The 123328-nt window shown below is 46.4% G+C and overlaps 3 protein-coding genes across 8 annotated transcripts; all 3 read left to right on the top strand.

Moving 5' to 3' along the window:
* Window positions 1–12944: 12944 nt before the first annotated feature.
* Window positions 12945–35941, top strand: NACC2 (NACC family member 2). Its single transcript, XM_064523887.1, has 6 exons — window positions 12945–13037; window positions 18933–19850; window positions 26849–27016; window positions 29729–29834; window positions 30137–30234; window positions 33072–35941. The coding sequence occupies exons 2-6, from the start codon at window positions 18995–18997 to the stop codon at window positions 33569–33571; spliced, it is 1728 nt and encodes a 575-aa protein (XP_064379957.1). The 5' UTR covers window positions 12945–13037; window positions 18933–18994; the 3' UTR covers window positions 33572–35941.
* A 14366-nt stretch (window positions 35942–50307) lies between these two features.
* Window positions 50308–75008, top strand: UBAC1 (UBA domain containing 1). 5 transcript variants are annotated; one of them, XM_064523882.1, is made up of 11 exons: window positions 50308–50744; window positions 57222–57342; window positions 57426–57533; window positions 59625–59698; window positions 60972–61079; window positions 62253–62370; window positions 63078–63186; window positions 64094–64325; window positions 65460–65546; window positions 66469–66607; window positions 69020–75008. In XM_064523882.1, the coding sequence occupies exons 1-11, from the start codon at window positions 50607–50609 to the stop codon at window positions 69133–69135; spliced, it is 1350 nt and encodes a 449-aa protein (XP_064379952.1). In that variant the 5' UTR covers window positions 50308–50606; the 3' UTR covers window positions 69136–75008. The 5 variants fall into 5 exon arrangements, with proteins under 5 accessions (XP_064379952.1, XP_064379953.1, XP_064379954.1 ...); XM_064523883.1 differs by having other exon boundaries at window positions 50309–50744; window positions 62268–62370; XM_064523884.1 differs by having other exon boundaries at window positions 50309–50744; window positions 57447–57533.
* A 7868-nt stretch (window positions 75009–82876) lies between these two features.
* Window positions 82877–113347, top strand: CAMSAP1 (calmodulin regulated spectrin associated protein 1). Of its 2 annotated transcripts, XM_064523885.1 has the most exons (19): window positions 82877–82942; window positions 83266–83428; window positions 94761–95023; window positions 95222–95383; window positions 95978–96058; window positions 97023–97055; window positions 100755–100896; window positions 102279–102418; window positions 102515–102611; window positions 103031–103208; window positions 103896–103990; window positions 104719–104803; window positions 105177–107613; window positions 108881–109017; window positions 109105–109313; window positions 109396–109498; window positions 109831–109946; window positions 110665–110783; window positions 111200–113347. In XM_064523885.1, exons 1-19 carry the CDS (start codon window positions 82880–82882, stop codon window positions 111500–111502), a joined length of 4926 nt encoding a protein of 1641 aa, XP_064379955.1. In that variant the 5' UTR covers window positions 82877–82879; the 3' UTR covers window positions 111503–113347. The 2 variants fall into 2 exon arrangements, with proteins under 2 accessions (XP_064379955.1, XP_064379956.1); XM_064523886.1 differs by lacking the exon at window positions 97023–97055.
* The last annotated feature ends 9981 nt before the right edge of the window (window positions 113348–123328 follow it).

A 123328-nucleotide genomic window follows, 5' to 3' on the forward strand; every position in this document is an offset into this window, starting at 1 on the left:
AAGAAGCGCTTTCCGAGCGGGGCAGAGTCATCCGTGTGATGCGAGTGGCGGTGCTCAGCCGGGTGCCGCGTCCGTACCTTGTGCCGGCATGCAGCGCGTATCTTGGTGGTGCAGAGGAGAGCTTTATTACCCCAAAAGTGGCTCTGGGGTGCGGCTGTGATGATTATGACGGTGGTTGGGTCGGCTCCGTGTTGCCTGGGGCCGCCTCCGCTGCCGCTCGCCCCGGCCGGCGTCACCCCCTGCGCCCACGTGCACTCTGGAGCCTACTGAAGGAACTGCAGTGAGAGGGCGCATTAAAGCAGCGCGATGCTTTACTCTGAGCACGGTGGCAGCAAGGTGCATTTTTATCTTCTGGGCTCCTTGTAGTGCAGGCTCCGTAGGGCAGCGACGTTCAGCCCGTTTCTGCAAATCTCTCCCGGTGTCCTCTTGGCCGCTGCGAAATGGAGAGCAAATACAGAGCTCCAAAGTCTTCCCGTGCCATGGCCGGGTGCCTTCCCCGGCCGAGGACGCCGTCGCTAGCGGTCCCGCGGGGCGTCGGGGAGGTGCTGGGGTTTCAACCAGGGTTAGCGCTTGCGTGGGGCAGTTGACGTCTCTTTTCCAGTGTTTCCCCCGCCGTGAGTGCGGCAGCCTCGCCGTGTGCCGGCTCGGTCGAGCCGTGCCGCTCCGTGACCCGCCGCTTGGGAAATCTTGCGTGGGTTGAAGGCAGATCTCCGAATCCCTTCAAATACTGGTGGCTTTTTTTGCTCTGAGCTGCTCTTTCTGTGGGCAAGTCAAACCTCGGCGCGAAAGGCATCATATGAAGAGAAATTCATTTGATTTTTATGGTGTTTCTTCGGAGGGCGTTTGCAGCACCGATCATCCCCATCGTTGCCTTGGCTTCCCCCCGTTCGCAGGCACGCTCGGATAGGAGGTTAATGGGGAACAACGTCTGGTGTCCTGCGCGGATCCCCGCTGGCCGCGCTTCCGTCGTCGCGCGTGCAGAAAACGACGCGCAGGCTGATGCGATCCTTTTTCCCTATCTTTTAGCGTCCGGAGGAGGAAAACCCTTCCCCAGCCAACAGAGTCAACCTTGCGATGGGTTATGGAAATTATGAGCACGAAGCGCTTGGGCGTCTCGGAGCTTTGCTCCCCGTTTTGGTTTGGGAACGTCTCGCACGGGGGAATTTGGTGGCTCGAGGTGGAAACTCCAGCGGAGCTACGGGGCGCTGGGCGCGGGCGGGGGCTCTTCCACCGGGGCGGCTCTCCGCTGCGGCCACACGGTCTTCGCTTAGGAAACGGCCCCAAGTTAAAGACCAGACTTAAGCCCAAGAAAAACTAAAGCAGCTCTTGCAACCTTGAAGAATCTTGTCTGACTTAAAAGATCTAATTAAAATTCGGGCTTGGTTGAGGGCATTTTGTTTTAGTATGGATGTCTTCACTTCTTTTGAAAAAGAATTAAATGAAACCCTTGGTATGCATTTTTTCTTTAATTTTTATTTCTGCATATTTATTCTTGAACTCGAAGCATTAGAAAATAATTGAGTAAAACAAAATCCACAAGGCTTCAAATTACCTCTAGCTTAATGTTTTATTTAGCAGGTTTGCTAACTGGCATTCTTTATAATGAACTGGGTCACACGGCTCCGAAGAGGGTGCTGGGGCCTTTTTTTTTGGTATTTATTTTTTTGCGCCGGGATCCGAGGCCGCGGGCTGCCTCCCGGCGCGGGGCGGCTCCGGCTCCGCGCGCTGCCTCCTCCTCTCCCCACGCCGCAGAATCTCCCTCTAATTATTCTCAATCAGACGAGTGCAGATGAATATATCCGTGTTGGGAGGCTGGCAGCCGGGTTGTCATGGCAATCGCCGTAAGGTCGGGGCGGCTCATTGATGGTGTTGGCCGCCTCTCCCAGGAGGCCGCCTCTACCTTTGCGAAACTACGGATTTGGGTGTTTTGCGGAGTAACTTTAAAGCGTAATTTCGGCACCATTTGTCTAGAGGGGCTCGCCGATGAGTAACGCGCCTGTACTGCAGACTAGGCAGCCGGGGTGTTGGGGAGCAGGGGTGCAGCAGGGCCCCGCAACGGCCGCGGCGTCTCGGCAGCCCGGTTGTGCCCCGCCGGCTGCACGAGTGGCCCCATCGCCCGCTCCCCGATCGCCCCGGCGCAGCCCGGGCAGCGCCTGCCGCGGTGCCTCTCCCTCCCACCCCGCCGAAACCGAGGGCGCAGAGGCGAGCGAGGCTCCGAGCTCCCACCGCTTCCCTTTGGGAAAGGTGCTGAACCTCAAGTTTGAATGGAAGCTAAGTTTTCCAAAAGAATCACTGCAAAAGTTGTCCAAAATGAGTTAATTTTGTTTAATATCTCATGCGAAAACCTTCTGCGTGTTGAGAACGCAGTAGCAACACCTGTGACTTCAGAGATGTCTTCTGCAGTGGGGCAAATTAATTAATTAAAATTGGCATTCAGCAGATCTTTACTTAAGTCACCCATGTAATCATGGCTTTATAATTCTATATTTCTGAGTTCTTTTTGTAAAGAAAAGACGGCTGATTCTGATCAGCAGGGAGAAGGTAAAGCACGTTGGTTTGCAGCTAAATGCATCTTAGAGCTGGAGTTCCTTGCCAGCCCAAAGAGGCCATCCGTGCTCCCGTCGCTTCAAGGTGCTACGTAGGCTTCGCGCAGGCTGCGTCACGCTCTTGACATGCAGGTTACTTGGTTGGGAAGTGGCGTGATGTGATTCAATGGCTGGTATCAATGTTCTGGTGGTTGTCTGGGGGCGAAGGTGCCGAGGCCATATTTAACAGAAAAATCCTTGTGTATTGGGTTTAGAAGAAAAAAGAGCTGCCTGTCAGGGTGATGTGTAAAGCGCTCGTCACGTTGTGGGCATCACCTGCAGTGAGTCGCTTCTGCTTACCGCGGCTTTCGGGGTCTGGAAGCCAGCAGATCCCGTCGTCTCCCACCTGACCCGCGGGGCACGCCGGCCCCTCTGCCCGGCGCGGGGTCGGCCTCTGATTAAGGGCTTTGAAATTGTGGTTTTTAGGCAATCGCTGTAAGTTCAGGAAAGCTTTCCTAGTTCCAGATGCAATTGCAAATTGAGTTTAAAAAAAAGGGGGATGAAGGAGCAGGCAGGTGGGATTTGGGGCCAGCGTGTGAGCTCTTTCCCTCGGAGGAATAGAGGGGAGGCCGAGTGGAAAACGCGGCTTATTTTCTCAGCCGGACCTTTGACCTGCGGCGCTCGCGTTTACCGCTGACCTTTGCTACCAGCCGCACGTGCGGACGGACAGATGGGCAGGATGGAGCCTTTGATACCAGGAACAATTAATTGCAACTTCTGTAATTTCTCTGTTGCTTTGAGAAGCTCAGATAATTCCTTGCGTTGTCTTTTGTTGCTCGTTTGGTTGACTAATCTGGTCCTTTCTGCTTTAGTGAAAATAGCATGTGAGTAAGCAGAACACCCAAATTTCTGAACGATGTCTTGTGGCGATTTCTTAATTTCCTGAGTGAGCGCAGGGTTCTTGGGGTTTCATTCCTGTGCCAGAAAGACTATTTGCTCATACAAAGTTCTTCATTGTAATAGGAAAAAAATCAATTTGATTACTTTCATGTCAGCATGCATGTCTAATGGCTTAGAAGTTATTGCAGCCATAAAATATACAGTATCATTTCTCTCTCACTCTGAAATTTGACAGGATTAATATAGTCAGCATGAAATCTTAGTCATAAAGTCGACCATAAGTGATGGTAAAATTAGCTGCTGAAATCGTCTGCTTATGGAAAGCATCTTCTGTTTTTCCTTCTGGGAAAAAATACCCAGGGAATGGCATGCGAATTAGACCGGCCGTTTTCTGCAGTTCAGGCGCTCCCACAAATATGTGCGTTTCATCTCGCTCCCTGCTACGGAGGGAGGTGGCAAGTGCTGCTGAGCTCCGCGATGCGCAGAAGAGCCTGGAGTACGATGGGTTTCTAGAATAGATGGGGCTGCGGAGATGTAGCCCCTGAAAGGAGCCGTGGTGGTGGTGGTGATGGTGATGGTCTAATTGCAGCTGAAGTCTGTTGTAGCAAGTACCGCAGTGCTGCTGAGATCTTGATTGCTCCGCATCCCACCCGTCCCTGTAAATCACTCTCTGCATGAGCCTAAGTGAGGTCAGCAGGCAAAACTGCAACGCATAAAGAGCATTCCCCCTTTGGAGATTAGACCGTAGTTTGGGTTAGAAACAGGGGGTTGTGGTGTGGCCCTTGGAAAGAAGGGCTTGTTCAGCAGTACGTGGTGTTTCCCCTGTTCGGGGATGGAGTGGCTGATGCGCCCATCGATCTCGTGCAGCTCAAGCCCTTTGCTTTGTTTTGGTTGAGAAGCTGTTTCCTTCTGTGGACGAGCGTTGCAACGAGGCTGGAGGGAGCTGAGGTCCGGGTGAGCTGAGGTCTGACGATGCTCTTCACCCCGTGCGTCGGCGGGCGCGTGGCTCGGGGTTGCTTTGCCGGCCTCTGGTCAGTCCCTTCTGCTCCCCATGCGGCTCCCCCAGGAACGGGCAGCCACCAGCGCTGGGCCGATGGTGCAGAAGAACTACTCCGTAGAAAGCTTCCTTGCTCTTCCCGGCATTGAGGAACCCCTTCTGGAAGCCGAACCTCCTTCTGCTGAACGCCGCACCCGGCTGCGGCGGAGGAGCCGGGGGGCCGGGCTGGGTGGGTGGCCAGGCGAGTTGCTCCTTTGCATCCACCTCCGAAGTTGCCCTTGGAAGTGGAGGTAAACTGCCGAGGCTGCGCGGAGAGGGGCACGTTTGCTGACATGAAGGTGACACAAACCCCTCGCCGGTGGTGGTGCTTGGTTATGCCTCGTCCGGGCTGCGCCGTGCAAGGTGCTCCACAGCCCATTTCCCTGCACGTAAAGCTGGTCCCAGAAAGGGAGGAAGCTGGGTGTTGGTATCTCCACGCTCAACGGTGAGATCAGAACAAGGGCAGGCAGCGTCTCGCGTCCCGGCGTAGTTTGCCCACTCTGAAGTCCGTGGCCACGGGTTCGTTGCTAGCCCTTGGCCTTGGCCAACGTCCCTGCTCCGAGGCAGGGCCCTGCTCCTGGAGCCGCTGCGTCAACGGCCGCAGGAGGATTTGCCGACTTCGCCCCTCGGGGAGCGGTTTGGACACGTGGCGGGCGCAGTGACGCGGGACCGCTCTTCCCAAACGAGACGGTCGCCGTGGCACCAACACAAGGCAGAGCGAAAACCGGCAGGGTTTTGCCTCTTGCCAGCCCGGCTGCCGAGCGCTCGTCGTGGCCTCTCGCGTCCCTCTGCAGCTCCGGCCGTGCTGGCTCCACGCGTTCTCCCTCCCCTGGCAGCCGGCTGTTAAAAGTTAATATCTGGTCGCTGGTCTTCGCTGCATCTCCAGGGTAACGCCGTCCGTACGCTGGCAGCGCGCGGCTACGCGCCCGTACGGATCCAGGCGCGCCTCGCTGACCAGCTCCCTTTGCCTCTGACTGCCCCAGGAGAGCTGTTAACTCCTTGGGTGCAGGTGGGTCGTGATACGACCGCGACCGGGCAAACGGAGCAGCCGCGTTTCTTAAAAACGCAGGGAACGCCGGCTGTCCGCGAGCCCGGCTGTCCCCGGCGCTTCCTGTGCCCTGGCCGGTCCGGTGGACCGAGCGGAGAGCCTGTCGCTGTTTGAGGTCCTTCCGAGGGCAGAAAGGTCTCACGCTAAGAGTGCTTCTCCTGGAAATTATGATGTTTCGTTACCCGTTGTTTTGGGCAGGGCATTGCCTTTGGGACCTGAATTTGCTTAGAAATTCTGTTAAAAAGGATTTATTCTCAGTATCACAGGCATGCACTGTAAAATACAGCTGGGTTTCCAGCCCTGGAGACTGGCGTGGTGGCATCGGCACCGCGGGAAGGCTCCAGGCGAGGAGCTCCCCTGGCCCGAGGCAGAGGCCGTGCCCAGGCTGGGGGCGAGTAGTATTTTTCCATATTTATTAGAAGAGCAATGACAAACCAAAAGCTTTCCGGGCTGCAGAGCGTCCTTTCTAGAGGACAAGGTGTGGCGACGTTTTGGGTGGCCTGTCGCTTGCGGGAACCATCGCTGGTCCTCGAGGCAGGCTGAGGAGCCTCTGCCAAGTCTCCTGCGTCCCGGCTGGGCTGAGCCGTGCGGAGCAGCGGCACCGGCCAGGGAGAGGCTCGGGCGGAAAGGCACCGACTTCTCATTTTCGATATGCTGGTCGGTGCTCTGTCCTCCCTGCACCTTTTTGGGGCTATCACAGAAGAAATCAAGGGTCAGCTGCGAGGAGTCACCGAGACGCACAGCCCCGGAGCCCGGTTGGTGTTTCTCGCACCTAATCCATTTTGGGAGATGCGGTACGTGGAAACATCAGTGCGAGAGCCGCGCGCGCGAGCCTGCAGCGACTTGTCACCGCGCGGGAGCAGCCGGGCGAGATTCCTCGCGGGAGCCGGGGCAGAAGCAGCGCTGTGCTGCGGAAGAGGCAATTAGAGAAATACCTGCGGGATTACCCGGAGGGACCCGTGCTGCAGCCGGCCATCGACCGCCGCGCCGTGCAGCGTGGATAAAACGTGCTGTGTCTCTAACCTCCGTCTTCCACGCGCCGCTTTCCCTTTTTAAAGGAGAAAAATTGCCGTAGGACTGTTTGAAATGTAGCTGCTATAACTCTTAAATTTTAATAATAGATTACCATTAGGATCAGCCTTATATAATGCACACCTCATTATTGCTTACTCGGAATAATTTCGCAGCCTCCTTACAGAACCTTGGAACTTTATTTGCTGAGTATAAAATATGCAGAAATGCATGAATAGTTTTAAGACTTGGTACCCTAAACTAATACAGTGTGCTTTTCTTCTGAACCATGATTGAAGTCAAATTAACATATTTACCTTCAGTGCTCCCTGGAGTAGCATTAAAAAATTCAAGAGGTGAATCAGACTAGTCTCCGCTTTACTGTGTGTAAGGCAGGGTTTCATTTCCCAGCGAAGCCCTGCAGACGCCGGGCTCCCTCGCGGGCCCGCGGCCGGCATCGTCCCCGCGCGGCCCTCGGACCCGGCAGCCGGGTTTCACCGCCGCGTTCCCAAGGAAGCTTCTTGTTTTACTGTAGTGTTTTTCAGGGGAGAGGGGAAATTAGGGACAGAATGAGAGAGGGGATGGATTAGAGTGAGGAACAAGAAACCGTAGCTGCTTTTTAAATCAGGGAAAGGTGTCGGGACGGGTTTTGCCCAGCTGCCTGTGCCGCCGGTTTGGTGCGGGACGTTGGCCGTGTCCTCAGGCTCTGCCTCCGTTTGCCTGGGTGCCAGGACTGTTTCGGAGGGTGACCTGGGCAGCCTGCTTTTTTTTTCCTTCCTCCTCCTTTTTTTGGGTTATATTTTGACATCTTCCCAGGAAAAAGCTGTGCAAGTGCAGGTAGAAGCTGGAGCGGGGGCGGGGGGGAAGGAGACGGGCTGTCCGTCTTATTGCCCAGCGCTTGCTTTGTCCTCCCGACCGCTGCCCAGAAGCCGTCCCGCCTGGGCCGGGGTTTATGTCTGAAGCCGGAGGAGCTCCCGAGCTCGAGGCCTGCAAGAGCCAAGCCCAGCCGTGCAAATTCATGCCCTGCAGCTGCAGGTGACTTCTGCGGCCACCTTCTCCGAGGAAGCTCCATCGCTTCAGGCTATGGGGGCTGCTGCCGAGCACGCGGCCGCTCCCGGGAAAGCTTCAGGAATAGCAGTTTTCCCAACTGGATAATTTCCTGCGGCGAGGGCCGGTGCAGGCTGAGCTGCGGGGGTTAGTTGTCCTCTGCTGGCACGGCCCTGGCAAGGGCCAGCCGGAGATGTCGTTTACCAGCAGCTGGAGATGCTGCCGTGACTTTTTTCCTTGCCCGCTCCTAGATTAGGAAGCTGTTTCAGCAGATGCTGTTTCCTAAGAAATGGGTTAATGCCCGGTGGTTAGGATGGTGTGGCGAAAAGAAAGCTTATTTGTGTGAGGTTTTTTGGCTAATTGCCTCGTAAGTATTACAGAGTGTTGCAGCAAATTTCCTGGATTTCGCAACGCGATGGTTCTTGTCTAACTGGCCAGGAAGATTTAAAAAAATAAATAAATAAATGGAGGGAGGGGGGAAAAAAGAGGCAAATCACTTGCCTTATTGCTGCAAAAAGCAGAAGGACTTTGTTTCTGTGGCGAAAAGGCTCCAGGTATCCAAGCAAGGCCTCCGTTAACCCCATGAAGTTTTGCACAGGTTGCAGATACTGTAGGAACCTTGTCCTTGCGCGGAGGTAATCCTCGGAGACGCGGGAGCGGGGGGCCCCCGCCGCGGCGGGGAGCTGCCGGGGTCGCAAGGAAAAGCAAGTGTGCAACAAAATGCAGATCGCGTGTTTCCATTGCTAACAATATCAGCATAAAAAAGACTTTTCTTGGGTTTAAAAAGTTGTGTTGCTCTGGCTGTGGCCGGGTGCGGCGAGCTGCTGCTGGGGTCTTTCCCGCGGCGCTCCCGGTTCCCAGTTCCCGCGGTCGGGCCCTTCCCGCGGTCCCGCTCCGGGCTCGGGTCCGGCTCCAGCGAAACCTGCTGCCTCCTCGCTGGGGCCTCGCGTTGGCCCAGCTGCGGGCTGGTGCTGGCCCTTCTGCCGCCGTTCAACTCGCGAATTAGGTTGCATCCGAGAAGCAACGTGAAGCAGGAGTAAGTGGCCTTGGCTTCATCAACGTAGCGTTTTTAAATATTTTCCCAGGCAGGAAAAAAACATTTGCTTTTCATGCAAAACAGACAAATCTTGGAGGAGTTCCCAAAGTTACGTGTGTAGCTGTGCAGATCGGTGCGTTTGCAGGATGGGAGAGCTGTTTATTCCCCTGCGTAATTATTTTTCTTTTTAGAAGGAAGTTGACATGTCGGTGAGGGAGACATCTTAAGTGAGTGCTGGGATGATCTCGGGCGGCGGCAGAGTCAGGTTAATGCTGATGCTTCACTTTGCGTTGTGGCTGTTGGAGACGCGGCACCTTCTCCCCTCATCCCCTCCCGCGAGAGCTAACCACAATTGCTGCTTTACTGCTGTTTCTTGGGCATTTCCCGCTTGAATTTTATTGAAACGTGTATCTGGTTGCTAGTTTTTGGGGGTTTTTTCATCACATCAGGATTTAATAGCTTTTATTGGAATTTAGTTAGTGTGGCAGTGTCTTTGCATGGTTAAAATCCCATGTTGTGTTACAGTGCATGGTCTTTCCTTCCCTCCCAAGTCGCTGGTGCACAGGATGCTGCAGCCGACCTCTCCGGTGTGTTACAGCTGGTGCATCCGTGCGTTTTCCCGTAGCCGCGCGGATCGAGCGCGCTACGGAGGAGCCTCCGCGGTAGGAAGCGGTTCCCGCGCGGAGCGGCCGGGCGCTGCCCTTAGGGCTGCCCGGGGTCCTCGTGTCCTGCTGATATTCGTAATAACCATTCCAGGACTAGAGACGCTTAATTTATTTGTGTTCTCTTAACGCCTTTCTGCTTCCCCGCGCGGCCCGGCTGGGCGGCAGCGTCACGGCCGCCGCTCCCCGCGAGCCAGGCGCGAATCAAAGCGACTTTTTACAAAACAAGATTCGCTCGCTGTTGCAAAAGAGCTTTGGGGAAATCTGGTTTTTGTGGTTAAGGATCTTACTCTGATGCACAAGGAAAATTATGTGTAGCTTTTATTTGGCCCAAAGGATTCTTACAACATTATCCATATTTCCTTTAATTTGTGGGATTTCTAGTAAATGGGCTTAAAAATAGGTCCGGGCAAAATGCCAGGGTACATATGAACGGCAAAAAAGCTTTGCACACTCGGAGCCGCTCGCTTTCACTTCTCTCCGAGCGCGGGCGGTATTAACTGGAAAAAGGGAGTAAACACTCACCTTTCGGGGTCGCTTTTAATTGCTTCCCTGGAGTTCTGGAGTAGGTGTTACAGAAAAGACAAGTTAAGTCTTCAACAGAGCAAATCCGCTTTTGACGCTGTTTGTGCGGAGCCGGGAGTCGCTCTCCGAAGGAAGCGGGAGGAAAGTTAGGGAGAGCTGTACCACAAGAGCCTGGGGGACCGAGAGGGGAAACGCGGCCGGAGGCTGGGGGCCGAGGAGGTCGCCGGGCGCCGGCGGCTCGGCGTGCGGATGGTGATGGAGCACACCACGCCGGTGCCGTAGCGAGAGAGATAAATATTTTTTCCTTTAGCTGCTCATTCTCAGAAGTCTCTTCAAGCCTTTCGTAAGGCAGGAAAGCCTAATCCTGGAGGATCTATTGCCGGGATGGCAATGGATAGGTGGTGGGTGGCTTCAGAGCGCCCTTCTCCCAGGACGGCGGCGGTGGGAAGGGTCCGGCCGCGGCTGCAGCAGGACGCCAGCTCGCCCCGTCCCGGCGGCAGGTCGCTCCCAGCGACGCGCTTGGACGGAAGCTGCTTTCGTCCTACTTTCTGAAATTTAGTTAAGCCGACTCTTAATTAAATCCTCGCGCGCCGATCCGTATGGATGCTCGGCCTCCCAGCCGCGCGGCGAAGCGGGAGCGCGGCACTGGGGCCGGGGCTGGCGGGACTCGGCTCCTGCCGAGCGGAGACGGCTTGGGCTTGTCCTGGGAGCCGAACCCGCGGCGCCCGGAGGCTCGGGGACCGGGAGCCGCGAAGCCCGCGACCCAGCTCGCCTGGGCTTTTCCAGAGGGGACAGGTGAATTTACCCTAGTTCTTCTTGCAAAATGGCTTTTTTTTTTTTCTTGTTTAAACCTTTTGCATATGCGTGTGAGAAACTCCCCTGGCGCAGATGATGCTCAGTCCCGAGCCCTTTGCCGCGGACGGCAGGGCGCCTTTCCCGCGGGGCCGGCAGCCGCGTGGCAGAGCCTCGATTCAAGCCGATTCTCCAAATTCACCTCTTCGCTCGAGGTCCCCGGGCAGCCGGGATTACGGCTCGGACCTGCCGACGCCTCTCCTAAAACACTATCATCCCTGCTGCACATGCAAACGAGCCCCTTTGATTTTTCTTTTTAAAAATAATTGGGTTTTTCTTTCCTTTAAGATTTTAACTGAGAGACAGCAAATTTAATACTTTCTGTGTCTTGGATGCGTTGTGATTTACATTTGATTTTAGGCATAATTAGAAATGCAAGTGGAGCGCTTTGTGTTTTACCTCTGCTTCAACTATTTATGGCATGCTATGCAAATGAAGCCGGCTATGAATATTAAAGATTAGAGTATGTTACAAAGTATCACTGTCTTTAATGAGTTCGGTAATGGGCACAGGCTTTGCGCACACGTTAATATGGACGTGTTTTATGTTGCGCGCTGCCTCCGCTGCTGTGCAGTTATTTATTTGGGGCTCGGCCGCGTCCCAGGAGAGCGGGGCCGTTGTTTAAACCGCGTCGAGCCCCGGACCGGCTGCAGGAGGTAGGTGCTATTCCGAACATGCCGGTGACAAACGCCGGCGAGGGTGGGGATGGATTGGTGCACGAGCCCGTTTCGGCGCTGGCGTAGGTCAATCCGCTCCGGCTGCTGCAGCGTCGAGGATGGATCCGCGGATATGAAAGTGCTCGTCGACCTTTCAAGGTGCTTTGCAGCGCTGGGAGGAATCTTAAACCGCTCCGAGCGCAGGGAAGGAGCTCCGCCACTTCCCACCGATTCGGCTTGTTTATGTGGAATATATCGGCTTTATCCCGACATCTGGACTCGGGCGAGACCGTCCCACCCGCCGGTGGACGCAGGATGGGGAAGGGGCCTCCCGGCCGCGGCACCCGGCCGGCCCAGTTCACGGGCTTTTGTCCCCAAAAGAGCATCGCCGTTACCACAGAGGTGTAATCCCCAGGCGCGGCAGCGGGCAGAGCGATGTGCAACGCTGCTGAGGCGAGGGGGGGGTTTGGGGGCCCGGGGGGCTCGGGGCAGCGGTGCAAAGGGGGAGACGGGGGGAGGCGGCGCGTTTCGTGCCCAGCGGGGCTCGAGGAGGGCGGGCGGCGGGGAGGGAGGATTAAGCGTGCCCCGGGGAGCGCGCTCCGCGGATTTGAGGTATTTAAATGACAAATTTCAATGAGGAAGATTGTCAGCAGTGTTCAAAACACTGCTTAAATTCTCTTGCAGCGCTGTCGAGCTGCGCTGCCGCGGTGGGAAGTTTGGCAGGCGGGAACTTGGCCCAGAAGTTGCTGCTCGGGGTTTCATTTTTCCTTTAAGACTCGGTTCATCTGTATGCAAGTGCCGCGGGCGAGCGCGGGGCTCCCGCCGGACCCGGCAGAAGTCTGCAAAATTGGGGCGCTTTGCTTTCCCCTTAACAGGCGTTGATAGCTACTGATGCTTTAGATTAAAACCAGGGATTTTATAGTGCTTGTGTCTGCTCGTAAAAACAAAACCCCCCCCGGACGGCCAAGGGGAGGTTTGGAGTACGGCTGCGATCTGCCGGGCGGGTGATCCGTGCCCGGGATGCGGCATGGGCACTGGAGATGCTGAGCTGCTGCCCCAAAACCCGACACGACTCTCTCCACCTCCGTTAGGTTCATCCACAGTTTGGCTCCTTGGCCAGAAACACCAGGTTTGGACCCCAAGCTCGGCCGCGGCTGCGGCTTCGCTTTAGGGAGTATTAAATGTTTCATGTCTTCCTTCGCCAAAACTTTTGGGCCGGGGTGTTCGCTAGTGCTGAAATTCCCACAAAAAAGTGCAGAGCCCGATGACTTCAAAGAGCTGCCCTAGGAGGGTTAATTGTGTGATGCCCGCTCTTTTTTTCAAGCGGGGAGAATAAACTGTAGCCAAAAGTAAGAAGTCATTAATTTTAATTTTGAGACAGAGATGTAAGCAAAGTTTCCTTCCCCTCTGCAGCTTGGTAACGGTAGGCTCTGCAGTAATTGAAAAGTAAAGGCAATTGAATTACAGGCGCCCGTCCAAAGGCAGCGCGAGATTTTTTTTTCTTTTTTTTTTTCTTCTCTCTCTCTCTCTCTCTCTCTCTTTTTTTTTTTTTTTTTTTTTTTTTTTTTTTTTTTTTTTTTTTTTACAACCTCCATTGCATCAGAACTAGGCAGGATTCCTGATGTTCTCATGTGTGTTAATGCTGACTCACAGACTAACTTGCACAAGAAAAAAAAACACACAGGCAGCTCCACCATACTAGGTAATGAGCTCTAGCAAGACGCCGCGGCTGATGTTTTGTAAGCTCTTTTAATTGACCTTTTAAGACATTTACTTATTTTAAGGCTTTCTGTTGCGCGGTGCCGCGACGGGAGAACTGAGTCATGCATGTTGTACGCTGCTGGCAGGGCTCTTGCATGGGAGCAGCGAGGAGGCTGCGCTTCAGCATGACACTTGTCTTTCTGATGTGCTCTGGGTGCGAATTAACGCCCGTAGAGGAATGCGGGACATGCACAGCTTGCAGAGGCACGGTAATGGTGCGCTGGGCTCCTCGGAGGGCTCTGCCGGCTGTGCCTTAGTCCGGCCCTCGGAGCTTTTATTAGCCCCTAAAAATTAAAGCGTGCAAAATAATTGCATTCTATGTCTTTGTATCTATGTCTCTCCTTTACCCTTTTTCTCGTAGCTATCTGCAAAAAAAAATAGCGTGGCGTTTTCTGTTTGCGTGTCCTTGCTTTGACAGCTCCTAGAGTCAGCGGCGGATAAGGAAACAAAAATAATCGAGCCGCGATGGAAGCGCCGGGCTCTGCCCGCCTGGCGTTGCTGCACTCGGGGGGGGCAGGATCCAGCCGGGATGGTGTCCCGGTGCTTCTCCCGGGCGGCCGCGACTCACCTTGCAGCACCGCCGCTCCCGGGAAATGCAGCGCCCGGCGCCGGCCGGTCCCGGGGGAACGGCTCCGGCTCCGGCTCGGCTCCCCGGCGGGTCTGCACCCCCCGGCCGCGCTGCACCTCTCCCGGGACAGCGAGTCTCGGCTGCTTCGCTTTGGGTTTGCGATTCTGAAAGTTAGCCCAGAATGTGCCTCGCCGGACGTTACTTATTAATTTTTGCAAATTCTGCTTCTACTCTCTTAGTAAGCCAGGAATAATCTTAGTCACTAGTTGCCACTGGCTGCTCCACTAAAAATAGGGTGTATTAGCATTGCTTGCTGCTCGCCGCTTGCAGCATTAAGGGAAAAAAAAATTACTTCGGAGCTGGAGGAGCAAATGCTGCAGAAGAGAAAGGAGCCTCGCGGTGACCGTCATTCGATTACCAAAGTTAACCTTGTTTTCCTTCCCCTGCCAAAGCCCAGCGTTACGCTGCGCAGGCATTCGCGGCATCTCGCGTCGGTGCTGCCGTCCCTTTCCTTCCCCTCCCTGCTGCGTTTTTACCCCAAACAGACTTCCAGTGCGTGCAGAGGGGAGGCGTTTTTTTTTCCCTTTTCCTTTTTTTTTCCCCCCGTTTTGGCAGGAGGTGCCCGGGGAGGCTCCCCCGGCGCAGGGTGTCCTTTGCAGCCGGCCGGGCGCGAACCCCAGGCGCCTTTTCCGCTGGAGCAGCCGCGAGGGCCGCGCTGCCGCTGTCGTTTCCCGGCGTCCCGCTGCCGGCCCGGCACACCTCACCGCCGGGGAACTTGGACAGGGACCCCTTAAAAAATCTGTTTTTTAAAAGTCACTGAGTCTTTGTGTTGGCTAAGGAAAAGACGATTTAAATAAATTATCTAATGATTCCTGATTACTCCCGGGGGAGCGCGGATGCCGGCATCTCTCTCTGTCGGTGCAGTTTTTCCCTTTGTTGTTGTCTAGCCCAGACCTTTGGGGCATTTGCGCAGAAAAACAGTGCAGAAAAAACCAAACCTAATTTTTTTTTTCCAAAGCATATGGGCACAGAGACTGAAGGTTCCCAAACTCTGCTTATTCTCTAAATCTGATGGTTGCATCAAATAATAGCTGAATTTTTGACGGATGTGCTGTGACAAAGGCGATGACTTTCCAAAAAATCATGCCTGGATGTGTGAACTGTCCTAACATAGCTAGAGGCTCAGGAGAGGGGCTTTCCTTGCAGAGACAGCGATGTTTCCTCTGACCTGCCCCGCATCTGACACAACTGGAGGGTTGGTTTGCTTTTGTGTTTAACCCGCTGTTGCTCAGCTCTGCCCCTGCGCCCGCGGGACGGCCGGAGCCGCTCGGCTGCTGACGCCCACCTGCAAAACGCAACGTGCGGCGCTCGGTGCCAAGGTCATTTTTCTCGCAGGACAGGTTTTTGGGTTTTTTTGTCTTTTCCCACGTGCCTGAGGTGCTGAAGCCGTTTCGAGCCACCCTAACGTTGCTTGGTGCTCTGGTTGGAAAAGTGCATGTGCCGGAGGAGCTCTGGGTTGGACATGTCAGAGGTTGTTGCTGGCACGGTCTGGTGCCGGTAGCGTGCTGTTGTTTTTGAGGGTGTGAGATCTGATGGCGAACAGGTTCTCCCTGTCTTTCAGGACTGCCTTATTTTACGTCTCAGGCTTTTATTTGTTGGTTTCTAGTCACTTAAAAAAAAAGGAGGGGGACAAGAAGTTGGCAGTCTTGGCTTAAAGTTTATTTGCGTGGCTCGGGCTTTTGGAGCGTCACTAGCGTCGCTTTGACCGCGCTCCTTGGTGATGCTTGTAGACCAAAGCCTCATAGGGCGTCGTGGCATCGCGGTCGCTCTTCCTCTTCCACTGCGAGCGCGTCGCAGCACCGTTTTCCTCCAGGAAAACCGAAGGTGTGAGCCGTCGCCTGGAGAAACGCGCAGGCGCCCGCGGGACACGCGCGAGGTGACAGCCGCCCGCGGTGGGCTCGGCTCGGAGGTCCTCGCGGGGCTGCTCGCAGGCCTGAGCGCATCCGAACCGGCGGCTTGGATTTCCGCAGCGAGGCGCGGGCTCTTCCCGGCCCGGCCGGTTTGGTTATAGGGAAAACGCTAAGCACCGCGAGGAATTCGCGTCTCTTTTGAGTTAGTTTGCTCTGCGGTGCCAGCCTGGGTGCTCCGGAGGCAGAGGATCGAGGCCGAGTACCAAAAAGTCCCATCTGGTGCCTCCCCGATCTTCATCCATCCCTAAGGGAGCTTGTGCTAGGAGAAGAGGGAGCTCCTTCGTGGCCCGTGGCTCGCTCTCCTCCTGGACGAGGCTTCCCCGTGCCCATGGGGTTGCGCGTGCCCGCGGCGCGGTGGCAGCAGCGCTGGCACCAGCCATGGGGGCTCCTCTGCATGGTGACCCTGCTCTGGAGAACCTCAGTGCCCAGGTGTCCTGCCGGCTGCGGCAGGCGGGATGAAAGCAGAAGCGTAGAGTACAGTGTATCGTTTTCAGGGATTTTTAGGGCAGATGAGGAGTAATCTCAGTTTGCCAGAGAAGGTTCCTCGCCTTCTGAAGCGGAGGTTGGCGCTGCCGTGGTTGGACCAGTCAAGGACTTGGCTGTTGTGTTGTCTTGTCTAAACTCCCTGTAGACATGTTTGACCTCTGCCACCTCGCTGTGCTGCGGTTCCCTCCTCAGCTGGAGACAGAAATCTCCTCCACTTCATGCTGGGGTTGGATCCAACCCTTAAACGTTCACACCCTGCTCGGAGGTGCTCAGCCGGGCGGCTGTGCCGAGCGGCGTTGGGTGCTGGGTGGTAGCAGCTCCTCAGGACGCGCGCGATGCCTTTTGCGGGAGGAGAAGGGGGGCGGCACGCTTCCAGCCCCCCAAGTGGCAGCAGTTCGCTTTCATCCTCTGGAGCCGAACTTGGTGCCCAAATCTGCGTCCGGGCAGAGAAACCTGCGTTTCGGAAGGGCCGAGCAGGAGCACGGGGGGCCGCGGCCGCGCTGGCGGCGGGTCCCCTGCTCCGAGGGCGCCCGGATTGCTGATGTCCCACGCGCCCCTCGGAGCGGTTGAAACAAATCCTGGGGCAATAATGGGAATAAAAAGGTTCTGGGCGAGGAGCAGGGAGGCAGGGGGGGGAAGGCCCCCCGCTTCCCAGCAGAGCCGCTGATGCAGAACCGAGCCCGGAGCCGGCGTGCCTGGGACTGCAGTACTTAAGCAAATGGATTTGCTTTTAGCGGGTTCAGCCGCCGCCTGAAAGAAGCTTTTCCCCGCGGGGCAAACGCGTATTTATGTGTTGCCCCCCCCCCCGCCTCCGCTGCCCTGCGCGGGGCTCCGCTCCGGCGCTCGGGCTGCGCTCGCTGCCCGGGGAGGCAGTTCACGGCGTAATTCATATGCAAAAGCGGGCGATAAATTTAAAACCTGTCGCAGTTGCCGTGGCACCGCGAAGCATTTCATCGGCGTACAGTACAGTATTTCTGCCATCTTTGTTTGCATTGCAGTGACTCATCAAAAGTCTGTCTTGTACCAACACTGGGAGCATTCCTCTGGCACTGATATTCCTCTGTTTTTAAAGCTTCGCTTCGAAACTGGCATTTACTTCAGGTCCCTAATCAAAGGGCTCTATTCATTGCCGCGAGCAGCCTGAATGTTAATCTGCATCCGGCCTATTCATTTAGATGCTATGCACTGCCGCGGAGATCTGACTCGGTAAAAGCTGGAGCTGCAGCCGATACCAGCGCCGGCTCGGAGACCGGGGGGGGGGGTTTTATTCTTCCCCCGTCCCCGAGCGATCCGCGCCGCTGCATCCCGCGGGGCGACCGGGGCCGCGGCGACCCTGCGGCGGCGGCGCCCGGAGGTACGTGCGGGGCGGCCGCGGCCCCCGAGCCCCCGCGCCGGGGGGGGGTCTTGCACTTATTCCTTCTTTTTTTCCTTTTTTTTCCTTTTTTCTTTTTTTCCTGCTTCTTTTCCTTTCCCCCCCCCCTTTTTCCCTTTTTTTTTTTCTTTCTCTTTTCTCTTTTTTTTCCTCTGCCGGGCAGATACAATGCCACTGGCTCGCAGCGCACTGGCTTTTCTTCCTGTTACCCCGTGGCCTTGCAGATAGGACTTTTTTTTTTTTTTCTTCCTTCTTTCTTTCTCTTCCCCAGCACTGGGAACAGAGCAGCTCTTTGTGGGTTATTATTTTCTTTTCAGAGGAGATTTTTTTTTTTTTAATCGTTCTCAGATAAACTTTTCTGTTTTGTTCTGATGAGCCTTCGGTGCTACTTAAAAACTAGTTCTTATTCAGTTGGGCTGAGGGCAAATAAGCTTTTAAACCTGCCTGCTTCTCGCAGGGAGCTTTGGGGCGGGGGGAGGGCTTGGGCTCGGGCTTTGGCGAACGTGCAGTGATTTGCTTCTCTGGAGTTTGGGAGCATCGGATGCACTAAAATTAACCCGCTCAGCCTGGCGCAGGATTTGTGCACTAGTTCTGCCTCAAAGCCAGCCTTTTTTTTTTTTTTTTTTTTTTTTCTTTCTTTCCTTGGTGCGTAAAAGCAGGAATTGCGCTGGTGGCGAAAAGGTACATGTGTCCTTAAGTTGCGTACGGGGTGCCGTAACGCGGGGCGAGTGGCAGCGTCGAGCCGGCTGGACGCGGGGGTCCGGGCCCTCCCCTCGCTCCTGCCTGCGGCAGGAAAACAACGGGGTGACCTGGTGGCCCTGGGGCAGGAAAATAACGGGGTGACCTGGTGGCCCTGGGGCTCCGCTTTGCTGGGGGTGACCTGGTGGCCCTGGGGCTCTGCTTTGCTGGAGGACAATTTGGCTGAGAAGTCGTTTAACCCTTGAAGTGCTGCCTGCCCCTGGGCCGCCGGGAGGGTTTCCTTCCCAAAACGCGTTTTTGCAGCAGCAGTCGCTCAGGCAGAATTCTCTATTTATTTCGGGCAAAACGGCACGCTGTTTTATAAATACCTCCTGCTGCTCCAGCATAGCTGCTGGTTGTGCTCTCCCTTACATAACAACGGTGCCGAAGGTCTGCCGGCTATTCTGCGTGTGCCGCGCTGTTCGCCCTGCTCCCCGCGCTGTTCATATTTTCCTGCTTAAAGTAAACCCCCGAGGGAATAAATCAGCAGTGTTTATTTAAACAAACCACAACTTTAAGAAAATATTTGAATTTTGAAATATCCTTTGCCCTCCACCAATCGCGTTTCTAACGTTGTTTAGAAACATCGATAAGTAATTTTATAAGCAACCGCTCTCCTACCTCGGCTCGGAGGGTCCGAGCCGGTGATGTACTGTTAGGCTGGCTCATTTGTTTCTGCACGTTTCCGTGGATTGCTTAAAAATGCTGTTCCTCTCTCCCTGCCTTCTCCGTCTTTCAGATGTGCCCTACTTTGGATATCCCTGCGTTGAATGTCTAAGGAGCTCCAGCTACTCCTGAGCCATGTCGCAGATGTTGCACATAGAGATTCCCAACTTCGGGAACACCGTCCTGGGCTGCCTCAACGAGCAGCGGCTGCTGGGGCTCTACTGCGACGTCTCCATCGTGGTCAAGGGCCAGGCCTTCAAGGCGCACCGGGCGGTGCTGGCCGCCAGCAGCCTCTACTTCCGCGACCTCTTCAGCGGCAACAGCAAAAATGCCTTCGAGCTGCCGGGGACCGTGCCGCCGGCGTGCTTCCAGCAGATCCTCTCCTTCTGCTACACCGGGAAGCTCACCATGGCGGCCAGCGAGCAGCTGGTGGTGATGTACACGGCCGGCTTCCTGCAGATCCAGCACATCGTGGAGAAGGGGACGGACCTGATGTTCAAAGTGAGCTCGCCGCACTGTGACTCGCAGACGGCCATGATCGAGGACCCCAGCTCGGAGCCGCAGAGCCCCTGCACCCAGCTGCAGGCCGCCTCGGCGCCCTACGTCGTGTCGCCCTCCATGCCCATCCCGCTCCTCACCCGCGTGAAGCACGAGAGCCTCGAGCTGCAGGCCACCGCCGGCCTCCCCGCCAAGCGGCCGCTGGAGGCCGGCGCCCGCGACGGCCCCGGCCCCGGCCCCGCCGCCGGCCCGCTCAAGCTCTCGCGCGTCTCCTACTACGGCGTGCCCAGCCTGGCCACGCTGCTGCCCGCCGTGCCGCCGGGGCAGTACCCGCCGGGCGAGCGCACCAGCCCCGGCGCCAGCAGCCTGCCCACCACCGACAGCCCCACCTCCTACCACAACGAGGAGGACGAGGAGGACGACGAGGCCTACGACACCATGGTGGAGGAGCAGTACGGGCAGATGTACATCAAGTCCTCGGGCGGATACTCGGGTAACGCACGCGCCCTCCCCTCCGCTTCGCCGCTCCCCGCGCCGTTCCGCTCGGTGCTTTTCCGCCCCGCGGGGTTAGTCTGGGGCTGCTCCTCGGTTGGTGCTCGCGGCCTCGCAGGCTGCCGGCTGGGCGCCGGTGGCCGCCGTCGCATCCCGCCCGGGCGACGGGAGAGCCACCGCTCGCGCGCCCTGTCCCCGGGCCAGCGGGTCATCCGAGGGCCGTCGCAGGAGGAGCGTCAGCCCCCGCCGGCCTGGCCGGGCTTGGGTCGGTCCGTTGGGAAGTCGGTCTTCCGCTGGGAGCAAGGCGCTTGATTCAGCGTCTTTCCCTTTGTCTTGTGCTTTTTAAAGAAAGAAAAAGTACGTTTTTCTCCCTCCCTCCAAACTGCCCTAGAGGGTGTCAGCTAGGAGCATCCGCAAGAAACGCGTGTGTCTTTGTCCCCACCCCGGTGCCTCGCGCGTCGTCCCAGCGCTTTTGGGGCCCCGGGGCCACGTCTGGGCGCTGCAGCGGCGGCGGTGCGTGCGCAGCCCCGTCTCCTCCTCGCCCGGCGCTGCCGAGCGATGCTGCCCGCCGCGGGCCGTGGCTGCTCCCGCCGGAGGAGGGACGCGGATGCGCCGGCGTCCCGCTGGGTTCAGCTCCCGGCACGGCACGAGGCGGCTTCCCGCTGGAAACAGCCCGGCTGGAGCACGAGGCGCCCTGCAAAACAGGGTGCACAGAGATTTTTTTTTAAAAAAAAGTAAACCCGAAGCCGTTCCGCTGCGGCTCGGGCTTGCACAGCTGACCGTGCTTTAATTGCTCGGGATGAACTGCGCCCTCGAAAGGTGCGGAGCGGCGATGCCGTAAGATGGCAGCGGGAAGGGAGCTGATCCCGCCGCTGGCACGGCGGACAAAGCCCGGGCGGGGGGGCCGCGCACCACGGCGACTGCCAAGGTTTCCAGGAGCCCCGCGGGCGAAAACAAAAACAAAGCGCCGGAGGAGCGCCGCCGAGCCGAGCCGAGCTGGCCGCTTCGGGGAGGCTGCCTTGTCCCTCTCTCTTCTTTTTTTTTTTTTTTTTTTCCTTTTTTTTCTTCCTCTTTCTCGCCCCTGGTGTCGGGGCCGCAGGTCCGTCTGCGGCTGATGCTCCCCTGCCCTCGCACAGCCCCAAGCACGGGGCGCCCGGCAGGCCATGAAGCCGCCTTTAGTTTTGGTCACCCCCTTTTTAAAAAATATTTTGGGGAGAAAAGGAAAGGAAAGGAAAGGAAAAGCCTGCCGAGTCGTGGGGCTCAGCCGGGCTCGGCGCACGTTTCTGGAGACCGCGCCGAGGTCAGGGCTGGGGCATGGTCAGCGTTTCCAGGTTCGACCCGAGGAACGTGTGACTTGAGAAAGCACAAAAATCGGAGCGTTTTTATCGCTGCCGACCGCGGGGCCGGGGCGGTTTCGGCGGCGCTCGCAGCCGCTCGGCGTTCCCGGCGCGGGCCGCGCTCCCGTCGGGCAGCGTGCTGCCCAGCAGATGCGTTTAATTGAATTCTGACAGGCGCAAGCGAAGTGGCGCGAGGGGCCGTCTTCCTCCGCCGCCGGCGATGCACTGTTTCCACGAGGAGGGGAAAAAACCCAGCCCTTTATGCAGCAAATTGCTCGAGTAGGAAGGCTGGACGTGCAAGTTGTGAAATGCCGAACTGACGAGAGCACGCTTCATTAAAAATTCATCTGAAATAGCCATTACAGAGCCGTGGTGGTAATTAGCTGGGAGAATAGTTTTCTCTGCCGGTCTGCGATGGCTGGCGGCGAGCAGAGGGCAGGACGCGAGCGGGAACGGCTCCATGGCCCCGGCGCTCGCGGGAGCACGGCTGGCGGCAAGGAACCCGTCCCGAAGCCGGAGCGCGGCCGTGGTACCCGGGCGGCTCGTTCCAGCCGCGGGAACGGTCTTCTGCCGCAGCGCTGGTGGCCCTGAGGTCCGTGCCGCGGGCAGGTCCGTGCTGCAGGTAGGTCCGTGCTGCAGGCAACACACGCAAACGACGAATTAGCATTTTATTCTTCTAGGAAATTAAATGCAGCTTGGTCAAATGAGCGTGAGCATCAGCCAGAGCAGTTTCCTAGGCAGACGTACCCGGTTCCGAGCCAAGCGCCCGCAGGTGAGCCACGCGCCGGCCACGGCACGGGTCTCCCGCAGCGCCTGGCCTTTTTTGGCGTTGAACGTCTAGTCCCGGTTTCCTTGCAGTGAAACACAGATGTTTAATTTTAGACTGGCAGATGTTTCACTCCTGGCTGAGATCTGAAGCAAAGGCGAGATAGGGGTATTTATAAACCAGCAACATTTTTCCTGTACTAATTCCAGATTACCTCCATGTATAAATAGGTCACAAATCACATCTCTGCGTTTCAGTTCGCTGTTATAAACGTACTGTTTGTGAAATGTAAACTCTTCTGGTTGGGGCTAGCTGCACATGCATCGCTTCGTGTGCGTGCGTGTCGTGTGCGGTCCGCGCGGCCGGCGTGCTCCCGTGCCTCCCTGCAGGCTCGCGATGCCGGCGTCGCGTGCGGATGCTGTTTCTGTGGCAGTTCCACTGCGAGTGGAAGATAGGCTAACGGGATAGAAACGTCATTAAAACGCTGCCGTTTGAGCAGAAACTGCTCATCGTGCGGCCGACGGGGGCCAGTTGCCCGCGTGTTTGCCTGCGTCGCGGCTGGTGGTGGCTCGGGTGGAGATGGTCTCCCAGCCGTGAGAGCAGCTCGTGACTTCTAGGTCCATGCTGTGGCCCTGTAAGAACATACTTTGTGGTGAGGGTCAGTCCCTCTGGTCTTCCTGCACTTCACATCCCCGTCTCGGAAACAAAAATGGTCCTTTCTTACCTACCGGAGCGTGCTGAAGTTTGACGTTCATGGTAGGTCAAGAAGAGGACCCAGGCGAGCGGGAGCGGGCCGTTCGAGAAGCAGCATCCTGGGCCGCTTCGCACCTGCCCCGTTAGCTGAAAACCTGGGTGTTGCCTGTTCTAAATTAGTTATTGCAAGCTACAACATCCATATAAGTTTCAGATCAATGTATATACTTGAATAAATAAAATATATTAGCGTTTGAGTTGTAGCTCTCTTTGCTTGCTCTTTGGTGGTTTCCTGCCTGTGTCCCTGGTAGCTGGTCGGCTCCTTTCTTAGCTGGAACAACGCTGTATTAAACAATCCTTCGCATTGTCTGCCCTCGCTTTCAAAGGAAAGGAGCTGCTGCCCTCTGAAGATACGGATTAATTAGAAGCGAATACTGTCCTGTTCTTTAGAGCATAAAGGCCAAACAGAGTCGCTTTCTTTGAAAACATGGGAGCAAAGTGGCTCTTGTTGCTGCTGCTTTATGTAACCGTTCTGCGTGCAGCGATTAATATCTGCTGAACTGACGTGGCGTGGAAAGGCCTGAATCTCTGGTAATTTTAGTTCAGTATCATTGCATTTGTACTAATGCTTTAATCAAAACAAATTCCAAAAATGATCCATGCCTGTTTTTAATGAGAGATTTATGGACAGCAGGCCAGTAGGACAGATGTAACCAAAACATACTAGTGGATTCAATTAGACTGGGTCTTTTTTAGCCCAAATTTTAGTTTGTCTCGTGAAGTATTTGTCTTCAAAGATGAAACGCTAACTTCTCTATGGCCCCACGCATATGAAAAGAAATGTCTTCAAAAGCAAAGGATTTTTTCCAGGCGGAGTTGTCGCTGGCTCTTCTCAATGCGGGCTTCAGTACGTCAGCATTGTTTTCCTGAAAAGCTGCTCTGCTTTCAGGAAACAGGCTTGACACCAAATTCTTTGAAATTTCCCCAGGAAGTCAGCTTTAATACAGTAGTAGTTCTGCTCTTTTTCTTGCAGGCTTCGTTATTGCTACGTCAGGATCTCTTTGGCCCCAGTTTTGTTTTTACTGGGTGTTTGCATGTGACGAGCAGTGAGGCGGGCAGATTTGTCCTTGTGTGCTGTGGCCATTTGGTCGGATGCTGTAGATGTTTAGTTTCTCCAGTTCCAGTCGTTTTGATTAAGTGGTGGAGAGGACGTGGACGTGGCTGAGGATTGAGGCAGGGCCAGCTGAACTCAGAGTATTGCCAAATCTGCAATTTTGGGCTAGAAACGGTCCCTCTCAGCCTCTTCAGCCCCAGAGCTCCATGGTGCTTGGCCACGTTTGCAAGGTGCCCTGAAGCCTACGGCCAGGAAACTTCGGTGCAAGTGCGAAGGATAATGCAGCTATTACTAATGCTGTGTGGGGTCCACTTTGGCTTTGCCTCCTTCGGATGCTGCTTTTTGTCCAGCTGAAGACAGGTCTGTGTGATCAGAACAGTGACTAATCTCCATTTCGGTCTCAAGTCTAAACTCTTTTTGGTTCAGAATATATAAATATTAGATAAGGAGCAGTGCGGACCCACCGCCTGTCTCTCTTACCGTGCAGTGTATCATTTGGTGTGCTGGTTGCGACTGTTCAGAAGTGCTTTCCCTGGAGACGTGCAGCCTTTATACCTTTGAAATAAGAATAGCTAGAGACCTTTAAAATAACTCTTTGAGTATCGGTACCAGCGTGTTCAACTTTTGGTCCTCCTCTTTTAACAGCTTAAGGTCTGCCAGGTTTTGAAGCGGTGACGAGTGGACCGCTTCCCCTGCCAAGCTCGCCTGCGATTAACCCAGGCCGTATGAAATAATATGGCCTAATCTTGATCTCTGTCTGCGACCTCTCCGTTCAGAAACACGCATTTAGCGCAAAACGCCATCGCCAGATGTTGGCATCTGCGTACCCCTAATAGCATGGTTCGCCGTTCTCTCCCTGCCTCCATTAAAGACCCTGGACATCCCAGCCTGGCTCCTGTGACTGACGGGCAGAGCAAGAGGTCGTGCCTGGCCTGTGTAATTTTAACTTTTAGCTCAGTTTATATGTAATGGAGAAAGAGGCGGAGGACTCTCACTGGGTGCTTAATGAGATGTCCTCCAATGGCTCCCGTTTGCCCTTCCCACCCAAGATTTGCATTTATTCTGCAATGGCCTTTGTACCCTTGCAGCCTGCTTTCGTGAACGTGTTTTTGCTGAAACCAAAAGGTCTATGAGGGACAGCGGAGTAGGCCGTTTGTTGGTCTTTTTTGTCCTGGTATTAATACCATTTCTAGTGCCCCTCTGCTTTTGATGAGCTTAAGCTGGAAAATATTAGTATTTAGTTTGACATACTCTGCTTCTTGCTGTTTGAGAGCACCAGAAATGTAACAGGTCTGTTAGGTGCCTCTGCTGCGTGAGCACCCGAGCGCTCGGGAGCGCTTGCTGCAGGAGCTATTACACGGGGAAATATTTCAGTTGGTGAAAAATTCTCTGTGTAAATGGGGCTCCATCAGCAGTGCAAAGCGCTCCCACTTTGCACAGATAATCGGGCTGCGATGGCAAGAGAAATTAGTTTTGAACCATCGTGTGAGCTGTTCTGCCACCGTTGGTCCTTAAGCGTTCAAGACCGCGCCAAGCCGTCCGGGCGCCGTGCGGTTTCGCTAGGGAAGAGGCATCCCCGTGCCCTGATGGTTCTCCTGAAACCTTTGCTTTAAAAAGCTCTGTGCCTAGCTGCCGTTTTGCAAAATATCCGTATTCAAAGCAGCCCTAACTTTCTAGGGAAGGAGGGGAGCGGTGAGGGTGGGGATGTTTCCAGCCTTGTGCCTTGCAAGGCGAAGTGGCGGAACAATGCAATATTGCCGGCATGTCCTAGTTAGAACACTAATCCCTTTGTAAAGGCGGCATTTCCGCCCGGTTACTGCAGCAACAAGTTTGCAAAACTTGTCATTTTATCTAGAGGATTGAAAAATGGCCTCCAGAATATCAGATACAATAAAAGACACCTTTTAAATAGGAAACGTTTTGAATTCAGGAGCTCTAATTGCTGTTTTTTCTTTTTTCTATATCTGTATTCCTACATAGTGAAGCACTGAGGTAGATTTGATTTTACGCGTAGCACTTGCCACATTATCGAACCTTCTTGGGAAAAAAGATCCTTGTACAATTGGGATGAAATTCAAATTTTGGAAAAGCTCGCAGGACGTGCTAGTGCAACTGGAGCCGATACACACCTGTGTCAGGCCTGTTTTGCTGTGATTTGTGATTTTAAGCGTGCCTGCGGACTTCCACTGCGAATGTGCTGTAGAAAGCTAATCCTCTGTACGCTCACGTAACCCAGAATTGTGCAGTGTTAGTAGTCAAACTCGGCTGTTTTAGCTTTTCAGCGTTAACGTTTGCTAATAGGCAGTGGCAGGCTCCATTAATGGCGTGTAAGGGAATGTTTTAAGTGAAATCGCAGCTGTGTCCTAGTAGTGCAGTGTAATTTGTTTTGAAGCCACAGCGTAATGAAATTTTTTGGTCGGTTGGTTGGGATATTTCTTGTTATTGAGACAAAATGCTAGCGTCCCAAAGGCAGAGGAAGGGAGGGCGTTTCGGGAGACGTGCTGCAGCTTTCGGGGGGTGACTGGTGCGTGTGACGGCGGCGAGTTGCCTACGTTGACCTTTCTTAGTGCAGCGTCTACCTGCAAAGCCTGGCTTTTAGCTTCAGCAGGAAAAAAAAGCCCAGCAAGAGAGGTAGTTTTGGCACTGAAGCAGGTATTTATCTTGCCTGGTTCATTTATTGCCTGGTTTAGAAACCGCCGCTGCGCTGGCGCGGCACCTCCTCGGGTGCTTGGAGGCGGCTGGTCCTGGGCGCCTCGCTCGGGGAACCATGTGCAGCGTTGCCCGTTCTCAAAAACGGTCAACTTAGGAGAATTAGCGTAATTCGGTTCCCGTAGTGCCTCTTGCCGAATCCAAGCGCAGGGGCAAGGCTGCTGCTGCAGCGCGGGGAGGAGAGCCGCGAAGGAAAGGGCCTGCGCGCAGAGCCCCCCCGACCAGCCAACGGCCCCGACCAGCGCGGGCATGTCCTCGCCTGTCCCGTGTCCTGCTCCGCGGGGCCGAGCGGTTCCCGGAGCAACGGGGAAGAGCTGGAACCCGACGCCGTGTCTCCGATGATGAGCTGTGGTAATGGTTTTCTCTCTTAATTCTTCAAGTTGCTCAAGAAAAGCCAGAGCAGATTCCACTAGAGAACCGTTCCTGCGTCCTCATACGACGGGATCTAGTCGCTCTCCCGGCCAGTCTCATCAGTCAGATCGGATACCGTTGTCACCCGAAACTCTACTCGGAGGGGGATCCCGGAGAAAAGCTCGAGCTCGTCGCAGGTACCGAGGGGGGAACCTTCCCTTTGCCCGGGGGTGACTGGAGACCGCTGACGCTTTCCTTTCCAAAACGTGTCCTTCCTCTTGCTTGCACCGTTGCTGGAGTCGTGCACATTGTGTGTCCTTGCTATGTCTTTTTGGATTATTCATCACTAATTATCTTAAAAAAAAAAAAAACTTAAATTTCCTTTAATTTGCTGATAGAAAAACGTGTCATTAACAGGATTTATTCAATTGAATTAATTTAGCATTTTAATTGAATTCCTCAGCTTGTATTCTCCTGATTGGTGTGGGCTGCATCACAATTGTATTTTGATTTAGAGGCGCAGATTTAAAAAAAAAAAAAGAAAAAGAAAAAAAGTCCTCTCATTAGGAGCTGTATCGAGCAGTGTATATAAAACTTGTGTGAGTGAAGAAGCTTTAGAAAAGCTTCAAAAGTTTTCTGAAAATTGGGGGTGTCACTAAGCTGTCAGAAATTTCCATAGCAAGGCAAGGAAGGAACCCGTTTTGCCTGGTCCTTTCATCTAGCCGTATTTTTCCAGTGTGGGGGGGATTTGCAATAGCTGGAAAACTCGCCCCCCTGGGTGCCGGCTTTGGGGGCAGCCCGGGGCGGGAGGGTGCCGGCAGCGACCGGGACAGCCTGGTCCTCCTGCAGCCCCGCGCGTTGTGCGTGCGGCGACCCTTCCCCTGTGGTGCCCACATCAAATTCCCGCTTGAATAATTGCATTCTGCACCTGTAGATCCCCTCAGTTTCGTTTTGCTGCGGTAGTCCTCTCGGCTGATACCCCCCGTGTCCCTGTCCCTTACCTGCTGCCCAGGCTGCTGAGCTTATTAATTAATACCTGTGAAGCACTTGGCGTGAAAGGACCTGTGGCAGTGCAATCAATCCAAATGAGTTGTCCCTTCCTCCTGGCCATTTATCTCTTGGCGAGTAGCACGGTTTTATTTTCAGTCTCTGGAAGGAATCCTGATTTCAAGAAGCACCCAGAAAGGTTTGTCTGATCGAGGAAAGCTTTCTGCAAGGGGAGGTAGAAATAAAATGCACACACGGTAACAAAACCGCGCATATTTATTTTATCTGGAATATTCATTTTGTACCCATTTACATTTTATGTGAGACTTCTTAAAAACATCAAGTGGCGTGGGTTATTTTCACAGCGAGAGCTGCAAATTGGCTGGAGGCATCTCTGCTTGATTTACATTTTCCAATCTGGAAAAAAAAAAAAAAAAGCAGATTAATATCTCTAACTGATAGCGGCTGCCCGGGTTATTTTTTATTTATTAAAGCGAAGTTACCCGTGGTAGCGTCTAGCTCCTCTCTGATGGCGTATCTCCTAAATCGCTGCTGCCGAGTAAAGGCTCGGCGGCTGATTACGGCTTCAGGCGTGGCGAAGGCTGGTGGGGTGGTTGAGCCAGCGCTGACGGGAGAAGGCGCCTTCCCAAAAGTTCTGCAGACTCCATGTTTCGGTTTGGGTCCCTGCTGTCCCGGGTTGTCCGTAACTGGTGCTGCAGACCTCAGCAGCTTCCTCTGAGACGGCTTAACCAAGCCTTGGAGCGGTCCTAGGCAGACCGGTGGGTAGATGCTGGGCGCGGAGCGCGTGGCGATCCCGGGGGAAGAGGGGCCCAGGAGCGCCCCGCCAGCGGGGACGGCACGGAGCAGAGGAGCCGCCCTGCGTCTCCGCAGGCGCCGGCCCACCGGCTTGCTGATGCTCTCCAGCTCTCTTTATCCTCAAGATTAAGAGGAGCAATCTGTAGGCTTTCCTGGAAATTCAGGAGGTAATTTTATTTCTCCAATAGACTTTTTTTTTTTTAATCTTCAAGACGGTGTGTTCTGCATCCAGATATGACCCAGTATTTAATCTTAATTAAAAGCAAATACCAAAACCCTTACAACTCTCATACAACGGTACGCTTAAAAAATGAAATACCCTCCCTGCGCAAGCAGATGCGGAGGCACAGAGCGGTTGGTTTTTGTAAGCTGTGTGTGAAGAAGGAGTGTTTGATAAGGAAAGGATAAGAAACCTGCTGTAAAGCACCGAGGATCTGCTTCCAAACCTCTGGATGCGCCAAGCTGCTTTGGCAGGATTCCTTTTTCTTCCTGAGAACATCCTTAAAGCCAGTGTATTTCAAAGTCAGCAGTTCCTATGCAATAGAGGCAAAATTCCCAGCTCACCAGAAGTATCAAGAGGTTACGGGCCGGGATTTTTGGAAACACTTAGATCTGTAGCATAAATACATACCTTTTCTGGGCTAGATGGGTTTTTTTCCTTTCTTTCTTCAGTTGTACATTCTGCAGCCTTTCACTTAAGAAAAGGACAAGTGGATTGGGACTTTCTTTTCAGAAAGAATAAATAATCTGAAATGTATATATAAAATCATAGAGGAAAGCCTTGTGCTGTGTGCCTTTTATAAAAAAACGAGTCTTTCATCTGATTTCCATCGACATCCTTGCTGTATGGGTAAAATGAGGGGTTTATTGCTGCCTGGGACTTCGCAGGACCCTGAGGGGTTGCGGTAGCATCCTCACGAGGCTTCTCCAAAAATCCCCCTGGCCTTCTGGGGCTTTTTTATCAATACCTGGAGAACAGGCTTTCTGCTGCCTGACATCGTAGCTGGGATGAGACGGCGAGGCGGGGGGAGTTTGTTCGCGGCTCGGCGGGTGCCCGTCCGCAGCGCAGGGCTTTAATCCTGAATTCTGCTCTTCCCCCGTTGCAGGCTCGGGCGTTTACATCACGCGGGGGCAGCTGATGAACTGCCACCTCTGCGCTGGGGTCAAGCATAAGGTTCTTCTGCGACGTCTTCTGGCCACCTTCTTTGATCGGTACGTCCTCCTGCCGCTTACGCTCTCCGGGGGGGGGGTCCACTTATTTTCTGGTATTTTAAGTCTATTAATGCATAATGCATGTGTGAACATTTCATCCTCCGTATGTGCTTCACTTGTATCTCCGCTTTTTCTTAGTGATGGCTTAACTTGAACACCAGTTTTTCTGATTCCTTGTCTCAAAATCGTGCAACCTCGTGATTCCTCCATAAGAAACTAAAGAGCAGAGGACGGTGTCCCCTTGCAGCGCGTGGGACGGCCGTGGTCCCCGGCGTAAGGCTCTCTCTGTGCCTTTCTTGCAGGAACACGCTCGCCAACAGCTGCGGGACCGGCATCCGCTCGTCCACCAGTGACCCCAGCCGCAAGCCCCTGGACAGCAGGGTCCTCAACGCCGTGAAACGTAAGCGGGGGTTGCTGCCGCTGCGCCGGAGCAGCATGCCGAGAGCGGGGCTGACGTGAACGGGGAAGGCCAGCTACGTGGCTTGGCAGTGGGAGCTCCCCATGCTGAAATTAGGCTATAGGGAAAAAAAAATTATTTATTTTTTTTCTTGCATCATCAATTTTTTTACGTCTGAAGTTAATTTTTTCCCGTTGTTTGGCAGTATCTTGCTATAAAACATTACTGCTACTCATCTCTTTTGCCGCGTTTTGAAGTGTTAATTTTGCAGCTAATTATTTTGCTGATCGCTGTTGGAAGAAGGGGTCGAGGTGAGGCGTTTGGCAGCGCCCCGGGCTGCTGCTGCTGGAGCAGACCGTCTCGGCTCGCTGGCTCGCGCGGCCCGGGGCTCGGCCTCGCGTTCGGCTCCGTGCGAGTGCAGGAGCTGCCAGAGGCACCGGTGTACAAGAGCAGAGCGTGCGGCTCACGTCCGTCTCCCAGCCGTGTCCTTGCGGCATCTCTCGCCGCTCCGTCTGGCGCAGCGGTGTCCTGGCCGCAGCCGGGCCGGCGAGACCGGCGCTCCGCTCTTGCTCTTAAATAGCGAATGGGCCTCCGAGAATCAGCGAGGAATAATCTGCTGTTGTGATCTCACCGCCAACGCTTCTGTTAGCTTTGCAGTCTATTTCATTGAATATGTTTCATAAACTCCTTTTTAACAAGTAAAATGGGAGCCTTGCTGCAAGAAATTTTGCACGATCTTTTTAAAAAGATTTTGTAAAGGCAGAGCAGCTTTTGCTTTAACATTGGAGCTCTGGACAAAGTTCCGTTTTTTACCAAACGGTTCATCTAGTCTGTCCGTAGAGCGTCTGCGCTCTGCTTTGCAGCTGGTGGTATAGCAGAATCGGCTGTTAAAACCAGCAGCCTTCATGCTGTCCGGCAGGTAAGACTCCCCGTGGGTTTTTTAATAATTAAACGACACTCTTAAGTTGAGCCAGGTCTGGGACGTGTAGGGCTAGCTGATGGATGACCCTTCATTTTGATAATTTGTGCACACGAGTGCTTACAAAAAGCATTTTGTTGCTTCCATGAAGATAACTCTTCTCTGTACCAGGCGCAAGAGAGCGAATGGTTAAATATTGGGCTATTGCAGCCACTCTTTTGAATACAAGGAGCGCTTTATAGGGCAAAAGGTGCTTGCTGGTGGCCATGAGGAGCTCGGTGGTTGAGGAAACACTGACAGTTCAGTACAGCGAAGCCCGTTTAGTACATGCTTGATATGCGGTGGAAAGCAACTTGTTCTCTCACCCTCTCCAGGTTCTGGATAGTAAATCTTTATGTAAATATTGCACTAGAAAATGAAACTTTTATCTTCCAAAGCTTAAAAAAAAGAAAAAAAAGCTTAATCTTTCCTCTCCCTAGCTGTCGCTGTGCTGCTGAACGGCTGGGCCCTTCCAGCCAGGCTGAGATTTGCAGCACGTGGAGAAAAGGGATAAAATGGCACATGTTCCGTGTACAGAGCCAGGATCACTAGAACGCGCTGTTGGTGGCTGCCCATAGTTTGCGTATGGTGGTCTCCAGAGAAAGCCCTCCCTGCTACCAGCTTGCCCCCGGGACATGCTGAGTCGTGAAAGACTCTCAGCATCTTCCACCACTTCTGTGGGACGTGACTTCATTTTCCCAGTGCAATGTTCTCCAGTTGCCACAAATGTGCTGCTATCGCAATACGGGCTTTGGGGCACTGAGATGGTCTCCTGTGCCAAGGAAAGTCTGGGAATTGCTAAGATATATTACCCATTTCATTGCTGATAAGAGAGGCCTCAGATACGCAGCAGGAGTTGAATTCGATCGCCTCTTTTGCTCTGGCCCCCAGCTTGGCTGCAGCCCAGCACCGCTGCACCAGTGCTGGAGTTGGCATCGCCACTGCACGTGCTGCCTGATGTAGCTGGAGTTTCAGACTGGGCTTAGTCCTCGCTATGGCTTGAGAATAGTTTCCAAGGACGGAAAGGCTTCATTGTGCAGGGACAGCGCCTACGGCATGCTGTCGTGTTTCAGGGCGTAAGGTGGCTGCTGACTCTCTGAATTTTACGGAGAAATATCCTGTGGGCACGCTTTGGTTGATGATGATCCATCGGTGCTTGACTCCCACGGAGAAAGCGTTGCGGCAGAGGCTTTGCTGGTCTCGTCCAGTGTATGCACCAGGTCGTGTTCTCCTGCTGGGATGCTGGAGCAGCTGTGCTGGGCCAGGCCGGAGGTCCATGACGTGCTGTTCAGTTCCGTAGTGGCCGATACAAGGAGTGGGATGTGCAGGGGATGGTCTGGGACAGGCGGGGACAGTCCTGCAGGTGTGATCTCCACCTCCTGGCAGAGAGCCATTCTGAGATTCCTTCTTCTCGGCTTTGTGCCTGCACCATCCTGTTTTTAAGAGCTGTTAGGGGATCTACGTTTGAGGAGCTTGTGTTGACCTTCTCTCTGTCCATTTATACTTTCATCCCTGACAATATACTGTGGCAGCGAGGGCCACAGGTTGGCTAGCATTTGTCCGCTGTGTGGGAAGACGTAACTTCTTGGGTTCAGTAGTTCCCCAGAAAATGAGTGGTCGTTCCCCAGCCCCCTTCCCCGAGATTTGTATGATTTCAGGTTGTATCCCTTCCCAGTTGTCTCTCTCTCAAGCTGAGGAGTCCTTTTCCATAAGTCTGTCTTTGAGAGAGCTCTGCCACGCTTGTGAACCTCTGCTCGGTAGCACCTGCATATGTGATAAGAGCGGTGGCATGTTTCCAGGACGGGACAAAGGCTGTGATCGCTCGGCCTTCGTTGCACTGCGTCCTCTGAATCCTCAGTTGTAATTATCCCTGTCTTTGCAGTGTATTGTCAGAATTTTGCCCCAAGCTTTAAGGAAAGCGAGATGAATGTTATAGCAGCCGATATGTGCACCAACGCCCGCCGGGTTCGCAAGCGCTGGCTGCCGAAGATCAAGTCCATGCTGCCGGAAGGGATGGAGATGTACCGCACGGTGATGGGCTCCAGCACAAACAGCGTCCCCCTGGACCCCGAGTTCCAGCCCAACTCTGCTCAGGTCTTTGAGCAGCGCATCTATGCAGAACGGAGGAGCGAGTCGGGAACTATAGTAGCTCTGAGAACTAACACGGTAAACGTAGATCTAAGCAATGGCTCCAACCAGTCCTTCGAACAGAGCGAGGATGCCGAAGGGGCTGGCTCGGTTATACAGGAGGCAGCTGCCACGGATGCGATGGCATCGGATACCCAAAGCACTCCACAACCTTTCGAACAAGGTTCGGGCTCCACTAGCCGGCCAGAAACTCCGGTGAGAAGACAAGATGGTACTTACGGAGGGACTTTATAAAGAGAGCAAACGTTTTGTGACCTATAAGGGATCTGTAATACTAAAGCTGCTTGCATGCATTACTAATACAAAACAAAAATGTGATCAAGCCACTTACCTACTGAACTGCTACTGTTGCCTGAAAAAAATGTGATTTTTATTCTGCTTGTATTTAAAATTTATGAAGGAAATAATCGCATTCGTTATACTGTAAACGACTAGGTCTGTGGCGACCTACTTAAAAAAAAAATATTGGGCTCCTTTTTTGATATTCCTGAGGTTAGTCTATAAGATTGTAGCTTTTTTCTTTTTTTTTCCTTTTTTTTCTTTTTCTTCTTTTTTTTTTTTAAGAAGGGGAGGAGAAAAGCTAGACGCCCCCCCAACCACCACCACCCTGTCATCACCACCCCATCCATCACTCAGCTCAGAAGTAAAGCCATCGTTAACCTTTTCCTCTAAAGAACGTTTTACCGTCACTTAACAGGAAAGCAAGATGTGTTAGGGTGCAAGGGGTTTGCCTGGCGAGGGTTTTCTCTGCAAGAAGGGCTCTAGCCAAGTGGGATAGGGTGGGGGAAATAGTTCAGCCCTTCTGTTACGGGCAGGTCGGCGACGCAGGGTGCCGGAGCCGCCGTCCGAGGGCTCTGCGGCCTCTCCGCCGACGGCTGCGTTGGGTTTTGCTTTTTCGGGTCGCGGGCGTGGAGGCGGTTCCTCTCGAGGTCGGGCTGGTACGTGTAGGCGGGACTGCGTGGGATGCAGGCCGGGACCCTGGCTTTTTGGTTTTTCCAGTACGGCTGGATTTGGGGGTTTGTTTCTCTCTGTCTCCCGTAGAGCTGCTCCTTCTTCGTTTGCTGCTTGCTTGGCGCACGCTGCACCTTCGCGCGCCGGCCGCTGGCGCGGGGCCGGCTTTGTGCCCGCTGCGACGGCCGGCCCGTGCTCTTCACCGCCCGACGCCTAATCGATGCAAAAAACCCTTAGCTTTGTGCCCTTCTGTGAAGAGATTTTGGGGAGGAGGAAGGCTTGCACTGCTCAGCCTTCTGCAAAAAACCCCTCGGTGAAGCGTTGGCCGCGGGCTGGGAGGGGCTGGGCGCCCGGCCGGGCGCGTTTCGGGCCGCTGCCGGGATTGGGACCGGGACGCCCGCCCACGCTGCCGCCGCGGGACAGCGACGCGAAACACAAGTACGGCTTGTTTTGGGGGATTTTTTTGTGTTTTGGCTTTTTTTTTTTTTCGTTATCGTTATTTTTACTGTGAGTAAAAGGCCTGCTTTAAAGACACTTAGAGGTTGTTCCTTCGAAGGTTTGGAACTACGAACAAGCGCAAAGTGCACAAATCGTCGCTCGAGGGCTCCGGCGGCCGCTCCGGCCCGGTTCGGTGGTTCTTCCCCCTCTCCCTGGTTCCCGAACTCAGCGCTTTGCTCAGGGTTTTCTTCCTTCTTTCTATTTAAATTGAAAAGGGGGGGCGGAGGGGCGAGAGGGTCGCCCAGCTCCCGGCCGTTGGTTTTGTCGTCTTCGCTACTTGAAGCCGGTTCCGCGTGGCGGTGGCGGAGCTGCCCGGCCCGCGGGGCGCTCGGCTGCGTGTGGGGCCGGAGGTGCCCGTGGGACCCCCGCGAAGGGGGGGCATCGCGGTGGGGTGTGCGGGGCCGCGGCGCTCGCCGGCGATATTCGCGCTTCGCCCACGTGGGATGCCCAAACGGGGACTCGCCCGTTGGCCCACGGCGGCCTGGAGGCATCTCGGGCGCCTCGCGGGCCCCAAGGAGCCCACGTGGGGTCCGGCTGCCGGGGGGGGGCACCAGCCCCATCGCAGCAAGCTCCCACCGCGGCCTGCTGCTCTCCAGGGGTTCGGCACCGCCTCTGCCGAGCCCGGAGCTGGGCTCTGCCGCACTCGGCACGCGTGTGGGTGCCCGCGGCGGTCCCAGGACGGGTTCCTCTCCCCGGGGCACCCGCGAGGGCCGGCGGACCAAACCCCTCCCGGAGAGCCGGGCGGCGAGGCAGCAGCGTTACTGGCCTGGCGTGGCATGGCTTGGGGCAGAGAGCCTGGAGGGAGTCGAGTTGCACACTGAAAAAATATATTTTTATACCTAGCACAACTTCCTGTATATTTTGGGGGTTTTTTCTTTCTTTCTTTCTTTCCTTTTTTCTTTTTCTTTTTTTTTTTTCTTTTTTGATTTGGGTTTGTTCGTTTTATTAATTATTATTATTAGGAAGGCAAACTTCTAAAATGTGAAGGGCGTTGGGTTTTTCCTTATCTGGTAGATGAGGGCAAGCATTTTGCACTAATGTTTCCTGTGTGTGGAGGATTAATGATATGTTTGAAAATGTTATGTGGATAATGATTGTATTCTTCCGAAAAAAAAAAAGTAACCCCTTTAAAATACTGAATGTAAAGCGAGAACAGAGCAGTCCATCGATTGTATGCGGCTTTCCTGAGTGCCTTAGAATTTTTTGATCATTTTTTTTCCAAGGAAAACGGATTAAGCAAAATCAGATCATAACCAACTCCTTCCTCCTCTTTGTTTACGACACTATTTTAAATTATAGAATTTGGGGCTGCTTTATAATGTGAATAGGAAACTGCATTCATCTAGGTCTGATAGTATAAAAAAAAAAAATCAAAGCATCAGTATTTATGGTATGTCTGCACCTTTATTCTTATGCTTGACTATTAGCAATATTACATGTATATTATATATCTAAAGTTATACCAAGCACCTTTAAAGAAAACGGAGCGTGAGCATACGAGTTACATGCAGCTGCCATATAGCGTAGACCTCAGACCCTCTCCTCCGCGTCCGCGCGCGCTAAGACACCCATCCGACGACTGTTGCTTTGCAGAAGGCTCGCATGTCCTTCTCCCCCGCCTCGCCTTAGCGCCGGGCGCTTCCAGTTTTGGCCGAAAGCCGCGGCGGGCGCCCGGGGCCGGCGGTTCCCGCGCTGCCGCGTTGCCGCGTTGAGCCCGAGCGGCAGAATTGGGTCCTCTGAGCCGCTTTGCCGGCTTGGCGTTTCCCAGGCGGCAAAATCGCCTCCGCGGGCCGCTCCCGGCGTCTCGTCCCGCTGGGACGGTCCTCGCGTGCGGGCTCCGGCGTAACCGGGTTTATCCGCAAGCGCAAAACTGGAAGTGTCCCCGCTTAGCGCCCGCGTAAAGGACCGGAGCATCGCAGACGTGGTACCCGGCGAAGGGCTGGTGCCTTTGCCCAGCCGTTCTCACCGCTAGGTTCTGTTCACATCGCTCGTTTTCACGGGAATAACGTGCTGCGAGGGGAGAAGGGGGTACGGCCCGTTAACCGACCGCAAACGGAGAGGCAGCCCCGCTTTGCCTCTCCCGGCAGGAAATTCAACACCCAAAACTGAGCGTTCAGAGCCGTCTCGGGCTTCGGCTGCCGCGTCCGCGGGCTGCTGCCGGGCCAATCCGCCGGTGTGCCGGCACGCGTGCCGCCGGCCCCGGTGCCCGGGGCTCCCCCAGGGCCCCTCGGAAACGGGGGTCTCCGGCAGGCGGGAACGCCCCGAGAGCAGCGACCCCGGGCGCGGCGAAGTCCGGCGCGCTCCGAGTGGAAACCCTCACAGTTTCTTCCACTGTTAAGCGTTTTGCACACGATTGTGATTTTTATGTCGAAAAGAAAAGCCAAAACTTGCAATACTATTTTTAGCAGACAAAAATAAATAAAAAAACAACTGAGTATAAATGTATAAATATTTTTGACTTGAACATTTGGATGGCACTTGATTCAAATAGAACATTAATCCTTTGGACAGAATGTTTGGGAAAAAGGACTTAAAGTACAAGGTTGTTTTTAAAACGTCTTCATAGGGTATTAAGTAGTACTGTAATTCATGACTGTTAAAAATACTTTCTGTGCTGTAAGAAGAATCTCACAGTACCACTGAGTTATGTTTCTCAACTGTCTCAGCCACGAACGATGCTAGCTTTTTTTTATTGTGCATTATTCACTAGTATTTATGTGCTCTTACTCTGTATAGTTAAGACTGTTATTTTGTAGCCATGGCTGACACAATATATCAGTAACTAAAAAAAAAAAAAAAGGATTAAGACCCTCCCCCCGTTGGAACTGTGCTCATAGCTGTTTTCATATGACGAAAAATCCATTTAAAACAAAAAACAAACCCCAATGTGATCATTAATTGTAAAACGCTTTGTAAAATTCACATTTACAAAATAATAAAGTAAATTACAATTAAAAGCTGCTCCTTGCTCTGGGTCCTTTCGGGGCGGGCTGCGTGGGGGGCTGGAGGGGGGTTGGAGAGGGGCAGGGAAATCGCCGCGGGGCCCCGGGCCGGGACGAGCAGGACAAGGCAGCGAGGCTGCAATTCCCCTCTCTGTAATTTTTCCCTTTTTCTTTTTTTTTCCAACCCAATTGGCCATAAAATTGCTGAGAAGCTGCATTTCCTCCGCTTATCAAAAGGAAAAAAAAAAAAAGAAAGTGCCCAAAACCACCAGCATTCGGGGTTTCATTTAATCTCATCTTACTGAAAGGGGAAAAAAAAGCTCAGAAACTTGGATCCTCGTGTACAACACATACCGCTGTGTTATATAAACCATTTCAAACTGATTTATTCTAAATGAGTTGTTATAATCAGAATTTTCCTTATGAGCAGCTTTCTTGCAAACGTCAGTATTTCAGGAAAAAAACCATCATGCGGCTGCTCCAATATTTCAAAGTGATTACTTATAAACACCCTCGCTAAAATTAGGTCTTTGGTGTGCGGCATTGTCGGAGTGGGTGTATTACGATCTGCAGAGAGCATAAAAAGATAAATGAGTTATTTAACCGAGTAAACGACGTTGCCGTAGAAATGGGGAGGGGGGAGCGGGGGCCGGGAGCGGCCTCCCAAACCGCCGCTGCGATGTTGCTCCTGGTGCAGCGCGGGATTTCGGTGAGCCGAAGCGGGCCGGCGCGGAGAGGCGGTGGGATGAACGGGAGGAAGGTTCCTCGGTGTCACGGCGGCGATGTCGGGCGCTGTCACCGGCCCCGGGAGTGGGGAGCAGTGATTTGGGAGCGCTGCTCGGCCCCGGTGCCTCCCCCAGCCGGGCTGCCGGCTCCCACCCCAAATTTCATCTTTATCCCTATCTGTCAGCCCTGCGGTGCCCAAAACGGCTCCTTGCCGGGTCCCGGCTCATCCCACTGGGTTTCCTCCCAGCTGCAGATCCTACAACCGAAAAAAATCACCTTGCAAACTGATTGACCGTTTTCCATGGGTTTTCACGGAAGACGGGAGTTTATCAGCAGCAGCTGCCTCGGCTCCTCGCTGGCTGCAGCTCTGCTTTCCGAAACCTTCCCGTGCCCAGCGGCCGCCCTGGAAGCCCCCCCGGGCTCGGAGCCGGAGCCCTGGTGCCTGCCGCAGCCCCGCGGCCGGGCGAGACCGACGGGCGAGAGCAGCGTGAGCAGGGGCGATCAATCACGGGGGTTCTTTTTTACGTGCATCCTCGGCCCCGCGCGGTGTCTGACGGACTGCGGAGGCGCGGCGTCGGGGCAGAAAACGCGAACAGAGGGTGAAGGGCTGGAGCGGCGGTGGGTCCCGGGCTCTGCCCAGCCCTGGCTCGGACGCGGCAGCGCTGCATCGGGGCGGCCGCTGCCCCGCGGCGTCGTGGCGGGGTGGCTTAAGGGGAATAATAAAAATAGTGGTAATAACCCCGTGGCTCTGGGGAGCAGGTGGAGGCTGGCCGCTGCCCCCCCGGCCAAGCACCCCCGGGACGGGGACTGCGCCAGGGCTCTGCTCCCACTGGGAGAGAAATTAGATCAGTCTCATCCAACGCAAGGACAAAGCCGGAAAAAAAAGCAGAAATGCCGAGCCGCAAACCGAGGAGACGGATAAATCCAGGAGGGGAACGTAATCTCCCTCGCTGGGCCCGACCAGAAGTTACAACACATAAATTATTGTGCCTAAAAGCTTCTATAATTTAACTTCTATTTGATTCGCCATAAAGCACCACAATGCCCTCTGCATCCAGCCGTTTGATTATACATTTGTACCAAGACACAGCTTATGCTTAAAATAACATTACTGGAATAGAGACGGACAAGAGAATTCATTTGAATGGAAATCAATTTGATTAGAAAAGTAAATTACCCCGAGCATATGAGCAGCATATTGCGGTTCTGAATAATAATAATAATAATAATAAAATCAGTGGCAGGAAAGGGTCTTAAACGTTTCCACGAAGCAGGCACTCCCTGGGCAAGGGCAGCTCAGCGCGTACGGACCGGGGCAGCACTCACCGCAGGCAGCATCCGCGCAGGCAGAGCTGCACCGCGCTCCTGGCTCCCGGCTCCCGGCTCCTGGCTCCCGGCTCCCGGCTCCGCGCTGCCGCTGGCCCCGGACGGCTGGGCCGCTGCTGCCCGAGCTCGGCGCCCGCCTGGTTTGGTGTGTCCGAAGGGCTGCGGATGGCCACAGGTGACCAAAGGGGATGAGCATGGCTGCACGTGGCTGAAGAGGATGAGCATGGTTGGAGGTGGCTGAAGAGGATGAGCATGGTTGGAGCTGGCCGAAGAGGATGAGCATGGCTGCACATGGCTGAAGGGGATGAGCATGGTTGTAGGTGGCCGAAGACGATGAGCATGGTTGTAGGTGGCCGCAGGGATGAGCATGGTTGTAGGTGGCCAAAGAGGATGAGCATGGTTGTAGGTGGCCGAAGACGATGAGCATGGTTGTAGGTGGCCAAAGGAGATGAGCATGGTTGTAGGTGGCCAAAGAGGATGAGCATGGTTGGAGGTGGCCAACGAGGATGAGCATGGTTGGAGGTGCCCAAAGGAGATGAGCATGGTTGTAGGTGGCCGCAGGGGACGAGCACAGCTGCCCGTGCCTGGAGGGCTGTGCGTGGCTGTACCCACCCGAAGGGGCCGCGCACGGCTGCACGCGGCAGTGCCGCCGGGCTCTGGGCTGCATGGGCCGGGAGGAGATCAAGCGCAGAGGTTAGGAGAGCAATCACCACGGTGGGCGAGCAGCAAATCTGGCCTCCCTGTGCCCTGCAGCGATTGCTGCTAGTCCGAAACGGCGATCCGCACCCGCCACGGCCTCCGGGCACGGAGCCGCCGGCCGCAGCGCCCCGGCGAGACGTCCCGCAGCGCACAGCCCCGCTGATGCCTCCCGGCACGGTTGCTCCATATCAGTTACAGCGCGATGAGATGGCTGAGCCGCACAGTTTGCTGAGCTGTGATATTTTATAAATAATCAATTGGTATTTAATCCCCATGTGATAACTGTCTTATTAAATCTAAATTTAATGTGTATTTGGGAAACCCTAATTTAAAGTGTTACTGCATGCACCATCTGGTGTGCTCTCTAAATACAAATGCAATAACATAATTCAGAATTACATCATAAAAGTAAGTTATAAGAGATTAAAATGCACAACTACGTTCTTCAGTCAAGGCAGCTTTTATGCCTTTTCTCCTGCTTTAGACACAAATCACACCCGAAACATCTCTGCCCTGATTAAGTGATTTTCTGTAGGGATTTTTTTCGGCGGCGAGCAGGAACGCACGAGGAGGAGGTTGGAGCATCGAAATGCCGGATTTGCCTGGTGCAGGGATGCCGCTGGCATGGCCAGGGCAGGAGACGGCCGGTCCCGCGGAGCACGTTCCTGCCGAGGAGCCGCTTTCCTGCTGCTCGGAGCATCCCTTCCCCGCGGTCCCCCCGCGACTGTCGCAGCCGGCAGCCCGGAGCCGGCGCAGGTGAGACGGCGTGACCCGCCAGGCGAGCTGGTGCTTAAAAACCAGTCAAATCTAAACCAGTTAGGTGCATCAATGGTCCTTTATAGTGGCAGTAAATCTAATATCTTTGCAAAAAAAACCTATTTTCTCTCTACGTTGAATGAAACATGAGATTCCTTAATAGAGAGGGAAATTAAAATCTAGTTTTATTGCAGTTCCTGTAACTGGTATCTAAGCTATTAATAATCAATCCATTCTTGCTTAAAAGCTAACATTTATCACGGCAGCTAAGATGAGCTGACGGGCACTGGGGGGAAAGTACAATTGACTGCAATTACACTTTGAAAAATGTTATCTGTGCCACTGACCACCGGGGATAAATGATGAGATTTCATTTGTTTCTTCGGGAAGGAAGCCTGAGTGGGTTTTTTACCAACTTTTTTTTCTTTTTTGCCAATAGATGGTTTCAATGCTGAGCTAATCGGTGCCGCCGGGCATCAGGTGGGCACAAGCTAATGAGGGCCTCCTTGTCCCCTCCTAGGGACATCACACCTAGGGCCATTGCACCTTCGTCATCTCCTCCTAGGGACATCATGCCTGGGGCCACCACTTTCCTCATCCTCACCTAGGGACATCACACCTCGGGCCATCATGGCTTCCTCTTCCTCACCTAGGGACGTCATGCCTAGGGCCACCAGCTTCCTCGTCCTTACCTAGGGACACCGCGCCTAGGGCCAGCACGCCTTCTTCATCCCACGTAGGGCCATCGTTCCTTCCTCGGTCCCACCTCGGGCCCTCATGCCTTCCTCATCCTCACCTAGGGCCATAGCACCTTCCTCATCCCCTCCTAGGGCCATCGTGCCTTTCTTGTCCCCTCCTAGGGCCATCGCACCTAGGGCCACCGCGTCTTCCTCAGCAGCACCGCCCAGGCTCAACCATGGCTGAGACGCGCATCCTTGGCCCGGCTGCTCCTCGGAGACCAGTCCTGCTCTCCGGCCCCCAGACGTGGTTTCCCAAGCCTTCCCTCCACCCACTGCAGCGAACTCGGCCGCGGTGGCTCTCAGGCGTCCAGGGTCTCCGACACGCTGATCCGGGCACTTCCCAGACCGCTCGGACAGGCGCTGGGACACCGTCTTGCCCGCCGACAAAGACGGTCCGGCACCAAAGTTTATTAGTTTTATTTCTGCGTTTTACAGCGGGGAGGAAGAGGCTGGTGAAGGAATCGATTCGCCTGATTTACCGCTGTTAATGAAACACCGGACCGTAGATCTCCCGCAGCAATGTTACGCTCCCCGCGATAATTCTCCAGACTCCAAACTTTTCAAATGAGTTTTTGCAATTTAAAATTAATAATTGTTCTGTCTAGAACAAGGATAATTAAATGCCTGTTCATCCTCATTATTGTCAGCCTCGTGATTTGTTGTTTTCTCTGTAATAAAATTAACCGGTTTAACTAATGGGTGCCAAAACTTGATAATTAAAGCTGAGCAAATAATTTGCAACAAATAATTTACCCGTCGGATTTGGCGGGGTTTGCAGCGCGCAGGGCCGGTGGCGCGGGGACAGGGACGGGGACAGGGACGGGGACGGGGATGGGGAGAGCCTCCGGCACGGCTCCGGCGACCCCGGCAAGCCCCCGAGCAAGGGCCGTGTTCCAGGAAAAGCGGAGAATGGAGGAGGAGGAGGAGGAAAGCTTTAACGGCCTCCAAGCTGCCAGAGGCAGCGAGTGGCAGCCAGCACCCGACAGCAGCCGCGTTTTTCCTCGAAAGCTCCCCTCGGTGTTTTTTTTTTAACCTTTCTAAGGAAGGCGATTCCCGCAGTGGCTTTTTCCGTGCTCGCTCGCTGCTCCGACCTCGCAGGGTCGCTGGCGCCCGGGAGCCCCGCGAGGAAGAGCGACTGCTCTTAGGTAGCTGCCGGGGAGGCCGCGTAGGGCCTCTAAAACCAGCAAAGCTCTCGGGGCAGCGAGGAATTAAAATAACGCGCCAACAAAAGAAATCTGGTCAGACCCAGCCTTCTAACAAGAATGGGCTTTAGAATTATGGTTATTAGCCAGGTTTCATTTCAGAAGCAGTTAAAGAAGCTTTAGGAGGTGCTGCAATTAATTTTTAAGTTTATATTACACATTATAGCACGAGGGGCCATTAACAAGGCAGTGATATTAAATTTAATGTACTTGGCAAATTGGACAGTTTGTCTCTCCCTCCTGCACGCAGTCCCGGGTGGCCGAGCGGGGGGCACCGGCGGCCGCGGCTCTCGGGGATGGAGGGGCGGCCGTGCCGGGGGCGAAGCACCGGGATCGGGATCGGGGTTGGGCTGGGGATGGGGATGGGGGGTCTCCTCCTGCCCTGGCTGCCCCCTTTCCAGCCAGCACTGATGGAAAGCAAAGTTTTCGCCCCAATTCTGCAGCCCGCAAGCCTCAGACGGATACAAGGAGACTGGGAAATGTCTCGTACCTATAACTTTAAATTAAAAAAGCAATGCGCTGTTTATTGGTTCTTCCAAGTGTCTCTGGAGCGGCAGGCTCATAAAGATCATATTACAGTACAAGCCATTATGCAAAGAGTTTACTATATATACATTTCTAAATGCTTCAGCAAACAGCAGCCTACTTACGAGCAGGGAAGGATAACTGGTTCGTTTGGGGTAACAAATGATCCTTGATTTGATTTTAAATGCAATGACAGCAAAATTTATTTCTTATTTAATCACTTGCCAGAGCTGTTGAGGATGGGATGGTATTAAACTGCACAATGCAGCATATGACTACTGAATCAGTTGAAATAGGCATAAGAATATATTATGTTTATAGGATAGAAAGAGATTGTACAGCAATGCATATAACTAGAATGGGTATTTTTGTCATTTATACAGTAGCTTATATCATTATTTCTTCCCGCTTCCAATTTTTCAGTAATAAAAATACAGGGGATGTGATTCTCTTTGCATTACAGATAAACCATCTTGATTCTTTATTAAATATTTTTATTAATCTGAAGTACTACAAAGCATTTGAGCAGATAAATCAGGCTCCGAATAGTCATTTCCTCTCCGCTATGGCTCTATAAAGTGGGTTCATTTATGAGCGCGCAGCACCAGAAAAGAAGGTTTCCATATTCATTAATACGCTCCCTTATGTTCCTATTTTCGCATCCTATTTTTGCATTTCGCATCGCTTTTCGGGGGCTGGGATGGGGCTGGGGAGCCGGGTGCCGACAGACGTTCCCGCGCCTCCGGACGTTCCCGTGCCGCCGGCAGCCTCCGGGGCACCGGGGGAGGCCGCGGAGAGGCTCGACGGGATCAGAGCTGCTTCCAAGGCCACCAGGCACGAACAAGCGCGTGCTGCCGCGACAGCCGCCGCGGGGACCGGGAGGGCCGGACGAGCCGTGGCGAGCCCAGGTTTTTGGGAAATCCGGGCCGTGCCGGAGCGGGGACCGCCGGCAGCAGCCGTGGTTGGGACGGCTGAAAGGGCACCCGGCTCCCCCGGCGCGGTCCCGGCGACGCGCTCGCGAGGGCTGTGAAGTGCTGCTGCTCTCCGACGATCGCCACGCGGCGCCTGAATTATTAATGCCTGGGAATGATTTCACATCTAATCTACAGACTATTAATTACACTGCAGGGGAGCGACACGCCAGCCCGAGAGCCCCTCTGGCCGGCTGGAGAAGTCAGCGCTGCCCCGTATTTCTGCCCAATGTCGCGGCGGGCGGCGGCGGGTCGAGGACACCGTGCCACCGCGGCCGAGCCGAGCACCCGGCACCGGCACCCCGCGCCGCGCCGACGCCGGAGACAGATGTTTGTTTGTCCGGGATTATTTGCCGAGCGCGGCTACGGTGCTCCGAGATGATCATTAAAAAGGGAAATGGGCTGTTTAATAACCGTGCTGGGCGCGCAGCGTGCCGCGCGTTACGAGGCCGTTTAGGCGCGAGCCCAATTAAGCCGCTGCCTCGCCGCGGATCCCCCGCTCGCGCGGGCCGTTAGGAGACGGCGGGACCCCCGCGCCCCGCGGCGCCGCCGGAGCCCCGCGCGCTGCCAGAGACCCGTTTCCACCCCGAGGCTAAATTAAAATCCTATTGCGCTGCCGCTGCTAATATTTCCTGCTCTTGTTTCCAACAATTACACTGCGACGCTCTGCCAAGGCGCGCGAGGACGCTGGAAAACCCTCCCGATCAGCTGGAGACAGGCGCTAACGCCTCCCCGGGGCCTCCTGCCGCCCCGACGCCGCGGTGACGGCCGCCGTTCACGCGGCTCCGGATGGCCGAGGTAGGGGAGGGCAGTGGTGGTCTCTGCTGCTGTGCCAGGCAAGCGGGTCTTTAAATGAAAAGTCGGGAGGTTTCTTTTTTCCCCCTCTAGGAAAGAAGGCTGGGGACTGCATCCACGTGGCAGTGAAGAGCTAAATGCTGGTGGCAAGAGAAAGGCCCGTGAAAGGCCCGTGGAGGGGCGCAGGGCGAGCGGGGCAGACACCCCGGGTGCTTCTTGGTGCCTCCCCAGGCGACCGGCCGCGGGACGGGGCACTGGTGGGACCGGCCGCTGCGACAGCATCCAGGAGCCGGACCCGCCGGCAGCCCCGCTGGGCACAGTCAGCTGGTGGGGAAACGGGGCGGGGGGAAACAAAAGGGTGTTTAAAAGAGAAATGACTGTTTGGTCCCGGCTTAAAAGCTGGTGCTTAGAAATTCCACGAGTTTTAAAATAAAGACATCGTTGTGCGATCTGGACCTGCTTTGAACGCGCGCAGGCTGCGGTGCCGAACGCAGCCGTCAGGGAAGCGGGGAGCGGGGAGCGCTGCGCGGGGAGCAGGGAAGCGGGAGAACAGAGCCGCGCGGCGAGGCCGGCAGGGCCCGTGCGGAGCCCGCCCGTAAACGGGGCCATTTCCAGCCGGGGGGAGAGTTGATGGAATTGCATGAATATCCCTGCAAAAAGCTCTGTGCATTTATAACAGGCGACGGGATGGTTTGGAGCACAGTCAGGGCTCTCGGAGTGGCTCGGGAGCGCGATTGCACGAGGACGAGCATGCACCCGGATGCAGACAGATCCTGCTGCTTCCCCGGCTGCTTTCCCGGCTGTGCCGTGCTGGGACCACGGCAGGCGTGGGACGGCTCGCCGAACACGACACAGACCCATATGTGCACTGCTCGGAGCCAGGGAGAGGCGAAGCACGTGGTGCAGCATGCCCCGGTGCCGGGAACCTCGGTGAGGAGTTCACCCACTGAACCTCTGCAGCTGAGCAGCAGGAAAGCAACTCCCAGGGCATATTTATTGCTTTAATTTAAATAAATAGGTATTTTAAATGTACAAAAACTTTACCCTGCAACTTCTGCAAAAGCTGAACCAAAGCGATAGGTACGCAGCTCAAGCACTAGCCATAATAAAATGCTAATTGCAATTCATAAATTATATTGGGATGCCTGGGACTATTGAGGATCCTGGATGAAGTGTAGTGTTCAATTTATCCTGTGCATGCTGCCAACAGTGCTGCCAGCCTCCTCCTTGTCCCCCTGTGTTGTTTTGTCATCTCTGCACTATCACCAATTCATCACAAAGGCAACTGAACTCGCCGATGTCCACCCACCAGGTGACTTTGTCTTCGCTACTCTATGACTTCTAAATTAAATTGTCAAAACACATTACCGAGAAAAATATTGTGAAGGGAAAGTTCTTTACCCTTTTATCCCATCTTAAGAAAGAATCAGTTTGATTTGAAGAAAACATATCTGCTTCATTATCCTTCCTGCTATCATATTTCTTCACTCAGCAGCATCAGGAGAAGAGTCAATACCGAAGTCTTGGATGACATGATGTAGCATCCCACAGGAGTTGTCTCAATAAATCCTGAGAGTGCCCAGGCAAAGGCGGAGGGGGAGGGGGTAATCTTCACTCCCTTCATTCCTCCCACTCTCAGACAATTTAAAAGAGATTATGGCGTCGCTGGAAGGCCCTGGTAGAGCCTTCCCTGAGCTGGAGGAGCCTTGCTCCGCCAGTGCTAGCTGGGCTGGAACGAGCTCCTGGAAGGACTTGCAGTAGAAGAAGCTGGGCCCAGGAGAAGGCACGGTCGGAGCACAGCCGCGCGCGGAGGAGTCTTTGGATGTGTGACCTCCCCAGAGGGCCACGGGCAGCTCGCAGGGGTGAGAGCAGCCCCCAGACTGCTCTCATTTGTGCCAGGCATGCAAAGGAGAGCTGAGGAACCACAGCCTGCTCCCCAACATCTCCCCCAACTACAGCCCAGCAAGACTGGCACACTGCAAAGGGGCTTTTGGCTGAGCTTCGCATCCCCCCCAACCAGGTCTGCTTTCCCGCTGTAAATGGGGAGCAGCCCTCCGGCCAACGCCTGCAATCGTTAAATCAATGGGAGTTTTGCAACCCAGTTCAGTGGGACTTGCATCACTCTCAGTAATCCAGGAGATTCCTGCTGCTAGATGCAATCACATAAAATAATTCAGCTGGAGGCATAAAACAATAGAAGCCGTTTCTCAGAGGAAAAGAGAGGCTGATTTCCACCTTTTCTCGCACATTGGTCTCTGGACATAATGTAGCAGTCATAAAAAGTGAGTAACACATTGTGCACTGATTCTTTTGGCTCTGGACAAAATTAACATAATAAACACACATTGTTTATTTATTCTGCTACAGTGCAAGGAAAGCAGGTAATGCCCACGTTTAAATGGGGTATTTTTAAATGCTCACATTGCCTTAGACGTTATGATACATTAGCCATCAGTAATCAAATTGCCTCGTATTTGCAGTTTTATGGGTACATTTTATCAAGCACACAGGAGCTGCACTGAAAGCATGAAAATAAAGTATTCCACTTGTGTTAGGCAAGTACTGTTTAGATGCAAGATATGGCTGGCCAGGAGAAATCTCTTTTTTTTTCTGCAGCAGTTCCAGATTCATCTCCAAATATTGCTTCTACTCACAGTAAGGACTGCCAAGAGCCCGCTTTATGGCTATGTAGCATCCATGCATCCTCCGCGCGCTAAGAGCTCACGTCTGAATTTAGCCTGCCTTGGAAATCACCTGAGTGTTTCTTTGCTGCTTTAAAATATCTCCTAACCAAATGTTTCTGTTGTTCTTCCCCCCAGAGACAGTGGCTGCCAGGGTCACAGCGCGTTGCCTTCCCGAGGCGGCAGGCAGGCTTTCGGCTCCCCCAGCAAAGCAGTAAAAGCCCCATTGAACAAATAATGCCAGTGATAAGAATAAAAATGAGCCTGACAGTTGCTTTGGGGAGCTCGGCCTCTTTCTGGCAGTCGCAGTGGATCTTGCAAGGACTGCAGAGCAGCCACGCGTGAGGGCGAGTAGCCAGAGCTCAGCGTCACTGGGAAGGCCACCACCTCGGACCTGGTGTCCCTGGGCAGCCGCGGGACTGCCCTGACCCGCTGGCAAGGGCTGGCCACAGCGGCTGCTGGCAGGGCTGCTTCAGCCCCACGGCGAGGGCACCATCCCGGCGAGGGACCATCCCGGCGAGGGACCATCCTGGTGAGGGACCAGCCCAGTGAGGGACCATCCCAGTGAGGGACCATCCTGGTGAGGGACCATCCCAGTGAGGGACCATCCTGGCGAGGGCACCACGCCAGCAAGGCCAGCCCCCTGGAGTAGCACTTACTTCTTTTGATGACCAAGGCTAAATCGGCTTTTTGAGGTGATCGAATTTTAATTCCCTAGAGCTCTCGGTTCCTTTTCACATAGCACTGTATTGCTGCTAATGTCTCTGGGCCTTCTAATTTTGTCTGGATTTATTTCTCCCAGAGAGCTTTATCTGCCTTTCAACCAACTCCAGACTGAGTGTGTAACATGAATATTACAGCACTCACTCTCAGAGATGAAACGATGACACATTCCTCATATTTTCTAGCCAAGTACAGCCCTGTTTAATACATACATAAATAAACAGCAGCTATAGCTGCAATGCCCTTTTTTCGCTTCAAGCTCCCTTTAACAGTACATTGAACACAAAAAATCACAGGCTCTCAGGCTGCAGGCAATAATCTGGGAAGTCAAAACAAGCCAATCCGTATAGTGACTCAATATATGGAGTGCGTAGAAAGCCTGCGACCGGCACTTTACTATCAATTAGTCTTAAACACGAGCATGTATTCACAGGCAAACGACCTGCCGAGCCCCTGCTGCGCCATGAGCACGGGGAAGGACCAGAGCGCGGCAGCGGACGCCGGCCCCGCGGCACGGGCAGGAGCCAGGGCTGGTGCTCATCATCTGCTCGGAGGCAGAAGACCCTCTTTAGCAGCGGCAGGATCGGACATAGGAATGTATGGGCTGAAATATGGGTTTGGTCTCTCCGTGAGCCCTGGGAGAGGCAGGAAGGGGAAACCGGAGCCGGGCAGGCAGCGAGCATGGGGAGACGCCAGGTTATGGAGGATCTGCCCACGAGCAGGGTGGCCATGAGGGGCCGCGTGCCTCCGCACGCGTCGAGCAACGACTCCGGTTTCAGAGGCTCCTTGTGTGAACTGCCTTTGCCCGGGCAGAGCCGAGACCCCCCCCAGGGCGGGAAGCCAACGAGATGGTGGGCGTTGTGGCGGGCGTTAATGGTGTTACAGTGGGCATTGTGGCGGGCCAACGTCGAGGCGGCCGTTAATGGCGGGCTAACGTCATGGCGGGCGTTAATGGCGGGCCAACGCCCCCAGCGGCCGGGACGAGCTCCCCTGCCCGAGCCGCGGCCGCACCGCCGGGAAGCGCCCTGAGAACCAAACGCGGCCTGAGGGACTCGCTCGCCTCGGCCCTAAACGCAGCTCACTGCCTCCCTCTAAAGGCCGAACGGGGAATGTCGCCCCCCGCCAACGCCGCCGGGCCCGGCCGCCACGGGCCGGGGGCACTACAGCTCCCGGCGTGCACCGCGGCACGGGACTACAGCTCCCGGCGTGCTCTGCGGCGGCGGGACACCCCCCCCCCCGTCCCACCATGCGCTGGGAATGATTTATTTTATTTTATTTTATTTTTTTACAGATTAATCCGAGCCGCCACACCGGGTCCACTCGGAAAGAATAAATAAATAAGCTGCGGAAAAATAACCGTACGTCTCCCAGGAAGCCACGCCCCCCGGGCCGTTGCGGCCTTCACTTCCGGCGCAGCGCTGCAGGCGGCGAGGCAGAAAACCACGGCTCCCGGCATGCAGCGCGGCGTCGCGCCCTTCCGCTTCCGGCCGCCGCGGAGCGCCGCGTCCGCCCCGCGGGAACACCGCTGCCGAGGCGGTGACAGGAGCTGCGGCGGGGCTGGGGCCGAGCGCCGCGGGCGGGTGGGCAGCGCCGGGGGCGCCCAGCGCGCTCCCCGTCTCCCAGCGGGGCCCGGCCGGGCTCCCCGCCGCCGTCTCGGGGGTCACCTTCATGGGCGGGCGGTAGCGCGGGGCCCGGGGCCTGCGAGGCGCCGCGGCGGCGGCGGGGCCCGGGGCCATGTTCGTGCAGGAGGAGAAGATCTTCGCGGGGAAGGTGCTGAGGCTGCACGTGTGCACCGTGGATGGCGCCGAGTGGCTGGAGGAGGTCTCGGAGGACACCACGGTGGAGAAGCTCAAGGAGCGCTGCCTCAAGCACGTAAGGAGCCGCGGCTGCCCCGGGCCTCGCCGCTGCCGCAGGGCGCCGCGGCCCCTCGGGCGGGGGGGCCTGTGCCGCGGACAGCTCCGAAACCCCAGCTGTCTGTAACGCCTGTGTTCCCCAGCTGGGAGGGAAGGTCGGAGCCCTGGGGAGGGCCAAGCCAGCACTAGTTTGTGAAGAAAACAGACTTTTCTCAAGCCTTGTAAATACCCGTTAAAAAAAAAGCAAAACCAGAAGCACATTTCTGTGTTCCAGCTCCTAGTCTGCTGGATCTGCCACTCTTTCTCCCTCTCCCCCTGACTGTGCAAAACCCTTCCATACAGAAAGCGAATGCCTGTTTTGAGAGCTGTGTGTGCTGACAAAGGATGAATCTTGATGGAAATTACTTTGCAGCCTTTAGTTAGAGAACTCTGCAAGCGTGGGACAGTAGCGGTAGCCAGCTCCCGCATGTATCCTATGCGGTTAATGTGCTGGCGGCTGTGCATTGCGGGAGAGCGGTGAAACTGGCTTCTACCGATTTCCCAACAGAGACTAGAGCATATTTTGTTTCTAGCTTATGTTTTAAGAACAAACAATGAGAGTAGTAACTATGGTGGAGAACATTTCTTTTTTTCCTAGTGCTGCCTTACCCTGTGTTGGCACAGGAACTAGTGTGGGTTTCAGTGGAGAGTTAACAGATTCTTCCAGTGCTCTAAGGAATAAGGTTTCAATGGACATGTTTGAAGAGTAAATTACTAATCATTGTCTGAAAGAGAAAATATGTAAAAATATACAGCTGCATTCTGTAGAAGTTGAGCTGGAAAATAGAGGGGTTTTGTATTCACTTGCCCAGTTGCTTCCTTGTGTGTTTGTGGGTGTTAAGCATTGAATCCAGTGGTTACAAAACCATCGGATTGAATTTTAAGGATCTGCCATAACTGTTTTATTTTAAAGCAAAGATGTGATTGACAACAGTGTTATAAGATGGTGATCCATGAGCAGGACTGTTGTAAAGACCGTCATTCTGGGACCAACACAACATGGTCTGACAGCTTGAGTCAAAAGCTGCTGAAATTCTTGCTGAGAGACTCAGCAGAACTCATTTAACTTTCAGATGAAGGAGGCCAGGACCTCTACTCCCACCTCCGAAAAGACTGCATGCAGTAAAAGGGTTTTCATCTTCAAAGTGTTACAGAGACGTTAAGAAATGTTGCTGCTGTTAATAAAACACGGTTACAATATGAGAACATACCTGTAATATGTAATTAGTTAACAGCAGCTTGAACTAAGTTAGGTTGTGGTAGGCTATTCAGGTTGCTTTGTTCCCTGAGGAGCAGGTGGTAGAGGAAGAATGGACAGCAGCCCAGGTGCCCTCTGCAGTGTACCTTCTAGTCATTTGGTTTTTAACTAGAACCTCTGGAAACCACAGGTCACAGCACGTATTGTTCTGTCTTGATCAATAGTCTTCAAAGGTGCTTTTTGATTTAGGGATGAGAACAGCTACATTTAGGCTTGCTTTATCTGAGGTAGATATGACCTTTTTTTGAGGCAAAATGTGGATGCTTTGCTGAAGGGAATGGGCGAAGGGCCTTCCATATTGTTAGCATTCTTGGAAGAGCTCTGATGCTACTGTCTGGTCCATCTTCAGCACGGCTGAGTGATTAAGCAGAAGAGTGGTGCAAAGACTGCCAAAACAGGGTGGAGTAATGATTGCACGCATATGTGCCGAGCTGAAAGACCTTGAATTCTCTGGAAGCTTAATTGAATAGACACTTGCATGCAATGTGAGCTAGAGCAGAAGACAATTGATAACTTGGTGGTGATGTTTGATTTCATATCTCTGCTGCTTTATGCTAATGATATGGATTTGCATAACCATTATGGATAATATATAGTTTTATGGAGGGGAAAATAACCAATGGAAAAATCATGACTGGTGATCATGGGTATGCTGCAATAAATCTTGATAATGCCTTGAGATAATTTATGCAGCCACCTCTCATGCTGATTAATATAATCCCTAAAGTTGCTGAAATTCTTCTTTCAGGAAGCAAAGGAAGATGACATTCATTAGGGTGTCCAATTTCGAATTAGGAAGGTGGGCACTCTTTTTCCCTCCATAACATTCAAATGTTTACTGATCTCTGAAGAGTCATTTTTGATGTCTTTTTCCTAAATTTAATGGGCTTTTTGCTCACAGATCAAGCAAAAAAACCCCCAAGTTTCATCTGTTGACCTGTAACAATTCAGTGAAGATTACACACTGTTAAACTGCTACCTTCAGTAATGTTACATATCTAGTCTGTGGAAAAAAAACTGATAATAAGTTGTTTTCTTTCCTAGTTAGTTTTAAACTCAAGTTTTACCTTTAAAGTGTTCTTTCAGAACAGTCGCTTGTCCCTGTGCAAAGCCCCTCCACCTCAGCAGGAGCTCCTTGTGCAGCCCAGATGGCAGAATTGGGCCCCAAGGTCTTGGGAGGCTTCTTTAAAAAGAAGCTGCTCACCTGGGAGCCAGGACTGGGAAAGTTCAATTAACCACAGAAACCCAAGCATAACTTGTTTATTTTCATGATCCATAGTTCTTGTGCCCCAGACTGACATTTCAAACGTAGCGCTGCATTGGCTGAAGGTGCTGTAAAAAGTCCTGATTCTAATTACAAGAGATTGTTACTTCTTGCCGAGACTCAACACTGTTTCAGAAATACTGATGTAAATTGTAGTCATGCACTGAAGATGCGCGAATGTGGCCTGTGTGTATGTAAGTTGTTGCATGCTGCCAAGCAAATTACAGGTAGAAGCCTTTAATGTTTATTTGCTTCTGGACCCCTCTTTCTTAAACTGCTGCAGTGATAATCGCTTGGGTTTTAAGGTGTAGGAAGGCGTAGCTGTGGAGCAGAGGTACAAGGTGCAGCAATACAAGAATAAGGTAGGTTCATGCCCCTAGTCATGTCTTGGATACTTTGTGAGAGATGAAGGTGGTTTAGCCACCCAAGCTTAGTACTAGGGTGTGTCAGCACTATTTAAAAATGTTTCTGTTAATGAAAGCAAACAACAACAACAAAAAATCCCTTTTCATATTCAAAAACAAACAAACAGCCAGCTTTGCGGTTTATCAAGCTTCCAAGTTCTGCAAATAGCATTTAGCATCAGCAGGACTTGCGAGTTCAGTGGTTGCTCAGGCATCTGTGGACAAAAGCTTGCTGTAAACTCCAGTGTTAAAAAGAAATGCAAATATTTATGCTGGAAGGAAAACCATAAAACATACAGCAGATTCCCTCCTTATCCTCTTGTACAAAGAGATGCAAGAGCTTCTCTTCCAGAGTGTGCCGTGTCTCTGATGGCAGGTAGGTCAGTGCTCGCTGACCACTGGGCTGCAGGTGCATGCTGGTTTCTCAGCTCCCCTTCACTGCACAGGGAATTCCTCTCCTCTCACCACTCTTCCTGTGGATTACCAGTACACTTCCTTTCTGTGGGCAGGAAGATGTTTTCAGTCACACTTTCAACTTTTAATTGTGTGTCACTTGCGTGAAGCAGGATTCTGCAGTGAGAACTGATGGTTGCTGGTGGTAGCTTCTTGGTGGCCTGTTGAGAGCTAGTAGAGGCATTGCCTGGTAGATGGACTTTCTTTTTTCCAGGCATGTTAAAATACGCCGGGTATTTCACTGAGCATTCCCTTAAAGTACTGTCTGTATTTGCCTTAGTTCTATGCAGTTGTCAACAGTGGTCAGAGGAGGAGGAAGTAAGGTGTCCACAGGACTTTTCCTTTAGAACAGCTTTACTATGGGAAAGTCTGAAGAATGTTGCCTTGAATCCATGGGTTACTAAGGATGAGTGAGTGATTATCTGCAGTTTTTAGCTTTTCACTTGCACTTTCATCTTATTAGTAAATATTATGATTGTGTGCACACACAACTTGATATGCGCTAGGAAAAAATAATAGATAAAAGATTAGAAGCAGACCACCCCCACCCCCAGCAGGACAGTGGTGACACTGGCAAGTGCTCAAGGTGTGATTACTTGCAACAGGTTCCCTTCCCTTCCCCCCAGCTTCTATATTCAAATTCTTCTTTCTGGGGGTCCAACTCTAAAGATCTGTAAAATTAATATTGAGCTTTTTCAGAGATGAGATGTTCCACAGATGCTCTCTTATGCATTTTGGATAACTTACTGGATCAATTATAGGAGCTACTCCCAATTGCTTCTGGACTTTAATGCATTCTTTGGCTTTTGTTCAGCAGTTAATATACTGAAGGATTAGTAAGAAGTTATACAAAGCAAGACTGAAACGCTCTCACTTCAGTCCTGTTGTGGCATCAGAACTGTGCAGAAGTTGAGATGAGGAACTGAAGATTTGTGATGAAAACAAGTGTTGCATTTGAAAAAGGAGCAAGTACTTGGGTTCTCGAGCTGTTGAAGTCAGGACAAAAAAAGTGATGATGGACTCTAAAAGGATTCCTTTGAAGGAGGCTGTTAATACATATTAACAGGCCTAAATGCTACATCTAAGTGAAGCAAATGGGAAATACTGTCACTGATTTCAGTGGGGTTTCTGGAAGTAGCTCTGTTCCCTGAAGGGTAAATGCGCTCTTCTACACACATGGTAAAAAAGGCTCAGAAATGCATATTGAAAGAAATGTCATTGAAAGGGTTTTCTTATGAGCAGAGCAGGTGAGGTCAGTATTAAGTGTCTTATTCTGCTGTAGAAAGCTGTTAAGGTGGTAAGAACAACATCCTCAATTTCATGGTTTTGGTAGTTTATTTTTAATGCTGCCTTTCTGGAATTGCAACCATTATGCTTTTTTTTCCCCCCCTCAAACAAATTAGAAGCCTCTAGATGCACGGATGTGATGTTCTTGTAGTCTGTTACTGCGGATCTGTGAGCCGCTCTTGTATGAAGATGAGTCAGTTCAAGGTTGGGGTGTGTGCTTTTTAATTTTGTGCTGCAGTGCTAAAATACCAGGAGGTTTAAACTCTAACCCTCTTGTAAAGCCACAGTAGGGCACAAACACCATGGGATTCATGCTTATTTATATCTGTTGTGATAAATAGCATGGGATTCCAACTTCTAGTTTTCTAGAAGCCTCGATGAAAAGGGTGGTCCTGTGCCTAGCTGGTGGGGTAGCACTGGTCCGTCAGTCTCAGTGGCGCTCCGTCGGTTTGTGCTAGCAGAACAACTGAGCCATAGTCAACTCATATTTGGTACTTGGAAACAGTTCTGTATATTCTAATCGGACTTTGTATCAAGAAAAACCCTTCTTTGTCTTTGTCATGTGTAAATACATGAGTGCTCCTTGGTACCACCGATAAGGCGTTTACTGTAAGCCTTCAGGATTCAAAGCTGGTTTCACAGTGAATTGACATGCAATTTTTAGAAATTTAACAAGATTGAGCAATGCAATGAGCAATTGGAAAAAAATTAACATGCACTGGATATTTCTGATTGAGGAGAGTTGTGAATGTAACTTTTGTTCAGCACTTTGAGCAATAACCAAGGTTAGGATGCCGGCAGCCAAGTCTGTTAATTCCATTAAGCAACTTGAAACAAGGTGCAGAAACTGCTGCTTTCTTGTGAGTTAGGGTCAAGCATACTAAAATCACAGCTGGCAGTTGTTTGTTTAGTCTAATAGTGCATGTGTAAATAATTATTAAATTAAGCAGAGTGTCCCTCTGCTATTCTGACACTTGGCTGCAAAGGAGAAACATGTTGGTGTTATTACAGCCTTCCCTTCTGCAAGAACACTGAATGGTCTTCATAGGTTTTCTTTCTTAGTTTATGATGCTAGTTGCTGCCTCCAGACTTCTCAGAGTGAGTGACCTTAGCAATCTATTGCAAAATTGGATTAGCTGTGGGTCCTTGAGCATACTTGTCTTGCTCCAAATCGCGCTGAATTCTGAATATTTGTCTCCAAATCTTCCTAGGCCTGAGTATAGGTCCAAACTTTAAATAAGCAAAATTTTTACTTCAAGGGCACCAACCTATCTAGTGGATTTATACTCTTGCAATCCAGTATATCTCTGTCGCACTTAATTCTGAGTACTTGGTCCTATACTTGCTCACTTTAAGTGAATGGGCTGTAAGACAAGGTCTTTGAAACTGTTTAAAGAAGTTCTTAAGAGCATCATAATCAATTGGAACCTAAGTGTTCTTGTTGCTAGCTATTAATTTCAAAACATCAGTGAAGGAGGGCTAGAATCCTTCCCTTTGATTATTTTTCCCAGGCAGGAATGTGGATACACAAGGAGAAACCTATTTGCCTGCTCTACCTATTTGCACTACTACGGTTGGAGCATCTTTACAGCACAATGCAAGCCCTGATTTCTTTAATAAAATGCATTCTGTGTGCTGGCCTCTAGCATATTTCACCGTTACTTCAGCTGTTAAGATTCTCCACATACAATCTGTACCGTCATTTAGTAGTTTCTGAAGTGCGAAGTGCAGTGATTGATGCAGTAGGCTTATTATTGCTGTGTTTTGATCTTCAATATTTATCTTCTGCAGTGTGTGCCTGGCAGCCTGGAGGATCCGAAAACAGTGACACATCATAAGTTGATACATGCTACTTCTGAGAAGGTGCTGACAGACACAAAAACAGTGTTAGAAGAGAACATTCAAGACAGAGGTAAGACTCTACCCCCCCCTCCCCCCTTTTTTTTTAATCCCATCAGCCTGGAAACATGAAACTGTATTTTACTATTCGGTGAGTTCCAAGCTGTGACCTCTCAGCGTCTACTCTCGGCTTTGACGTGAGGAAGCTAATAAGATGGCAAAAAGGGAAGAGGAAAGAGACTTTTTCTCCAGGAAAAAAACACAGTGAGCAGTTTGCTTTCCTTAGCTGTTCTTTCTAAGAGTTGAACAGAAATTAGGTCTGTTCATTAAGCTGATAAGTTAAACCAATGAGATATATCTATCCATCTGTCTTTTTTTACCACCTTCTTAAAGCAATTCTTTTAAAAGCTCCCCCAGTGCTTTTCATATTATCACAGGTATTTAAACAGCTTTTATCCTTCAAAAGATCTGAAAATTGTAACTATAGTTAAGAATATTAAGAAAGAAAAAACACTGTTTTTGGAAGAGTTTCTTGAGGTCTCCCAGTCACGTGGAGGGATGTTGCTTGCTAAAGTGTGTTTGAGCATCTACAGTTTGGATATCATTCTGTGCTCTGCAAATGTGGGTCAAAGTTAGTTAAATTATAGTATCATTGACTCCAATAGAATATATGAGGCATGTATTTACTCCTTTAAAGTCATAAAGGATTAACGTGATACAAAAGAGAATCTAAAAGAGCTGTTGGGATAGCTGGATCGAATTCTTACCGAACAGTTTAATGATTACTTCTGGAGATGAAGGGCAGTAGTGCAGAAAGCAAGTGTAAGACGCTGGACTGCCATAGACCAAAATGTTGACTGAGCCAGCAACACTGCTCTCGCTGAATTTCTGGATTTCTTGCTGGAGTGCTGCTGCCATGAACACAAGCAATTTGGTGCCCTTCCCTTTGAAGGCGGTGTCACCTATTGTCTTTAGAGTTCAACAGGAGTTGGGAATCCTGTCTGGGGCAAAGGCAAGGAACAGCCTTTTTGTCAATTAGCAGTTTATTATTTCCTGGTGAGGCACTGTCTCCTACTGAGTTTTGAATTGCAGTTTGCAGCAGCCCAACAGCATTAACTGTTCAGTCTTGGCAAGCTGTTGTGCAAATGCTTCTTTGCTTCTTCCCTTGCAACATGCTCGAGTGCCCCGCTGCTGTCAGGGAGGCAAGATAGCAGCCAACAGCTGATTGCCGCTGAGCTGCCCAGTTAAACAGCTTTAGCTGACTCCCTTGCTGCTTCGTGGGGCAGCCAAGAGTCAGTATGTTGATCCCTTTGCATTCTGGTCAGCTGGGCAAATGAGGGTTAACAGCCTTCACCAGCTGTTGCTTTTGGCTGTTATGTACTGAGCCAGGCCTAGGAAACTTGTTGCACAAAGCCTGATTTGTTTGCTTTATACTTACTTAATGTGATGGACTAAAAAACTGCATGTCAAGCTGTATCTGGCTGAAGGATGCAGATGCTGCACGGGCCTAATTTGGGCCCTAAGCAGTGTGTCTGCATCTTCGCAGCCTTAAAATACCTCTGGTAATAAGTGAGGTGCTGGAGAAAGATACCTTGTAAAGGGAAAGTATTAGCCTTAAAAGATTGAATCAAGTGTGTGGCATGTGATCTGAATGTCTGAAACAGAAGACTCCTCTGCCCTTGAGATTTGCCGCTGTGGTCACGAGTGATGCTCCATCCTGGAGACAGTGAACTGCTCTACTGCCACTGGTATGCAAAGGTGAGCTTCAGCCTGGTGCTAAGACTTGTCACTGAAGCTTTGGATTTGACTCACTATAGCTGAAGGTTCCAGGTGGAAGAGGAAAAAAAAACAAAAACCATACACAGCCTTTCTCCACTGTTTCTTCCTCAGTGGAAGCTCAGGAAGCGCTGCTGTATTCATGTAATAATGGGCCAATTACTGTGTTAATACAGCCACACAAGACATCTGGAGCCTGTATTACTCTCTCTGAGGGTGTTGTGTGAGGAGAGAAAACCAGTAACAGTGAAAATGTGACTAATGATGGATCATGTTCTGAACTCTAGCACTATCATCCTAAAATTACATGACTATATCTGTTCTAACTGATGCCAACCTCTGGCTTTAAGTGTCTAGTCCTTTGCCGGGTATCTATGCAGCACATTCACCATAGCACTGTGGCACTGCAAACGCTGAAGGAGAATGTGTAAATCCGTACTGGCTTCTAGTGTGAAAAGTCTGATGTTTTAGTGGAATTAAACAAAACTTATCTGTAGGAAAATTTGAAGCTGTAAAGTATCATATAAGAACTGTTTTCACTTTACTTTTTAACGTATTTCAGTATCATTCTCTTTTTAGATGTCTTGCTCTTAATAAAGAAGCGTGCGCCACCTCCACTCCCCAAAATGGCAGATGTGTCAGCAGAGGAAAAAGTGAGTTTGGAAGAATTCTTGACTATCTCGTTTTAATTAATAGCCTTATTAATGAGTTGCAGAAGGACTGCTGGGGTGTACTCTTTTTGTTTGTAGAGGCAAATGCATGCAGCAAATACTACCGAAACTATTTCATCTTTCTTCCAAACTTCTAAAGGAAACTAATTTACACTTTTAACTTTGAGAGAACATTTGCCTTGGAATAAAACAGGCAGATACATTTTGTGGAAGTAGTATAGATTTGATCTTTGAATAAATTTCTAGTAAATATATAAATATACTTCAGCAAGTGCCTTGCTGTGTCTCTGTTTCCAAAGCCCTATAAAACTCTGATTTCCTGTCAGGCTGACTTCTGTCTTTAGCTATGCCTAGCTTTTCACCCTCTAACCAGGTATCAAGAGCTGAAGCATTTGCCCTCAACTATTCTACAACATGGCTATTTTTTCTCAGAATATTTATTGAGAACTCGGAGCTTGAGGGTCAGCGATATCCAGGATGACATCTATGAATGAGTGGTACTGCAGCTGACGTTATCACATAAATGCTTTGAGCTATGCTTGTGCTTGACATTATGAATTCCTAGGTCTCTCTGCTTCCTCCTTGCACAGCTTTTTTTTTTTTTTCTTCTTGCTTCCTGTAGGTGTTGGTGTATGTCTCCATCTCTTAATTATGGTCTTGTGCAGAATGTCACCGTAAGAGCATAAGATACAAGACTGGGAAAAATTTGTAGTTTGTCCCCTGCTATGGTTTGTCCCGGACAGTAAGCATATACTGAAAATCCAAGGCACCGTATATCTCTGCGTGATACTTGCAAGCAATAAAGTTCTTCTAGTGTTGAGCAGTTAACTGTTAACCTGTTCACGCTGTCAATACATCTCGCTAAAGCACGGGTTTGAAGAGGGTGTGTTCTGAGCAGAGTGTTTGGGCCTTGGAGTTGGGGCCTGAGTTTTGGCCAAGTCTGTTGGACTTGGCCACATCTGACACATCACTTTCCCTTTATGCTGGTATTACCCCACATGTTTAGCTAAGAAAAATAGGTATCAGGGCTGAAAGTGGGGCAATGCTTTGGTCCAGTGGTCCAGTTTTGCTCTATAATCACAAAACGTTATTAGTGCTATTAATCCATTGTATTGCTAGACTACTATTTCTTAGTTGCAAGTTACAGAGCATTGCTTGATGCCTTGGTGAAGGATAGCATAGCTGATGGGAATTTTATATGTTTTGTTCTGCGGATAATGGATTATGAAACCTGATCGTGTCTCCTATCCTTTAGAGGAAACAGGAGCAGAAAGCTCCTGATAAAGATGCTATTCTCAAAGCAACTGCAAATCTTCCTTCTCGCAATGTAGATCGCACTGTGGCCCATCACAACATGAGGGATGTAAGTATTAGACTTGCTTTGTTTTTTAACTTGTGCGCTAACACCCAAGTAGGCTTTTTTCTTGCATAAGCTTTTCTCTGCCCTATGAATATGATTAGTCTTTTTTCTGTAATAGAAATTCAAGTATAAAAAATATGTATTAAATTCAATTGTATGACCTGTATCTAAATCTTCTTAAGCTATTCAGTGATTAGGAGGAAAAAAACCTCCAAACCCTCTGTACTGAATTATTATTTTAAATGCTGTTTGTGCATGGGAGAACCTCAGTAACCATTTTCACGATCTGGCAAATGTAAAGTTACATTAAAAGTAGTTTCTCCCTTATTTTTAACTACTAGTCCTGCATTCTCTTGTGTATGAATGCTCTTATGCGTCAAACAGGCAGTGTTTTTTAACTGTAGAATACTTAAATGATCAGTCACTGTAGTAATTAAGAATAACTTTCTATTCAGTCTTAAACAGCTCAGGTGTTTAGTGTCTTTTTCCTATTCCATGGCTTTGAAAAGAGAAATTATTCTTAAACTTTGACTTCAGTAGTTGAGTGTTGATGAAGCCTATGCAGCTGCTGTGTCTTCAGCAGCATACTGCATAGCATTAAAATGTCCTACTAAACTAAACAGAACAATTGGCATTTAGGCTATTTAATGGCTAACATGACCTTCTGTATAGAATTTTTAAAAGTAAATGCCCAAGTGAAAAGGATGTGTGGTGCTTCAGTTTAGAAAATAGTCTTGGTTTAGTTTGCTCAAATTTAGGTTACTAGAAAGCAAAGGGTTGTAACTAGGAAAGCTCACTTCACAGAAGCAAAGGTCTCCAGTTGCTAAAGGAAGTAAATAGCACTGATACGGAGCTACTGTGACTATCTTCTTACAACACTTTGTGCAAGGTGGGAGTCATATTTCTGTGGAGCAATGAGTTTTCCTGGATGCTGCACCTCTTGTGGTGCTGGGCAGGGGACTGTGGAAGAAGTAAAAGGACCTTTCTGCCTGGTACATTTTGCCACTTAGAGCATTTCACAGGAAACGCCCAGTGCTTGAGAGTCTAAACAACACAAAATGAAGTGCTGCTGAAACAACCTTCTCTACAGGGTGCCAGATGATAGCAGAGATACTAACAATAGACATATTAAGATTTAATGACATCTGGTAACTTGCTGTCTAAATGTTTTGACAGTTTCCTTTCTTGCAGTTCCAGACAGAGCTCCGGAAGATCTTAGTTTCTCTCATAGAAGTTGCACAGAAATTGCTAGCGCTGAACCCAGATGCAGTTGAGCTATTTAAGAAGGCAAATGGTATGAACATATCTTTATGGTTACTAGTTCCATCCCAGGAACTTGCTTGCTTCCACAGCAGAAGAAAAGGCTTGCAGAGTGAAGTCCAGGACTTAAATACCAGAGCTGTAATAACTTTGAGGCAAAGATTTCATCTTGTGGTATAGGTTGTATAAAACTTGAATTCATAAAGTCTCTTTGGGATGGAGGAAAAGTTCCATTTAAAAGTAAAATTATTAATAGAACAATTGGAAAACTTCACATGACTTGCAGTTTAGGGGGAGGGTTAAGAATTGTTTAAAATGCACAAGGAAATTGAGTTAAATGAGGAAAAACTGTAGCTGTTGATGCACTCTGTGGGAAATGTTTGTCCTTCATCTGGTAGGACCTGATCTCACTTATTTTTCTAGATAACTAATGAATGTTAGAGGTTCACAGAAGGTCTATTTGGTGATGTGGACATCCCGTGGTAATACGGGAGTTTGCTGTTTGCTGTTTGAGGTTGTGAATGCACATGGATAAAGTTTTTTGTCCTGGAAGAATCTATCTGAGCCAAATCAAGCTGAGTACAACAAACTAAATGATGAGATAGCAAATTTGGGGCAGAAACAAAAGCAGGGATTGAAGAGGAGAATGGGGTTTGAACTTAACACATCCCTTTCCATTGAGGAAGGGATTTATTTTAGCTTGAAGTAAATTCGAGCGTTGTTCTCTGTGTGTGTATGTAGCCATGCTGGATGAAGATGAGGAAGACAGAGTGGATGAGATAGCTCTGCGACAGCTTACAGAAATGGGGTTTCCAGAGAGCAGAGCTGTCAAAGCCCTTCGGTTAAATCAGTAAGTGTATTCAACATACTGGCTGTAAGTTATTTGGTATGATTAAAAAGTGTTTGTTTTCTTTCTCCAGTCTCCTTATGTGGGTCACCTAAAATTAGTTTGGAGAAAGCAGTAGCACAAAAAACAGTGCTGTCTCAGGCAACACACAGGTGCAGGTGGTACAGGGAAGGGGAAGCAGTGCTCTCTCTGTTCTGGAAAGAATAGTTGCTCTGTGGTTTGCATGGCTGTCAGGCTGGCACTGTTTGTAAGCGTTGAACTAGCACCTCCTTGTGCTTTAAAATTCAGATTTTTATGAAGGAAAAAAAGCAAATGTAGCCTTTCCAAAGTGGCCTTTGAGCTGTAGAAAAATACTTCATGCTGACCTTGTAAAAACACTGCGAGAATATTATAAAGTCCAGATAGTAACTATAGGAAAACAGGAATAGAGACCTCAGGAGGTCACATAGTCCTTCTTGTACTCTGAGGAGAATCAGCTGTGCTGTATCCCTCCTGAGAGGAGTTTGTTAGACTGTTCTCAAAAATTACTAATGATAGAGAATTCATGATGTATTTCAGTCACTCTTTTCCAGTATCTCTGTCTTCATACTTAGAAAGCTTTGCTTTTTCCTCTGATGGCCACCATCCCTCATGCTGTAACTGAAACTGCCTTTTAAAACCTGGTTTACAGTTGTCCAAGTTGGACTTTGCTGCTGTGTCTTAATTCCTGGCTTCAGAGAAGATTGATGTCTCAAATGCATCAAGAATAGAGGTGTTCTGAGATTTGCTCCAAGGCTGTATTTATGACTTCTCAGATACTAATTAATAAGCCAGTCAGGATACCATGGGAATGAAGGCAAAGAAAAATGTGTGAAACAGTAGTGCCCTTCTGGAGTGTTCCTCATCCCTGTATTCTTTATTTGCTTTTCAGTATGTCAGTGACACAGGCCATGGAGTGGTTGATAGAACATGCAGATGACCCTACAGTGGATGCTCCGCTTCCTGGTCAGGCTCCATCAGAAGCCACAGCTGAAGCTGGTGCGTCCTCTGCTGAAGCGACTGCAGGTCCTAGTTCGGAAGCTGGTGGGGAAGAGGCCAAAGATGAGCTGACAGAAATATTCAAGAAGATCCGGAGGAAAAGAGAGTTTCGTCCAGACCCACGAGTATGTGTGGCATGTCTCACTATTTAAGTAACTATTAAGATTGAAAGGGACTGTGTGGGCACTGCAAAATCCAAATAAATGTTTAGTTAAGAAATGTAAAGGGACGTTTGTGTACGTGTGTATTGTACTGGCCAGACAGCATTTTAGTGGAAATCTTTAGGGGCTGCTTAAATTCAGATTGCTGAAAGGGATATTACCTAACTAATGTATTGCTGTCTCAGATATCAGTGTCTAAATTACTGGTGCTGTTAATTTTATACCTGAACATCAACTGTTGCAACAGAGAAGAGCTGCTAGGCTCCCTCCTGGCATTGCCTTTTGGCTGCCTTCAGAGAAGAAAGGGTTGCAGGGCAAGAGTAGGTCCTTTGTTATAGGAAAGGACAGAATAGCATAATTGTATTTAGGGGGCATGGAAGAGTATCGCCAGCAGATTAAAAGTCTTGCAGCAAATGCAAAAGTTAGCCTTTCTTCAGAATGAAGTGAAGTCGAAGATTTGAAGTGAAAATTTGTGGTGTCATCACACTGTAAACTCACCAGGAGGTGCTCTTTAGAATCCAGCACTGTCTTTACAGCTAGTGGTTTCTTGTGATTTCAGCTGGAATCTGCCAACAATGTAGTGATTGACCTAAGTACAATTTCCGATAACTGAACATTCTCATAACAATATCTAAGTACACATACCTAAATACATACTGCTCACTAACAATATATAGGAAACCCAGGAAGTAAAATTAATCTAGTGAACAGAACTACAAGTGCACATGGAATGTGTATCTCAGTGAGACATGAGCAAAGCTTTGACACGAGAGAAGTTCTAAAATAATGTGCTTCCATCCTGCTCTTCTCCTTCCTACCCCATGTACCCTTGCTTTTTGCCTTGCATTCAGCTTTGGCACGTTGAGGCTAGGAGCTACCTTCAGTCTTAGGCCGTTCAGATTTATTCCACTTATGCAGTAGACACTTCTGATATACAGTAGATGACAAATTTGTGGATAAAACTATTTTGTGGTCTGCAAATGGAGACAGCTGTGTCTACCCCACAAAAAGCTCCTGCACAGGAGGTGAAAGGATGTGATTGTTATTGTTTCCGTGTGTTAAATGTTGTATTCATTAAGCTTTGCAAATCTGATGTAGGCTGTCATTGCCCTGATGGAGATGGGATTTGATGAAAAAGAAGTGGTAGATGCACTGAGAGTAAACAACAACCAGCAAAATGCAGCTGTGAGTACACGATTTGTTATTGCTATAATAATTGTCTGCTCAGCCAATTCCTTTTATCATTAATTGACTTTGGTTGTATCGTAAAGCCCAAACATTACTGAAATTGAAATAAGCACTAAGTTCTGTGTCTCTCAGATTAGATGTACAACTGGAATGCAAAAAGCTTTACATTTCTTAAAAGAACTCAGTGTGCGTGAGGCTAAGGCTGATCTGGTTGATACAGTGTATGTGGATTTTCAAAAAGCTTCTGAGAAGCTCCCTCACCAGGGGCTGCAGCTAAAGAAATTATCCTATCATGAGAAACGGAGAGAGATTCCCAATAACTAAAAACTGATTAAAGAACAGGAATACATGATGAGGCAAGAGATTCAAGCCACGCAATGTATGAATCAACATTCTGCAACAATATAGTCAACAACTTACGGAGGCCAAGACGAAGATTTTCGAAGATTGACTAGTCCCCTGTTAGTGACTATATTAAGCAGAATGATGTAGACACAGCTGATGGTGAAGGAAACTTCTTTTCTTAAGCATCCGGTGCTGGCCACTATCAGAGAAGGGATATTGGGCTGGGTGACTCTTCAGGCTGACCTACTGTAACCATGCAGGTGTAGTGCCTGCTCCAGGAAACTCATCTATGGGATGACACACATCTTCCCTCAGCTTTGAAACATCCAAAGTTAGTGTCACTCTATTACCATACCAGGCAATACTGCTGTTCCTGTCGAAGTAAAGATTGATTTCAGTCAGAGCAAAACCCAAATAACTAGTAATCTAGTGCAAAAAGAAATATATAGTTCAGTCTTTAACTGTACATGAGAGGAAAAAGTATCTTTAACATGCTGCTTTGTCACAAGTTTTGACAGACTTTCATTGTAATAGAACCAGTCATGAATTTGTTGTGCCTGGTGATCTCTTTCAGTGTGAATGGCTGCTGGGAGACAGAAAGCCTTCTCCAGAGGACTTAGATAAGGGAATTGACACCAATAGCCCTCTCTTCCAAGCCATCTTAGAAAACCCCGTGGTACAGTTAGGGCTAACAAACCCTAAAACTCTACTAGGTAAGTACTGTTTGGAGTCCTGATAAATGTACGCAGTCTCTGCAGTTGCTAGCAAAAACAGTACAGACTGAATGTTCACAGCGTGTTTTGTGGGTTGTGTGCAGCTCTGTACCCTTTTCTTCCCTTTCAGCAGCTGTATTGTTGGCTTGCTTCATCTTGCAAGCCAGACACCCAGAAGAGAATTTGGGGCTGTCCCAGAAATGATACTAGTCCCTTGGCTAGTGGATTACATGTGCTGAACTCAGAAACTTTAATAGCTGCTGGCTGCAGTGCTTGTCTGGATCTAGGAGGCCTTTGGCATTCCCTTTGTCCAGGGTGGGGGGGGGAGAGATATCTGTCTAGAACCCTAGTTGTTTCACTGAAAAAACAGTCATGACAATGTACAGCTTACTGTATGTTGAGGCCAGGTCACTGAAATGGAAAATAACTTGTGTGAGTTACCAAACAAAAACTCTGAGCTAAGGCTTTGTCTTGCCAAAGGTGAGATAACATATGTGAATACACTTTTCCCCCTTCCTGGAGTTCAGCTCCATGGCAAAATTTGTGCCTTCTTGGTCAGAAAGGCTGTGGGCTTGGCAAGCACTGATCTAATGAGCCTGACAGTGAAATGTATATCTCTGGATTCCTCATTCTTATAGTGGAGGACAGTGCAGAAGAATGACCTTGCCTCTGTGTTGTACACAGAAACTTTGCATTTAATCTTCGGCTTCAAACTTCATTTGAAGACTTGCTTTTAAATAAAGGGTGTATGCACAGCTCTTTGAAGAGAATTTTTTAAAATATCTGCTTTAAATGTAATTAGCAGAGTTTGCAAAGCTTTAAATAATTCAAGAGCAGAATATTCTCACCTTGTTTTCTGAACAAATGGTCTTTTTGTTTCCGAGAGGGTTCCACACTGCAGCTCAGAATATAAATAGAAAATGAAATGCTATTATATGCACTTGTAAAGCTTGGATGAGCATGAGAACATGTTCCTAATGATACATCTGCAAATTGCTGATGTCACAGACTTCAATAATGAATGTTTGCATTTCATTAGATACTTAAAGTTGATAAATCTTCAGTTTTAAAGTGGTGAAAGCTGAGATCTATACTTAATCGTGGGCTTTGCCAGAGGCATGCTGCATGACCTTGAGCAAGGTATTAATGGCGAGCCTTTCAGAGGTGCTGGGTACTTCCAGCTCCCACTAATGTCACTTGGAGCTGTGTATGCTAACCCTCCTGGAAAACCGGGATGCTGACCTCAGTGCCAGCCTGCCAGATGCGCATAACACTGACCTTTTGGTGACTTCTGAATAGGTCAGATCTGCAACTGCTTTTTCTGTCCCATTCCATAATGATTGAATGCTCTGAATTTTTGGTAGTCCAGCTCAGTCTATCATAAAGCTTTTAAATTATTGGCTGGCTCATTCTTTTGCCATACTTGCAACTTGGCTTTTGCAGTAGCTGTCTGGTTCTGATGAATTTCTTGGTCCTTCAAAATAAGTAACAGAAGGAAAAATAGTGTAATGGCAGCTATGTATAGAAAGAAGGAACTGCCCTTGAGTATTTTAAGCTGTCATTGTTCAAAAATGGAGGTAATTCCTCTGCATACTTCCACTTCTGTCTGTGTCAAGGCAGGTGGAATTTGCTGCCTCCCTGGCATCCTCTGCCCTCCAAATGCCAGGAAGGAGAAAGCCAATGCTGTTCAAAGGGAAGGCGCTGCTTTCCTTCTGGCTCCTTGGGAAAGATAGGGCCAGAATATTACTTTGGGACTTGAGGGGCAAAGTGGGCATTCATAAACTGATAAATAGGACTATGCTACTGCAGCCAATCTAGACCAAAGCAGGCAAATCCTTTTCAATCCTCCTTGACCATGATATAGTGGGGCCTGCCCTACCTCCTAAGTATCTGTGATGAGAAGTCACTATCTCCAAGTTCAGAGAAGTCCTGTCACTAAAGGACAACTGAGACGCAGTCTCTGGCAGCTACACAGCACCCGTGTTTCCCTAGGGATATGTCCAGTTAATATTCTGTGGAGCCTAAGATTGTTTTGCAATGGAAAGGAAGGAAGAAGTTCTGCATGTGTCTATTTGCTAAGACTTTATCTCTTCAGACCCATGTCCTTGAGGTTTGGAGATGGATTGCAGTCCGGGCTGAGTATTTAATGTCTGCTTGCAGTGAATTTAATGCTGAGGAATGACAGACTGTAGTGTCTCCATCTGTAGAGACTTAGGAGTGCAAAAGGTAAGTGTATGCTGAATTCCCCCCGCTTCAGGGGAATTCCTGCCCCCTGCCTTGGATAAGTAGTGGTCCCAAAGCAAAGAATAGCTCTGCAGCAATTTTTAATGTTCCTGTTGTTTAAGCATCTCAAACTTTGAAGCATTTGCTAAATAAAGGACTAAGCGTGTTACAATTTCCATCTCTTGGCAGCCTTCGAGGATATGCTTGAAAACCCCTTGAACAGCACTCAGTGGATGAATGATCCAGAAACTGGGCCCGTCATGCTACAGATCTCTCGAATCTTCCAGACACTGAACCGCACGTAGAAGGGAATGCTGGTCCGCTGTGCCACTCCCTACTGTCCCTTGCCTCACCTTCCCAACGGGAGCGGGCATGGATTGCTGGGGTGGGGTGGAGAAAAAGCGTCCCCCCCCCAAATGGGGATGTCTCATGTGAGAGCATATGTAGGTATGGCCAACCCAAAGTTAATTGCCTTGTGGATTTAGTGTTAGTGGAAGAGGTTTGAAGACTTATTTTTGTTTTCAGGTGTTAGGTCGAAAATAAAATATATCCAAATATAGGAAAAGGTTTTGTGAAAGCAATTAAGCATCTGATTGATAAGGAAATATGATGATATTGCTCATGTTTTAAGCTCCTTGGTAAAAAGGCCTGTGACAGTAGTTTACTAGCCAGTTTCACTAGCATCTGGCTAGTGTTTACAAGAGGTCACTGACCACTAGCATAGGATATTAATCATCTCCATACAGTATTAACTTATGGGTATAACAAATTATAAAATGCTTTTTTAAATTGATTCTTAGGAAATGTTTTTTTAAAAAAAAGTCCAAATATTGGGAGAGCAAGCACATTTCTATCCAAATTTGTTTGTCTTGCATTATAATTTAAACAGAATAATTCATAGATGGAATTCCTTTAATAAATAGCATTACTTTTTCCTATTTATTTTCTGTGTTAGTGTTGTTCAAGTCCTACAGGGTTTAGACTTGTAGGTGATTCTCTGTCAGCTACATTAAAGATGCAGTATCTCTTTCATGACAGAACTTGCAACACCAACACTTGGATTCTCAAGGGCTGCAATTCGTAAGCTTATACTCTGCCATATCCTAGTGCAAGGAGGATGTATTCACACTGCGTTTTTTTTCCGTTTTGATGTGCATGGTTTTGGAAAGGGAGACTTATGTTGTTGAGTTTATTTTTCAGACTCTGTTTACAAAAAGATACTGATTTGCATGGGTTTTCATTGATTGGTAATCTGCAAATAAGCAGAAATGCTAATGTTTTTATTTTGCTTAAGGTATTTAAAAGCGCGCTTGAAATTACTATCTTTGAGATAGAAGTGTTTTTTCTCACTGCTTTTTTTAACCCTGGAAATACCAAGAATGTCAGGCTATGTCTTTCCTAGTTTTATCAGAAGACTGACTTGAGATTTCGGACAGAAATTGTGAGCTTCTAACAAAACAACTTGCTAGTGAATATCCAGCTAGATTTTTGTTATGATTGGGCTATGGAGGAGTTGCTTTTTAATAGTCCAAAACATTTTTTTTCTTTTCAACTTAGTACCACATGATTGACATCTGTCATAATCTGTCAAGTCTTGTAATCCACAGCTTTTTTGCGGAAAGGCAGGCTATGCAAGACCTGCTTCTCCAAAATACAGAGCAACCAGAGAGAGGTCGTATTCTTAAACAGCACCAAGGTATCTGTCAGAGGGCTATCCTGAGTAGCTCTGCAGTCACCTTTTAAGTGTGGTTTTTGTGTTGTTGCTGGGTTTTTTGTGTGTGTGGTTCTGGGGCTTTTTCTTTCTTTAAAAAGAAAAATGCAGCAAGATGTAACCCGAAACCCTGCAACAAGTTTTGGCCTGAACTTGGCATCTGATTTATGCTATTATGCAGCTGAGGCACTGAAGTTGCCAATTTCACATAATTAATATGAAGGGTGGGGAAATCAAAACAGCATGAGATTTTATCTTGGCTTACTATCCCAGTGTTTTTTTTATTTTTGTTTTTTGTAATTTCATATTAAGCTTGCACTTCATGAGAGTGCTGAAATATTTACTTTTACACCTGAAAACTCAGAGCTTTATAGAGGTTTATCTTCTGTTCAAATTGGACAGTAACACCATTTTCTCAGACTCTGTTAAGAACAGATTGACAACATGACAGGAAATTCTAACTTCTTTCTGTAGCTGTAAAAGCAAGGAACCTGATCCTGCAACCCTGTGAATTTGATGCAACTACTCATGAGCAGCTATGACTAAAGGTTGTGGCGTTATAAAAAGCTTTCTTTGTTGTTTTTTTCTCATTCCCTGCAGTTTCTGATGTGTAATACTACCAGAGGACGTTAATACTTGAAGTTCTAAGTGTTTTCCCTACTCTATCGGGGTTCTTATAAATGTTTCCTTTTAGTGATTCTTTCTAGAAGACAAAGCTGGGAAAGAAAAACTACCCTGTAATATTTTTTTGGCTTTTGTATAATCAAGTACAGCTTCAGACTTGCTGAACAGATACCTGGGTAGCAGTCATGGCCTTTTAATGAATCTTTACATTCTTCAAAGACCATTTCCATGCTTCTGTTATTTCAGTGATACATGATTGGACTCTGAAGTGGCCGTAGAGCTTCCAGACAGACCAGGCAAGGATCATCTCTCAATTTTAGATTCATCTAAAAGTTTGGTCTCTGGTTTGCTCAAGGTAGAGCCTAGTTGTGATATGGCAAGAACAAGCAACCCACCTCACCTGTTGCTGCTAAGAGGAGAATATGGATGATTAACTTGAACCAGCTGCCTAATTTTTAGATGGCTGAAGTTGGGTGAATTCCCAATATATAGGGTCTAACCAGCTTCAGAGGAGCAGAGTGGCTCACTCTTGAGGATGAAAGTTCTGCTGCTCGTGCATGCCTGCATTACCCCCACAGCAATGGGATTGGTCACGGCTGGTACTGCCAGTGCCCGTTACTAAACTGCATCATCTTCAGTGTCAGTTTGATCAGGGTGATAACTTTTATCAGAGCTGCCTCCCTCAGTATGCCTGAGCAGAATTGGTGCCGGTGATCCTTTTATTAAAAACAGAAAAAAGCATCAGGAAAGCATAATCAGGTAACAGATGAAGGTGAGAATGCCCAGGCTCCCCAACATAACCTAGTGCTGCAACTACAGTTAGAAGCCTTGTGGGTTAAAGGCATACTGCATCTTTAAAACACTTGAAAGCTTGAGAATGTGGTTATTTCTGGCTCTCCTTCCAGAGCTCAATACTTGCACAGCTTAAGTGTTAGTGTGTTCTTCCTGATTTGCCAAACTGTTTTGTTTCTTGGTATGGCTTTAGCAAAGTCTTGATTGTCTGAGAAGTTTCCAGTAGCTGAAATAGGCCAGAACTTTTGAGGTGTGATGTTTCCGGCAAGGCCCAGGAGTTGATTTAAAACAAATAAAAACTATCCTTAAAGTTAAATTACCGTTCAAGGAATTGATAAGACAATAGTGTTGTCTTTTGGGTATGAATTAGCACTAGACTGTGGAGCTGTATGTCCCATGGCACCTGGGTGTATTGCTACTTCATCATGGTTAAGGTGTGTGTTTGGGGAGAGGGGTTAAGTCCATTCATGCTTGCAAAAGTATTGATGATCTTTTCTCTCTCCTTTCCTGCCCCCCCCCCCAAAAAAAAAAGGAAGGAAGTGGGGGGGGGGGAAAGAAAAAACGCTGTTACTGAGTTAGGCTGTTCAGAGACAGGTCTCCAGGCACAAGGAGCGTGTGTAGTGAGACTACTGCCTGGGGACAAACTGTCTTGTTCTGTGGCTGAAGGGTGGAGGACTGGTGGTTCTGGTCTGTGAACCACTGATTTCCTTAAGTTTTGTGGGAAAGAACTACTCACAGGAGTGAGGATTTGCAGGTTCATGTCCTGTGCTCGTATCTGATCAACTTATAACTAGCAAAGACGTGTCACATTTGGGTGTCTCATAGCATTGTCAAGGGACTATTTGGAAGACCCATGAAATCAAGGAAAGATGAGGAAGTGGGGTGGTAGGTGGCTCATCCAGTGCAGTACCTAGTTCTTACAGTTTTTTGCCCCATCAGTTGATATGGACAATCTTCTACCTTTTGATATTACATGACTCTTGAAAGCTAGCTATTTATTTAAATATATATAACTTATAATTTTTGTCATCAAGGCTTTGATATTTTTAATAGAAATGTACTATATGGAAGTTTGTTCTCAGGGCTTCATATTTATACTCTCTTTATAAGGGGGATACATTTAAAGGGATGTATTTGGGAAAAATGCTGTTGGCCACTTTGCAACTTGGACCTTGATTGGTCTTGACCTGTGAGACTGAGCTAGCATAATTCTCCTAATAAACCTCTAGTGTTAGATACAGTCCAAAGAATCTGCCATTCTTTTCTCTCCTTGTGAGTAGTGGCCTGAGTCTTCCTTTAAGATTGCCGCATCGCTACATCAGCATGGTCACACAAGATTACCCAGCCACTTCACGGTTCGTTGATCTTTACACCATATTAAGGACACTTCTGGTCTCCAAGCAGCTGGAAAATTAACTTGCCCTGTTTCTAGTACGGTTATTAATAAACTTCGGCTGTTCTAGGAAGGCGCAAGGTTCACTCCTTCCAGAGCTCTTAAACTCCCAGCTAATTGCATCTTTTTGGCTGCTTGCAGCCTGTCTTGGGTACGTCCCAGAACCTTGACCCCCATCTACTCTCCTCGTTCTCACGGAATCAGACTTGTCTTTGGGGGATTGATCTTCCTATCCAAGAAATACTTAAGTGGTTATTGAAATCCTTCTTGGTTGGGAGAGTTGTCTTGGGGGGGCCTGAGAATCTTTAATATACTTTGAAAGTTGTTTAAATAAGCATTGCACCAAATGAATGTATCATGACGCTGTCAGCAAATGTTGCCTATAGAACAGGTACAGAGGTTCACAGTGATCTCAATTTCAATGGCAGCTTTCCAAAAGTAGTGTGCATGGGATAGTATCTCATCCAAAGTAAAAGCCCCATTTTTCTGCTTTTAATAAGTGGCATTTTTATTAACTGGTAGAATAGCAGCACTTGCAGCAGGGTATTTCCATCCAGTTATAAGTCCTTATGCTTTGAGGTATAAGCGAACTAGTGACCGAATCCTCCTCTCTGGACTGATGATTCGCCTGAAGCGTCTGTCGGCTGCTGTCAGAGCTAGGAGAGTCAGTTAGCTCAGCCAGGGTGGCAATCCCTGGGTTCCTACGGAGGAAACACAAGCTGTGGGTAGTGAGTCTACATGAATGTGGTACCGTGACTGTTGTTGTCACCTGCATCCTGATATCTAGGTATAACAAAAGGTTTGTTAAGGACCTCTTGCCCTAAAGATCTTCAATGCAGAACTTTTTGCAGCATAGGAATTTCAGTAAACATAAATGCATTAAATTCTTTCTGAATTTGGATATAGCTTTATATCATGCTTTGGGGAGAGGAAAGCAACTGAATCATGTTTTAAACTAAGCCCAACAAAACCAAGCGTCTCTTGTTGCAGCAGGTAACAGAGGCCCCATAGAGTGTTTTTAATTTGCGTATTTTTATCATAGCTTAATGAACTGTACAAGAATGTGATTTGCTATCCAGCACTTACAGCAGCACCAGTAAAATTATATTGCGAGGTACTGACTTAACATTTTTCATTTCACCTGTGTATAAAATAATTAGGTACAGCGTATGGTAACTTTTATATGGAACAGACACTGATGTGTGGCATGCACAGCTGTTTTGAAGATGTAATGTTACTTTTATGAGGCTTAGCTAGGGCAGACCTCACTGAGCCTGTGGAGTTCGGGGTTCATTCTAGGCACGCCAGCGTGGGTCACTGACCTCTCCCGCACGGGAAAACCGGCGGGCTTTGCTTCGTGCAGGAGCCCTGCAGGCAAAATCAAGAAATTGCTACTGATCTGTTAACCTTTAACCAGTCAAAGTGTTGTCTACTGAAATGTATTCCTCGAAGTTAGCCGGGTCGCTAGCAAAGCCTGACCTGTTCAAACTGAAACCGGTTACCTGCCTTCAGCATGTGGCGGAGTCATACCCAAGAACGAGACTAGAATGAACGCTGAGTCTTTAAACCTGCTCTCACACACACACTAAGGACACTGATGTTGTGTGTTGTAAATTTATAATATATCTTAAAAATAAAAGTTTTTTGATTTATTACAAGCTGTTCTGAAATGTCATTTTGAAGAGTAGTAACGGTTATGAATTCATACTGTTCGATGTTGCTTGAATAGATATTTTAATAGCTGATCAACAGCCCTATAACACAATTTCAGCAGAAAATCCCGGATCGGTACCCGTTTCTGCACCTAGAAGGTATTTCTTCACTTTCCAGAAACAGTTGCTTTGCTAAGATTCATTCTTAAGGGCTATGTGAAGTATATTTGTTGATCCCCTGTGACGGACTGATGGCACGAAACGGGGATTTATCTTGACTGATGACCTGGAGGTGTCTTCTCCCCCAGCGAGGGAGGCTGCACAGAGGAGAGCAGCTCAGGCACCTGGCAGCGGTCAGCGGCGGGGGGCAACTGCGTGCCCATGGCTCAACCACCATGCCCTTTCCCTTGCGCGGTGCCAGCGGTGCTGCTGGCTGCTTGGCAGTGAGCTCGGCAGCTCCTCCAAGTCTTGCCTCCATGTGCGCCGTTGCCTGGGAGGCAACCGAGTAAGAGTGTAAACGCATGAGGTTATTTCTCTGCAGAACAGGTGCGGTTATTAGCATTTTTACCCAATGTACAGGCCAAGGAGGAGCACCTGCAAGGAGTCTGTTAATACAGTGTGTGTTGCAGCAACCTGGGGAGAGTTCAGAGAAACTCTCATTACACCCTGGGGGAGAGAGGAGTGGACCGAGACCTCTAAAGGCTTGTTGCGCAGTGCAAGGGGGTTTTCAAATGTGTTATAGACTGCAGGCATCTTCTTGGTCCCAGATGGCCTCTAACTTAAATTTCCTTAAATGCACAAATTAGCAGCAGGACAGTTCAAAGGTCCATCTTTGCAGTAACTTAGATTTTTTTTTTTTTTTTTTTTTTTTTTTTTTTTTTTTAACCTACAAGCAGTTTGTGGTCTATCATTTAGGTAATGGTACTTCTGAACCTAAGCTGGTACAGCAGGTCTGGGCAGAAATCCACACCTTAAAAAATGAAGTAGCCGGTATCTGAATGACAAAACGTGCTGTAATTGCCCCGGTGTTTGCGGGCGCTCTGGAGGTGAGAAGTGTGCTTTCAGCGTGGAGACGCGCTGCCTGCGCCAGCCTTCAGCGATGCTGGGCGGGAAGCTTAGTCTCTGCCTTGGCCCTGGAGTAACACGCAGCTTCCATCAGAGCCCGGCTCTGTGCTGCAGAGGGTGGGAAAGGTGAGTACAGGTTGCACTTGGCTGAGCAGATTTGGTTGTTAGCAATCTCTTGCCCTGCCAGTGCTAACACAACTGGTGGCTGACGAGCTGTCCCGCTTCCTCGGGGGGTGGCTTACCAGAGCTCCCGGCAAGCTGCGGGGTGTCCCAGGGTTTCTTCCTCCATGCGCCCGCTCTTCGACCCTGAATTGAAGGTTATCAGTAGCACTAAGACCCCCCACCGCTACCCCAAAAAGAGGAGTAGAACAGCGTGAAATTGCCCGGCCGGCTCCTCTCGCGTACCTGCCAGGACTCGGTTCCAGCATAAACAGAAGGCGATGGCAGAGGCCGCCCCACGCGTTCCTGCGGCCTGGCTGTCTCCTCTGGTCACATCAAGGCCGCAGTCCCCTCTGCAGAGGATGTGACCGTCTGATACTTTGTTCTGCATTTGATCTTGCTGGGTTTTAGTGATCCTGTTGTACAAGAGCTGGAAGGGGCAGTGAAGAGCTGGCCAAAGGCAGCAGCCCTGGCAGCTGGTACGGGCGCTTTGCTGTGGCGAAAGTGGGTTTTAGGGCAGAATTAAGGACGTTAATTCTCTTGTCTCTCACTACCCAAAAGCCTGAACTTCAAATGGAAAATGTAAATGTGTGAACCTGACGGTAGCTCTGATGGACTGGAAAGCGGCTTGCAACCCGGGACGTCTCTAGTGTAGATGTGCGAGACGGCAGCAGCGCAGGGAAGCCGGCCAGCGAGTGCGACCCGAGCCCTCGCCTATCGCATGTCACCAGGACTCCTGGGCCCCGCGGCGCTGGGGGACGGACACCCGGTAACTCGAGATGTGCTGGCCCAGACCACGCTGGACCAAAATAAACCCGGAGAGGTCACCAGCGCTCTCAAAGCCAAAGGTCTAACTCGGACCTGGTTGAGGAGCTGGTGCCCAAACAGGAGGCCTGAGGGCAGAGGCTGAGCGTTGCCCGCGGCCCCCTCGGCAGTGCGCGCGGCCGGCGGCGAAGCTAGAGGCAGCCGCATTTGGCAGGCGGTAGCCCGCGGCCCTCTGCGCGTTGGGGCACAGATCCTGCACCGGCACGTCGTGCTGTCACGGAGGAGAGTTCCAGTCCTCAAACTGGTTTGGTGAATGGAGCCGGCTCGGAGGTGACCTCAGCGCCGTGGGGCCGAGCTCACCCAGCTCGGGAAGCGGCGTGCGCAGAGCTGCGAGCCGGTCGGACTGGTTAAGCGCGAGGTCTCTGGCCATGATGCCTGCGTGGTGTAAAGCGGCTGCTGCAGGGATTGTGCATTTAACTAAGGCTTGGTGCTGTTTGAATGTTCGGGCTTTTTTTCTCTTGTGTGCTGTGCAGGTGCGAGTGGCTGCTGGTGCGCTCCGGGGGAAAATCATTCACCAAAGATGAGGTTACCTGGCTCTTGCAAGCTGCTATAGCTTGGGCATAAACCACGTTATGTTAAAAGCAAACCTCTGTTTTGTCCTCGCACAAAGGGCTCCCAGGCCGGGTGTCTCACGCCTGGCTCCCCAACCGTGGGCGCCTCCACTCCTGCCCAGCGAAGCGCCCCGGGAGAAGGGAAAACTGCAATTTTCCGTGTGGTCTGATCTCTCCGCGCTGGCTCCCAAAGGGCCCTTCCGCCCCCGTCTCCCCCCTGCAGGAAGCATGCTCGTGCTCCGAGCGGCTCTGGTGTGGCGGATCCTGCCCGGAGTCGCCGAGGGGTCATAAATGGTTGGGAGCTGCTTAGGCTTTCTCCAGCCCTGGGTCGCTTGGCAGAGGCGGGCCCGGTCCCTGTGTCATGGTGGCGGCTCCGGGTGCGGGACGTCCCGCTGCTCGCCGTCCCAGTGCGTCGCTTCCCGGGTCTGTCGGGTTTCCGTGGGTTCCCCTGCCTGTATTTATAGCACAGCGTGCTAAAAATAACAGCCTCGGGTGCTCTGACAGCAGCGATGAGGGACATGGCTGCTCGCGGGGGCGCGTGACGCCAGCCGCCGCGGAGAGGCATTAAAGCACCCGGGTATTTCTTGACTTTTAGCTCATGTCGCTGCTGCGTCGCTGTCACTGCTGCTGCTCTTGCAAAGTACGGAGCCTCGTGCAGCGCTCCCATGCCGCTAAAAATAGTCCTCTCCGTCGTATCTGGCTGGATCAAACAGAGCCTGCGAGCGAGAGGCGCTGAAGCCCGGGGCCCTGCTCGCTCTGCTGGTCGGGCTGGTAAAGCTGCAAGTGCAGTTGCCCTCCGGCCGGTCTGCAGACGGGTGCAGAGGAAGGCGGTAGCTAAGCCCGCGTGCGTGCACGCGTAGCGCCTCTCCCTGCCTTTAATCAGAGCTCCGAGACGAGGCCGCTTTGCAGCTCCAGCAGCGCTAGCTGGTTCTGCAGGCGAGCGTGAGCGGGCGACGGGACGCCGGGGAGCTGCACGTGGCTGCCACGGGCTGGTGCAGCGGCAAACACGGCTCCGGCTGAAGCTCCCGTCCCGGCCGGGGGCTGCTTGTGCCAGGCAGGACCCTGGTGGCAAAAACCAGCAAAGGTTTAAGGCGGGTTTAAGCTACCCCGAATTATGGGGTGATTACGCCCCGTTTCCCTGCACGTGAGGCTGCCAGGGCCCCGAGGCCAGTGCTGCTCATCTGGAATGTGCGTTTACCGGCATGGACGCACTAAACCCCGTGCACTGCTATTGCACCTCGCAGAGCGCAGCCGGGAGCAGGGGCCAGCGGTGCTGCGCTTTGGAAATCAATTCAGTTTACTTCCTCATTTCTTCTGCCTTTCAGTTATTCATCGCTATCCAATAATATTTGAATACTGGTTCAGAAGTTGGGGATAAGTAATTTTCTCTTTGTGTAGTTACGCATTTGCAGTAAATGGAGTTTTACTTTCCAAAGTGTCCTTGTCTTGTTGGGGAAGTGGGTCTGGAAACCCAACGGGCTGCAAATGCAATCGCCCCATCGTCTTCCTGCAAAATAACCCTGTGACTTTGAAAACAAATGATCTCTTACATAACAATATCTTATGTCCAAAAGCTCTCCTGTTTTTAATGGAGACCCTTCAAACCCGCTGCCGTCACCTCCGGGACTGTAGCTGCTGCAGGTAACCGTGGCCGCGGTGAGGGGCATCCCGCACGGCACGGCACAGTGCAGGGCTGTCTGCTCGAGAGACGCCCCGGCGAGAAGCTTGGTCCCCCCTCCCTCTGCCATCTCCCCCCGGCAATAACAGAGCCATTAATTAATGTTTGTACAGCGCTTTGAAGATAAGTGCTAAATGCAAGTATTATTTTTAATGTGATGTTGATCGTCTTCATGCAGCGAGCGATGGACAAGAGGCAGGAGCAGCGATCGAGCTCCATCAGCATATTAGCTAACCTGCACGCACATTAACTCTAAGACTTTAAGTTTGACTGAATGAAATGCAGCACTACTTATCTGTGCTTAATTTGTTCTGTTTTCTGTATTTACATTAAAAATACTGCTTGTTGCACGTGGTTGTGCAGAGCAAGGCAAAAGCGAGCTGCCGCGTGGTCTCCATGCGCTGCAGAGCCAAGGCAATCACAGATAACTGCATCACGCCTCGGAAACTCTTCCCGTGCTGTTGGCAATTTTCCTCTAATGACTATTCTTCTATTGCTAAGAATAATATTCCGCTCTCACTTCCTAAAGGTTGGATACATAATGAACTGTTGTAGGAAACTATTTTGTACAAGGGAGAGAAAGACGTTTTAAAACCATTAGCGAAACAACTGAATCTGCTTCTTTCCTCCTCCCGCATTCATGTTACGGCATCCTGGCGTCATTCATCCGTGCGATGTTTCAGATGTCTTTTTGACCCCATCTCTTTTTCTAGCGAGAAAGAAATGGCACTGAATTTCCGAGGCGAGACGCACATTCTTTTTTAGCGCTGTAGCGTGCACTTGGGCATGCTAAAGCCCCTGGGCGTGCGCGGCCGTGCAGCGGATGCAATTTGCTGCTTCGGTGTAATCTGCAGCGGCAGCGCCGGGTTTCGGCGCTACGCCGGTTCCCGCGGCGGCTATTAGGCGCTCAGCACCGGGGCGGACGAGGCGTTTGCACGAGCGATTTGTTGCTGCTCTGACGAGGCAGTCCTCAGCCCTTTCGACCCTCACGAAAACTTGCAAGGGTAATAGCAGGGAAAAAAGATCTATACGGACCCCTTTGCTGCCCTTCTGGCTCCGTGTGCCGCAGCTCCCGGGCGCAGTTCCCGGGGACTTGTTGTCCTGCTGCGGGAGGACCCCGGTCCCCGACCGGCCTTTCCAGCACCGCTGGCAGGAAGGTGCCAGCGATGGGTCAGCTCTCGTTTTCTCCCCACACCCTCAGTACACCCACACCTACACCACGCATTATACAGGCATTTTATTACAGCATGAATTTAGATCCGGTCTCCATGGGATGACAACGGACTGATACTCTCTTTCTGCATACAGACTCCCATACTGATAAGTAAAGCGCTGTGGAAGAACCTGGAAATCCCAGGCACTCTTCCAGCAGGGCAGAAAGCAAGCACCTGAGTTTGCTTTTGCAACGTGTACGAGGTGCTGTGTTTGGCTGCAGTAATCTCTCGGAGGCGTTACATCCTGGTAAGCAAAGCCGGAGCTCTGCTTGCTGGAAGAGAAGCTGTGCAGTGTTTGTCACTTCATGTGTACTCCCACCCCGAACGGTTAAGGAATCCAGGAGAATAATAGGAAAATTATGTCATATAATAAAGCAATGCATTAATGTTTTCCAGGAGAAAAGCCTTAAAGCATGTTTTACGGTGGAATACAGGAAAGAGACAAGTGGTACTTAAATTAAACATGAATTTACTGCTACTGACTATGAGAGAGATTAATTTTCTCATGGGAAAAGCAAACATTCAGTAATTCACCGATGACCCTCCCATTTTAAACGCAGGCATTTTATCTGCAGGATGGTTTTGAGGATGCTAGCAGTAGCCAGTGCTGAGTCCTTGACGAGCCGCTTCACCACCAGCTGTGAAGTTCCCCTGAGCATGGATCTTAGCTTCCCCCTAAGGACGTGCAAATTCGCCGCAGCACATCTCAGAGCAGGCCCGGAGGAGAGGGATACACAGCTGCAGGTCTGGAGGACAGCGCTGTAAAAACGGCAAGGGCAGAGCAGGAGGAAACCCCAAGGTCAGGGGACGCTCACATGAGTCTCTCTCGCAGTTTACCATGAAGTGCTGGTCATGTCTGAACAACCGACATGGAAAAAATCTGCTTTCTTAAGTTTTGCAGTAACTTGTAAAAGGATTGCATTCTCCTTGCCACGAGACTCTTCCCCATGTTCATTTTCTGGAGCCAAAGTTTCCGCTGTTTTATTCAGGGAGTTTTCAGGGGTCTGGGCAATCCCGACTCCGCTTTTCGGGGGTAACCTGGCAGCCTCTGAACACACGTTTTGTTTCTCTCTAAGCGATTCTGACAAGTTTAGCGATTAGATCTGTTCTTTATCTACAGCAAAAATATATCAGAGGCAAAACGAGGATGATTTTCTCCTGGTGTGCACCGTCCCGGGTGCCCGCCCCGGCGTCTGCTCCTGCAGCGCGTTTCGTGCCCAGGTCACGGGGGAAGTGAAGACATTCTTCTGGCCTTCAAGGGGATTTGGATTGGACTTTAATACTTAATCTAAAAACAAAAGCAGCTTGTTATAACAACAACATCACAGAACTACAGCTTGTAAAAACCGTAGTGAAAAGCGAACTCTTCCAACAGGGATTATGAAACAACTAGGAAGTTTCTTGCAGAGGACATCTACGTTCCTCACGTGTGATCTCGCTGGGTAACCTTTGAACGTCAGATCGTATTTCTTGATGACGTGAAATAAAATGCCCTTCGCTCGCGCTTTGAAAAGCTGTAGGTAAATAAACGTTGAATCTCAAGACAGAACCAAATCCGTCTCTCGCGACTCTGAAGCGTGTATGAAATCTACCGGCCGTGTGCAGGAAAAGGGAATTTTTGAGAATCGCCACAAAGCAAACCAGGTGGGTTGAGGTCCGTCCGCCATCGGCCCTGTGCCGCTGGCCGAGCCAGGAGCAGCTTTTGTGCATCACGGCTTTCCAAGGCCCGGGCGCCTCGGGCTGTGGCTGGGGGGGAACCAGGCCTGTGGCTGGGGGGGAAACGCGGGCAGGGAGCGGGGGCCCGGCCGGCGGCGGCGCCCGCGGCGCGGCCTCCACACGCGCCTCGCAGCCCGCGGCGGGCCCGCGCCCGCTCCCGTGGCAACGGTTGCCTAGCGACGGCCGGAGGCGGCCGGGCCCGCGGCCTCGCGCGCCTGCGCACTGCAGCCCCCTGCCTGCTCCCGCCGAGCGCGCGCGCGCGCGCGCGCGGCCGGTTGGGAGGGAGGGCGGGCGCGCGGGGCGGGGGGTGCGCGCATGCGCGCGCGCGGGCACGAGCGCAGCCAGCCCCGGCCCGGCGGCGGCGGCGGCGGCGGCTGCCACCTTCCCTCCCTCCCTCCCTCCCTGCCCGCGAGCGGCGCGGCGGGACCGGGCTGCGGAGCCCCCTTCTCCCCTCCCCGCCGGCGGCCGGGCGGGCGGGCGGGCGGCGGCGATGCGGCGGCCGTAGCGCGGAAAGGTGAGGCGGCGGGGCCTGTAGGCCGCGGCGGGGCGGGCTGCGCCCCTCTCCCTCCGCCCCCGCCGCCGGGTGGGGGCGGGGATGCGGGGCCGGGGGTGGGGGGGCGGCGCGGGGGAGCCGCCCCCCCCGCTTCCCCCCCCCCCCCCGCGGCGGCCATGGGGGTGCGCGCGCGGAGCCTGTGCTGCTGCTCGCGGGCGCGGCGCGCAGCGGAGCCGCAGGTGCCGCCGCGGGCGGGGGGCGGGCGGGGGCAGCGCCTCGGCCTTTCTCCGGCGCAGGTGACGGGCTGGGCCCCCTTCGCCGCCTCCGCGCTGGCCCTTTTTTAACACAACCCCCCCCCCCCAATACCCCCCCCCCCAAAAGATGCTGCCTGCGGGCTCGGCGCTCTTTGATGTCCCAGCGCGCTGTAAATGGCCGCGTGAGCCGCCGCCGCGCAGGGAGCCGGGCCCGGGGGGGCGTTCGGGGCCTGGGGTCGCCGCCGCCCTCGGTGCCCCCCCGGGAAGGGCGCACGGGTGAACCCCGCCGTCTTTTGTTGCTGTTTCAGATGGTGGATGCCGATGTGTGCGCGGGCGGAGATAGCGCCAGGAGAAAGATGGATGCCCTGGCGGATGGCGCGGTGGAGATCGTCCCTCTGGAGCTCTATGATTCAGCCAGAGCAAAAATAGCTGCTAATCTACAATGGATCTGTGCTAAAGCCTACGGAATAGGTAAGATCGCCCTTATCGGGAAGGCACGCTCCTCTGTGTTCCTGCTTATTCTGCTCCCCTGCCGTTCCAGAAGTGACGAAATTAGGCTTGAGTCGCCTTTGTTTTAAATACCAATAATATATCCATCCATTCTCTTGTGATATTGTGCCTTTCCTGGTACCTTCAGCAGGAATAATGAGGCTGTATAAACTGCTGTGTGCCAGCAGGCCTAATGGTGAACGCCCACAGATGGTTATTCTGAGGAATGTATATCTCCAAATGTCTAAATCTTCATTTTAGCTAAGCAGACTTTCCTGCACAGAGCCGTGTGCCACCGCTTGCCGTTCTCGAGTCCCTCCAGGCTGCTGAGGCTTAATGTGCTTCCTTGTCTGGTCAGCTTGGCCAGCTGATGCTAAGACCTGACACTCTTTGTATGCTGAGGTTTTGTTTGTTTTTTGTTGGTTTTCTTTTTGTCAGATTATGGTGTTTGTTTAAAAATGAACTAAAAAGAAATCCATTTATGGTCAGCAAAATTCTTTTATGTAGTAGAAAAACCCCACCCCACTGACTGAACAGATAAAAGATATTTATGTTCTGTGATGTAAAACAGCAAGTTGTAAGGGATAGAAGAGTTTCTTTCCTTTATGTTGTCAGAAACCGTTACAGTCAAACATGGAAAAATAAAGATTTTGTGGGTATCATTTATAAATTATTTTCCCAGCATCCGTTGAGATCTGCTTTTTCATTTTGAGCTAGATCTACCTGTCTGTTCTGAATTATTATTACTGGATACCTCTTGAGTTTTAAGTAGCTTCATTATGTAGAAATGTGACAGAGTACTTGTTTTTGTTTATCCAGAACAAAACATAATAAAAACATGTACAAAATCTTGTTTTGGAAAATGAGATAGCCTTATTAATCTAAGCCTAATTTGCCAAACTCATAATATGCTTAGTGGATTAACGCTAGCTTACTTTGTGACAAGGCTGAAGAAAAGCAGTCCATTCCTACAGTTAAATAATATAGAGAAAATATTTCAACAAGGATAATATTTTTCTGTTAATATTTCCAGCCCTGTCAATGTCCTCATCACCTTCATGATTGTGCGGAAAACAGAAAATTATGTTTTTTTTAATGTTTAATATTCATGGAGATATTTTACTACAAGCCATAAGAGACCAAAGTCTTTTATCAGATGAAGTTTAAAAAAAAAAAGTGGGAATTCTGGGACAGTGTTAATATAATGTTGATGACTTAAAAGAACTACACAGGCATTTCCTCATGCAAATATTTTTCGATTGCTGGAATTGTTTGTAATGTCTACTGAAGACTTTTTAGTGATAAAGCATACGTTCCAGACGTGGAGACACCATTTATATTTTGACTTTGTTTCAAAAGAAAGCTAATTCTAAATTGGGATCAACTAGAATGGATCATACACCACAGAGAAAGCTTTAAGGCCTCGTGTTTCTTTGGTAGTCTCATCTGGGGCTCCATTATGAACTCAGGGATGCATCAGTCTGTTTTGGAACAGGATTGGTTAAAAATTTTGGGGGGAAAAAAACCCAAATCTTTCCTAATTTCTTTTATCTACAGTAATGAAAGTGATGAGATCTGCACCATAGAGAAGGCTGTAGCTGCAATTGGCAGTATTTTGCACTTGTATTTAGGCTTGTTCAGATCACATGTTTTGGAGGTTAAGTGCCAGGAACAGTAGGAAGAATTTATTTTTGCTACGGCTTTTGGTGTTGCCATTCTTTGTTAGCTCCAGTGAGTGGGGTCTTTTGAGTGTACGTATCTTTGTAGGACCATGGCCCCTGGAAATTTAGTTTGATTTTTGAAATGGCTCCTGCAGGCGTTGTCACATAGTAACCATTACTTCTAGAATAGCATTCCAAAATACTTAGAAACATATAAGCCTCTTTAATTCGTAGACAGATGGATTTTAAAAGGTTTCCTCTATGATAATTATTTTGAATAATGTTTGGTGTTAATACATTACTCGTTGTCTCTCTGTGTTCTTTTCTTTTTTAAGATATTGGTATCATTCAGTAAGTCTTGGACAGCTACAAAGCAAGGGAGAGTTTTTGGTTTTTGTATTTTATATTTGTTTTTTGGAATTTTGTTTTTGTTATTTTAGACTTAGTTGTGGTCAATTTGGTGGAAAAAATGCTTCTCTGTTTATAATATCAAAACGCTATCTTATTTTCTGAAGTAATTGTTATTTGTAGGCTTTTCATAACTGTCTTTGAGTGGCTACTAAAGAGTGTTTTTCTGAAATGCTAGATTTGGAATTGACATATATGACTTGACATAATTTTGTGCCCCAGTCTTGCAAATGCTGGTGCATATTGTGGATTTCATTTTCCTCTGAGTAAGGCTAAGCTCATACTTAAGTGTGGGAATGGTCAAGAACAGAAATTTGATTCTAGTGTAGACTGTTACTTTCAGCCGCTTACACTGTTGGTATCTGAAACTGTGATTTCTAGTTAATATTACAGGCTATTTGAATTCTCCACATCTAAGCTTGCTATGCTTATGAAAAATGCTACTTTGTTTATTTATTTCCTCAAAGACAAATTATTGAAGGCATGCAAGGCAGATAATTGGGAGTTGAACTCCTGGTCTGGGCTTTGTTTCATTTGATGAGGCATTCCATCTTTTCTCTGTTCTGCCCATCCTAAAGAGAGAATTTGGGTAGCCAGGCAAGCTATGTTTTCTCTTGGGTATAAGTCCTGCTAGTGAGGCACTCTCCTTTTTGCCTGGGAATTGAGCTGTACGGGTTGTTCCTGGCAGCAGATAGCTCCTCCTGCCTGTTTCTCTGGTGGCTGCCTGGAAGTCGCAGATGGAATCCAGAGGGAGGTTTTACAACTGTTTGTCTAAATTCCAGAACGCAGAAGAACGGTGTTTCCAAGGAAGGTGTTTCCCCGTTTGGAGTCTTCCCCCTCCCTCTCCCCAAACAAATCTTGGAGTATTTGCATCTCTGCGAAGGTCTATGTACAAACATCTAGAAACCTTCTGTACACCTGTAAGATACAAAGTCTGTTTGGCTGAGACAGTAGTTGAAGGGAATGGAATTCGATTAGAACAGAGTTTTTTTTTTTATCAGAGAATTTTGATTACATGCAGTTTAAACGTGTTTTAAAAATAAGGAATTCTAATAGCAATTTGAAAATAAAATTCTTCGTGGTTACGTGGCTTAGAAGCAAAGATGCCATTGACTTTTGTGGGACTTTAGTTCACAAGATACTTAAATCCCTTGAAAAACTCATTCTGACCTTTCAGAAGTAAGTGTAGGAGGTTTAGATAAGCTTGGCAAGCCATCCGTGAGAGATGCTGCTTTTTCACAGTCATTAGAATAAACCAGATTTCCAAGTAATAATAGGACCACACACTGGAAAAAGCTGAGCAGAGTGAAATGGACCCGATCGGTCACTTGGACTGTTTCCCTCCGGCTCTGAGCAGCAGCAGTGAAAGCTGACAAAACTGGTCAGTTTTCATTTATTACAACTTGGGAAAATGTACAATGACAATCAAAAATTTTGTTTTCTCAGCAGATTTAGTTAGTACAGCATTAATTTATGTGTAGGAATTATGCTTTCCATTGGCATGGTTATAGAATTAAAATTTAGATATCAAAGGAGTGTATGAAATTTTTTCTGAGTTCCAGCTTGCTGTCAGCTAGTGTGGTGTTTAGATCTTTTTCCATAACAAATGTTACTGCTTCTTTAAACAGTGTGTAAAATTCAGACTGGTTAAAATGAACTTGGTGGCTTTTACCTACTTACTTATTAGGGCTAGGAGCTTTACAGGGATTCCAGACTTAGCTCTGACATTAACCTGAGATCTTTGGTAAGAGACCATCAGGAAAGCTAAGCGTTCATGTATTGCACAGCAGAGGAAATTCAAGTAGTGGCTGTTTTATTTCTGAAGTAGGTAGGTAACATTTACCTGTTAAATAAGGTTTACAGTACTGTATAGCTACCCACAGTTGGCGATCATTGGTATAGTCAATGTGAAAATATTTCCTGGGCTAAACTGACTACGTAAGTAGACCGCTGGGTTCCCTATTTTTGTTTTGTCAGCTTTCTTCTCAGGTCTCTAATAAAAATGTTTTTAAGAAAGCTGTTGTGTTTTGCAAATATTCTAGTAGTTAAACATTCGAGTTTTTTAATAACCCCTATTTTCTTACTTATTCATGTGAAGTATACAGGGGTGAAGAATTCCATAATCATTATTTTCTCTTCTGCTTCATTCAGATTTGTTGCTTTCTACCTGATCAAAAGATATGATAGTAAGAGCGAGATCACTTTCACCAGCAGTATACAAACTTTTTAGCTTGCTTTTCTTCTGACCATTGTACATAAATTTTCTTGTGTAATGTTACAGATTACTTAGAGTTTATAATACGAGAACCAAAACAGAATGTGTTTTTATTTTAATATAGACTAAGACTTAATTGCTGAAAAAGTGCAACTTCTGCTTCATGATCTGCAGCCTAGGGAACATCTATGCAGTACTAAATAATTCTGTGAACGTGTACTGATATTAATAAAATTGTATTCAGAATTCTAAGAAGCTTCATTCTGTTTATCACAGTGCCTTGGCTCTTTTTCCATATGAAACCAGTTCTTCATACTTCTGGGGATAAAATAACATCTGGTTGGTATCTACTTCTCTAGTTCAGATGATGAGTCAAATATGCTCAAATTGCTGCATTTTTCTTTATAAAATATTTAGGTAAGCATCTTTGAGTGGGTTTTTGTAAGTGGGATGATAAAGAAGTAGTCTCTGCCTTAAAGTGGGTAGGGGAGAGTCTTGAAATAATTGTCTTGGACTGTTGCTGTGTGCAAAGTTATTTTTGTAATCTTATGAACTGTTGTACACAAAATTTATACTTAGTACTGGCAATGTTTTGAGAGACTAGAACTCATTGACATGAAGGACTAGACCAAAATAGTGTTTTCATGAGAAATTGTGCTGGCTTATTTTTGAGTGCTTCCTCTCTTATAAAAATAGTTGGTAGAGGTATTTCTCTGCTAGACTTACTGGGACAAGAGCACTTAAGATTTTGCGCTGAAACTTGAAAAATGTATTATTAGCTTGTTTTTATAAGCGTAGATAGCAGAAGTGAGCGTCTTTGTTCTATGATGAGTTCTCTGCTTGCAACTGCCAAGTGATGTGATGGAAAATTTATATAAAAGCAGTGCAAAAGAGATCCAGTCAGCTGAGCCTAAGCATAGTCCTTAGACATATTCTTGGACAATTCTTGATAGAAAACTTGGGACAAACTGAATAGTCGGGAGAGTACTTTGCTTTCAACAAATCTGATGATCAGGTTGCATGGTGTTGTTTTGAAGTTGCTATAAAAGCCCCTGTTAGTTCTTAAGTTTTATGTCTTTGAACTCCTCAGTCTGTCTAAAGCTGACGATTGTAAAGCTTGCATTAAAGTTTTCTGCTAACGTTTTCTGAGATGTAACTGCTTAGAAAGCACAATACAAAAAATGGAAGATGTTTGCAAGCTTTTCAGTAATGTGCAATAGTAACATAAAAGTGGCTTGATTTGGAATCAAGAGGGAATCTTAAGATGGTATTAAGATGATATTTGCTTATTATAAACAAAAAAGGACATGGTTTAGTTGTTTTTGCTTTCTTTGGCAGGATTTGTTAAATTCAGTCCAACCAGAAATTTTGTAGAAACAGCTTAGAAGTTTTTTCTTTTCTTTTTTCTTTCTTTCCTTCTTTTTTAGAAGTCCAAAGTAATAATGTGTAAAAATACAGGATTTTAATGAACTTATTTTTTAGAACAGCTAAGTACAGTTATAGGTCATGAAAGTAAGGTGTTGAAAAAGATGTTTATAGAAACCAGGACTTGAAAAGATTGGCCTTTTTCTTTGAAAAGAGCATTGACATATTCTGTACTGAGGCAGGCTAAAAGCATATGACGTGTTTGGAGTTGGTCTAAACATAAAAAATGGTGAGAAAAGGTGGATATTTGTGTATCCGTACCATATAATTGAAGGTTAAACTAGCATTATGTAAATTCTGATGATGTTTAATTGCCCTAAACCTGACAATGCGTTTCTGATGTTTTGGCTACGTGGGAATCTTGACATTTGTAAGCGGGTTTTGGTGAATGAGCAGACCTGTGTGCTGCAGGTATTTGTTTTATGTGGCATTATACTACAGATAAAAATAATTAGCAGTAATGTGAAAGGTAAATAGGTCTTCTAGGTTGTACTTTCAGATATGGATTTCAAATACTGAAGATAATGCCCTGTGAGATCACTGTGAGGTGGCTGACCAGAAAGACTGTTATCCCAAGTTTGAGCTAATTACATTGTATACAGGGTAGCTACAATATGTTGTATGGGTGTTTCTCAGCTTATATACTTCTGTAGCATCCTTTTTGCATTACAGTTTTTCCTATTTGTTTCTCTTTTTGTTTATTTGTGCCTGCTGTGTGGACAGTATAATGATGTCCACAAGAAAAGTATGAAGCAAATTTGAATTATGTAGTAAAGCTAATCCTATTGCTGCTCTTGAGCATTGGTGTGATCTTTACATCTTAAAATTTCAACGGGCCTTTACCTGGGACATCACATCAGTTAAAACGTTGTGCCTTTCTATAGCAGATAGGCACTGGTCTCCAAATTTAGCTGGCAGAAATGTTGCATACACTCAAAATATAAAAAATAAAACTGGGCAAGTGTTTACAGTGAGCTAAGTTGCAAACAGTGGAAAATTAATATTTAGGAATAACTTGTTATCATAGTATTGAAATATAATTTCACATCTGTGTTGTAATCTGGATACAAGAACTGCACTACATTCAATTCTTTGAAGCAAGAATGAGCTATAGAGCAGGAGATTAGTCCGGATACGAGAAGTTATTTTCTTCTCCCCTGTACCTTTAATCCTGATCTAATCTGTTCAGTCTGTAAGCAATTATATGGAGACTAGAAACATGAAATTAGAAGATTCTTCAGCATAGAAGAACACGATTTCAGATCTCTTGACTGGAAGTTCCAACCAGAGAACAGTAGCCAAAGTATGAGGGGTTTGGGGATATTTTTGCGTTTTTTAGCGAGAATCTTAAATATATTGATTTCTGCATCAGCAAATCTTGTTGCTAAGAAATAGATTGACTATTTTATTGCTAGGAAAGACTTTTAAAAATCTTTAAAATACTGCTATTTTAAACAAGAATCAGTTTGGGGATGCCTTACTGTCTGTGTTATGCAGCAAGCTAAGCGTCAGGTCTGATAGTCTCCTCCGTTTTTGTAATCCGTGAAACACCCCGGACTGATAGATTGTGTGTCCTCTGGGTGTGTTAGTGTTGAAGAGAATGCCGCTTTCTGTAGCCACTGTGAAAATATGGATGTGTAGCATTGTGTCACCGTTTAAAAGGTAGTAAATAGGCTCTTTTATCCCAGCTTTAAGTGTGTTTTCTGTTTAGGTCATTTCCCTTGAAGTCGAATCGTGTTTATCAATTCAAGGTCTTGAGGGGAGCAGTAGGCTGCTGCTGACAACCGCCTTTTTGTTTGGCAGCAAGCTTGTGATTGAAGTAAGAGGTGGATCATGGTCGTACTCTGCTTTTATGACTCCTTAAAAGCCTTTTTGGATTTGGCAGATACACATTTTAGCTTTTGTACTAATATTTCCTTTCTGAATTTTATTTTAAATATTTTGGAATTTTGAATGCCTAGACTTGCTTGATTTAACATAGCATCAAACTAAAATCTCGTCAGTTCCAGAAAGGATGCTGATGTGTACATGTGTAAGTTCAGATGTCCAGGGATGTCTCTGCCACTATTTATGGATTTACATGTTCTGGATTTTGCGCTGCTATGTCAAAGACTAATGATGTGAAAGCTTGGTCAGAAGGAATGAAAATGACTATACATTTGCTCTTGGCTTTTCCTAATCAACAAGATAACTAAATGCTGCAGTAGAAAAAGTTAAATGTAATTTATTTACAGTAATAGCAAATATGGAAGTATGTTACCACTGTTAAAATACCAGCATGATTTTTCATGTTGGTGTTATAGCGGTGGTAGCATACTTCCTTACTGGCATTCTTTTGTTGTTGTTACAGTCTATAAAATAGTTATAGTCAACCTTGGGTAAAAGGGACCTGGAGAAAAACTTAAGTGAGCTACTTGCTTACGCAATAGTCTGCATAGATAGCCGAACAGCTGTTTTGTTGGAGGAAATTCAGTGGTGGTTTGTTTTTTTGTTTTTCTGTTTTGTTTTTTGGGGGGGGGTTGTGTGTCCAGTTTCAGACAGTCACCTTGGATACCCTGCGCTGTGGTGGTCTGCAGAATTGGCGGAAAGCATAAGTTTATAGTAAAAACAGCATGTGGAAGAAGTACTTCAGATTTCAGACATTTTGAATAGGCATACTTGTGTTTTAAAGAAAATCCTCTTAAAATTGGAATAATGCTAATGATCTTACCAGCAATGTACTTCATCGCAGATGTTTTAGGAGTGTCAGCTAGCATACTGTTATTTCCTACTATTTAAAAAGCAGTGTATCTTAGATTGTTTAAGGGGTAGGTGCTTGTAATAAAGCTAAAATGTTGAATAATATGGACTGCTTTACATCTTAATTTTGGTTCCTTTCTCAATCATTGGAAATGGAAGCCGTCGGTCTCTTTCTGGAACCGGCAATCACTGTTAAATTGAATTACAACTCAACAGCCTTTGATTGTAGGCCTGTTTGAATAATGTTAAGAAGAATAAAAATATCTAAATTATTATCTGTTTCACATAAAATGGGCAATTATGTTATTGAATACTTTTTATGTAGTGCCAGTGGTGTTTTACTGTGTCATTTCCCACTGTCTTTGGTATATAGTCCATATATTAAAGTATTAAATGTCACATAAAAGAAAAATAACCATCTTAATTAAAAAAAAAACTTGAAAAAACTTTCCATTTTGAACTAAATAATGAATATTAAAAAGACACGTGAAGCCAAGACTGAATGTTAACGTGGCTGTTCCAGATAACTTACTGAATTTGTGAGCAAATGCATTCTAAACTGCTTGGGGAGGAAAGGGAAGAAAGACCCAAGTAATCATGATGATTTAGGAATGCAACAGAATAAGGAGCAGTTTAACTTTTGCTATTTTATAAATTTTCAAACATTTAGCTTTGTAATTAACTTTTTATTTTTTTTAAGGCATACATTTGCATTTTTTCAACTTCTACCGGGGTAGTTTGTTAAATTTTACGGATATATTACTGCAGATATTCTTAAATAATTCCAGGCATTTTTTGCAGATCATTTGCTACCTTGGATTGTATAACCGTGTGATAAATACGTGGTTGTGTATCAGATATCTCTTTGTGTAATTTTTCTCTAGAAATTCTGATATTGTTTAAAGTAATATAAGAAAGATATTTTAGTATACTGTTTTTATGCAACTGAAAAAAGAGTGGCAGTACTGTTTGACCAGCTGAGTGAATGTTTTGTTTTGAGAACAACTAGTTTACTACATATTTGTATTTAAGATGTGGTAAACACTTCTGGTTCATGTAATGGTATTTTAGCAATTTATTTGCTTTACGGACAGGAAATGATCTGCAGGATACAAATATTGTGTGAATTGTTTTACAATTCAAAGATGTGCCATGGCTAGGAGTTTTTTAAAATGGGGAGATTTCATTATTTTGGAAATGAGCTGAATGAGTGTAAATACACTGCCAAATTAACAATTCTGTTACCCATGGATACACATATTTAAAGTGCACTGTTGAAGTGACTCCGGGGAAGATCTTCAGAGTGACTGGATGGCATAAAATACAATTTTATGTTTAAAAAAGATGAAATGCCTTGCATTTATTAAGGTAACACGCTGGAGGCTGGAAAGTATTTTTGCTGGAGCTGAAGACTATTGTTTAATCAGGCTGTTATAAAGACCAATGGCTTCTAGTCTGATTACTGAATATACATAGAAGTATTTATTTTGCAATATGTATCTTGTTTTAATTTGTTTTATGTCCGTACAATGATATCAAGAGACTACTGCTAACAACAGTGTTTCCTTCCACTTCCAGCTGTTTAGATCGGTTGGCATGTGGCTGGGTTATAGAGTCAGAACCTTTGATATTGACAGTGCTTCAGATAGTGAAGTATGGATTTTAAATGCTTTAGACCTGCCCCGAGTGGTGAGAACATTAGTTATCAGTGCCTTGCTTTCCATCAGCGTTGCCAGCTCTGAAGGTGTGCTCGCAGTAGCAAATGTTGCGTAAGTGTTCACGAGGGATGAGAACGGGTGGGGAAGAAGTGGCATGCAAGGATAAAGTCTTCTGTTGTGTTAATTTGGTATTGTATGTAAACTACTGCATTCAGGATCTGTGTTCAGTTTTATAAAATTATAAGACAACATATGAAAATAGTATCATTCCAAAATGAATTAGCTGATGGTTAAAAATCCAAGTTGAATAGTTTTGCATCATAGGCTTTAGTTTTTATTTAAAGGCTGAAAAGCTGCAATAGTTTGCTTTAGTGCACTAATCTTCAAAACATAGGCAATAAACTACTAGATAGACTGAATTGTCTCTCAGACTGTTTGTTAAATGCACAAGGCTTTAATCAGAGGGTGGGTTTTTGTTTTTTGTTTGGTTGGTTTTTTACCAGCTGTAGTTGTTTAGACTTTGTCTATTTCCTTTGATAGTATTTCATTCAAGGGATGGTTGGCTAGGTTTTCTTTTTTTCAGCTGAGAATGTTTGGCCAACCCTGCTAAGTAACTGGGTATTACAGTTAAATAACTGCTGTGCATGCTTTGGGATGTTGCTTGAAGTAGCTGTGAATTTTACTTCGAAGATGGATATACATTGTCTATCTGATACAGAGTATTTTAGCTTGTGATCTAACTAAATAATTTGTAATTCAAAACAAAATTAAGATATTAGTAGTATGAACTAATCATTAGAGATGATATGGTAATACTCCAGTTCAGCATAGTCTCGTTATTCAAAGGAACAACTAGAGGTGTAGTGAGGTCGGTTGGTCTTTTGTCCATGTTGAAGTGCTTCCTTGAACTTTGGCCTTAGTAACTTGCGAAAGCTAACTGGTAACTTACAGGTTTCTTACTGAAGTGTGTATAGGGAGGGAGCTAATTATGTATACTTTTATTTAATTAAAATGTAAATGCAAAGACCTATCAAAAACCATTTGCAATATGAAACTGCAGGTTTTTTTATATTCATTATCTTGTGGTTTGACTGTTCACTTCCACTGTTTTGCTCTTTCGTAGGCTATCTTTGAATTCAAGTATTTTTTTTTCTAGTTTATAATTGCTGCCACTTACTGATGCCACTTGTTGAAACTCTCTGTTTCAGATAATGTCCCGGAAGAGCTGAAGGACCCGTTTTACATAGATCAGTATGAGCAAGAACATATTAAACCACCTGTCATCAAGCTGTTGCTGTCCAGTGAGCTGTACTGTCGTGTCTGTAGCCTCATTCTGAAAGGGGATCAGGTGGCCGCTCTGCAGGGACACCAGTCAGTGATCCAGGCTCTGTCTCGAAAAGGGATTTACGTCATGGAGAGCGATGATACACCTGTGTCTGAATCTGATCTGGGCTGTGCACCAATCAAAATGGTTAGCTTAATTAAATCCACCTAATGATCTTTTTTTTTATTTAACACTATTTAAAATTGTTAATGGAATGAAGAGCTTTTAATTTCTAGGTCGCTAACCTCAGAAATTTTTCATTGTAAATACAGCTAGAATATTTAAAGATTTTTTTTTTTCCTGAAAGGATGTTATTTTGCAATGGTCTTCGCTTTCCTCTTTTAGAGTTCTCATATGGCAATGATTGATGCTCTTATGATGGCCTATACTGTAGAAATGATCAGCATTGAAAAGGTGGTCGCTAGCGTCAAGCGTTTCTCTACATTCAGTGCCTCAAAAGAACTACCCTATGATTTGGAGGATGCAATGGTTTTCTGGATTAACAAGGTAAAATTCACTTTGAGAAAAGTGTGCCTGTTTCTTATCATCGCTTGTTGTTCCAAATGTTGTTTCTAGAAGTTAGGTAACCAGAAGAACACAGTTTTTATCTATTATATACTAATGAGATATGCATTGGAAGATAAGCTAAATTCATTCATAGATTTACATTTTTTATGGAAACATGCCCGTCTTTGGAGAACCATAAATAAATGCTTAATTGCACTTGTATTGATATCAACCTGGTTTTTTTTTAACCTTAGTTTTGCCACAGCCTTAGAGGGAAAATTGTAATTAAAGCCACTACTACTAAGATGGTTGGTCTTGAAAACTAATACTGCTTATATGTCTGTACATCTTACATGGGTCTAAGTATACTTGTGATTCAGCAAGACCCATTTGAAATCAGAAGCGGTTTCAATGACTAACTTTCTCCATTTAAAGCAAAATGCATGCAAGATTCCCTTTTTTATGCAACACATTATTGTATAAACTTCTTATATTTTTAGAATGGATTGATTGTTAAATGGAAAAAAACCCACAACTTGTAGAAATACATATTCAGATGTATTTTAATATCTCTTCTATGCTGTGCCCTTTTAGGTGAACCTTAAAATGAGAGAGATAACAGAGAAAGAGATAAAATTAAAACAGCAATTAATGGAAAGTCCGGGACACCAAAAGGTAAAATAAATTTGTTGTAATTTGGAGTATTGACGACGGATTTAAATAAAAACATTTCAATATTTTCTTTGTTAGATTGTTGTGAGGCATCCAAGTCTTGAAACTTCGGAGGTTTTGTGCATGCAATTCTTGTATGTATCGTCAGTACCCTTACTTACCTTTAGTCCCCGTGGTATCTTTCAACTTCCCTTTTAAGTTTCAGTTAGACTAAAATAACTTGTTCAACCTTTGAATGTTATGATCTGGGTAAACATCACTCGGCTTTCATAGTGCAAAATATATAACATATATTTTGAAAGCTTTTGGGCATATTCATTTTGCATGAGTTAATTATCTAATATAAATTCAGGGCTTAGTCAAATTCTATCTAGTAAGCATATTCTTGGCATTCAAATGTTATGTGTGTGTGCGTGCAATTTTTTCCACCTTTTTCCCTTGAAACTATATCACAATGCACTAACATTGCAAAAATATAGTACACTTTCATTTCTGGAGAATGTAAAATAGATTTTTCTCAAACATAATGTATATTGGCTATCTGTGTTCCAATTTATGATTTAATGAAGCCTTAAAAAAACCCTGTGATGTTCATTCCTCAAATTGGCATTGCTGTGCAAAGGGGATAAAATTGTAATATAGGAACTAGACACAATTGTTTTACTTTCATATTGAGGGCAAAGGTTTTTTTACATGCCTTTTATGTAAAATAACATCCTTGAATGATAAGGGATTTAAGAGCTGTTTAATTTAGAAGTTGATGTGTGATCTGAACGATCCTGTTAACTATTTGACTCTCTGTTAAAGACTATTGGATCTCATTTTAATAAATTAAACTTCTAGCCTAAGACAACTCTAAAATATGAAAGTGTTTACTGCTGAAGTGCATTTAGGTATTGCTGCTTATAACTTGCATTGCTGATGTTCCTTTCCTATTCCTACGTTCCTTTCCTTGCTTCCTGAGCAGTCTCCTTCCAAATGGTATTGGAAATTAGTACCTGTAAGTGAACTACTTTTACACCAGTTGTCATCCACAAAACCATGGCTTTTAAAAATTCTTCGGAATGTTTGCTTCCATTACGATGCTTCTTAGACAATCATTTTAAAAACTATCTTTTGGTTTTTGGTTCATCAGGCTTAGTTTTCATAACATTATTTTTGCATACTGTACAGCATATAGCATAATCACTTTACAGCATTTCAAAATTGTTTCCACAGTACAGAAGTGAGGGATATGGAGTAGCAGCGAAAAACTTCAGAAAATTAACAATGGTTGAAATTATTGCTTGTTGCAATGAGGCAATTGATTGCAGCACTAAGGTGATATAAAAGCTGGTCAGATTAAATGGTTGCTTAATCTTTGAATCCACAGTTAAGATATTCTGGATGTTAGCAATAGTTTGTTAAATTATGCTCTTGCGCTCCCTTGTATACATACACACACATGTGCATGCACGTGCATGGATATACATACATACCACACTGTAGCTCTGACTTTTCTATAAAAAAACAAAAATGAAAATACTAACTTCTCTGTTTATTCAACTATGTAAGTATTCAAGTATAAATAGGAAAAAGCTTTGGGCCTTTCCCCCTAGTTTTTACTGGGTTTATAAATCAAAACCAGAACACTGTTGTTTGGTCAGATGGGGTTAGAAGATGCAATAAACCTTTTTGGACCCATTATTACAATAATTGGAATTACATGGTAAAGAAAGTGAAGCTGTCATAATGGGAGAAAAGACAGAATTAACATCTTACATATCAAAAAAGGATTTATTTTATTTTTGATAAAATGAAGTATGAAAATAGGAGTAATTTTTTTTTTTTTTAGTGGAATTGTTGTTCTCTCATAAAAGCCTGCTTGCTCTTGGCTGAGCTTCCAGGTTTTATTTGAACTTGTGGAGATTTTCTGTTGTTCCTGTGTTTTCCTTGGCTGCGATATCCTTTCTCCTCTACTTGCTGGGTTTGTTGTTCTTCATTTTCTGTCTGGGAGGAGGAGAGCTGTTGTCTCGGTTGTAAATTCAAAAGGGCCGTGCATTTGGGAAAGGCAGGAGTGGCCTGGCAGTCACCTATCCCCGCAGTCTCTCTGCCTTCCCACAAAGAGCTCAGTCCCGCACTTCTGGCCCATATCTTTTTTTTTTATTTGAACCGAATGTATGGACCACATTAAAAACACATACGTTTCTGAAATAAAGGAAATTAGAGTGGGGACCTGCAGACTGATAAATTGTGTGATAGAGCCCTGTCTTCCAGCCTTACGTAGTGACTTGAGATGGTATACGATGAAGTACTGACCTAGCGCTTATCACTTATGTTCTATGCGTGCTTGAAGATGACAGCGGTACTTGGGTCCTGCATGGGATAGCGTTTCTAAGAAGCTGAAGCAGTTTATATTTTAAAGAGGCATCGGGAGGAGAGTAGAAGAAACAGATACAGAAATGGAGTTGACTTGTATGATGTCATTGACCAAGTCTGTGGCAAAGGAAGAAGTATAACAGAAATCATCTCACTGCTAGTCCAGCAGCCCTTATGTTATACTGGTTTACTAACAGACTTTGCAGTCTCCATACTATTCTTCACACTGTGTCTCTTCTCCATTATTTTTTACTTCTTTTGTGATTTGGAAGCTATCAAAGGCACTTGTCTTCTCTGAAGATGAAGTCATCCTTTTCTTTCTTTTTAGTGCATACAGTTAACTCAGTTTTGAGTTCAGTAGCACCCATTTGTGCACTTTAATGCAAACAACTAGGTTATTTATTTTAAAAAAAAACAAAACAAAGCTTAGAATATAAAAAAGAATTGAGAATTTTCAGTATAAAAGAATGAATGGTTAAGAGAATAAAAGTTGGGGAAAATATAAGGGGTTAAATGAAGAAGTCCATAAATACATCCTCAATGATAGATGTGTGTTTTTCCACCAAAGTTAAAAGAAACAAGGAGGTCTTACAAATACTTCCTTTGCAACAGGTTTAAATGGAATTTAAACAAATCACAGCCAATACTGGGAAATCAAAATTGTATCTACTTTAAATTCCGTAGCAAGAAAAATTTTTAAAGAAATTTTTGAATTTGTCTTTAACGTGTTTAATTTGACTAAGTGGGTAAATAATGAACCTTTTAAGCTAACCAGATCACCTTAGTGTACATACTTATTTTATTGGACTTGATGACCACATTTCCAGTGCATAATGGATGTTGCTAATGCATTTGATTTGTTTCATGTCTGAATAATCACCATCGTATATCTCACCATTTCTTTTTGCGTAAGCCTGATCTGATGCATGCCATATCGCACTGCATGCTGGAACCAGTGGAATATGCTCGTGTGGTACAGTATGATTCACATTCCATTACATATTTATGGAGTGCTCCAGGCTGGGGAAAAATAAATTTACAGCTGGTAAACAGAAAGAAAATATAGCATTAGCGTGTAAACATAGCTTTTAGAATTACTTGCCTTTGCCAGGAAAATTTAGCATAGCTTGTTTGTATTTGTGCACAATAAGCAAATAAATAAAACAGATTCTTCTTACTCTGACTGTAAGAGACCTTCATTCTTTTGACCAGAGTTTTTCTCAGCCTGTGCCATCCTAAATTGACACAGATGAGTGCGTGTGTTTGTGTATAGAGACAGTTTTCCTACGTTGTCTTGGAAAGTATATGATACCTTGGTAAAATCTGACTTTTCTTTTTTTTGGTGGATAAATATGTTCTCTGATTATGTCCGTTAGGCAAATGCATCAGTCAAGATACATATGAGATGTTAAGTGACATTTATGCACTTAATGTATAAAAGAAATCTTTTCCAACACTAAAAAGTATATCTGCTAGGCTCCAAAGTGTGTTGTTCCTTTTGTTGATAGATTGTTGTTGTTGGAATTTAGATATAGCCTACTAATCTAACATGCGGATTCTCAGTAAATATCAAGACAAAAATGTCTCTTGCCAAAATTGCAAGAAGCGATGCTAACTTAGTTTTATCTTTAGTGGGTTGGCTTCAACTACTCATCAGCCACCCTCCAAATTGTTTGAGGGGTATGGGGTAGTTTGCAACAGAGTTTGGTGCTGATTTATAGTGAAATCGTGGAGGGCTTTGCCATTGATTTACATGGCCTACTTGCTCCTGTTGCTGACCATTTTTGGAAAAAGCCATGTTTTTTTCTTGCTACGTAACGTTAATATTGTATGCTGACTTGCCAGTCATATAATGTTCCGAATCTCTCCAAGAGAACTTTGCTCTCTGTGGACATGACGGCACGTCTGGATGTAGATGACATGTGAGAAAGTGCTAGCCCATCGCAATTGTTCTTTGTTTGTCTGTCTTTTTTATTTTTTTCCCCAAGCTTTAAATGTTTTGTAAATATTTAGTCTGTCTTTGTCTCTTGGTTTGGATCTGCTGCATTCATAAATCTGTGTGGAAGGATTTTGACTTACGTTGCTTGTAGTAAGTTAAAATGTGTGGATGAAGACTGGAGTTCAGCGGTGTGGATTGCGTTCAGGTGTGAGGAAAATGATTAGAAAGGAAGTGCAGTTTTCTTCTGAATTGGCTTCCTTTGAGAGAAGAGGATTACCTTGTCAATTGCTTTGAGTTAGATAAAGCAAAATGCTTTAAAGAATCCACCATAAAGAGTTTTCAGTGCTTAAGGAAAAATCTTTTCTCCTCGGCATCGTATGAACACTTGTTTTCTTTTGTTAGGTGCGTTACCGAAGAGACCATCTTTCAAGCAGGCAATTACCTTACTTTCCTTTGCTTGAAGATTTGATGAAGGACGGTAGCGATGGTGCTGCTCTTTTAGCTGTGATACACTATTATTGTCCAGAACAAATGAAGCTAGATGGTATGTAATTAAGGTTTCTAAAAAAAATTCTTCAATCGTAAAAGTTGAACTAGAAATACATGTTCAAATAAAAATGCAATGCATCCAACACATGGTGGTCTGTAGCAAATTAGAGTCAGGTCACATATGAAATCTACATGTATTTTAAAAGCAGACTCTTCTTAATTTTTTTAACTTAGTGTATTTAGAAGAATCTGCTCTGTATTTTATAAATTCTGATAGTCTTTCTTTTATAGATCTAGGTAATATGGCTTTTTGTTTTAAAATATATGAGCTTGGTTTTAATAGTCCATGAAAAAGAATAAATTTCCACTACTGTTAGCTGATAATTCTAATGTTATTCTGCAGAAGTTCATATATTTTTTTTAAATCTTTAAAAAAAAAAAAAAAAAGCTTTTCACAATCTTAAGCAATTGTCTTCAGCATATCAAACATGAGTTCTGTTTTCCATAAAATATTTTTCTTAATAGTTCGATGTACTTGTTGCACTTAAATTCTGCAAGTCAACATTTTATGTTGGTTTTTAAGTTGTCACATATTTTGCACCTTGCAAAACTGCTGAATGGTTTCAGAAGGAACCAACACCGTGAATCCTTTTTTAGCGGTATTCTCCGCTTGATTTTCACAAATATAGCGTACTCCGTCATGTCAGGTAGGAGACAGATACACATGTTTCTTTGAGAATAAATTCAGTAGATTTCTCCATCCTTGGATCAAAGCATCAATTTTATTGCCTTATTCTTACTCTTGGTTGCAAATGTTTGATAATAAATTTATCATTTTAAAGCTTGTCGCAACATTTAAAAGCCTTTCAGTAAAGTGTATTCAGTCCTCCTAAATTTGTTCTTGAAGAAAAAAGGAGATTGCCATAGCTGTTCTGTAGCTTTGTAAGCAGGTGTCGTTACATAGCAAAGTATTTATGAAGTCTCACAGCAGATAGCTAAGGTATGTGCTCACCTGGGATTCAGACATAGAAACTCTGAAGTATTCCATCTTCACACGGTAGCTGGTGTTGTATAGCTTTAGAGTAGGAAAAGCCTTGTATTATTTGCACATCAAGATGTCTTTTTTAAATTGCTCTTGTATTTTGCCACTCTTGTGTGTTCTTAAACTGTTTACTTTGCCTGCATCGTAATAGACAGAAGCCTATGTGGGTTCTAAAATGAATACAGAATCGATACTGTTTTATCTGTGTTTTTCTTCTTCCTTTTCCTGTCCTGCTGGTACTTAACAGGTGGAGAAGTATCAGCACTAGCCAATAAATATTAAGTGATGGAATATAAACAGTCTGTGAAGCTTTTGTATGTAATATTTCTGTTGTGGATGAAGGTTTAATTTGTTGTGATAGTGTCGTAATGTATTCATTTTTTTCACCTTTCTAGATATTTGTTTGAAGGAGGTAACTTCAATTGCAGACAGCCTCTATAATATTCAACTTTTGAGAGAATTCTCAAATGAGTATCTAAACAAATGTTTTTACCTCACTTTGGAGGACATGTTATATGCTCCTTTGGTTTTAAAGGTAAGAAACATATTTAAGAATATATTTTTAAATATAGGTAAATCATTAACAAACTGAGTGGTTTTGGTGGTTTTGTTTGTTTGTTTGGTTTTTTAGCCTAATGTCATGGTTTTCATTGCGGAACTCTTCTGGTGGTTTGAGAATGTCAAGCCAGACTTTGTACAGCCAAGAGATATTCAGGAAATAAAAGATGGTAAGTTTTTCAATTTTTGATTAAATATAAGTGCATTAAAAAAAAAAAACTTGCATCATAATGAAGCTGTTTCACAGTGTTGTTTCCTTTGGAGTTTTATTTCTGCTCAAACTTCCTGCTCACTGAAGGTCTTTGAAAGTAGTAAAAATGGAAGGGAAGTTAGTTCTAGATGCATTTGTGGGTTGACCTCTAAGCTTTGGAGTGAGATAGGCAGGTAACTTCTTCTCTAACCCCACTAAGTATTTACTTAGTTTTCATTAAAGTCACCATAGAATAAATATTTCAAATAAAGACTGTTCCTGCAGGCTGCATGTTAGTTTTATTTCACTCTGATCTACTGCAATCTGAAAAACTCCTGTTCTTGTTTGTTATTTGAATGGTTAGCATAAGTTGCATTAATCTAATAAATATATGTACAGTTAAAACAGTGTTGCAGCAGAAGAGCAGTCGTCCACCTGTTCCTATTTCCAATGCAACTAAACGAAGTTTCATGGCTAGCCCTGCCAGTACAAGTCCAGCAGATTTGCAGTCTTCAGCTCAGACAGGCCCTGAAGCTTGCAATAGATACTACCTGCACCCTGAGGAATCTGACTATCTGTAAGTCTTTTTTTTATGTCATTAGGCTAATCTTTTAATTTATTCTTCCAGTTAGGTAACCTAGGAATTTCCAATGCTAAATTTTCTGATTTTGCTACAAATTAAGTGAATTTTGAGTTGTGTGCAGTGAGTCTCTAAAATATTCTCCGTTCTCAAGTTTGAGGAAATACTTGGCACTGTTGTTTGGAATAAGCCAGTAATTCTTACCGTTTAATGTAACCATTGCATTATAGAGAATTTGACTAATTTCTGTTTTGCAGAAAATGTAAAACATGAAAACTGTTCGAGCATCTCATCTTTACTGGCTGTATTCCATGAATGGTGGTAGGAATACAAGCTTAAATAGTATCTACTGTACAAGAGGGTTAAAGACAAGGGTTTTTAGCTGAGCTAAATTGGAGTGCAACAAATAACTCAATCTCTGTCTCTATGTAGTGTTACAAAAGTCGTATTTTAAATCCTCTCTATGTAAAAGCTTAAAAATTTTTGAATTCAGATCATAGTTTATTTCTGTAATGTTACATCTGAAAACCTTTATTTCTCTTCCTTTAAGCAACATCAGCATTAAAACTAATGATTCGTTCTTTTGCTTTAAGGGAGGGCAGAGTACCTATTACCAGTGTAATTTCTTCTCTTACTGTAGAAAAACATTTCTTGTACTAATGGATGTTTGCTTTTCTGAATTAGTGGCAAAGGAGGAAGCCCTGCCTTTAGCCCTTCCCATCCACTGCTGCCTTTGAGACAAAAGCAACAAAAATCTTTACAGGGAGAAGATAGCCCCGGTAAGTCAACACTGAATTTGGATTTCAACAGGTGATGACCATCCATCTCAATGCAGTAATGAATGAAAACCATTTCTTCCTGAATAAAGAGAATAAAAATTGACCTTTCTGTAGTATTTATACAGGTACCCTTTGTGTATTGCTATCTATGTTGATTCTTTCTCATTTTTTCAAATGATTGAATTTTAAGCTTTGGAGGAGTGTAAGTATTCTGAAAATGTAATTGATTATGAGCAGTTTTGGTTTCCAGCATAGCTGCTTGCTGACAAGACCCAGATTGCATATTTATCCAGAAGATGTATTTACCTTGAGAAAAGTATATAGCATGTTTATGAACAGCAACCTGGGCACTTGTTATGATCTGAGTGACTTTGTAATACTAACTACTCAGTTAATGTAGCAATATTTCCTTTATTTATGATCGCTTGTGAAAGAAATGTAGGCTTCTTTCTGATGTTGAAAGTTTTAGGATAACTTTCTGGAACTTTTTTGGGGGCAGGGGAGGGGGGATTGAGTTCATAAACATTAATAATCTAAAATTGCATCGAACTGTGGTCAGCTAAATCATAAATGTGTTTGGTTGCAGCTTTTATTATGGGAGATTTAGCAAATCTGTTTTCTGCTGCCATCTCTTGGTGAAATAGTTTATTGTGTTTGCTATTAAATAAAGTTACAAGTGCTAGTTTAAAAACCATTTCTAAATTATTGACCTTTTAAAAATATTTCAGGTCATCGACATCGTTCTAATTCTCTTACCCGTGTTGATGGGCAGCCACGAGGTTCAGTTCTTGCATGGCCAGAAAAGAAACCCAGGTAACAGGTGCTTTAAAGTATTAAAATGCAATTTAATGAATGGCCACTCAATAGTGTGACAGTTTTATTGTAGTAATGTAGTATCAGTTCCTTAGAACTGGACTGAGAATTGCTTAATTTTGTTTTCTTTAAAAAGCAAGCTTTGTCAGAGATTACAGATTTTAGGTTTGCAATTGAAAATGTCTTAAGCATGGTTTTCAATAAGCATTTGAAAACTTAAGTGTCTGAAGTTGCTTTTTAGTATCACCGGTCGCTTTCGATTACATTTTTCAAATGGAGCAAACACTTTTAGCTTTATATATCATAGTCCTGAGTTCAGTAAATGCTAACTTTTTGTACATGAGCATCAGTAGACTGTTCTTATCTTTTCTAGGCCTCTGTCTCAGCCAACACCATTTGCTCTTCATCATTCTGCAAGCAGTGATGTGGACCCAGGGTCTGGTGATAGCATTAGTCTGGCTAGATCAATCAGCAAAGACAGTCTTGCTTCTAATATTGTTAATGTGACTCCAAAAAACCAGCCCCATCCTCCATCAATGAAAACTAATGGGAAGAGCTTGCTGAACAATGTTGAAATTGAGGATGAAGATGAAGAGCTTATTGCAATAATCAGATCTGAAGAAAGGCCAAACCGTGGTGACCTTGAATTGCAGAACGCGTCAGCCAGGGTACCCAGCATAGTTGCAACTGCGTGGTCTCCAAAAACAAACAGTGAGACTGTAGAAAGCAAACCGGACAGTTTTTACTTGGAGCCTTTAATGCCTGCAGTTCTAAAACCAGCAAAGGAAAAACAGATAATCAATAAGGAGGATGAATGTGGGGAGGGAAAGCAAAGGAATTTTATAACAAAGAGATTCAACGAGGGACACTTGCCTTTGGTCCGCAAGAAAACAAATAGCTGTCATGGTGACCGTGATCTCAATAGGACTTTTACTCCGATTTCTAGTTCTGATTTCACTCCGGTTGCAGATCCTAGTACTGCAGACTCAGTAGCACTAGCGGAAGCAGGATTAGAAGCTTCCAGACCTTTGGCTAGTAGCAGTTTAGATCCTTCATCTCAGGAGCAATCCACTGGAGGATTTTTTCTTCATGCTGCTAAATCTGATGATGACATAGCAAGCAAAGTCAATTTAAGTTATGTGAAAAGTCTCAATTCACATGTTGCAGATACTACATGGACTATGGTGAGACAGGACTCTGATTCAGATCTTTTAGACATAGAAGATGCTGAACAGGACTTGGTGGTCATAGATGACCATCCGATAGTCACTAAATACATAGGTGAGGAAGAATCTGCAAAGTTGCAAGAAGATATGAAGGTAAAAGAACATGAAGATAAGGATGATGCTAGTGGACGTTCCAGTCCATGCTTGAGTACAATTTCTCAAGTTAGCAGCGTGTCAGTGACTAGCGGGAGTGTCCGAATGACCAATTTTGCAGAACGAAAGCTCCAAAGACTTAATAGCTATGAAACAAAGTCCAGCACAAGTAGTTCACAAAAGACCACACCGGATGGATCAGAAAGCTGCCCAGCCCCATTGACCACATGGAAACAAAAACGAGAGCAAAGCCCCAACAGACAAAATAAAGATAACGTTAATCTTTTAGCTTCTGAATTGGTGCAGCTTCATATGCAGTTGGAAGAGAAGCGAAGAGCAATAGAAGCTCAGAAGAAGAAGATGGAAGCCTTATCAGCAAGGCAGCGACTAAAATTGGGCAAGGCAGCTTTCTTGCATGTTGTTAAAAAAGGTAAATCTCCCGATTCTCCGCAGCCACTGAAACCAGAGCATTTTCCAAAAGAGTATCCTCGGCACAATGGTGAAGACTTGGATGAAGTTTCTTTGAGTTCCAAGCCTGAGGAGTTTCTTGTGAAAGACGAGGAGAGAGAAGAAATGCTTAATGATTCTCAAGAAGTAACAAAAGTAAAAATGCAAGAAGGCATAGCTTTTGCTGAACAACTTAAACCAAAAGACTCTGCTGCTATACATGAATTAGAAAAAAGTAAGATTATTTCTGTTGCCCTTCTAGAAGATAATATTGCTGAAGTTGATATTAATGAATGTGATCTTTCTATTGAAAAACTAAATGAAACAATCAGTACACTTCAGCAGGCTATATTAAAGATTTCTCAGCAACAGGAACTACTTATGAAATCTCCATCAGTGCCATCACCAGGTACCAGAAGTAACTCTCAGGACCAAAAGGTAAAACCATCGATTCATTTTGTCGAGCCCCTATCTCCAACTGGAATGAATAGTCTTCGTAAGCCGCCTCGCTTTGGTCAAGGAAGAAGTCCTCGATCAGGAAGACCAGCAGATCTGAAAGTCACAAAAGACAGACAGCAAAATTCAGCACGTATTAAAACTCCAACACAAAGTCTAGAAACCTTACCACATTTAAGACCATTTCCATGCAATAGCTTGTCAAAGACACCAACAGAAATTGGTTTGGAAAACAGTCCTGATCATGGAATTGGCTCTCAAGAAAAGTGTTTCTTTGATACCTTTAGACTTCATGATGAGAGTAATCAACGGGCACTTGTTCTCTCAACCTCCAAAGATGCAAATATTATTTCTGAAATGAGCAAAGAAGTGAATAACAGCTTAAAAGAAACAGGATTAAATTGTTCTGATGGCTCAGGAAAAGAAAATGTCCCAGTGGATGAGCCACTGAGAAGCAAGGCTAATCTCATTGAAGTAGACTTATCTGACTTAAAAGCTCCAGATGAAGGAGAACTTGAAAACCAGGATAGCTCTACAGACATAATTAGTGAAGGTGATCAGAAGTCTGGTGTGGGGTTTTTCTTCAAGGTAAATATGTTACCTTAGTATTTGGCTATTATTACATATTTCTCCGGCATTAGAACTTGGTTTTCCGCTTTGTTCTTGAAGCTTCTGGTGGAAACAAACACATTGTGGTTGCAATGTTATGTTTTTTAAAAAACTGCATCTGAAAAGAACTGTTTTGGAGAGAAAGGTTTTTAACTTAATTCCAGGAGGCCAGAATTTCATCCATTTAGAGAAATTTCCTGTAAAATTCATGGGAAACCAGGGTTAGTCTTGCTTTTCTCCCCTTCCGCTCAATAGTGTGTGTGCGCATGTGTATACACACAAACTATATGTCTATATAGATGTGCATGTGTGTATAATTTAGCACAGCTGAATCACAGAATGTCATGGGAAGAATTTACCATTTTGAAATCCCAGCATTCTGTGAACCTGTATCAATTGAAAGAAAAAAAAATTTAGAAAAATACAGGCAGGTTTGTAATAGATGACTGCAGAACAGGTTTTCAAGCGTGTCAGGGAGCCAAGAGTCTAGACTGTGTGGTGGCTGGTGGTGTTCATTTACAACCAAACTTCTGTGATCGCAAGGAGCCTAGCAGCCTAAAGGTCAAGACTTTAATTGAGAATTTAGACATGTGCCTGTAGATGCAAATAGGAAGCTAGATTTTAGAACCCACTGTTGGAAGGAGTTACTGGTTTTCATGCAACTTTAATTTTTGTCCTGTGATGGTACTGGAAGGGCTCATGATGGAAGCGGATTACATTTAAGTAGTTTTTCTCATTCCACCCCTAACTCTGCCTTGGGGAAAGGTTTGTTAAACAGTTGTACTGTTACTCTGGTATTTCCCATGTTGTTGGGTTGGGCTTTGTTTGTTTATTTTTAAATAGTGTGTCTACTCTTTGTTAAGTAAAGTTCAGAACTGGTCTTGGAACACTTAATTACTTTCATTTGTGCTAATTATAGTAAATTCCTCAAATGTGCTACCATTATAATACTTTCCTAAACTTCTGTTTAAACGATAGAAGTCCAAGTAGGTTGTCTCAACTTCAGTGAATTTGAGTTCTGGTTTATATAGTATGATTAGTATTGACTGATTCAAAGGTCAGGATAGAGTTATTTATGCTGTCTATTCTCTGATTTACACTTGTCGATTCAAAGAAAGTAAAAATTTCCAAAAAATTAGGTTACATTTTCCTAAAATCCTCCTGAATCTTCCAGCAATCTTGTAATGACCAATTTAATATGTTTTCTTTTATTCCTTAAAGCTCTGTATGAATTTGAATTTTGCAGGATGAACAGAAAGCAGAAGATGAGCTGGCGAAAAAACGTGCAGCATTCCTTTTAAAACAGCAGCGCAAAGCTGAGGAGGCTCGGATTCGGAAACAGCAGTTGGAGGCTGAAGTAGAACAGAAAAGAGATGAAGCCCGGTATTAACATAAGTGGAAAGGGCTACTTCTTTTTGCCTTTAAGATAAGGGAAATTACTGTATTTTGAATGTTGTGTTTGCTTTTCAGTCGCAAGGCTGAGGAGGACCGAATACGGAAAGAAGAAGAGAAGGCTCGAAGAGAACTTATCAAGCAAGAATATTTAAGGAAAAAGCAGCAGCAAATTTTGGAGGAGCAAGGTCTTGGAAAACCCAAATCAAAGCCCAAGAAACCCAGGCCAAAGTCTGTCCATCGTGAAGAATCTTACAGTGATTCAGGGACAAAGTGTTCCTCCACACGTAAGGATTTTGATTTGTTCTCACTGAATTTGCAAATCTGCTTTAACGGGATGAATTTCACACTTTCTCTTTTATTTTGTAGCTGATAATTTAAGCAGTGCTCAGTCTGGTTCCAGTCTTTCTTTGGCCTCAGCAGCAACAACTGAACCTGAAAGCGTACACTCTGGTGGCACACCGTCTCAGCGGTAAAGAGATATTGGGGGAAAAAAAAATTAAAGTCTATGTAAATGGTATTGCGAATTCAGTGTTGTTTGCTTCGGTTATAAAGTTGCTGGTGTAGAGACACGATGGTAATTAGTGAATTCATCTTCTGTTCTGTGTTGCGGCCAGTTTTGACAGTCTATATAAACTTTAAATTCCTTTTGCTTTTTTCCAAAGGAATAATAGAATTTTGTGGGAAGGATCTGGTAATATAGGCGAGGGAGTAGAGGGACCATAGTTTGTTCAGTCAGAACATATAACTGGTGAATTATTTAAGAACTGAGAAGAAAGTTGGTCTATCTTTTTTTTCCAACAGGGTCGAATCAATGGAGTCCTTACCGATCCTGAGTAGAAATCCTAGCAGAAACACAGAACGAGACTGGGAAAATGCTTCAACGGCATCTTCTATTGCTTCAGTGGCAGAATACACAGGTGAATATTTTCATTTTAGTTTGGACAATTTTTGTTAATCACAGGTCATAAAATTACTTTTGAGAAATCTTTAAGCCTATTTAATTCTGTTTAGTATCTCCAAAATGTAAATTATTGTAGGAGAAACTTTCTTTTTTACGCTTTTGCTGAATGAAAATACCTCAGTGTTTCAGAACTAATACATGAAGAATTTGAAATTAACATGATAGATATGGCAAAGCTTTGTAGCCACTTGCTGATTTATGTTATAGGAAAAAATGCTTATTATTCAGGTAGTTCAGTCCGTGTGGTTTTTTTGTTTGTTTGGTTGGTTTTGCTAAAAGATGAATGCCATTTTGGAAAGGGAAAACAGAAAATTAAGTAGAAAAAAATGTTGAAAAAGAAGAGAGAACACAAGCTTTAATTCCCGATAGTACCTTGTGTGATACTGAGTCAGTAATAGAGCCTGGTTAGAAGCCTCTGTTTTCTTAAAGAATTTGTGCTTCTGTTTCAGTCTGATAGAGGAAAAAAAAGAGTATTTCTGTTTTAAAGTAACTGGTAATTAATATATTTTAAATCCTTAGTTCTTCTCTGCTAAAGTCCAAGTTGCCTCCAGTAAAGATGTACTAACCATTTTGGAATTACTGCAGTTTACAGCTTTAACGTAACTAAAATTTATAGTTTTGATTTACGTTTATAAATATAGGGCAAATAATAATTATTTATTTATCTTCTGTAGGTCCAAAATTATTTAAAGAACCCAGCAGCAAATCAAACAAACCGATTATTCACAATGCTATATCTCATTGCTGTCTTGCTGGAAAAGTGAATGAACCACATAAGAATTCAATATTAGAGGTAATCATTAAAATATAAAATTATGACTGCACATGCCATAATGATTTATCTGTAATGCTCATTTCATAATCCCATTAATACATTGTAGTGAATGCAGTTTCCTAGAACGTACCTATGAAATAAGGAAAGTTGTCAGTAACACAACAAATGCCTGTTGCCTTTAAAGACAAAAGAGAAAATACCTGCACTGGGACTCCTCTGCTTCCAGTGACTTCATGGACTTAGGGAAAACATGACCCTATGTTAAAATCGCAGCTCACAAGTTTATAAAAGGACTGAAAATAATTGTTACTGTCTAGTGTTTCAAAAAACTTTAAATGCTTATTTAGCTACATGAGAAAGCTAAAGCTTGGCATAATTTGAATTTTCACTGTGGTCAAGCTGCATGTTTGTGCATTTACTTATTTTTAATGCAGGAACTAGAAAAATGTGATGCCAACCACTACATCATTTTGTTCCGTGATGCTGGCTGCCAGTTTAGAGCACTTTATTGCTACTATCCTGACACTGAAGAAATCTACAAGCTGACTGGAACAGGGCCAAAGAGCATCACCAAGAAAATGATTGACAAGCTTTATAAATACAGTTCAGACAGAAAACAGTTTAACTTGATTCCAGCCAAAACCATGTCTGTCAGTGTGGATGCTCTTACTATTCATAATCACTTGTGGCAAGCCAAGCGACCTGCAGTGCCAAAGAAGACTCAGACTCGTAAATGACACTGAGTTCTTGGGGAGAAGATTGCTGAATGGGATTGTGCTGAAAGAAGAAATGTTTACCATTTTCCTCCAGTTTGGTATGAAATGTGCAGAACCATAAACATTTTTTAAGAAGCTTCTAAACAGAAACCGTGGATGCAAGTGAAGTATGAAGGAACAATGCCAGTGTTTTTTATGAACGATAGATCTGCTGTTACACCCAATGCTAACTACTGTGGTTTTCAACTGATGAGGGATTCTGCATGGAGCAAGGTCTTTAACAAGTGGATTTCCTTTTACTTGAAGCTTTTCATCGGTACAAATGGGGAATAATTTAGTTTGGTTTCCTCGCCGCCTCATTCCCTCCTTTCTCCTGACATTCTTAAAGTTGGCAAGCTCTGAACTCCAGTAAAAGGATTGAAGAGATCTTGGGTGAAGTGTTTTTGGTTTTGTTTTGTTTTTTAAACGGTCTTTAGGGAAATCTTCCTTTCAGACTTTTTGAGGAACTTTAATACATCAAATTGTTATACTGTATCTACTGCCAACACTAAGTCCAGCTCTCAGATTTCTGAAAAAAGCCCCAACTTGTGCTGCTCAGAACAGGGTTTACTTGCAGTATCTGTTTATGATAAGCATTGCAAGGATTGCAAAAGTCAGTCTTTTTAAAAAAAATTGTTTGCAAATTTAAAGATTTCTGGAATACAATCATGAAGAAGCATACAGGTGCTACTAGCTGGAATATGCCTGATTGAAACTTGAGGCAACCTGAATGGAGCACAGTTGTTATTGATTTCAGTTTCAGGTAGTGTCCTAAAGATTCGCTTTAATAAAGATGGATTCCGGTAGGTATAGAACATTTCCACTCTGAGCACGCTACTCCTGTACGATGGTGCACTTAAGGATCACAAATTTTAATGTTTTTATGACATCATGAAATGTAATTCTACTTTCTTTGTCCTGTTGTTATTCTGAATGAGCAGCATGCTCTAAAATGAAGAGTGTGTATGTTTTTTTTATTTTGGGTGATACATTAATATATATTGATTTGTTTTTCTCATTTAAAAGCAATTTTTAAACAGAGACATTTGCATTTGTTTCAAAACCCCAAATAAGTCGAATGGCTTGGATTTCTTTTCATGTTGAAATATTAAATCTTGAGTTATGACCTTAAAAATCTTTGTGTTTCAGCAGATTAAATTTTTGTCTGGGGCAACAGGGTATAATTGCAGTTCAGTTCCATTTTTTTTAATACTCGCATTTCCCATTTTTGCCCATGCTAGACTTCTGAGTAGGTTTCTCTAGCTACTACATAACTCAATCTGTTAATATGCTCCTGCTACATCTGGTTTTGACACTACTACGTGAGGGTTATGTAGGTTTATAACTTTGGTTTGCACATGTTTACTTTTATTTGAAGTGTTACTTGAATATGTGTCTCTTAAGTGCAAAAGGCACTAAACCGATCCTAGAGATGAACTGAAGCTCTATACAATACAGTGTAATTATTAAACTTTGAGATAATGGAAGTTACAAAGAGTTTTGTACATAAGGGGAAAATAGGGTACGTAATAAAGTGCTAACTAGATAGAGCAAAGTGAAGGTCTTCCATTGCAATCTCTCCATTTTTCCCCTTCCAGTACTTCTTGACTAGGCTGCTGCAACTTTGTAAATTATGTTAGATAGTTTGCTGCTTGTAAATAATTAAAGGCTTTATGGTTTCTAAAGTGCTAAGTATTAAACACCGTCATGAGTGTAACTTTTCTGTTACCATGCTTTTCATGCTTGTGCTTTATTTCTCACTGTTTGATATTATATACCATATTTATTTTATGAAAGCACTGAAATTTAATAAAAATCATTAACTGATTTCCTTTTTATTTCATGTGTACTTTTGTTGTTGTGACACTTCATCCTGTCAAAGAACTAATATGCTTTAAAGATGTGCTATTCTATGTTTAGTTGTGCTCTTAGAAAACTTTGCCTGTAAGTAGCTGTAATAACTTTATGTCAAGGGCTTATTTCTCCTGATTTTCATTGAAATGTGCAAGAATTTGACCAAAAAGCTTTCAGAAAAGTTGAAAACAATTTAACAGCCTTTTCACAGAGACTTGGAATGAAATAAATCTGTAAGTTAAGTGATATGAATAACATGGTGATAGAATATCTAAGAAAGTAAAAGCATGGATACAGAAGTCACATAATTTGCCTTTACATAGAACTAGCAATGAATGGCAGTTAGGGCTGTCAGACTCCTGAACCTGGCTGGTGGGTTTTCGTTTTCTTTTTTTTTTTTTTTTTTTCCTTTTTTTCTTTTTTTTTGAATCTGTGTATTCAGTTAGTGACAGAATTTCAGAAGCACTAAGACAATTTCATTTTTTCAGCTTTTCAGTATTAGCTTGTTTGTGATTTATACAGATGAGTCTAGAATTCAGAATTATACTGGGTGTTTAAACTTCATAATGAATTTATATTGGTGCACAAAGCCATAGTTTTAACTCTCAAAACTGTAGACTTTTCAGTATAGAAATAATGTTCTGTGACTTTACAATAAATATGTAATTAGAACTTTAAATAAGTCTTCAGAAATTTAGGCCCTTAAAATCTGACTTTTGTCCCCAGTGTTGTCCCCTCTTGTTTATTGAATAAATTCTTTTTAGGAAAGGAAAATATTCTTAACCCCATTTTTTGTACAAGATAGTCCTTGCTTTTAGATATTCTAAACAAAAAAACCAGACTTCAGTGATTTGCTTGGACTTTTTATGGATGATTTGTAGCTTTGTTTCATACAGATTGAAATATTGCTGCCTATAGCAAAGACTGGGCTAAATGAAGGCTTTGGCAGTATTCTCCTGGATCCCAGTGCACTAGATCATGTCCCTGTTTTTTCTGCTGCAATGTAACTGCATTTACTACTGGAGACAACAAGAGGCAACATCCATTGGGAGAGGAGGTGGGATCTGTAGGCGACATGCAGTCCCAAGTGACAGTGGAAGGTCATAGAAGGAAGCAGAGAAGTAAGGTGTTTTCTAAAAGATGGTATTCTCTGAAAAATTAAGTCTTGAGAGTTCTAGTTATTAAATAAACATTAATCCTAGATACCTTGGCAAGAAATATGGCCTATTAATTTTGCCTGGAAAAAGCGGGAAGAGAAGCTTGTTTGTAAAGAACATAAAGCAGAATTTGTGGGTCTATGTGCAGGGGAATGTAGGTGAACTGTAGAGGCCTGTAGGTAAATGCAGACAGTGTTTTGCAGAAGGGAGAACAATTCATTTACCTAAATAGATTTTGTACAATCTGGGACCAGAAATGTCAGTGAAGTCTTAAATGTGTTCTTTGCTCAGTGCCAGCCCAGGATAAGATGTGGATGTAGGTCCATGACAGCATATCTTTTAGTAACACTTTTTTTTTCCTTTTTAAGTTTCTTGAATTCTGAATATATAGGATTTCTAATAGTTTTTTTAGCAACAACACTCTTATAATGCTTTACTTTAAAATAGCTGAAAATGATTATGTGTGGGGATAGTTAGGTGACCTGTAGCCTGATAACTGTTATGGAAAAATGATGCTAACCTTTCATATTGCCAATGTCACTTATTCTAAAAATCATTGCTTGAAATACCAAATTTCTTGCTTTACACAGCCACTTGTACTGTGTAAGCACCCTTATGGTTAAAATAGGTGAAAATTTGAGTTATTTCAATAGTATCATAATAGGCTATGTATCTGGGTATCTCCCAGATAGAAATATTGTGTCATCTTGCAGCTTAAGTTGTGTTTAGTTCAGTTTTCACCAGCATAAATTGGAGCCAGGGCTGTTCCCTTTTATCTCTTAAAAAATAAAAAGAAGAGAAGGGCAGAATTGGCCTTGGCTAAAAAAAACTCCCAAGTGCTCGCAAAGGGTCTGGCTGTGCTTGCTCTGAGCTTTGCCAGGTGAGTGGAATGGGAGCGGTAAATATAGCTACAGTACCACCTTCTGCTGACTGTAGAAGGAAAATAAACAGCATAATAGCTGTCTGAAAACAAGTGAATTTTCACTCTGTTTTCTGAAGATGTGTCTAAGCAGAGCAATCTGTAAGCCTTTGTAGCAGTCGCTGGAAGTTTTGACGGCAGCTTTCTCGCTGTGTCCAATCTGAGCTAGGTAATTTTTACTTCCCATGTACAGAATAGCATGAAATTGGATTTGTGTCTTTTGACCTCTCTTTTGATTTCTTACTAGCTTCTTAAACGTAATAAATACAAGAATGTGCATCTTTAAAGTACTTAATGCAATTTCTTTTTCTCAAACTTTCATACATCAATGTATTGTGTATTTACACATGCTGTTCCACATTTGTAGTTCATGTGTCATTGAATGTCCCATTTTCATTGTGCTCTCTGGTAGAATAAGAGTTCAAACAAGAACAGCCTGAGTTGTTTTGTAAATACCGACTTGTTTGGAGAGTCTTAATACAGTGTAACATAATATGCTGGAGTGTTAGAGCAATCGAGTGCGCCAGAAAATAAGTGACTTTTCTCCCCATCACGCTAGAGAGGTAACTTCGAGTGTGGAAACTGGTGAACTCTTAGGAATTCTCATGTACTATGGCCAATGGTTTGGGAGTGTAGTAGAGTAAGAGTAATATGAATGAGTTCCCAGGACTTGAATTTTTCCAGTTATTCTGTTTTTCTTTTTCCGTAAGTCCTTAAAACTCATCGTTAGTAGCAGAGTCAAAATATTTGCAAATCTTTTTTTTTTTCTTTTCTGTTTTTAATACAGCAGCAAGCAAGCCACATCATCTCCGCTCTAACTGTTGCCCTTGGAATTTAGTGCCCAATGTACTTTCTGACAATAGGATAACACCTGGGTTGGGTTCCCCCCCCCCTCCCCTTGCAGTCTCATATTAGTATTGCCAGTCTTCAACTTGTGGTTGTGTATTAAGCTATTATCCACGCTATGCTTATCCAATTAAATAGCTATCAGTTATTCGGGATTTCAGATTTAATTCATTTTAAGCAGTTCAGTGAGGTGCAGGTGGTTGCGTTAATGGTGTGATTGAAGATGGCAATGGTGGGGATAAGTTGTTGCAAAGTCATGTATCTGCAACTGATTTTGTGGTCAAGATGACGACAGCTAAATTCTGAGACTTCAGATGAGGATATTCTTTTCTGTGACACTCAAAGCACACCACTCTAGGAAGTGACCTGCAAAGAACATTTTTGAAAGATTGATTTTTGTACCCATTTTTACTGCTATGTTATATATGAAAAACTGGAGAAATCTGTTAAGTATTTTGTGGGGAGGTGTTTTGTGTGTGCTTCTGACAAGTGAAAACTTTTATATAATATTCTTGAGGACAGTTTGAAATAATTTGAGATATTTGTGTGGTTGACTTGAGTATATTTTTTAGATGTCTCAAAATACATCTTTCGATACATTAAAACCAAAAAAATTTAATTCTTGTTCTTGCTTACATTGATCAGATGTTATATCGTTTGATTATATATATGAAGACTGAGTATTAAAAATGGGAGAAAAAAGTTGAATTCATCTTACCTCTGTAATTTTTTTCTTACATGCTTATGATGACCTACTTAAATCTTCTATAGATAGCAAGTCTGATCATGGCTTTTGTTTCATAGTACAGTCTTGTAGCAGCCAAGGACTGTTGACATGATGTGTCCTAGGAGATTCTGCCTCAGGTAAACATTCGCAGTCACAGTACGTAGGCAAGTTTAATCTGCCTTGGGCATATGCTTCAGAAACTAAGGAATGAAAGTAATGAGTCTTGACTTGTTTTTTTTGACAGAAAGCTACATCTATTGCTATATTCCTTTATTTCATGCAGTCTCTCAGGAAAAAGCTACTAGCCTTCCAGCAGAAAACGTTAGCTATGTTCTAAATTACAGGACAAATTTTCACATCGTGAAATGTAAGTACACTGCACATGCTGCATTTAAAATTTTGCAGTTAATTTTTGGATCACTGTTCAAACAATGGGTTACTGTATAATGTAGGAGGTAGAAAATACTGGAATAGGTAAATATGCACTAAAAAAATTGCTAACACAACTTTGTTCAGTGAGCTAGCTCCAACAGGATAATAGTTTCTAAAAGCAGGAGAATGATATGACCAAATTTATATTATGAAAGCATAAAATAATGCATGTCTCTTATCTTTTGTTTTACACTGACAGTTTGATTGTCCAAAGTCCATAATGTGAAGTTGTCCAAAGAAAATGATGCTGTTATAGCTGTGGATCTTCATATGGAATAAATGGAATGTTCCTTCAGGATGAAAGTCAAATTAACTGAAACTATTACCTAATTAAAAAACTGCTTTTTATCAGTTCATAAATTATTCCATGTCTTACAATTACTTATGCTTGTCTGCCAAACTGTAGACAAAAAACCTGTTCAACATTTGGATGGAATAAATTATAAAAATATACTAGTGTTTCAATAGTTCAACTAATTAAATACAGTGCATGTGGATAAGTTGCAGAAATAGAAAGACTCATTGTTATAGAAATAAGAAAGGAGAAATAAAAATTTAGTTGGCCTTCTAGTCTGTTCCCCTTTGTCATTACAGCTTTGTTTCTCTATATGCGCTTAACATTGCAAGATAATCTCCAAGTGTGCCATGTTAAATGTCTAGATATGCTTCAGGTACCTGAGTGATAGATTTTTCTAGTGGTCTGCTGTTTGTTCTTACAGAGCTGCTGAATGCCTCCCTGCTGGAAGGTGCTTCGTTTGTACCAGGTCAAAGCTCACCAGCTCTGAAGGGACATTTCTGACTGTGACTGTTTCTCCGCCCGCAGATTACCACCCCTTGGTAAGCCTGGATGGCCTTTGATGCTCAGCTGCTTAGGTATGTTTCCTTGAAGTTTTAGTTTATTTCATATTGTTTTAGTTTGTTATTGTGCTTTTCAAAACACTCTTTGTCACAGCAAGGATATTTTATGGATATATTATTTTTTATTTATTTTTTAAAATTTTTTATTATTTTGTGTATTTTATTTTTAAGGGATATTTTATGAGTCTTCCTCCTTCTCACAGCCTGTCTTTTCTAGTGGGACGCTGGTGTGCAGAATGAATGCTGAACCCAGTCCGTGGTTCCTCATGGCTCCTCATGGGGAGGAGTTCTGCACATCCCGGAGGACAACGAAGAAACGTATTAATGAAGAGGAACAGCCATGGGCTGGACTCAGTAAGGACAATCCACATTCTTCGGCTTCAGACAACCGTGACTGCACCTCCTTGCCCTGTGACAGAGCTTCGCTCAGGAATGACGGCTGCGCTTTCACTGCTGTGTTGTGTGAAGCCGTGGAGAACTGGGACGGCTGGACCACAGGGAGGTGGAAGCAGCACGAGTTGTTCACCGCTCTCCGGTGAAATCAAAGTAAATGCCGCATTTTGACTGCAGTATTGCACATATCTGTGCGTGTATATAAATGCAGTATACTCTTAATAATATAGTAGAATGCTACACTGGAATTTTTGTATGCATATCACAGTTTCCTTGATAACCTTCATGTTTTTATTTTGGGCTTCTAACACTGAGTTTTCCATTAACTTGTGTTGTAGCTAATGGACCATGTAACGAGAAATAATTGTTCAGAAACAGCTGTTATCTGTGGCTGCTCTTCTAGAATATTGAATCTTGTTCTTATTATGGATTTTTATACAAGTGGGCGCTGTTAATTGGTAGTGTCAGAAATTACCTCTGGACAGCTGTTTTATTCATGGTAATTTAGCTGTACTGGAAAATTGGAAGGATTTTGCTCTCTGTGTATAGATTTGTTTTGTTTAAAGATAATAGCTAAAAAGTAATTTTAACAGGTTTTTTGTTAGACTTCTTGGCTAGGATGAGTTTACAACAAAAAGACTTGATAGCTTTCAAATTTCTCACACTCATACAATTTAATATACCTTAAACATAGACCACCTTGGAATTAATTATTTCTCTGTCCTACTGTATGATTTTTAAATAGGTATATTGTAATTTTATAGTATTTTCTTAGAATGTCTAATAAAAACAATCTCCATTTGTCTGTGGCTTGCACTTGATCTTAAAATTAAAATCTGTATTGAGGTATATAGACAATAAAAAGCACAAGAAGTCATGGGCTGCAGGCAGTCAGTGCCGTCGGTGACCGCTCCGAGGTTTGCAAACCGTGCTGCTGCTGCCCGGCCAGCCCTGCTGCAGCTCGGCACCGTGACAGCTGTCTGTGCCTTCCACCGTCACACCTCTGTGTGGGCAAAAACCCTCTCCTCCAATTCTGGAAGGTCCTGTCTGTGTGTTAATAAAGGCGCTCTACTGGATGTTCATGAGCAAAAGCACACAGAGCCCATTGTAAAGGTTTGCTAAATTAGGTTTTTTCAGGAAAATGCACAGTTCTGCAGAAAGGTGTTGGAGCCTTTAGAGGTAGAAGAGCACGTACTGAGTCTTTGCTTACCAGCAGCTAAACAGCAATGAGGAGAATGGGAAGAGAGAGCAGTCTGATGCAGTGTGAACATAACTCATAATTTAATGAAACTTATTTGCTAAAATGACAGAGTCGCCCAAAAGAGTAGAGACGGTGCTCCTTCATCCTAAAGACACATGCTACTGGGACCGGCCCATGCACAGACAGCCACAGCCCTGTGCCGCTGTGATGCTAACAGCCATGACCATGATGTTTTAGGGGAACACTTGGGCAGTCTTCAAAAGGATGCTAAAAAGCAGACAACCCTGGGAGCGCCTTGCCTGCCTGTCCTCTGCCTTTGCCAGCCTGCAGGAGCAGGCAGGAGAGTCCAGCTAGCAGGAGAGCCTGAAGCCCGTTGCCTTTTGTGAGGTTGTGCTAACATACAGTTTTCAGTGTTAAATTTCTTGATCTAATTAAATATCCCTCATCATCCCACCAAAAAATACGAATTGCCGTCACAATTATCAGGACGAGAAACTAAAACATGCAAGTTTGCCGAGAGACCTTCGGGCAACTGGTTCCCCTTCTGAGGTTTAAAACTTTATATTTGGATTTCCTTTTACACTACAAGGATGAAGAAGCCAAGCAAACAAGCAAGGTGTGTTTTCCCTTTTAAAGACACAGCAAAAGTATTCCTTGATGTGAAAGTCTTTGTGCGGCTTTAAATGCCTGAGTAACACATGTCCATCATTATAAATTTGCTACAGACAGTGGTATCAGTTGTTAATAAGGTGTAGTATATAAATATAGTATAGCTGCAAGTATCCCACCTGCTTTGAGAGTGCTCTGTAAGGTTAAAAAAAGCAAAGTTAAAAAAGGAAAAATGAATATATAAATAGTGACAAAGGTAGCTGTTACGCTTTGTGTTAAAACAGGGATAAATACATTTCTGTTAAATGGCCCAACAAGTTACTTTAGAATAATATTTGCAGTCTTTCATTCAGAGGTTCTTAGATAATCAGCAATTGAGACCATTCCACAAAACCAAGTTTCTGTAGTACGGATTTAGTCTGCATGTTTGCTTCGGGGTAAGTGCTAGTGCTTTGGTGGAATAATGCTGCCGTACGTACGGGAACAATTGGCCAAATCATTTTAAACCATCTCAGCTAGAGATAGAAGGAAATAATCTAGTCTTGACCCAACAGCTTTAGGAACATTTTCCTTTCAAAATTAATTACATGACTTTTTAATGCCAGTGTTGGCGTTGTGCTTATTGTTATAACACGGCAGCAAATTTAATGCGCCCTTTCTACAGTTCCACATCGAGAGTTCTGAGTTAACAACAACAACAACAACAACAACAACACACGTCGTCACTTGCCACGGCTGCGGAAGCTGTGACTTGAAAAAATGGTGTTACACCGCCTAGGACTTTGGCCTTCTAAAACATGATTTCGCCATGAATTTTAAAATAAAATTTTGCTCACATTAAAAAAAAAAAAAAAGAAAGAAAAGACAGCAGTCTCCATTGTCGCTGCATGCAGCTCTTTTATTTTAACTTGTCTTTACATAAATGTGAAGCATCTTCACAGTTATTGTACAAAAACATCTCCAGTTGGCTGTCTACAGTGCATCCCAGAAGAACATTTCACAAAATTAGGTCTTATAGGTGGCAAGATGCGATTTTTTTTTTTTTTTTTTAATTCTGCCATTGCTAATAAAAATCCATGCACTAGCTGACCTTGAGAGATGCCATGCCCCTCGGGGGAAAGAGAAATGCCGTGTCCTATACATAGCGGAGGAGAAAGGGGGTTAACAGGAAAAGAATATAATCTAATGTTTGTTCGGCTGTTTCGTTTTACTTTAATGCATGACGCAGGGATTTGGCCCACATCTGGCGTATGAAACAGCAAGTGACACACAACATGCAATGGAGCATTTGCTGGTAAAGCTGTAACTATTGCAACCGTCTCTTGCTGCTCTCGGCACTCCCCCCCCGGGTCGCTGATGCCTGTGCATTACAGTGCTATAGCTGCTCAGCAAGGCGCACGTCCCCAAGCGTGTTGTTCGGCAATTAGCCAAGTGGTTGAAGCAATAGCAACTTGTTACCCCCCCCCCCCCAACGTGGAAACTGTAGGGCGACGGTTGAGCTTTTCCATTGACCAGGACGGCACCTTGCCCGAGGGGCTCTGGGGAGAAGCCCCCATTTACGTGACCGGGGCTGCAGCGATGCGAGGGCTCATCCAGCTCCTGCTCTTTAGGGCAGCAGCTAGCAGTGGGTGCCATGGCCCAGTCCCTTCCGAGGCCTCTGAAATGCCACGTCCCAAGGCTTTTCCTGCTCCTGCATCGCTCTTTTGACCTGCACTATCGAGGGAAAAGCCTTCTCCCTGCGACAACAGCTAAACTTTCCCATTTAAGAAAAAAAAAATACAGCAAAAGAACACTAGTGTAAGCTTCATCATATCGTGCAGAAACTGAGCCCTGGCCCATTCGCCATTGCTTTCCAAACACAGACAGCAGTCAAGACACAGTTTCCTCACGATCCCAAGCAAGGCCTCGCTTTTGTGATGCTTGAGCTGGTCCTTACACCAAACAGGTGGAGGAACCCATCCCGCTGGTCCCTAAGTAAGGCCCCCCCCCCCCCCCCCCCGGCTCTGTCCTGAATACTTGAGCCATTGGGCTTGCTATGGAAACCCAAATTAAACACGATAATTCGCATCTGAGGGGGTTTTCCTGTTGGGTTTGGCAGGGTGGTGGTTCATGCCTTAGTCACCGCATTGCAGCAAAACTCGCGCACCGCGACATCACGCACCCGCTTACGGCTCGTCACGCCCGCAACGAACCAGCCCCCGGGGGCCGCGGGACCGGGCTGCTCTCAGCCCCCGACAAGCCAGTGCTTTCAGGACCATTATAAAAAATAAAATATTTTTGTTTTTACATTAGTAGTGTAACAGAGTCTAAAGCATTAGAAAAATTAAACATTTGTTCTCAGACTGCCATTGCCCACAAGTGAGTATCTACAGAGGTGTTCCTGTTAAACCTCCCCTCAGAACGGCTGCTGTAAATGTACACCATAGGAATCACAGCTGCAAAATGGGCACCATTTATACACGTAGCTTTTTTTTAAATACATGTATTTATATATTAAACAACAACAAAAAAAGACACATTGTCAGAAGACAATACTAAGAAGGGAATTTTTTTTCTTTTTTTTTTTAGTATTAATCACAAACCATATATGTATTTGCTAACCGTCTTTTGGTTCGAGGGGTTCCTCCTACATTCCCGTCTCCTGGCACTGGGCTCGGGAGGTGCGTGGGGCGAAAGCCGCGGTGGCCCCAGGCGCAGGGCTGCCTGTGCTGGGGACCCGGCCGTGCGCCAAAATTGGGCACTTTCCTCTGGATTTGCTCTCGCAGCTAGCAAGCAGCTCTGCAGGCTGCATCACGGCAGCCCCTGGGAATAG

This window comes from Dromaius novaehollandiae, chromosome 20 (assembly GCF_036370855.1).
Source record: "Dromaius novaehollandiae isolate bDroNov1 chromosome 20, bDroNov1.hap1, whole genome shotgun sequence".
Classification (NCBI taxonomy): domain Eukaryota; kingdom Metazoa; phylum Chordata; class Aves; order Casuariiformes; family Dromaiidae; genus Dromaius; species Dromaius novaehollandiae.

Bases quoted from the DNA above. Each gene is read 5' to 3' on its own strand.
- NACC2 (XM_064523887.1), top strand. From the start codon at position 18,995: ATGTCGCAGATGTTGCACATAGAGATTCCCAACTTCGGGAACACCGTC. The intron at 27,017-29,728 runs GTACCGAGGGGG...CCCCCGTTGCAG, and splicing joins AAAGCTCGAGCTCGTCGCAG to GCTCGGGCGTTTACATCACG. The intron at 29,835-30,136 runs GTACGTCCTCCT...CCTTTCTTGCAG, and splicing joins CTGGCCACCTTCTTTGATCG to GAACACGCTCGCCAACAGCT.
- UBAC1 (XM_064523882.1), top strand. From the start codon at position 50,607: ATGTTCGTGCAGGAGGAGAAGATCTTCGCGGGGAAGGTGCTGAGGCTG. The intron at 63,187-64,093 runs GTAAGTGTATTC...TTTGCTTTTCAG, and splicing joins AAAGCCCTTCGGTTAAATCA to TATGTCAGTGACACAGGCCA. The intron at 65,547-66,468 runs GTGAGTACACGA...GATCTCTTTCAG, and splicing joins ACAACCAGCAAAATGCAGCT to TGTGAATGGCTGCTGGGAGA.
- CAMSAP1 (XM_064523885.1), top strand. From the start codon at position 82,880: ATGGGGGTGCGCGCGCGGAGCCTGTGCTGCTGCTCGCGGGCGCGGCGC. The intron at 82,943-83,265 runs GTGCCGCCGCGG...TTGCTGTTTCAG, and splicing joins GGCGCGCAGCGGAGCCGCAG to ATGGTGGATGCCGATGTGTG. The intron at 109,018-109,104 runs GTATTAACATAA...TTTGCTTTTCAG, and splicing joins CAGAAAAGAGATGAAGCCCG to TCGCAAGGCTGAGGAGGACC.